The sequence below is a fragment of the Magnolia sinica genome, chromosome 5 (genome assembly GCF_029962835.1).
Source record: "Magnolia sinica isolate HGM2019 chromosome 5, MsV1, whole genome shotgun sequence".
NCBI classification, from domain to species: Eukaryota; Viridiplantae; Streptophyta; class Magnoliopsida; order Magnoliales; family Magnoliaceae; genus Magnolia; species Magnolia sinica.
Window position 1 is genome coordinate 114,273,327 of NC_080577.1, and position 144,179 is coordinate 114,417,505.

The 144,179-nt window shown below is 40.2% G+C and overlaps 5 protein-coding genes and 1 long non-coding RNA gene across 11 annotated transcripts in view; 2 read left to right on the forward strand and 4 right to left on the reverse strand.

Moving 5' to 3' along the window:
- Positions 1–7,762, reverse strand: part of LOC131246824 (zinc finger CCCH domain-containing protein ZFN-like) — a 7,919-nt gene extending 157 nt beyond the window's left edge. The window contains exons 1-8 of one of the 3 annotated variants that reach the window (XM_058247248.1): positions 7,405–7,762; positions 6,566–6,698; positions 5,729–5,902; positions 5,135–5,214; positions 4,632–4,751; positions 4,133–4,429; positions 1,568–1,897; positions 1–506 (exon numbers count right to left, since the gene is read on the reverse strand). The exon at positions 1–506 is cut by the window's left edge and continues 157 nt beyond it. In XM_058247248.1, coding sequence (XP_058103231.1) covers positions 225–506; positions 1,568–1,897; positions 4,133–4,429; positions 4,632–4,751; positions 5,135–5,214; positions 5,729–5,897 — 1,278 coding nt within the window. In that variant the 5' untranslated portion in view covers positions 5,898–5,902; positions 6,566–6,698; positions 7,405–7,762 and the 3' untranslated portion in view covers positions 1–224. The remainder of the gene's footprint in view (positions 507–1,567; positions 1,898–4,132; positions 4,430–4,631; positions 4,752–5,134; positions 5,215–5,728; positions 5,903–6,565; positions 6,699–7,404) is intronic. The other 2 variants (XM_058247246.1, XM_058247247.1) reach the window with 2 other exon arrangements.
- Positions 7,763–26,033: 18,271 nt separating this feature from the next.
- Positions 26,034–41,783, forward strand: LOC131246825 (vacuolar protein sorting-associated protein 45 homolog). The gene is made up of 13 exons (XM_058247249.1): positions 26,034–26,256; positions 29,291–29,486; positions 29,626–29,705; positions 31,993–32,220; positions 32,447–32,572; positions 32,723–32,803; positions 32,889–33,030; positions 33,166–33,344; positions 38,124–38,279; positions 39,297–39,407; positions 39,491–39,612; positions 40,084–40,215; positions 41,405–41,783. Exons 1-13 carry the CDS (start codon positions 26,167–26,169, stop codon positions 41,460–41,462), a joined length of 1,701 nt encoding a protein of 566 aa, XP_058103232.1. The 5' UTR covers positions 26,034–26,166; the 3' UTR covers positions 41,463–41,783.
- A 1,223-nt stretch (positions 41,784–43,006) lies between these two features.
- On the forward strand, positions 43,007–49,012 carry LOC131246826 (CRIB domain-containing protein RIC4-like). 2 transcript variants are annotated; one of them, XM_058247251.1, is made up of 4 exons: positions 43,007–43,770; positions 44,178–44,305; positions 44,454–44,576; positions 48,515–49,012. In XM_058247251.1, exons 2-4 carry the CDS (start codon positions 44,179–44,181, stop codon positions 48,757–48,759), a joined length of 495 nt encoding a protein of 164 aa, XP_058103234.1. In that variant the 5' UTR covers positions 43,007–43,770; position 44,178; the 3' UTR covers positions 48,760–49,012. The 2 variants fall into 2 exon arrangements, with proteins under 2 accessions (XP_058103234.1, XP_058103233.1); XM_058247250.1 differs by having other exon boundaries at positions 43,008–44,305.
- A 3,381-nt stretch (positions 49,013–52,393) lies between these two features.
- Positions 52,394–115,382, reverse strand: LOC131246827 (uncharacterized). Of its 3 annotated transcripts, none has more exons than XM_058247253.1 (3): positions 115,240–115,382; positions 113,985–114,180; positions 52,394–54,060 (listed from the first exon to the last, which is right to left on the reverse strand). In XM_058247253.1, exons 2-3 carry the CDS (start codon positions 114,009–114,011, stop codon positions 52,477–52,479), a joined length of 1,611 nt encoding a protein of 536 aa, XP_058103236.1. In that variant the 5' UTR covers positions 114,012–114,180; positions 115,240–115,382; the 3' UTR covers positions 52,394–52,476. The 3 variants fall into 3 exon arrangements, with proteins under 3 accessions (XP_058103236.1, XP_058103235.1, XP_058103237.1); XM_058247252.1 differs by lacking the exons at positions 113,985–114,180; positions 115,240–115,382 and adding exons at positions 57,331–57,399; positions 57,479–57,662; XM_058247254.1 differs by lacking the exon at positions 115,240–115,382 and having other exon boundaries at positions 114,006–114,180.
- Positions 72,477–74,502, reverse strand: LOC131246830 (uncharacterized). The gene is made up of 2 exons (XR_009171518.1): positions 72,656–74,502; positions 72,477–72,510 (listed from the first exon to the last, which is right to left on the reverse strand). It is a non-coding gene; the product is annotated as an uncharacterized LOC131246830 (long non-coding RNA).
- LOC131246829 (uncharacterized) lies at positions 103,047–106,085 on the reverse strand. The gene is made up of 2 exons (XM_058247255.1): positions 104,705–106,085; positions 103,047–103,435 (listed from the first exon to the last, which is right to left on the reverse strand). The coding sequence occupies exon 1, from the start codon at positions 105,989–105,991 to the stop codon at positions 104,708–104,710; it is 1,284 nt and encodes a 427-aa protein (XP_058103238.1). The 5' UTR covers positions 105,992–106,085; the 3' UTR covers positions 103,047–103,435; positions 104,705–104,707.
- Positions 115,383–144,179: the final 28,797 nt, after the last annotated feature.

Here is a 144,179-nt window from a genome sequence, read left to right on the forward strand (position 1 = left end):
TCAGAAAGTGATACTATGTGCAGATTTACACAAGATGTGGTAATGTGTATTTCATAAGCCTCAAGTGTTCTGTCAAGTAAAATGCATCTCCAGACGAACAGATTCAGCTCATCATGAATGCCTGTACATCTTCAGAAATGGACGCTCAATTTACAGATGAATTCTTTATCCTCGAAGGACTATGAAAATGTAGAAACAGGGCCGATGCTTGAAGTTGATTGCGATCACTCTACCTCAATGTTATTGTCACCAGAAGGCATCTGCCGCGTCTCTGAGAGTGAAAGTCTCCTGGACTTTCCTGGACCTGCTTCCACTGACCCTTCTGACGACAAAGGTAATGTAGAAGTTCCTGATGAGGATCCTAACAAACGCCGAACAACGGGGACATCAGCTGAAGGAGACGTGGAAAGTCCATATGTAAAAGATCCCATGGGATGATCAAACTTGCAATTAGGGCCAAATTTGCAGATACCATAACGAGAATAAAAGATACACAAGGGTTCTCCCTGTTGAAAAAGGAAATCCGGCACTGTTGATTAGAGATGGCTTTGCTCAGTCAATAATCGTATACAAAATATATATATATATATTTTTTTGTTGCAAGGTACTGATTTATTAAGAATCTGATGCAGGACAATTAACCACTTGCTCTAAAAGCTCGAACTATTAGAGTATGACGAATTAATCCCTTTATCTCATAGCCCAGGCCCCACATCTCATGGGTTCAGACCTTGGCCAAACCCCCCTCGTGAGCCCTAAATCACATGAGTACCGCCTCACACGGGCCGCCCACTCTGAGTGTGTCCCCACATCCCACAAGCTATCCCACTCGAGCTCGGCGTGAAATGCGCATTAATCACCCCTGGTGAGGAGTCTCGAACAAGAGACCTCCCCCGTAGGCCCCGCTCACCCTGAGTGTGCCCCTGCATCCCACAGGCGACCCCACTAGAGCCCGGTGTGAAAATGCCCCTGCATTAATCACCCCTAGTGAGGAATGTCGAACACGAGACCTCCCGCTCTGATACCAATTTGATACAGGACAACTAACCAATTGCTCTAAAAGCTCGAACTGTTAAAGTATGGTGAATTAATCCCTTTATCTCATATCCCAGGACCCACATTTCATGGGTCAGGACCTCGGCTGAACCCCCCTCGTGGGCCCCAAATCACATGGGTACCGCCTCACACGGGTTGCCCACCCCGAGTGTGTCCCCGCATCCCACATGCTATCCCACTCGAGCCCGATGTGAAATGCGCATTAATCACCCCCGGTGAGGAGTCTCGAACACGAGACCTCCCCCGTGGGCCCCGCCCACCCCTAGTGTGCCCCTGCATCCTACAGGTGATCCCACTCGAGCCCAGTGTGAAAAATGCCCCTACATTAGAATGATATACAAAATCATTAAAAAAGGAATCCTTTAGAATACAAAGTAAGAATCATGCAATACTTTGAATTTTTGGAAATAAAACAGCAGAAGATACTGAGAATGGAATTTTTTTAAAATGACAGAGAATTGGATGTTGGATAAATCAACTCTAAATTTGTTAAACGGTTCCGGAATATTACTGGACGTAGTGGAAGGCCCATGGGACTCAACATGCAACTGGGAGCTGGCATCAACCTCTCCCTAGGATGGTGGAATCTGCATGCAGCACCAAACTTACAATCTCCAGTCTTCATGTAAAACTGGCATTCAGGTTGGTCGGGTCTCTCTGGAAATACGTTCTCCCTCTGCAAGGTATAAAAGCCTACAGGTACAGAGCCAGAGCGATAAGAAGAATACGTTCCTTGCCCTCCTGCATTCGTTGTTTCATTTTGGCGTGTGGTCCCATAGTATTGCCCTGTTCCCAATGTTTGCTGCTGGCTTTCTGAAGATGAAACAGACCCCACTTGCCCCTGACAGGTATATCCCCAAGTCACAAACATGTTGGTGGTACTACAAATTTCAGAAAGCACAAAATAACATCTGATATCACACTCCAACAAGAGATGGACATGAAATACTGACACTAACAACAATAATAACTTCAACAACTTAAGTAAAAGTTATTCACCATGGCAAACCTTACGCAGACAGGAAAAAAGAAAATGAGGGCTGTCAGTGGGTACCCCGACCCGTGGATAATTGATGGACCCAAGCCGATTTTGAAGGGTCCAGGTCTAGGTCCAATTTCTTGGACCTGTTTAGAACTCAAGTCACAATCGGGTCCACCATTTTGGGCCCAGTTAAAAACCAGGTCTTGTTGGGTCCTGGTCGGATCCTCCATCTTGGAGCCAGTTAAAAACCAGCTGGGTCAGGTCCGGATCAGACCCACTTAATTTTAATAGTGTTATATATATATATTATTGCACACACTGCCTAGTATACATCATCAATATGGGCAACACACAAAGAGGAGACATGGAGTGGGCTACTTGCATGAACTAATGGAAAGGACAAAAATGCCCTTGGTTCAGTTGAAAGGCTACAATGTGGGCAACTTTTAAAAGTCCTTGGTACATAAAAAGGCATGTTAATCAGCACCTTGGGCAATGCTAGCAGCATAGCATGTCAATCTGATTAGAGATTAAAAGAAGGTACAAATTCTCACCTTCTAATTGGTGCAAATGTTTCATTCTGCCATACCCAATAAACAGAATGAAATGAAAATGAAATGGCAGTAGAATTTATAGTAATTGGAGAACCTCATTTGTTATATTCCCAACTTCTCCGTCATGTAATTTCCAAGCCTGAACGTCTGTGTTTTAGCTGGAGACTCAAAAGATCCACTTCAAAGCCACATCAAAACTAGTGTAGTCAAGGGCAACCAAGGCCCATGTCTAGGGCGTTTCGGGCAAGTTGCACCTCTCCTGGACATTGGGCGAGGTGCTTGCCTCAGGCGTGCGCCTAGCGCCTGGATGCACCTAGGCATGGTGCAAGACATTTGACTTTTTTATCAGGTACTCATAGCCGCAATACATGTGACTTCCGTATGGGTACCTCATATGTGTGATTTCTTTTGGTGTTTTTAAACCCAATAAGGGCAAATAGATAAGAAAGGGCTCTTAAGCCCTATTTCAACAACTTTTCTCAGTTCTTTTCAGATTAACACTTGATATTCTTCGTCTAAATTTCAACAACTTCTCTCACTTCTTTTTCTTCTTGATTTCTTTCTTCTAATAGTGTGCTAGCTGCTAGGTCATTACATTGGACTTCTTGAAAGCAATTTGAACTTTTGTTGTTGTGTTGTTGTGCAAGACATTTAAAGAGAGTTGGGGATTATGGAGGAATTGAAAATTTAGTTTAGACAATGTGAGGATTTTGAGACAATGTGAGGATTTTGAAATTTTGGATTAGAAGGTTTGGTTTTGGGGATTTTAACAAAATTGTGGTTTTGGATTGGTGAAGTTGGGGAAATGGGAAATTTAGGGTCAGGATTTTGAGAAATTAGGAAATTAGGATTTAGAATAGGGGAATTTGGGATATGGTTTGGACTAAAGAGGAAATTAGGGCCTTGATTATTTAAAAAAAATCAATCTTATTTATAAATAATTATTAGGACCTTGATTATTTAAAAAATCAATTCTATTTATAAATAATTAAATTATAATAGTTATTTTATAAAATAAAAATTGCAAGTGGAATCTCCAAGTATGAGCTAGCCATTTTGGGCATGACAGGAGTAGGTGCACCAAGTGCCTTTTATTACATTGATTAAGATGTAAAAACTCCCTCCGTCCCTCCCTCTCTCGATATCGGTTGCCATCCACATATCTGATACATATTCCCAATCCATGCTTGATACACTTTTTTTTTCTTTCTTTCAATGGTATGTTTGATACACCTTCCTTTGCCAGATATCTCAAAGACCAATAACTTTCTATACCTTAACTTAAAATCCATTGCTTCCAGTTTGATAAGTTAATTTAGAATTCCAATACGCACGCACTAGACTTTTTGCAAGCATTGACCCAGATACCAAGATAATGACAGAAAGAAATGGTAAAGAAAATTAAATGGACAAAAAACCTAAAATGAAGTATTGCAGAAATTCAATACCAGGCATGCTGAACAAAAAATGAAATTTCACAACACAATTTACATTCAAGATATAAAAAGAGGGCAAGTTCGGTGGGGGGTGCGTAACTTACAGGGTATGCATTCCAGCCAGGTACTGATACCATGCCCTGAGGAAGAATCAATGAAGCATAGCTTGAAGGACCTTGCCAGCGAGGGCTTGTAATGAAAGAAGCTCTCGACAAGGACCAGTTTGTCAACTCTCCTGGATAAGATTGCTGAGTAGGAGTTGTAGGGGAATGTACAGGGGGGTAAACAGGAGAGCCACGCAATGACACCATCGAACTGGATGGTTGGGGATGGTGAAATTTGCAGGTGTTCCCAAACTTACACTGAAAGGTTCTTAAATAATAAGGACACTCCTTCTCATTCTACAGCAAAGAAAATAAGATCACGAAAAACATTGTCATCCAAACTTTCCATGCATTCAAAATAGGAGGGAAAAAATTACCGAGATATAAATCTTGCAAGAAGCGCAAACCCTATATCTACTAGAAGCAGATGAAAAGTTCTATGCAACCAGAGAAAATTTTGGAGCAAAATAATTTTTTTTAGCAAATATGAAGTACAAACCGGGCGGAGTGGATATCCTAAAGCATTTAATTGAACTCTTCCAGTAATTCCAGCCTTGTCCCTGGGATGATGGAACTTGCAAGCGGCTCCAAATTTGCACATTCCTGTCTTCAAATAGTACTGGAAAAAAGTTCAAAGAAAAAGTTTGTCTTCATACTTAGGAAAACTTACGAGAATAAGTTTTCTAAAATGAACTTGATACAATATATCACCCTTCCATTGACTGGTTAGTTACACAATGATGTGCATGCAGATTTTTTTTTTTTTAAGATAATGAATGTGCATGTAATAGCAACCAAGAAACATCAAAACTTAGCAAAGTATTGCCGACCACCATTGCTTTCAAAACAAATGATGAGAAAAAAATATTGAGGGATGTTGTAAAACACATATGGAACACCCAACGCCACAGAGGACGCTAGTACTTTCAAATGCATGTGTAGAAGGAGAGAAGAGAAAGATAACGCTCCTGCTTGAGCACGAAAGGAAGAGAAAATTCGTACCTGGCATTCGGGTTGCCCAATTCTTTCAGGATACTCTCCCTTAATCCTGGCAGTAGCAGCAGCCTGGCATTTAACAGGACCTAATGTAATTCATCAATTGGAATATAACTCTCCAACATGTGACAGCATCCCAAAGAGAACATGAGATGCATAGCTTTACTGGAAGAAAATCAGTCCCACATACATCGCAACAACAAAAATAAACATTAAAAACTAATTTTATTCGTTGAGCTATCCTTGCAAAGGAACCATGCCAATCCTCTGTGTCAAGTTCCAATTTAGCCAAGTGACTTGAGGAATGAAAAATACTGGGCTGGTATAATTATAAAGAACCAAAAAGTTAACTAGGAAACTAGAAGCTTGGAGATAATTCAGATTAGTTTTTGGAAAAAAAGCATTTCAGCTGATGAAATGATCCAATCAAAAGTTCTCAAGAACCTTCACAAGCATGAATTTAGGGCTTGAGTGATTGAAATAGCACTAAATAAATCCACAATAGAAGTTCTTGCTCAGGAGATACAAATGATGGAATAAGACCTTGCTAATACAGATATTCTACTTAGTTGAAAACAAGTGAAGTAAGATAGTGCAGACCAGTGTCAGTCTTTACCAGCTTCCTATTAGGAGGGTGGTTAAATCGGCATGTCATTCCAAATCTACATAGGCCAGTCCTGATGTAATAAGCACAGTCTTGCTCCCCCGGGCGCTCAGGATAAGGTCCAGATTCCATAGCTTCATTTGATCTCATGTTCATTTGCCACATTGTATCTGTGATACAATAAGTATAATTGAGATATTTTCATATGTATTAAAAATAAATAAAAATAAAAAATAAAAAAAAGGTTGCATGCATTTGTATGTCCAAAATGATCAAAGCTTTCCACTTGTACACGGCCAGAGCACCATTGGTATAGGAAACACATCAAGAAAATTCGAGCAGAGTATCAAATAAGGACCCAATTCAGATGCAACCAAGGTTTTAAACTGGTGTATCAGGTAATGCATCGTTCATTACCACCTTGTATCGGGTAATGGATTGTTCACCACCCCGTGTCATCCCATATCATCCCTGAATCAGGCAGTTTTGGGCCGATACAGCCATATCATTCATGGGCAATGCCAGTGCCTATCGGGCGATAAGTACCGGTTTAGGACAATACTTTAAACCTTGGATCCAACGGCAAGAGAAAAGAGTAGCAGGCACTTGGTGTATATAATTGGGAATGATCTTTTCTTCTTTTTTAATTTGATAATGGGACTGTAATGCTAACCATGTTAGAATCACACATGGGCTTCTTATATCTTAATAGTCATAATTCATGAAAAACAATAGCTAGAGATCAAAAGAAAGAAAGAAAGAAAAAGGAGCCAAAAACTGTGTTAGCGTATAATGTCAGTTTGCTACACAACGCAAGGGAGTGTCAGCAACACCTTCACAATAGAAATCTCAAGCATGTCTCTGCCAGACTAACTGACTCGTGGATTTCTTTGTGGACGGAGCAGAGCCCAAATACCGCATTGATAATATGAGTAATCCTCACCATGTGATTGGTCAAATGGGAAGCTGTCAACAGGGAAAATTGGATGGTTAAGATCAATGTATATGAGCAGTTTTGTTCTATGTTCCATTCAAAATGGGGCTCATGATTTGGACACATTGGACTCTGGACTATTACACCTGCACACAATATGCCATCAATGGGTGTTGTTGATGCTTCTTCCAGTGTGGTGAACTCACTCATACAGGGACTAGCTATGGCAACCCAGTCCTACTGAAAGTAAGCCGTGCATGCATACTAATCCAGGCCGTCCAAATCATGGCCCCATCATGGACAGAGTAATGCCCGAAGATCACACTGACGAGATGATCTTAGATATCTGATTTCAGACAACTAAGATTTTCTTTGAGACCATCCATTTGACGGCCTCCAATTGGAAACTAGGATCAATCATATCAGTGCAATTTTCAGGTTCTGTTCCATCCACAACAACACCAACAATTTCGACGGTTTCGATTGAAGTAAACGAAAGCAAACGCACCCCGTACCATGAAATCCATCCCAATTCAAGCACAAACCCAACCCAAACAGCATTCGGAGCTCCCGGAATCACCTCTAACTCAAACGATAAAATCCTAAACTCAAACCCAAAAACACCAAATTCACATTCCCAAAACCATAATTCTAGTCCCAATGCCGGGAAAAGAAAAAAAAGAAGAAGCCAAAATTCAAAATTTTGGCAAAAAGAACTCAAAATTCGGAAACCCTAACCTTCGTCCGACTGAGGCGTGAGCGGCGATCTCTCAGTCACACCGCCCGCCCGAGACATGTGGATTCCGGCACCGTACTCCATCGGGAAACTGCCACCATCACGGAATCTCCGCCTGAATTAGAGTCCTCAGGCGCGCCTCCAGCGGATTCCGGCGCCGACAACGATCGGAGGTGGAGAAGAGAGCGGGGGAAAGAAGTAGAAAAGGGGAAGGTTTTTCTCTTCTCTCCACAAAAGAGAGAGAGAGTAAGTAGCCATCCACCTGGACAGGCAGTCGTTTGTTGCTTTTCTTTCACCCGCGGAGGAGAAAACCGAAAACCGGAAACCGAAAACCGGAAACTGCTGCTTTTTTCTTTTCACTGAAAATCAGCCGTTTCGATCCTTTCAAGAGCGACGCGGATTGCCCGCTGATGCTGTCAGTAGCTCGTGGCCCACTATAATGTATGTATTTTATGCATGCTGTCCATCTATTTTCCCTTTCAGATCAATGTAGGAGATTATCCTAAAAATGATGCAGATCTAAGTCTCATGTGGACCACACTACATTAAACAGTTTTGATTCAACGATCACTGATAAAATAAGAATAAAAATCTCTAGGGCTACGAAAGTTTTGAATGAAGATGATATTTGTGTTCTCCTTCATCCCGGTGAGGATGGATGGAAAATAAACATTACATGCGGCCTTAGGAAGTTTTTAATGGTAAGTGTTCAATCACCACTTTTGAGTCTTAGATATGTCTAATTTTTGAGATCATGATCTAAAATGATATGTAAAAATAGATTTACGGTGTGGATTAAACGCATATATCATGGTTGGGTCAACAGAACACTTCTCAGTCGCCACCTCGCTACTGGCAGCGTCTGTAGGCAATCCGGCAGTTCGAGCAATTATAGATGCCACTTGTGACTTTGTGATTGGCTCTCAGCCGCGGATTGCCTGGAGCGCCTCCAGAAATATCTCTCGCGCACGACGTGGGCCAAGCTCTGTAGTGCGACCGACATTTATATGTTTTATCCACGCCGTCCATCCGTTTGGACAGATCATTTTGGGTTATGTAGCCCAACATCAGGATGATCTAAATCTTAAGTGGACCACACCGAAAGAAAGAGTCGAGCACCGTTGAAACCTTCATAGGGGCCACCTGGAAGTTTATTTTCCATCCAAACTGTTAATAAGGTGACTCAAACCTGGATGAAGGGAAAATACAAATATCAGCTTGATCCAAAACTTATCTGGCCCAGGAAAGTTTTTAATGGTGAGCGTTCATTCCCACAGTTTCCTATGTTACGAACCTTTTGAGCGTTGGATCTACTTAATGTTTTGTGTTTATGTAGTACAATGATCTGGAGAAACGGATGAACGGAGTGGATATAACCTATATATCACAGTGGGTCCCACAGCTCAGCCCTACTGCTGGATTCGTGCGACCATAAGCTATCTAGTGCCAACGTGATGTATTTGTTATATCCACTCCATTAATTCGTTTATCCAGCTCATATTAGTGCATGATACCAAAACGAGATTTATATTCAAAGCTCAAGTGGACCACGCCACAAGAAACAGCGGGAATGGAACGTCCACCGTTAAACTTTTTTTTGGGAAAAGGACGGTTGAGGGAGAAACACGTGGAAAGCACCGCACAACGTTTTATCAAAGAGGGTTCGTGCCTTTTGGAACCGGCTCCTACGAGGCTACGACTACCCACGAGGAATTACCCGATCCCTGGAAATGCACGACAATCCATGTTCACGCACACACCTACCTTATAGATGGAATATAAGTACTCCAATCTAAACCGTCCAAATATTGGGACCCACTGTATCTGGAAATCTAATCAGAAATCACAGCGAAATAATGCTATTAAGCAGATACTTGGCATAAAAAATAGATAATGGTCCAAATTCACCAAACAGATGCCATCAATCGAAAAATACGATTAACCCCATGTGAGGCCCACCATTCGATTGATAAAAAGATGACACGTGTATTCAATGGTGTTTCGTAAAACGGATCTTCTTGATAATCCGCCAGTGGATAAGATAACTCCCTCGGCTTTCTACTTTCACCTCAGCACTCAGCTGGAAGAAACGTACCTTCGCTTCGCTGCGATTCCAAGGACTCTTTATTTTATACTACGGAAAATGATGATAGTTGATACGCCGGCAGTCAGGAATTGCCCTCAAATTTGAAGGACCTAACATGGTTAGAACCTTGTTTCGTAAAATCGTCAAATCTGATCAACGCATATCTGCTTGTTGAACTCTCTGCCGTGGACTAATTTTCTGTACAACCGTACAACTGTCCATTAAATGCCCACCAATCGTGCGGCTAGAAAACAGAATCAATGTAGCTGTTGGTTCATGATCCATCTAAATCAGGAGCCAGAATTTGTAGGGATCGATTTGAGTTATTGGTATCCCACCTGTATTATTCCTTAGTGTAAGTGCATCAACCATCCCACTCCTCCAGAGTATCAGAGATTTCTCTTTGGAGAAAAGCGTTATGCGGTGACTTCCATTTTGTCACGTGTACCCCACAATCCAGACCGTCCAAATTGTGGGCTCCATGATGGATGGAAAATATCCAAAAAAGCACATCTGATTTCCTCGACATATTCTATCTAACCATCCATTTAATGGACGGTTAATCTAAGAACTCTGCGGAACAAGGTTAGTCTAAGAACCGCGTGATGTGCCTAACGTTAACCTTATCTAGTTACATGCAGCAAGCAAAGTGTCACGTGGGTGGATCCACTCCGTACATCAGATACACTGCCCTGTGTTCGCTTTAGGACCCAAAAATCACGGTGATTCAAGACTCGGTTAGGCCACACTAAAGGAAATAGTTGTGATGGGAATCCACCGTTAGCTTTAGGCCACCGTGATGGTTATATGCCATCCAATCCATTCATCTGGTGTGCCTCATCAAAATGAAGGAACGTCCCAAAACTTCTCATATTTGAAAACTCATGCAAACCATGCCACGATGATATAGTAGGTTTTTTATGATTTTAAGTTAGGGTGAGTATTGAATCATCCTAAGTTTGGGATTAAAACACCTCACCATGTTAGAGAAAGTTAGTCTTGTTAGGAACTAAGAGTGTGTTTTGCACAGAGTATTAGATGGGATCGGGTTGGATGGAATTGCATCCAGCATTCAAAGAGGATGGGAAAGGTTAAAACTAGGTGGGATGGAATTTCATTTAGTCCCATGAAATTGCATTTGGTCTCACACAAGATTTTCATGGATTTTGCAATCCACTATGCGTGTGGTACCCACATTGATGCACTCGTTTATCTATATCATACATCCATATGCACTGTTTACACGTGACATTTTGGTTATATATTGTACAAGTGAACGACTTCTATTTTGAATTTAGTCCATTAATTATAATTCCATGGTCTACCAAAGATGATTTTCTTAATCCAGTATTTTCTTGTAGTAAAAATTTATCCTAAACATGGGATTAAATATGGGATTATGTAACCACAATACCATGATATTTCCAGACATACAATTATTATGCAATAATAATGTTAAAATCATTTAATGCCATTCAATCCCCTAACCAAATATGCCCTGAGGAAGTTACCCCAAGAGTTTTCTTTATCCCAAAAGTCTATGCCTATATCACATTATTACAAAGTACGCCAAGGCAACATTTAATTGGACGGTGGGCTATTATTAGAGGTGAGCTCATGCAAAGCATATTTAAAAGTTATTCAGTTTGCAATAAAACTTTCATATCCGGCCACCAGCAAATGCTATTCACTCTTCGGATGTACCAATGTAGGTACATGTGTTAATTGTACTTAATGTGAATTCACTGCCAATCAAGAGGCTTTTTGAGTGGTTTATTGATTTCCATGGTATGACAGCTTAATGTTTAGGTTGGATGGTACACAAGGGGAATCATATATAGGCAGTTGAATATATGAATAACATATTATTAAAATTTTAGTCACATATCAAATTTCCAGTCACATCAAACTTTTACATATCAAAATTTTATTTATATATTATTAAAAATTATTGGGCCATAAATGGTATTAACCACGTGGGTAGTGCCATAAATGGTTTGAATCATGTTAACGTGACTTTAAGTGGGGCCCACGGGAATATAGTTCAAACAACGCATGCTACACATCTATAGTGGTATAAAACTTCCCAGTAGGCAGTAAGTTGTAATGGGGTTTTATTCTCTTAATAGAGAAACGAATGGCAGCAGGAGATTCGGTGGCAAGTCCTCAATGAATAGGACTCACCGACTGATAAGGTTATAAAATTGAAAGTTGTACATGTAAGAATTCTATAAGGTGGTTTTTATTAATCAACGGTATAGATTATCCTAAAGGTTGGATAGTGTGATGGGGTGTACCAATGGGCCCCACTAAGTAGTGGGAGGCGTGCTACTACTGTGATATACACAATGTTGTAAAGAAATTTTGATGGGTTTCAAATTCCTCCGTCCTCTTCTAGTATAAAATAGAGCTATGTTCCTAATCCTTTACCACCGACAGAAGCAAAAGCCCACCGTGGCTTCTTTAAAGGGTGAAAGGAGAGGAAGATCTCGGCATTCTGATTTCACAGCAATGGTAAATCAAATAGGTAAGCCATTTTCTTCATATCTCCACATCCAATGCACAACTAAGTGCTATCAGCAATTATACACATGAGAGATTACAATATATTCCTCTCTTGCTCTCATAAGAGGATTAAAAGGCCCATCGAGACCAGAGAAATTAGAGCAGAAGCATCATTGTTGACACGCATCACTCTCTCTCATCCAGCAAATTTCCAACAACGAGACTAATGGCAGGCACAAGTCCAGCAAATTTCCAACAACGAGACTAATGGCAGGCACAAGTACTTGTGTCTTCCTTGTGTGTAGTTGATGGTATCCATGGCAGTAAATTTCGATTCAAAATTAAACAGATTTGTCCAAACTATCATTGAAAAATGGGCCTACTTTTAACACACATGAGTAACTTTAAAAAAAATTAAGCCCATTCCACCACTTGTAACCATCCTCAAAAAACTTAATACTTGAGGTTATTAATGTAGGATATATGTGTGGATGTCATCTTTCACAAGAGATTATTTAAAGGACAACTCAAAGCATACATGTTATGGGCCAAGCCCACTAAACAATAGTTTTAGCAAAACAATTTACCAAACAAAACATAAATAGACATTAAAAACTGAAAAAGGAGTTGATCACATGATGGGCCACCATGTAATCGGATGCGATCCAATGGTCGAATCTCAACCAAAACTCTCAAAAACTATCCCGACACTCCAAATAATGCAGCCCATGTGCATCATCCCAATTTGGAGCCTTCATAATGCACATCCTATGTACATGGGGTCTTCAAAGTGGCCCACGAGCCAGGCGCAAGTAGTGATCACACCAAATAAAGTGTGGGGTGGGTTGGGCCAGGGCTTGGGGCTCTCCTATGGCGACACTGGTACACTCTGATGTCCACATCAATTACTTTTCAAAATGCTTGTGCCACCACAAGTAATTGAAAGTGTGACTATTCCCCAACATGGATGGAGCATACTACCTCTTATATTAGGTGTGCCACCCCAAGTTAGGCTTGAACACAAAGTTGACATTGATCCCAAAGCTAAATGTGCCATACCTAGGGTTGTACACGAATTGAGTTAGCTCGGTCAGCTTGCTTGACTCAACTCGAAAAAGCTCAATTCAACTCAGCTTGAAATTGAGTTCCAGTCGAGTCGAGCTAATTTTTCTAGTTTAAAAAAATTTCAAACCAATTTTTGTGCTTGCCCAAGCTCAAATTCAACTTGGATTGAACCAGTTCAGTGACTCGGTTACTTTGATATTGATGTTGCTCACCAAGTGTTTGATGAAATGACTGAACGAAGTGTCAACTGGTGGCAAAGAAGGTATGTATATGAAATAAATATCCATTTTTGTTGATTTTGATCTTGCCTACAAGGTGTTTGATAAAATACCTGTAAACAGTTGTTGTTGTTCTACATATGTAAAAAATTGAATGTGCACTCCATGTATTTGTGAAAATGTCGCACATGCTTGATCTTAACTCAGACTCAGCTCAAACTAGCCTAAGCTATTGACCGAACCAAGCCAAGCTGAGATAGCCAATCAAGCTCAAGGATCGAGCTGAGCTGAGTTGAACTGTGAGAACTCATGTACACCATACCGTAGAAAACAATGAATGATATTGTTAAAACCTTTAAATTTAAGTGGTGTGAAATTTTTTAATAAAACCTTTTGGTTGGCGAAAAGAGTCATGTAAATGGATTGGATGGCATATATAAACCATTGCATTACCTCATATATACCTAACAGTGTCTGATCTCTTTCTTTTAATATGGCTTTGCCTCTCATTCAGACTCTTTCTTGCAATATATAGCTTGCGTAATTTTTAGACTCATTTAAAATTTTGTTTCAAGGCTAAATAAATTGGACGGTTTAATTTGAATTAAGTGCACGCCAGATATGCAATTTCTAAGTAATATATAAGTGACTGCTTATCATCCATCACAATCAGAGCATCAAATAGGGGTGGCCCCTTGTAACATCCAGAATTTTTATTGTTTTGGATTTCCAAAAAAATCCTTGAATTTTTATTTTATTTTTATTTTTTATTATTAATTAACTTATTATATCACTTAAATGATCAATAGCACTTAATGTTAGTCTATACAAGGGTGAAGCCAGTAAAAAACCGCACAAGTCCGGTTAATCATGTAACGTCCCGTCCAACCAGAACAGTGTACTGAGGCGTCCTCGTAGGATTTGTCGTAGGACCGTTCGTTTAAACTACTCATGGTTTGGTGCCATAACTAAATTAAGTTAGGATTAGCCCATTAGAGTAGACCAGTCGAGTTGTGATTGGGCCAGGTGCGGACCGTCAAGCCAGATGGCCATTTACACTTGGCAGCAGCCCGTGCGTGCTATACCGCGACATGGGAAGGTCAGAAAATTATAAAAATTGAGGGGAGTATATATCTCATTGGGCTTGGGGACCATCGCGAACCACAAACCCAGTGGACACCCAGAAGTGTAATCTGGCACTTGCCAGATGCGCCCCACCAATGCCAAAATTAGAATCTAGCACGTGTAAATAAAAAACTGAAATGTAAGACATTTCAGCCATCAGATTTCTTCATAATTTACGATGAGTGTCTGATGTATTTTTCTACACCCGCCCACAAAATCTGGGTCCCGATCGTGGCACGGTGACCGTTGATCACAAATCAGACCCGTGCGACCAAACCCCATATCCGATCATCTCCAAATTTTGCATGGCCCTTGATCGGGCCATGGAGCACCTATCCTATAAGTTTCATGGCCAGAGGACCACCAGAACTGCCTTAGTTATCTAAACAAACTCTAAACCGCTCGTTGGTGGACCACTAGTTTCAAAACTATAGAATAATGTCCGTCTCATTGGGCTTGACGTCCATCGCGGGAATCGGACCTTGGTACTGCCCAGAACCGGTCAACTTGAGCTAAAGGACGAGTGCATGAGAAGTGCAAATACCCTAAAGGAAGGAGTTGGAACTTAAGTGAATTGAGTCGTCCATTCTTATGCAAAGTTGAGGATTTCGGACCGTCGGTTTGTGATCAAACTTTACCCATGGAGTAAGGATATTTTTCTTTTCATATCTGTATAGCTGCGGCCCTGATCGACTATCGGTGACCGTTGAACAGACTTCTTATCATATCCGTCGATCGGCGCATCCAAATGGCGGGCCGATCATATCCATACGTAGATCATCATTGGGGCTAACTATCCTACGGTGTATATTGACTTGTACACCTCATAGTGGGCTCTAGAGCTTAGAAAGACCCTCTCATAGGTCTAGTATAGTAAAAAACCAACACTTGGGGCCATTGTCACCAAATCTGGCATTATAAAAGGCCTTGTTTGGGGCACCCACTCCCTCATACGAATTTGTCCTAAGGAGTAAAAGGAGAGAGGAGAGAAAAAGGAGAAGGAAGAGAGGAAGAAGAGAAAGGAGGAGAAAGAGAGAGGAAGAAGAAAGGAAAAGAGTATGTGGTAGGAGGTGGGGCCCAAGGAAGCTCAAACTTGCAAACTCTCTACCCATTCTCCAAGGAAACCTCCACCAAACCCACCCATGCCAAGAAGAGGAGGTAAGAATGATATATTTCCCTTCAATAGAGCAACTTAGTATAGATTTATAGGCATTAATGTTGTCTTCTTGATTTTGATTTAGGAAATGGTGGTTTTACCCAAATCCCCAAACCCTAAGATCTCAAAGAATGGAAATCTCCTCTTAAGGTGCGGACTATTATCCTTAGGTGGCCTAACACCAATTATAGTTGGAGTTTAATGATTTTGTTTGCTTGGTGTGTTGTATGGAAGAATCTAGAAAAACCTAGGAATGACATATTGTTGGAATTGTATGAATTGTATGTTTATTTCTCTTTGATGTTAATCTTGCCTCTCTAATAATCTAGTGTATGGATGATTACATGCTCATGTATGGTTGATTTCTTCTTCTTATATGTGTTGCTTCATCTTGTGTATGGTTTATTGCTCTTGTATATGATTTCTCAACATGGAGGAAGTGTTAACTTCCTCAATAACCCACACCACACACATACACTTTATTTATAATATTAATGATTTGCTTGTAGAAAAATTTGAATTGTATATTGAGTAACATGAGATCACGGTGTTGAATATGCTTGATGCGGTGTTGGTAGTTGGCATGCTATAAGTCACTATTCCTACCCTTGGGTTGGTCAGGAACATGAGGAGAACGAAGGTGGTTCCGTTGGTAGAACCACCTTGAGGCTAAACCCATGGGTTTGGACGAGTATGTGTGGGCGGCAGTAGTTAGACTACATGGGTCGCTTATACCCGATGTCGTTTCGCCACATACTTGCCTCAGCTCGTGCGGTTTAGTCCACTGGCTGACCTACCTAGTTTGTTAACCTTGTTTGCTCACATATGTATGGAAACTGGAACACCCCACCACCGTTGTAGCCCATTGATACCGGATGGAATATTGATCCATAGTCTCGTGAGTCGGGCATGGTGGAATGGGACACTATGTCCGAGCTGTCGGCCACGCTGGGGTGACGCGCCTCCCCGTAGTGACCGCGAGCGACCCCACATTCAGCACCCCTCATGTGCTTGAAGTCGGGGATGAGGGAAACCTGACGGGGTCAAGGATCGCGGAGTCTCGGCCTCACACATTGGGGGATCTTGGCCTCGCAACTAGTTTATGGCATTTGATACATGGGGTGTATCAGATTCCCAAATCTGCTGGATGAATGGACTTAACTAAGAACCTGGTTAACATCATCATTACATGGCATTAGCTAGGTTGGCGACTCGGCAGTCGATGTCGCATTGAGGGAGTGTTGCATTGGCGATCGTTAGATGTTGTCGCACGAGGGAACGTTGTGGTGAGGGCATACATCATATCATCCTGCATCCATGCACATTAACAAGACTAGATAGATGTTTATGATTTATTGCTTTTCATTAAATTCTTATTATAATTGATGCTTGTTGCAACTTAAGGCTAATAACACCCACTGAGTTGATCACTCACTCCCACTCTGGGACGGTGTTTTAAAACACTAACCAGACCCGTTCATAGATGCAGGTGATTCAGACTTCGTGGAGCCTGACGATGCAAGCCTTGAGGAGGAGGACCGGTTCTCTTCTTCCAGCTGATGAACGGGTCCTCATCGGACCTGTAGATGACTCGTTGGACCGCTGCGCAGAGGGCTCAGCTATATTCCTTTTTGACATATTATTCTTTGTGATTTTGTTGGGTGACACCATGTGTGACCCTTTATGTTTTTTCTTGGTCATGTATATGTGAGTATATATATATGTGTGCTCGTTCTCTTTCATTTCAGTCGGCAGGTGCATTTGTGCTTCATGTTCCAGGAACTCCAGGCTGCGCATTCAAACATAGATTAATCGCATATTAATGAAAATCGATTACAAGTGACCCTGGGAACTCGGGAGTCGGGCGTATGCACGACCCCTGATTTTCAGGGTGTTACACCCCTTGCCTGGCCGTTGACAACCTTATGCATCAAAGCTTTTATCGGGTAGAAAGTGGTGGATGATACGCAAGCACTTGGAACGAACTTAGAAATTGCACACGTGGTAGAATAAGACCGTTCAAAAATACAGTACTTAGTGTAGATATATCATGAATAAAAATTAAACTTATTTAATCATCTGATGTCGGATTGATGGATGTTTATTGGACCGTTAAAATGAAAAAGTCCAACGGTCCACTTTTCACTAATCAAAGGTTAGGATTGTTCAACAAATCTCATCTTCGGATTGATAAGTGGAAACAGTGCTGCACAATCTAGTCTGTTTAATTTGAGATAATACATGCCACGTGTACAATTTCTCAGTACCTGCAATCAAGCCTTACAAGCAATCTCAGCATAGGCGCTACGGGGCCCACCGTGATGTACATGTTTTATGTCCACGCTGTCCACCCATTTTTCCATCTCATTTTAGGTATGAACCCAAGCAAAAAAGAAAATCCGAAGCTCAAGTGGACCACACCACGTGGGATAATGAGAGCCACCGTTGAAACCTTTTAAAGGCCCGTTGCAATGCTTATTTGCCATCCACCCAATTCATTAGGATACAAAGACCTGGATCAATGGAAAATACAAATATCAGCTTGATTCAAAACTTTCGTGGCCCCTAAAGAATTTTTAAACGGTGGCCGTTCAATCACCACTGTTCCCTGTTCTGTGGTCCACTGAAGCTTCAGGTTGCTCTTTTTTTGTGTTAATGCTCTTAAATGAGATGGACACAGCGGCTATAAAATATATACATCAAGGTGGGCCCCACCCTGCCAAACATATCACATCACCACACCACACCATGTCTTGATCTGGAAGCGGATTGCGTATTGAGTAACTCATTACGCATAAACTCTTCGAGATTCACCGTGATTTATATATTTTATCCAATTTGGCCATCCATTTTACAAGATAATTATAGGGCTATAGTTCAAAACGGAAGGATATAAAAGGTTACCACAGGTAATAGTGGAAATAGTGTGAATTGAAGTTATACCTTTGAAAAATTCTTTAGTGGAAATAGTATGAATTGAAGTTATACCTTTGAAATATTCTTAGGGGCCACGGAAGTTTTGGATCAAGATTATATTTGCTTTTTCCTTTCATTCGTGTATGTTTGATCCTATGAACAGGTTGGATGACAAATAAACATCACGGTGGGTTATAGAAAGGTTTCAATGGTGGAAATCATTATTCCGACTGTTTCCTGTGGTATGGTTCACTTGAGATTTGTATAAGCTTCAAATTTGGAATCAACGTCTAAAATTAGATGGAAAAACGGATAGAAGGTAAGGATAAACCACATAAATTTACAGTGGGCCCAACTGAGTTTACTCAGTACGATAAGAGCGTACTGAGTAACTCAGTACGTAATCCGATTTCACTTGATACACGTCCTCGGCATCGCATGACGCTTCAACTTTAGTAAGCCTGAGATGCCGCATGTCAACAAATCAGGCATTGCCACGTAGCTCTGGATATCTTTCGACGACGGCAGTCCACTGACGAATCGGTGCCGACACTAGCGTCTCAGTAAGGAAATGAACCGGTGGATGCAACTCCACTTAGCTTCAATGCACCTTACGTGCAACCGTACATTTGACTATTGGAAAACATATCAGGACCGTCCATGCAGTGTGTTTCGAATAGATGGATAAGATATATAAACTAAAATCAATCAGAAGATCCTGTCCATTCGAATAATTTCCATACAATTAAAGGTAGAGATAGTAATGTCAAGTGTGAAGGAAAAATGGGTGAAGTGGTTAAAAGGGTGGTCAAATAGTCTATTTTTCAAATTTTCGGCCATCCAAGATATATGAATAATAGATGGACGGTCTAGATTTATTAAGCGCGTCTTGGATATGTACTGTAGAAGATGGATATCATGGAAGCTCGGCGTGGATGGATCTACCAACGACCAACTCCAAATGGGGCCATTGTTCGTACGGGTAGGAAGGAGTCACGGTCGTGTCGTGACACGCGACCTGCCGAAGATGGTGAGCCGTACACTTGTGGGGCCCATGAAGATATCTCCACGCAGATGAATCATGTGAACCTCGATCGAAGGTTTTGCGGTCTTTTCGGGCCTCCAGCTATGATAAGCGGGCGATGGTAGTTACCGTAAATTCGAGCTGTGTTGGGTCCACCGGCAATGCTCGCGTAGAATCCAAACCGTCCATCACGGTGACCGTACATGAATTGTCCATGTCAGAAACTCACGTAGAAAACACCAACGTGGGTAGTGTACAACCATTCCTACATCCGACATTAACTAGCCGTGGCAAGCTAAATATTGGAATGTGTTGATTTTGCATACGGCAACTTTAATTCAAAAGTAGCTATGCATGGTGTATATACGTGTTTGAATTTAATTACTAAATTAACTTTAATATCTCTAATTAATGATGTATATAATATTTAACATAATAATAATAAGTATGTTGAAATATATGTTTTGTCAAAAAATGATGTAATTCCAAGTATTAGACGGGCCACAAGCATAAGATAATGTCCTAGTTACTAATCAACAATTTTTAACCATTGATTTATGTGGATAATGTTTGGATGGTGCTGATCACATATTAAAATAATTATAGTGATGCAATTGATAATCTAACCATTTTGGAATATCATTAGTGGGCCATGTGCCTAATAAAATAATGGTACGGTGATGCATGTGTTACACATGCAACTCATGAAAGGATTTTGATGTAATCTAAGCTCTCGTGTAGATTTCAAACCCCTCTTTGAGAAACCCCTTGAAACTCCCAATTAATTTATGCTGCGAAGTGCCAAACAATTAGGTAATTTGAAATCCCCCTAATCTATGATGCCCAGCAACCCCTATTTTAATGCATGAGCTAAAAATTAAATAGATCTAAATCTCAAGTTAACCACGAAGGAAATACTAGTGATTGAATGCCATCATTTAAAAAAGAAGAAGAAGAAGTTATTGGGTTGGATGACATATGTAGAGCTGACATGTTAGCACAAGGCGTGTTTGGATTTGATGTGGCACCATTTTCATTGGTCAATGAGATGCCATTGAAAGGGACTCCAACTTTCAAAAGATTGTTATGTTGGTTACCTATCTCACGTGTCTAGCAGGCTAATGAAACGATACCACGTCATGTCTTAATAGAACTAGGGATAATTGTCAGCATGGGAGTCTCTCCGGAATGTTGCACATGGTTTCCGATAATGTGGTTCACATGAATTATGAATATGGTTGTATTTTGAGATTTATACCTAACATTAAAGCTCCATTTAGTGTTTTTATACTCCTAACATAGTGGATTTTGATTGGATGACAAGTTACTATTGGATATAAGACTTAATGAGGAAACATGTTTAAAAGTTGTTTATCTATATTTGATAGGGCTCGTCTTTAACAGCGGCATGTTATCCAAGCAATGATAATATTCAAAGATACTTGAATAAGTCACCTTTCTAATAACTACGGCCCAGTGCTTATCAAATCTTACCACGTCTTGCCTATACCAATTTCAGTACAGGCATAATACCCCATCCACATCCCTGGTTAGTGGCTTGGATCTGTCCATATAGGAAATAGTTGAGGTAGAGGCCATCCATACAACAGACCTAGATCAGTGGACCATATGCCCCTTTTTCCTTAATAAATAAAAAGCAAGTCAATTTGGGAAATCCTCAGGCTGGGGATCTCATGATTTGAAATCTCAACCATTGGTCTGTTGGGCCCCACTGTACATATATCAGCCCACTTGCTGCCTTCCGCTTCTTCTCCTTTGCCCCTTTGAATGCGGGCTACTGTTGTACTCTTATCTTCGCCATCTACACATAAGCCTCCGATGGAAGAGTTAGGTACTGATGGGCCATCCAGATTGGGTCCTAACATGCCAATGGTTCAGATCAATATATATACTGTTGTTCTCAACTGTCTATCTAAGCATCTATAAGCCTCCATTTTGAAAATCATTTGGACCATGGTCCATCCACAAAGATCCATGTCATGTCAACCGTTTGGATTGCCTAGCCATGGGCTTAACTTGCCAGAAAAGAAAAAATCTGGCCTAGCTTCGGGTGTGGGTTTGATGAAAATACACATGATGGAGGTCGTTCTTACCATCCTCATTGTTTCATGTCGGTGTGAGCCAGAGCTACTTGAGTAGTGGACTGGCTTAGTATCAAACCATAAGATAAAATTGATGATCAAACCTGATGGATGGAGTGGATTTTACATATGCAACATGGTCGGCCAAAGAGCTTAGGTGTTTTTTTTTTTGAAGACATAAGGTATGCCCACCTCTTTTTTTAAGTAAGACTAATCCATGCGGATACACGCTGGGGTGTTTTACACTTTTACTGACAGCTTGGAATGAATGTTGTAGAGAATTGGTCTGCAAAGGAATTACCTTGAATTAATGGGCACTTGCCCATTCAATTAAAAATCAAACCCCAGTGCATCAAATCCCAGCTTGTCATGTTTACTACATTTTGAGGCCTAATTCAATACAATGCTTTGTTAAGGTAGTAGTTGGGATTTGATTGAGCCATGTAGTGTTGTAAAAAATGATCTTGGTTTTTCAAACATGCTCTACATAGACTTCTAATATCAAGCCAGGCGCGACCATGATGTAGCAAAATTTGATTGGAGCGTAGACTTTTTGTCCCCAGGAGCATAGTATGGATAGGGGCAATCATAATGGAGTCCATTTGGCATGGACTTAGATTTGGTAGCAACCCCTCTAATAAGCATGTCAGTACTGGTTGGTGCTCTATAGCCCTCACATGATGCATGTGTTTTATCCCCTCACATGATGCATGCATTTTATCTACACCATCCATCCATTTTGCTAGCTCATTTCAGTGCATGGGCTGAAAAATGAGGGCATGGGCTGAAAAATGAGTTAGATCCAAATCTCAAGTGGACCACACCACATAAACAATGGTGATTGAACACTCACTATTAAAAACTTCATAGGGCCCTCCATAATATTTATTTGCCATCTAACCTATTTATTAAGTCACGGAGACCTAGATGAAGGGAAAACACAAATATTATATGCAAAACTTTTGTAACCCCAGAAAATTTTAGTAGTACTCATCTAATTACTAATACTTTTCATGGTATGGTCCATTTGAGATTTGGATTTGCCTCATTTTTAGGCTAATATACTTTAAATGAACTGAAAAAATAGATGAGTAGCAAGGATAAAACACATGCATTATGGTGGGCTGTAAAGTACCAACCAGTACCAACATTGAGGAGTCACTATTGAGTCTAACTCCATTTTGCATGGTTCATTTCTGACATCAGCACATAATCCAATTAAATCTTTCCAAATAAGGTAAGAAGGTCAGTATGAAACCTGTCCCAATGATAGACCCGAATATATGAGGCTATGTGGTGCATGTATTTATGCACAGCACCCATACCTTTGGCTGAGCCCAAAAATGAGGTAGACTCAGAGGCAGGGGTGTACATGAGCTGAGTTAGCTCCGTTAGCTCGCTCGACTTGACTAGAAAAAGCTTGATTCGACTTGATTCGAAGCTGAGTTCAAGCTGAGTCGAGCTGATTTTTTGAGTTCGAAAAAATTTTGAACTGAGTTCGAGTTTGTCCGAACTCGACTTGACTCGGATCAAACCCCAACTCGAATTGATTGAACTCAGATCAAACTAGTTCGGTGACTCGGTTACTTAGATACTGATGTTACTCGCTAAGTGTTTGACGAAATGACTCAATGAAGTGTCGACTAGTGGCAATGAAGGAATGTATATGAAACAAATACCATTTTAACTTGATTTTGATGTTGCCTATAAAATGTTTGATGAAATACTTGTAAACAGATACTGCTGTTTTACATACGATGGGAAATTGAAAGTGCATTGCATGTGTTTGTGAAAATAACGTAGAGACTTGGTTTTGGCTTGAACTCGGCTCAAACTGGCCCAAGCTGCTGATCGAACTGAGCCAAGCTAGCCAGTCGAGCTTGAGGTCGGAGCTAAGACAAGTTTGAGCTGGGATCAGCTAGTGGCTGAGCCAAGTCGAGTTGAGGCCAGCTCGACTTGGTTCGACTTGGTGTACACTCCTAAAAGCTTAAGTGGTCCACATCGCAGGGGATTAGGGGCTCATGCCCTAAAATGAGCTTATAAAAAGGATGAATGGTGCGGATAAAACACATACATCATGGTGGACCCCATGTGTTCAGGCTGAGTCGCCAGGCAATCTGCATCCAATGAAAGGGATAGAGCTATCTTGGATATTTGTGTGATGTGTGGACCATGAGATCAATAATCTGGACCATCTAGCCGTGGGCTCCCCCACGAGCCGTTCTATTCGCAACTTCAATTCATTTTCGAAATGTTAGATCCCATGTCAGTTTCTCACCATTTGAAAAATGGTGGTGGCTCATCCTACTCACATCTACACTGATGTATAGCTATCCAGGCCATCCAAATCGTGGCCCACTTTGGATGGAGCAAATCTCTGATACCGTATTGATCAAGCAATCTTAATTGTCCAGTTACAGGTTTTCAAATGGATTGTTACAAGCAAAGCAGTGAGTCATCCAAACTCGAACTGAAAAATTAGATCGTAAATATTACCTTCTCAGTACAATTTTTGGTTACCGTCAATCCACAGTGGGGTCAGGATCATGAACGATCTGGAATATATAATTAGGGGTGTATATCAAGTTGAACCAAGTCGAGCTGGCCTCAGCTCAACTTAGCTCGGCCACTAGCTGACCCTAGCTCGAATTCGGCTCGGTCCTCGAGCCTGATTGGCCAGCTCGGCTCAATTTGGTCAGCAGCTCGGGCTAATTCGAGCCAACTTCGCCTGTACAGCATTTTCATAAACACATGGATTACACCTTCAAAATCTCTGTGTATGTAAAACAACACTAGTGATTTCACGTGTATTTTATCAAACACCTTTTAAGCAGCATTAAAAAAAAAGGTATTTGTTTCATATACATACCTTCTTTGCCACCAGCCACACTTCTTTGAGTCATTTCATCAAACACTTGGTGAGCAATATCAATATCAAAGTAACCGAGTCACCGAATTGGTTCGATCTAAGTTCGATTCAAGTTGGGTTTGATTTGAGTCGAGTCTAGCTGGGCTAGCTCGAACTCATTTTCAAGCTAAAAAAAAAAAGCTCAACCCAGGCTGGAACTCAGCTTCGAACCGAGTCAAATCTAACGTTTTCAAGTCGAGTCGGGCGAGCTAACGGAGCTAGCTCGGTTGGTCTACACCCTATTGGCATGATTAATAATCATGCCATCCGCAGGTTTGAAGTCTCGCCACCATTGCTTAAAATTATGCAAAGCTAACGTACCAATCTAGCCGTCCAAGTAGTCATTATAGGACTCAATCATGATAAGTGGGGCCTAACGTTTACCAATCTAGACCACTGATCTGCCGTCCCCCTGTGAATTCAAAACATTCACTCTTTTGGACAATACAATGCTTCAATATACGGTCCACAAATAGATGATTGACTAGAGAAATACAGCAACGGTCCAAATAAAAAAGAAACAGAGATTTTGCAGCTGGACGCGGATTGCCCGACAAAGCTTTCGCAGAACTTCCTCCGACGGGAAGCTAGGTGAGGCCCACCGTGATGTTTGTCCGTCCATCCTTTTGCCAGATCTGATGCAGATTCAAAACTCCAGTGGGTCGGACCAGAGGAAAAGGTGGGTATGTATTGAAATCCTGGGTCCACCGTGATGTGTATCTTCCATCTATACCGTTCATAAGATTATTTCTACTAGATGAACTGAAAACACTGGGTATTTCTACTAGATGAACTGAAAACACTGGGTATTAGATTGATAGAGGACTTCCATAGCCCACGAATGTTAATGTTCAATCCTCACATTTTCTTACCGTGCAGCTCACTTGAGTTTTTGATCCACTTCATTTTTGGTTCCATGGTGTAGCATGATGTGGAAAAATGTATGAACGGGCTGGATATCTCACTAACATCATGGTGGGCCCCACGTACCTTTCTTTGGGAGGAAGTTGAAAGGCTTGATTGTGTGGTATGTGACGTGGCAAAGTCTCATAAGTCTCTCTAAGATGTATGTATTATATCTGCACCGTCCATTCATTTTGCAAAGTCATTTTACTTCATGAACCCAAAAACATACACTTCAAAACCTCAAGTGCACCGTGGCACAGAAAGCAGTAGGGATTGAACGTCTACCATTGGAAAATTCTTAGGGGCCACAGAAGTTTTGTATAAAGATAATATTTTTTTCCCCTTAATCCAGATCATCCAGATTTTCTTGATCTTATGAACAGGTTAGATGGTAAATAAACATCATGGTGGCCCCCAAGAAGTTTTCAATGGTGGGCATTCATCATCACCAATGCTTTCTGTGGTGTGGTCCGTTTGAGATTTAGATATGTCTTATTTTTTGGAAAATCCTATAAAATGCTCTCTAAAAATATATGGACGGTGTGGATATTACACATACATCGCAGTGGGGCCCACAGAACCTAGTGATGTCAACAAGCCACCTACGTCCAAAGCCTGATCCACCCAACGGCACCAGCAACTGAAAAAAACAGATCCGAAGTTTCAAAGCTCTGAAATTCGGAAAAGAAAAAAAATAAAATCAGAAACCCTAACCCTACTTCTCTCCAGAGATCTGCTCGAATCCGCGACAAGATGGTGCTGTTTTCGGCCGCACGCGACTACGTCGGGCGGATGCTGCAGGATATCTCCGGCATGAAGGTCCTCATCCTCGATTCCCAGACGGTACGGTTAGACCCCCCTTTTAGCCCACTCATGACTCTCGATCTTGCGTTTTCGACCGTTGGATCTGTTGCGGATTTTTCGGATATCTGTTCTGTGATGTCAATAATAATCCGTTGAATTGTATGATTTGATGAATTAGAGGCTATGGAATGATTTGAAGGGAGTAACTATTTTCAACCAAAATTTTTGATAATTTCCACTCATGAGTCTCGATCTTGCGACCGTTGGATATTTCAAAAATCGTTTGGATCCCTGTTTCTGGGATTCCATTAAAATCAGTTGAATTTCGTGTCATATATGTGATTTGATGATTCAGATGCTATGGAATGATTTGAAGGGAGAAGCTGTTTACAACTACCATTTTGATAATTTCCACTTTTTGGTAATTTGTTAGTACAAAATTGTACTACGATGTTAGTAAAATAGATAAAATGGGTGTATCTATCAACCAAGGCCGGCACAAATATCAATTTCAATTATTTATCTGTATAAATGTGTCTAGAATTGAAGATTTTTGCAAGCGACTGGCGAAGATATTTATCTATTTGTTTTATTTATTTTTTGATTGAGGTTATCTATTAAGTGCACTGTGCACCTGTGAATGTTATCATCAATTTCTGAGATCCAATGATTGGATGTGTGGTTAAATGGTCCATCATCAAATTCTGGACCATTTGTTTGGGTTTGTCCCACATTGGACCGGCCATGGTAGAAAATTCTCACTGATAGGACAATCTTGGCCTTCCAGCTGGTGATCTATGAATAGAAGTTAGGAAAGCATAATTGCTATATGGGGAAATTTCAGAAATTCAATGGTTAGGGAGAGTTCTGATCCTTGCAATTTGTGAACAGGGGTCACAGTTGGTGACTGATTGACCAGGGAACATTGAGCCACATCTCCAATTTCACTGCCTTGCTTTAGATAGGAAAATTGGTTTGCTGCACTTTGGTTTGGTTTTTCCCGCATGCTCATGGAATTGAACATGGCAAACATGTGAGTTCCAGTCTTCTCATGATGCCGGTCCCACTGTGGATGTGACCTTGGCCAAAAATAGGTCAGCCGGACAATGCTAACCACTGAATTTGAGGGGAAAAATTGGGCAGGGGTTCTGAAAAACTTTACCAACTATCCACATTTAATTCTTAATCCTGTAGTTTAGGGTTTTCTGACCACACTGATTTTTGGACTATAAAATACAAGTGGGGCCTACCCAATGAGTGGCTTGGATGTTGTACACGTTTGTTGGCTTGTTGGATTAGCCAACCTCATGTTAGTTTACCTATGGTTGGCAATAAATTGAGACACTTTTGGCATCGCACATAATGGATCAAATCACCTAAAAAAAAACGATAGTGGTAAGATGGACCTTCTATAGAATAAGGTTGAATTTATGAACCTTGAGGCGTTTTCTAGTCCATCACACATTCTTGTTGCCTAGACACATGAAGTGGGATGTCTCCAACACTCCAATTTTAAGTGTAAATCCTGTATACTTGAGGCAATTTAGGCTAATGCCCCATATATATATATATATATATATATATATATATATATATATATATATATATATATATTCTTTTTGATCTCACTGTGCATCATATTTGCCTTCTGTCTTTTATGGTAATCTAAATCATAAGCATTACTCGCCATGATTCGAACACTTTTTTGCATGCTTTTGAATGATCTTGCACTTTGGATCTCTGGGATTATATAATTTGTCTACATTCAGCAGTTTTGTGGAGAAAACAACTCTTTGGATTAAAAAGAAGGAAAATTTTGTGGAGAAAATGATTGTTAGTATGGGAAACTCACCCATGATTTTTGTTACTTTTGGTCATTTCTTTGCACTCAAACATAATTCGGATTCATTTGAAGATTAGTGAATCTACATACAGAAGATTTTTTTTTTTTTTTGCTGCAATAAAATATCTCAGCTTGAAGAACTGAATCAGACAATTTCTGCATCTTGCTGTTATTTTCCAGCAAGTAGAAACAAATCTGATTTCACATGCATTCCAATTTTTGTGAAGACTGCATTAGTTGCATATATTTACAGAAACCAGTCACAAGCAGACCACTTCTATATGTTACACAGCTTGGTCGAATTTCAGTTGCACTACTGGGTTGCTCTAAGGCGAGCTGGAGAAGTCATAGGTTGAAACTCATAAATCAATACATGTGCAAGTCCCAGGCCATATTATCTTGATATGAAATCCCTTTGGTACCAACAACATGATCAAAATGGTCACAAATAGCATGTTGATTGTAATGCAGAAGTGGTGCTATCTCTTGACTTGATGCTTTTTTTGAGGGGGAATTATAGGGGCATGATTCATCAGGACATCTACATTATACTGTTGACTCCATTCTGTATGAGTGTGACCCATGGTTTGGTGATCCAGACCATTGATTTCATGTGCACCCATATCTACCAGTTCAGAAAATCCTAACCCTTCAATTAATCACCTACACAAATACAACATTTTTTCTGGAGAAAGGACAAAGATTGATGGCTCTTCTAATTTCTGACCCCTAGGTATTGGATTTGTTTTTGGGAAGTTTGGGAAGCTCAACTCCATCGTGTGGTGCTTACTTGTTCTCGCTATTTGGTGGGCCATTTGGACTGAAAGGAACGACAGATGCTTTAATGATAAATCGTCTACTGTGTCGGCTGTGGGTGTTAGGGCTAAGAGAATGGTCATAGAATGGGCAACTGATGTGAGGGTTTTGGGCACTTTTGTTTTCAGTTTCCTTGTTTGTTAGGGCGTTTCTGCTATCTCAGCAGCTTCGCTTTTCTCTCCTTTGTTTTCTTTTTACTTTTCTTTTCTGTCCTCTGTTTTCTCTTTTCCTTTAATGCATTTTCGTTTCGTTGCCCCCTTTTTTAAAAAAAAAAAGAAAAAAAAAGTTAATAATTTTCATAGTTCTGTTGTTTCTAGCTTAATTGCATGTACGTTAACATATTGAACCAAGCTACTAACTGATGCTAAGTCTAGAACATTTTTATGGATTTTTATTTTTTCTGATAATACGCAGGTTAGCATTGTTAGTGTTGTATATTCTCAGTCACAACTACTTCAGAAGGAGGTGTTTTTGGTTGAACTGGTGGATTCCCTGTCAAATGAATCCATGGCACACCTCAAAGCAGTTTACTTTCTCCGCCCAACATTGGAGAATATCCAACATTTGCGACGCCAAATAGCTAGTCCAAGATTTGGAGAGTATCACCTGTGTAAGATTCTCTAATGCCTTGGGCATTGTACATGTCATGAGTCTCCTGAGACAGATTTACACCATAACATGCCATTCTAGTCTCCTAAAGATTTTGCATGTCCATTTATTGATTATTCTTTAAATGTTTTCTTGTCCAGTTTTCTCTAACATCTTGAAGACCACTCAAATTCAAATTCTGGCTGATTCAGATGAACAGGAAGTTGTCCAGCAGGTTCAGGTGCGTTGAGAAATCATCTATAGCAGTGGGGATCCCCACTGTCATTTATTTTGAAGCTTTCCTGTTCATGAGTGTAAAGTCAGCACACTTGTTTTCCAAATTGACATCTTTATACTGATTTCATGTAGACAAGGGACACCTGATAACTTCTATGAAAAATGGAGCTTACTTGATCATGAGATAGTAATCCTCTTACCAGATTGTTGGGTGTTTTCTAGCAATGCACGTTGGACTCTGTGGGAGGCATTTACTCATATTGAATGACTTCAAAATTTGATATATACCATTACCATCATTTCTCACTTCATTAGACTGCCATTTCATGCCTTGAAACTAATGGCAATGAATTTGATTTTCAAGAATCACAAAAAATGAGCGGATAGTTTGATGGCATGGAAAGATGTACTTCTGCCAACTCTTGGAATTTGGAACATGGACTTGGAAGTTTCTCCAGTGTTAATGTGTTATATTATCTTTCACAAAGACATTCTACACATAATGAAGTATTGGCCATTTATGATTAGGGCTGCCAATGGGTTGGGCTTGCAGCTTGCTCACGTTTGGCTGGGCCTGGATGACTCTATCAAGATTGAGGGCCAGGTATGGGTACTCTATCAAGATCAAGGGCCAGCCCTGGGCCTGAAATTAAGCTCATTTCCTAATCGGTCTATGCTTAGGCCATATCTAAAAGCTTGTAAGCTTGGATTGAGGTGGTGAGAAGGGATATGAAGGGTTGTTCACTTACCAAGGATATGGCTTTAGGTTTGATTGGTGAAACGGGATTCATAAAGCTGACCTGAAATAGCTGCGACAAGGCTTTGATAATGGTGATGAGATTGCTATTGAAGATTCTTATACTTTGTCCTCACGAATCATTTTGCTATTGAAAATTCTTATACTTTTGCCGTCATGAATCATTTTGCTATTGAAAATTCTTATACTTTTTGATGTAGGACATGAAAATCGGATATGATATGCGACATTTCAGGCTTAAGATCATGTTAGTTCAGAAACAATTACACAAATTCCACATCCCACATAAAAGTCCAAACATTCAATTAAGGGGAATCTATGTGGGTCCAGGCCTACACATGATAGGGTTGGATCAATAAAAATTATGAACCAAACGATACTCAAAGATAAGAAATAATCATCTACACATGCATAGTAATCAGTCCCTAATCCAAGGGATTCAAAAATTCCAATTCGGAGAACCCTAGGGCAAGAAAAATGGCATAAAATTGGAGATTTGAGTAATTTAGGGTTAGGTTTAGGGATTTTGGGTGAAAGCGTAGTGAAAGAGAGGAGAAAGACGAACCAATGAAGTACCGCACGCGTGGACAATAACAATGATCCAGACAACTGCGCGTGTGATCCTGGCTACACGTGTGTGGGGCCCACTATTCAGAAAAGGGCCACCTTGGCCCTGATTGGCCAGGGATGGACTCCAAAACCCCCAAATCTCAGCTCGATCCGATGTACGGTTTGTGCATGGTGCTCCGCCGAAGTTTCAGCCCTCCTTTAGGGCCATATTCTGAAATTCTGCCGTGGGGAGGAAAATTGCTGCAATAGATGATTGATTCGAAGTGTAGATGATGGGGTGAAATAAGAAGAAGGGATAGTAGAAGTTGGGTAGTAGAGATGGCGATGGATGGGGGCGAATCGGGATAGATGTGGCTTTGCACCATGGTAGTTAACCCTTCGATGAAGGGAGGGCTTCGCACCCAATTAGGCCCCACAACTTAGAGAGTAGGAAAACGCAGAATTTTTATTAATCTTCAATTAATGAAGAAAAAAGCTACAAGGGGTGCCTATTTATAAGAAAATCTTATATGCCAAAACTCGCGCCATGTGCGTAACCTATTACTTGGCGATGAAGTAAACCAAAATAAAAACTAATCAAAGAAATCTAAAGTGTCCATGATGTTCTAAATAACATTAATAAGCAAAACCTAAAATATGAAATCGATCTGACTAGTGGGCCACGATCATGAGATCCCATGATAGGCTTTTCTCGACTAACAGGCCCACTCTTTTGAATCAAAACTTTGTCTTCTAGCTAGGAGGCCCTCCTTGGACGTCGTCATCGATCCAGATCGATAGTGGGGCCCTTCTTCTGGCGTACGTGCATAGGGAGGGCGGCGTGAGTGCACGTGATGTCCCCATCACTTTTGCCATCATGAATCATTTTGGTTAAAATCCACTGGCAACATAATGTTTTGGCAATTCAACTTTATTTATTTCCAAAATCCAATCTTAAGGTATGCTTTCTTCCTTGGTCTTGCAGGAGTTCTATGCAGATTTTGTTGCCGTTGATCCTTACCACTTCACTTTCAATATTAATTCAAATCACCTGTACATGCTCCCAGCTATGGTGGATCCTTCAAGTTCACAGAATTTTTGTGACCGAGTAGTTGATGGTATTGCAGCGGTTTTCTTAGCAATGAAACGTCGACCCGTTATTCGATATCAACGGACCTCTGATATTGCAAAAAGGATAGCGCAGGAAGCTGCGGTGAGCAAGTTATTGTGGGAATCACATGATTTTGTTTCTTATCTCTAAAGGTCTTATGTAATTTGCAGCATCTTAATATAACTTGAAATGACAGATGCGCTGAGCATTCTTCTTCTTCTTTTTTTGGTGTGGTCAAGGGTTTTATTTGTGTTAACCTGTAGAGTATTATGGGTTGGTTGTGACAAACCTTGACTTCTTCATGTTTCGTTTTGAATAAATACTGCAGAAGCTTATGTATGAGCAAGAAAGCGGTCTTTTTGATTTCAGAAGAACAGAAATTTCCCCATTGTTGTTAGTAGTTGATAGGAGGGATGACCCTGTTACTCCATTGCTGAATCAGTGGACATATCAGGTAACCAAAATTATAGTCTTGCTAGTTGCCACTCAATTTGTTGCAATAAATGGGAACAGGGCCAGTACGATTGCTTTTCAGCATCATTGCCTTGATGCCTAGATTTGATCTTTCTAAGTAATCATGGGTCTCTTAAATTCCTTTCCACAGGCAATGGTCCATGAGCTGATAGGTATTGAAGACAATAAAGTGAATTTGAGAAATATTGGCAAAGTTCAAAAGGATCAGCAGGTTTACCTGAACTTCTTTGCTTTACGTACTTTAACTCTCTTTTTTTTTCATAAGGGATGTTCTGAATGGTATTTGCTTCTTATAGGAGGTGGTCCTATCATCGGAACAAGATGCATTTTTTAAAGATAACATGTACATGAATTTTGGAGATCTTGGGACGAATATTAAGCATATGGTGGATGATTTCCAGCAGCTTTCGAAGAATAACCAGAACATTCAGACGATAGGTGCATATTGAGCGATATTGCAGAGCTCACCAAAACAAATTTGTATGGCAGGCTAGCAATTTGAGCCTAGCAGTTTGCAGCTTTACCCTTTAGAGATGACTGACATCAATGTTATTTATTTTGACATTTCTACAGAAGACATGGCCAAATTTGTCGACAACTACCCTGAGTACCGAAAGATGCAAGGGAACGTCTCAAAGCATGTGACAATGCTTACGGAAATGATCAAGATCGTTGAGGAGCGGAAGCTCATGACAGTTTCACAAACAGAACAAGATCTAGCTTGTAATGGGGGTCAAGCAACGGCCTTTGAGGTACTAATACCATTCCTTTTAGCGTACTAGTTTCAATGGCTCCACCTACATGCCACTTTTGGACCTTTTTTTTTGAAGGTGAAGCAATTTACTTGGCAGAGCCAAAAGCAGAGAAAAGAAAATGAAAAGAAAGCAACAAAAAATAAAACCAAATTATTTGGGGGCATCTTGTTGTGATTCTAAAAATGCATCGTATCTCCATGCTGGGGTGGGGTGACCCACGAGGTGGGGTTTGTGAGATGTAGAATGGCCATGAGGTGGGGCCCACTACGGGACAGTGCGATTCAGGGACCCGTGCAAAGCGGGGGTTCCCACTAGACCTTGTTTCAACTCGATGTCAAGAATGCATTTCTTTATGTGGATCTTGTAGAGGAAGTCTATATGTATCAATCTTTTGGCTTTGTTGTTTTCCACAATCCTATGCTTGTATTGATTGTCGGTTGAAGAAGGCTCTTTATGGACTCAAACAGTCCCCGTGTGCATGGTTCGAAAAATTTAGTCAGGCTCTCATGGAGTTCGACTTTGTTCGTAGTCATGCTAACCATTCCCTCTTTATATGTCATTTGTTCGTAGTCATGTTGACCATTCCCTCTTTATATGTCATTTGGTCGTAGTCATGCTAACCATTCCCTCTTTATATGTCGTCGATCGATGGGCATCATAGTTGTCATTGTGTATGTGGATGATATTGTACCGTTCGACAGTGATTATGTTAGAATGTGGGATGTTAAAGAATTTCTAAAAACTAAGTTTGAAATCAAGGATCTCGGTCTTCTTTGCTACTTCTTAGGAGTTGAGGTTGGTCAATCCCTATATAGGGTGGTTTTGTCATAACGAAAATATGCCCTTGATCTTCTCATGACGACCAAGATGTTAGGATGCAAACTTGCTATTATCCCCATGGATACTTCACAAAAGCTTCAGGCAGATGATGATACTCTTATTTCTAATCCTGGGATGTATCGATGTCTTGTAGGCTAGCTCATTTACTTGACTATTACTCGCTTATTTCTCTCCTTTGCGGTGGGCATCGTTAGCCAATTCATGCAAGCTCTCCGTTCTTTACATTTTACGATTGCATACCGCATGCTTCGGTATCTTAAATTAGCCCTGTGCCTTGGCTTCTGCTTTCAATCTCATGGTCATCTTCATCTTTCTGGCTAATTCGATGCCAATAGTATCTATGATTGTTGCTCTACGTCTAGCTTCTATACTTTCCTAGGTGCAATCTTGTCACATGGAAAAACAAGAAACAACCGGTTGTTGCTTGGTCCTTGGATGAAGCAAAATTTCGTGTTATGGCTCATGTGACGTGTGGGCTCGTGTGGCTTCGAACCCTTCTTGAAGAACTTGGCTATTCTCATTCAACTCATATTCCTCTTCATTGTGATAACAAGCAGTTATACATATTGCTCGTAACCCGGTTTTCCATGAGCACACCAAGCATATTGAGGTTGTCTGTTGCTGTATTCGGAACCTCTTTTGTTTGATTCGGGGATCAGCTTGCTGATGCTCTTCATCATGTTCAACATCTATGCTCCAACTTGAGGGGGTGTCTAGAGAATGTTAATATAAAATGTATGTGTTAAGTGACTCGCTTAATGTAAGTGCATATGCACACTTCTTCTCCTACAGTGTACTATATGTTCTATTCTAATAAAACATTGCGTGTGCGGACATGTTATACAAACAACATTTTTCCCAAACTCTCTTCCTCTCCCTCTCACTCTTCTCCATACCTTAGTCATCAAATCATCTTCTACTCTCCCTTGTAACCAAACCCTTTCTCTCCCATTTACAATAAAATAACAGGAGCACACAAGAAATCTTTCAGTCAATTGACCATCACAAAAAAGATTTTTTAAAAAAAAAAACTAAAGAATTCGCCACAATCAAATATAGTCCAACCTATACATAGAGCACGGAAAATTTCAGCTGTTTAGGGAACGTCATCATCATATAATCCAATCACAATCCTCCCAACACAGGATTCCCAATGCTTATATCAAAATACACCTTCCGGGTGACTTTAGATTGCAATTCTAGCTCCTGAAATTTCATTAAACATACAAATAAAGTCATTCGTTAAGCCTGATATTTTGCTCAAAAGATTGCCTTCCACAAGTTTTTGAGCCTTTTATATCATTACCCAAACAACAACATTATTAGTAACTTCTCATCGACATTGCTGCCAAAACTAAAAGGTACGAAGAGGTAGAATAAAACCTTATGAAGAGGTGAAATAAAAACTAAGTAATGACTAGGGCTGTTCACGAGTCAAGCTAGCTCGAAAAACTCGCTCGACTTGGCTCGAGTCAGTTCGGATTGACTTGGCTTGAATGGCCGATTCGGGCCGAGTCAAGCTAATTATTTGAAGCTCGAGTTGAGTTCGAGTCGAGTTCGACCAGGGGGCATTTCAACTCGACTCGACTCGAAGCTCGAACTCGTGCTCGACTCGGCTCGATTAATAAATATATTAAAGTTGTGGGGAATGCGGAGAAAGTTGAAGTGAGATCTCTTTGCTTTCACCCCAACAACGAAGAGTTTGATGTTGGTGTTGACGATCTCTTGAATCCAAAATGGTATATTGTATGGAGCACTCACATGAATAGACATATCCTTCCTGAATATTTTGTGAGCTGCAAGTCCTCAAATCATCTGCAAGGTAACGGAAATTGCGCTTTTGTCTGAGCAGTAACAATACAGGTGGGTCCCACTCTTCTGTTGTCCCAGGTCTATTCAAAATCCTATCCATTGGAAAGTATGGCCTTGATGATGGATAATTTAGAACATACAATTGAGGATGCTTTTGGCCCATGGTTCTTCTATCATAGGGCCCACACAGATGGATTTTCTGGACTGCTGAAAGATGGACTACACCCTGTTCCGGTTGCCGGGCCAAACCAAAAATGAATTTCACTTGGTGGAGCGTCATGTAAAATGTATCTTTAAATTTTTTTTATTTAGCTTCTCTTCTGAATCAATGGAGGAGGATTAGGAACAGAATCCATTACTCTCTCACCCAACAAGCTCGAGCTCGACTCGAGGTAAACTCGACTTGACTCGAACCACTAGCTCGACTCGACAACTTTGGCAAACAGGCCAAGCTTCAATGTTGAGCTTGAGGCCGAGCTCGAGCTCGAGCTCGAACTCGAGTACAGCATGGACAAGCTGAGCTGAGCTTGGCCCACCTCGACTCGACTCGACTCGGCTCGATGCCCACCCCTAGTAATGCCCCATTTAAAGTGCAAGATGCAAGTTTTTACACATAGGCAGTTGCCTCAGAAGAAAAGGAATTTGAGGCTTGGATGGTTTTTGGGATAATCTTTATGGATCATAATAGTAGGTTTTGATAAGATTAGTTGTTCGGATCACGGCTGGAAGAATCGTCCAATACGACTCAGTATCATCCGAGTAGTATTGGTATGAGTTGAAAATGAAGTCACCACACTGATGTAGGACCAAGTCAGGGCAAGTAGTTCCAGTTTCAGTCCCCAGGTGAGTCGCACTCCATAACCCACAACATAAATACATGGTTCAGATATGAAGTTGGGTATTTCTTTTGTCTTTGCCTATTAAAATAGTAAGTAGAAGGAAGATTTATGTTTTTTTTTCTTTTCCAGTGAATTGTTAATAAATTGTTATTTTATTAAAAAAAGGCAAAAGATTCGCGATTTTATGAGTGAAGTAATTGTAAGTTTTGCACCACAATGTGTGAGCATTTTGGGCTCAGTTGCCCATGCAAGTATCCAGCTTTCCCTTGGAGAAACCTCCGCTCAAACAATAGGTGTTTTCATTACTATTCACAAACCAGTATTTTTGCTACTAAGACCAAACATACCTTCTCCATCATCAGCAGTCCCACATGAAATAAGGTCACAGCCATGGTTAAAAGAGACTGTGACTTGGACTGACTCATCCGGTCGCTAGTCGAGCCATTTTGCATGAGTCGGGCCAAATTGCCCACTTATTTCTTATTTTGGGGCCCACCATGACAGCTGTGTCACGTCCACTTTGTCCCTCTCCCACCAGTCATGTTTGGACATGAGGCCAAAAATGAGGCAGATACAAAAATCAAGTGGGCCACACCACAAGAAACAATGGTCATCACATTCCGACTAACCGGTGTCATCTACAAGAATCATGTTCCGCCTTTGCACTTTACATGAATCGTGTTTATCACTGATCGATCTTTCTTAGATATATAAGTTACTTTTCACAAGAGAACCTGTTAGAAAGATTCCGCACCAGAAGATAGACAATGATCAATAGCTGGAGAAGCATGGTGAATGATTTTTTGCTTCTCTTTGCTAGCAACAAAAGCACATGCACACACAACAGCATATACCTGAAATCTCTATCTATTTTCTATCGACCACTATGGCTACTCCTGTTAGCATATGGCTCAGTAATCTACTCTTCCCATAAATACTGATGTGGCATGCTATTGTGAGATTCGAGCATGGTCCATGCCCAGAAAATCAGGCCGCTCCAGCCATCAGGTGGACCACATATGTATGCTGAATGTGGGCTGGGTAGCATAGTCTGAGGTTGAATCACAACCCCGAATAGAATCTGTTTCTTAAAATGGTTTTACAGGCTATTTTCTAAACCAAAAATGTTCTAACTGCTAAGTAAGGTTCATATACACTCACTCCGTGAGCTCAGGTGACCAGCACAACTGTTTGTAGCACTGACTGCTTTGAAAATGAATTAGGTCGACATACATGCATATTAGGTCTGTATAACATTGTTCTTTCCTGTGTCCCCATTTTGCAGGCTGTCAAGAAGCTTCTAGACGATGAAAGCATTTCCGATATTGACCGTCTACGTCTAGTAATGTTGTATGCTTTGCGCTATGAGAAGGAAAGCCCAGTTCAGCTGATGCAGTTTTTCAACAAACTAGCTTCACGATCTGCAAAGTACAAGCCTGGTGTAATGTAACTCAACTGATGTCCCCTTTCTTGATGAGGTGCGCTCCAGTGGCACTGGGATCGCCGTAAGCTTATGGTGGTGCTGGGCAAATGTGGTGCACGTGTGATGTCTGACCACCATCCAACCAGTCCATCAAACTGCCACCTCAGGTTTCTTGGAAGGCCCCGGTCCAAACTCAGGTGAGCCACAGCAAATGGAACAAGGTGGGGATGTCATGTCCTCCGTTGATTATCACTGGGGCTCACTTGAGTTGCAAACATCCTGATTTTTTTCCTAACCCTTCCTCCAAGCCAGATGAAGGGTCTGAATGGCCTGGATTTAGTTTACACAACACAGTGAGCTCCCATATGAATCAAGGGTGGGCATTCCCTCCCATCTTGTTCCCTGTTCTGTGGCCCACCTGATTCACAGATCAGCATGTTTTTTGGTCGCAGGGAGTAACATGAGCTGATGCATCTGATGGATGGTATGGATTACATGCATACATTGCGTGGGATCCACATCTTCCTGGTACCACCGTAAGCACTGGTACTACTGGAGTGTGCCCCTTCTACATTTTGGCTCTAGCATACTTGTATCTTGCCGTTTGGTCTGTCAGCTTGCATTTTGGTGACTCCCATTGTGGAGACGGGCTACCTAACTGTGAAAAGGAATTATGGGGTCCTGATGCATCAGGACACGTACCTGTTGCTTGTTTCACAGCATATGGTAATCCAGGGCTCAATGATGGGCAGCATGGATCCTATTTCATAAGATTTGGGTGCATCTTCTCATGCTGTCCCAAAATATCAGATATAATTGTGTTCTTCGAAAGCAACTTTCTGGTTTTTCCAACCCGAAAATTTCCAGATATGCTATATATTCGGTGTTCTCAATCTTTTACTCACAGCAGTTACAAGGCCACCAGCCTGCTTTGGGAGGCTCGGCAAGCCAAGCAAGTATAATTGAGCTTTATCCACACTGGTTTTGTTCTCTTTGGATTCTGACCTGTTGACCTCCTGTCATCGTTGAAAACAGCTCGTCCAATTCCTCTTGAAGCAAGCAGGCATCGATAAACGGACTGGTGATCTGTATGGCAATCGTGATATCCTGAATTTTGCTCGTAACATGGCCCTCCGTGGGCTTAAGGTTTGTTTGCACTGATTATGCTTTCTGCTTCCAGAGCACCAGTTTTTAAGCCCTTATATCGGAATATATTGGGATTGCTATAGGGAGTGGAAAATGTCTACACCCAGCACCAGCCGCTTCTGTTCCAAACCATGGAAAGCATCACAAAGGGGCGGCTCAAAGATGTGGACTATCCGTTTGTTGGGAATCACTTCCAGCAGGGAAGGTTTGTCAGCATTATCCGTCTGATTCCTGAATATTTGGCCTATGCTTTTGTTGCTGCTTTTCAATTGGTTGCATGGTTCTCTTCAACTGATCTAGTTCACCACCATCATCACTACCACCACCACCATCATCATAACCTCAACCCAAATGTTTGGGGTTGGCTCTTTTTAATAGTCAATACATACTATATATAACCTGGGCAGATTTTGGACATTTTTGCCCCCGCCATTAGTTTCATGGGGAGGAAAACTTTGAATATTCAAAGGATATGGGAAGACATTTTAAGATACTCTAGATGATTTAGAGGTATTAATGGATTTGTGGTCCTGATAGCAGCAGCAATTCAAAAGCATCTTATTGGTAATGCATCAATGAGGATTGGGCATGCTTTTACCATTACCATCATATGGTATGTTTCTATTTTCTCCTGACATGTTAAAATGATATATACATATATCGCATGTTTATGCAGGCCTCAGGAGGTGGTGATCTTCATCGTGGGGGGTACAACATATGAGGAGGCACGCACCGTGGCCATACAGAACGACACCAATTCTGGCACACGTTTCATTCTCGGTGGTTCTGTGATTCTCAATTCTAAAAGGCATGTGGTTAAGAAATAAGAGGGCTTGCATGATTATCTAGCCTTGAGTCGTATGAGTGTGGCCTATGACCCAGTCATTCACACTGTTGATCTGATTGGCCTGACCCGTCAATCAGAGCCTTCCAAATAATGCTTGAGAAGAAAATAAGCAGTGTCCTGCCTTTCAGTGGGGGAAAAAAAACAAAGACTGGATGGCTAAGATTTTCTAATCTGGAGGTTTTTTCTTTGGGCCATCGTCTATCCACATGTTGGCCAAATCAGGTTGACAGTCTGGATCACTAGCTATTATCCCAATTTGTATTGCTATGGTGGCTATTGTATGAGAGGGTTGCTAGAATGCCATCCCGATATATTGCAATAGAACACGTTGGGACTTCCTTTGGATTAGGTTCCTTTTCAATCATCCAAACTGTTTATAATGGGCCTCACTGTGTATGGAGGATACCCCAACAACATTCGCAGGTTGAAATATTTGAACTCTTCGATTATTCAAAGGTCATGTAGACTTCCATATTCAAAGGAAAATAGTCAAATTATGAAAGGGTTGAAGTACTATCCAGAACAATTGTTTTTGGTTATCAAACATCCAAGGTGGCTCCCATAATACGAATGGTTTGGATCATTGAAAGATGACCCCAGATCCATACGTTAACGTCCTGATGTATTCTATGGTAATACCTCACAATGCATTCTAGCAAACCTCTTGTATTATTCCTTTTTTAAGGGCCTGTTTGGACGTACTTCTTGAAAGGGGGGTTTCTGGAAAAAAAAAAAAAAAAGTGGTTTCAAGCTTGCTTTTTCAGTTGACATGTCATTTTTTATCACCTATTTTGTTGAGCAAGGGATGAGACTCAACATCAACTGTGATTTGTGTCAAAACGGCATTTAGGCCTGAAATCGCCCTTCGGACAGTGTCAAATGGGCCCTAATTGTTTTATCATTACCGTTATTCATACACGTTTGCGACATGTATGTGGAAACAATTGGACCTGAAAAACAATTGTCAGCAGTCCACATTCCACACTCATGTGGCTTGTTTCGTGGGCTGACCGGCCTGATTATTGGGCCAAGTTATGTACACGATGGGCTCCACCAGTGGATGGCTTGGATGTCTATCACAAGATCTGGGCCGCAATGCTAACATTTTTCCTCTTCTTTCATTTTGTTGTGTTATATATGTAAAATGCAGGTTCTTACATGACTTGGAAGAGGCGCAGAGGATATGTCGGTCCAGCAATGCAGTTTGAATCTAGGACATTGATCTCTTCTGAAAGCAGCATGGGCTTAAAAATTCAATGAAGGAGATCTAACCCAGCAGTCTGGACTTCTCAAACCGCAACACGACTTCCCTGATAGTGTTCAAGTTGTAATTGTTCTTCCCTTTTGGTTGGGCATCTGTTTCATGGCCCACCCAAATGTTTGTTGTGCAGGTGAGACAGCGGTGGAGAGAATGTATATTTTTAAGGAGAATAATAGTATGAGTTCCCATGAATGTGACTTGTGAGGTGCACAGTTATCTGGTCGGCCCCACTTTGTAAGATGTCATATACCCCAAGAGTTTTATGGTCCTCCTGATCGGTGGATCTGTAGCCTGCAAATGGATGGTAAAAGGAAAAAAAAAAGAGGTATTTTTCTCACAACATTCGCTGGATCTGATCTCCACCTTTAGCTGTAGGTGGGTCCCATTAGACGATCTTTGCTGGATGGGGCATGTGCAACGAGGTGCACGGTCCAATGTGAAATGAACTCTTTTTTTAGTTCCCATACCTGCACTGCTCTGCCTTGTCATGGGCACACGGATGAGAAGAATTACAGGACCTGCGCAAAGCAGGATTTTGTACAATGTGGGCTCAGACAGTCTGTTCAGGCAGGTGTGCGAGATTGTGAGATCCAAACCGTCTAATCCTTTAAAAAAAAAAAAAATAATAAATTCCCTGGATGATTGAATTTATCATTTCCATTTTTCTTTTAAATCTCAACCGTCTGCATGTTAGCCACTAATTGAACTGCTAGGGTTTTCCAATCTGTCTAATATTTAAGTGCTCCCCAATTCTGGATAACCGAACAGTGGGCTCCACATGTACGGACTGCCCTAGTTAATGGGCCACGCAAGATTCAAGTCAATTCACCTTTAACTGTTACCAAACATTGATGGAAAATCACCCAACCTACAAATGAAGGAAAAAATGCAAGTTATTTGATACTCCAGCTGTGCATGGCGTTTGATACGCAGGCACTCAGAAACTGTGCATAAAGCAGAGAACCTAATTAATTGAGGAGCTCACGATTGCTAAGTCACAGCCCTACAATTAAATTGATTGACCAATCCTATCCTCTGATTTGTGGCCACTTGTTTCTTAAAATTGGACCGTCGGATATTTTCATTCTTAATCGCCCAAGAAATGTCCACCAATCTGATAGTCAGAAAAATAACGGTAGTCTATTTCTAATTAGTTTAATTCGAATTACTTGTATTCCCCGTGTGCTATTTCTAAATAGTAAGTGCCCGTGTATCATCCATCACACTCTGCCAGAGTATCTAAGTTTTTGCTGAAAAAAGAGAAAATGCCCTTATCTTACACGTGTCTCAATTTCCCAAGTAGCACCCAAGTTTACACACATAATATCTTACACGGATGGGGACACACGTGGGGAAATAGGGCCACATTATAAGGTAGGATAGAGATAGAGATAGGCCTAATCATCCTCACCAAACTCAATCCACAGACGTTCCTCTCAATTCCAACTCATATGTCGTGCCTACCAGGGAAAAAGATTGTGGACGCACTCTCTCTCGGTGCGCACTTATCTCCCACAGTCCAACAATGGTAGGTACTAGGTAGGGACCCCCAGCACAGTATTTCAAAAATGGGAATTTTGAGATTCCAAATTCTGAAATGGGCGTTGGGATTCCCTCCACCTCAGTTTAGACTGTGGGATGTGTGTTGATGTGAGCTGTATGCATCAGGTGGACTATAAAATAATCAGTTAGAGAACATCTCTGTAAGCATAGAAAACTATCATCTCCTCCTCTCTTTCTCCCTACTTAGACCTGTACTTAGTCTGCAGATTAGATCATCTTACACAACCAGCTTACTGGGTTCCATTTCAACGGCTACGATTCGTCGGTCTGAATTTCAAACTTGCTTATACAACCCACATCTTGGAGTGGAAGAAATACATGATCTATTGTCAAAGAAGCCTAACTTACACAACCCACATCTTGAAATCAAAGAGATACTCCATCGCATTCTATCGGTGGGGATTGGTGCATCGGCGTACTAGCTAACTTACGCGACCCACATCTTGAAATTGAAGAAACAGTTGATCTTGATTCGGCGGATTTGGGTGTCCATCAGACAAGATTATATACACAACCTAGGTCTTCGAAAGGAAGAAATAATTGGAAAAAATCCCATTTGAGGCAGTAATGGGATTGGAGGCGAATTGGATTGCTTGAAAAGTCCCTTGCATTTCACTCATGGAATGAACTTGAATTCCTGGGGTTGGGGAGGAGTCCAATGCAAGAAAAAGAGGAAAGGAGAGAATAGAAAGGTGGGGAAACGGTTGGCTTGGGTTTAAAGGGAAAGGGCCACAAAACAAAGTTCAAGTGCACCATATTAGAATACAAAGCTTCTTTTTTTTTTTTTTAATTTTTTTTTAGGTGGGCTCAAACAGACCTAAGAAAATTGGAGGTGCAATCAGTTTAGTAGTTTGAATTGCACCATCTAACCGCTCCAAACCACTCCTCAATACTCTCTCTCTCTCTCTCTCTCTCTCTCTCTCTCTCTCACCAAACTTGGAAAGCTCTTACCTTTCTACACGTAAAATCATTCAAGCTTGCTAACAAAGCCAACAACACCTAATATAACAAACCACTTCACTTCATGGTTTCTGGCCCATAACACCTCTCTCTCTCTCTCTCTCTCTCTCTCTCTCTCTCTCTCTCTCATTCATGAAAGGATGAAAGATCGAATGGAAAGGCTGGCGGTTCTTCCCTTTTCCATGGGATGTGTCTCACATTCGAGCGTCGCCGTAGGCGAAAGCAATCCCAAGAAAAACAAGGCGGATCCAATTCCATCTTCAGCAAGTAATCTCTCTCTCTCTCTCTCTCTCTCTCTCAACTTCAGTATGAATTTTTCTTTCTTAACCTTTTAAATAAAACCCATAAAAGATCTCTCTTAGTTTTTCTTTTTTCTTTCTATTATAATGGTTTTGTTTTGATGGTGTATATGCAGGAGAAAGAGAGTGTGTGAATGGTGTGAAAATGAAGAATTCAGTTGGGTTGTTTCCTCTTCCAAGACCTACTCTCATCTCTGCTGGCTTCGTGAGATTGTTCAAGTCATTCTCTCACTTCTTTGGTAAGTTGCATGATACTTCTATAATTTCTCATCCAAGCCGTCTATCTAGTAGATCTCATCGATACACGTCTTAAAATAATAATATGCCTTCTCCACTGATTAACTAGTCTGTAAAGTTAGAAACTATGATGGATAGCCTAGAAAAACCTGACCAAGTTTGTTTCCACCGTTCATTTATTTCATAAACTCTGGCCAGCCTGATTAGTGGGCCATCTCTGTTTTTGGATAAGGCCATCTTTGCAATAGAATCCACCTCATGGACGAACTAGATCTCATGGATGCATTAGACCATCTTCTACAAAAGATTCATCCAGTTCTCCCATGACTCATAACTTAAATAAATCTTCTATTAATGGAAATCTTGATAATGTGTTTCTACGTCTGATGTATTTCAGATTTATAAAATTATAAGATGAATTTTATAATTAATGGAAAAGATTTTGCCAGATTTTTTATAATTTTCTTACCATACATTATAAAGATTTTCATGAATAGAAACATTTGTTTGAACTTATAAGTTATAAGAGAGTTGGATGGATTTATTTTTAATCTGTAGAAGATTGTTTAATAGGATGAATGGGTGTGATAACTCCACCCTCCCTTATGTTGATTTAGATACAAAATGAGCAATAATTACATACCTTCCAATCTGAGTGGGGTCCACTACAATGTGTGAGTGCCATCCAAACCATCCATTAGATGAGCCCCCAGTGTTAGGCCAAGATCCTAACTCAGGTGGGTCACAACAAAGGGAATGATAGGGGACACTAGGGAAGGGGACACCCACCATAGAAACTTCCAGATCAGATATGGGGTAAACCTTTTCATCTATGTGTCATCTGACCCGTTTATCAGGTTCTCACCATATCTTAGTTTGGCCCAACAAGTGAATATATAGTCCTTAGGCGTGATTGTACATTGCTCCCAATGGTGTGCCACATATAAGATTTTGAAACGGATGACGCTCTGAGTAATTTCCATCACTTGTGGGTCAAAATGAGGAGGCGCATCAGATGCACGGTTTGGATTCCCAATACACATCACATGTGGGCCACACACAGTTCGAACGTGTGGTAATTTCCATACGCCCGAATGCATGTGATGTCAATTCTCGTGCAATGATGTTGGTGATGATTAAGGGGATTTCATTAGCGGCGACTACTTCGAAAGCAGAAAGGATGGGGATATTTGTCGGGTAGTTATATGATACTCGGGCAGCGTATGACGTTTGATACTCAGGCACTCAGGAATACATCACCACCATAAATTGACTAAATTTAAACCGACTAAATTGTGGAACCAACTGTCACTGAGTCCCATTCGAACAATCAGATTGGCAGATTAATCCTAACCTCTGATTCATGGACATTTGTTTGTTGAAACAGGACCATTGAATATTTTTCATTTTAACTGTCCAATTATTCACGAATCCAGTAGTCAAATCATCGATTAAGTGTAATTCTTGGTTCATGATACATCTAAAAAGTAACCCTAATTCAAACAGTTTAATTTGACTTACGCACGCCACGTATGCAATTTTTAAGTAATTTCAAAGTGCCTGTGTATCATATATTCTACTCTGCCAGAGTATTGAATTTTCTCTCTTATTTACCTACCACGCGTGCGTGTGGAAGCGTCTACTTTTTGGTCTTTTGTAATCCCATCAAATCAGGTTTTGTTTGGATCCCTACTCCAAATTGAGTATGGCTTCGGTGGATCAATGATTGTGGGACCCACTATGATGTATGTGACTTACATCCATGCGGTCCATCCAGTTTTGACAGATATTTTAAGATATGATCCCAAAAATGAAGCATATCTAAATCTTAGGTGGACTACACCATAAGAAACATTGATGATTGACAAATTAAAAAATTATTGTGAGCCCCAAAAGTTTTGGATTGAACTGATCTTTGTGTCCCTTCATCCGGGTTACAAACATAAATGACACATAAGACGTGGGTAAAAATTGTACATTATACAAGCACAGAGCAAGTCAGGTCAAGGTCACACCCAGATGCATAGCTCAAGTGGTAGACTGACTGAAAGATACCTTGTTTCAACACTGGGGTCTTGGTGTCGATTCCTTGTGGGGGTGGCTAACACTGAAGCGTAAACTAACAGTGGGTGTACTAACAAGTTTTTTTTAAAAAAAGAAGAAGAAGAAGAAGAAGAAGAAGAAGAAGAAAAGGAGGGTCAGGTTAAGGTATGAGTTGAGTTAAATTGGGTTAAATTGGACTATCCTCTGCCCTACATCGGCTAGTTTTTTAAGAAGCTTTTTACAAACACGTCTCAGCTTGTTCTGAATCCCTCTTCAGGATTGGGGGGCTGAGGTGATTCAATCTAAACTGAGTCGAGCTTAGGTAGCTTTTAGAGATAGCTTGCCTTTTGTACAACTCTATTAAGAAATAGTGTTATTGAATGCCTACCATTAAAAAGTTATCGGGGCCAAAAAAGGTTTGTATCAAGTTGATATTTGTTTTTTTATTTTCCACCATTTAAGTATGTGGGACCTTATCAATAGTTTAGATGGCAAATAAACATTAAATTGAGCAGATTTTATTGTGGGTATTAAATAACAATTGCTTTCTGTTATGTGGTCCACCCAAGATTTGGATCTACTTCATTTTTGGGACGATGCCCTAAAATGTTATGGGAAAATGGATAGATACCATGGATATAAAATATAAAACACGTGAATCACAGTGCCCCTATAGTCATGGATCTACCGACTTGGGTGGTTCACCATATCCACCGTGTATGCCCAATATCAACATCAGATGGACCACAGGTGCACTGAACCGGACCAATTGTCAATAGAATCTATATCAGTAAGTCCTTTGGTATATGTGAACGTTTGGCCACCCATACCACATGCTTTGGAGCACCTTGTCAATGAAGTATTTTGCTATGATCACACACATGAGGAGCAATATTCCTGATTCACTTGATGTCTATAAATAATGAATGGCTAAGAGTAGAATAATGAAAGGTCCAAATTCAAAGGGAAAAATCATATGGTTACTATCGTCTCCATGTTTAACCTTAGGGCTCATAAGGTAGCACTAAAAGCTTACCATTCAACAGCTCATCTCAGTTAAGCTTGTCTTGATCTTGTCTCTCATACCATCTGGTATTCGAAACTTGCACGTGCTATGCATGTGTGGCACTTGAAAAGATACGGCATCTATGTTATACATGTGGGGCATTAATCGAATATATATATACAATGGCATGTGAGGGGCCACTTGTAATTTATGACAATGCAAGCATTGCATGTACGAGTTAATACATGTAATAAAAGTGGTGCATTAAAAGCACTTAAAGGCTGAATGTGAAACATTTGTAGAGCTTGAAAGTAGTACTAAGTAGTACTAAAGACATATTGGCACATATGTTTCATGCATATCACCAAAAAAAACCTACTTTATACTTTTATAGGGATGATATATCCCAAGTATCAAGTTTTTAAAAAACGACAGAAGCTCTTTAAAGGTACATTTTTCCAAAAAAGGAATAAATGAACATGAACTAAACTTAGAATCCCTAATTTTCTTTTTTTCTTTTCTTTTTTTAATACATGCACACTCACACTAACACCCACACACACACCACGTACTGGAACCCGTGACATCAGTGTTGAAACTCCTGTGAATCTATTAGAGCGGTGAGTAGGGACCCAACTAATTAAACTTAGTCCCTACTCATGGCTAACATAGAGGTCATGGGTTCGACTACCCACTAATAAAAATAAATAAATAAATAATATGAACTAAACTTTTGCTGCTATTAATAATAATCCTTTATAGTACTCTACATTACATTGATCGATTAGACTGTCAAATTGAACCAATGCAACTAGGAGCACTATAACTTTTGGTGTGATATTATTATTATTATTATTATTATTTGTAACCTTTGGATCTTGTGGTTGGCAGTATACAAGGAAGAAGAGACTGGAGAGATGGAGATGGAGATTGGATTTCCAACAGATGTGAAGCATGTGTCACACATAGGATGGGATGGGTCCACCACCACCATGAACATGAAGAGTTGGGATGCCCTCAAAGCTCCTGAGATGCTCTCTCTACCGTCCATCTCTCTTAAGCAGTTTGAGCTTGCCATGTCTGCTCAAGCAGAAGCACCTCTTTCCAATGCCCATTTATCTGTTAGGCCTACTTAATGATGATGATGATCACATTGGTGGGCCTCTGTCAAAAATTGTATAGTTTATGATTTGATATGACTTACTACATTTTAGATGATTCAATGTAATACAAATATGTTGACACCAACTGATTCCCACCTTTGATCACAGTGGGCCATGGGTGGGTCCTACAGTGGATGGTACATGGTTCCCACACCACCCTCATGGGATATCACACCCATTCAGATAAAGGCCTGAAAAATGGATGGTAAGACCAATTTTACTCTCACCACCCACTTCTTGTGATCTTGATTGTGTGGACGTGATTGCCTGATCGTGGATTCTTTGGGCCGTGCATTACCAATGGATGATTGGGAAGAAGAGTCCAACCCAACTGTCCGCAGCAAAAGCCTCCAATCAGTGGCTAGGATCATCTGGCCTGTGACATTTGCAGGGTATGGCCCATCCACTGCATGACCACAAAGATGAACATTCCCCATTTCATACATGTATTTCATGCCTACACAGAATCTTGATAAGGAGCTAAGTTGTTTAGAACACCTAATGCTTTCTGTTTGATGGTTGAAGTGATTTTATCTTTTGGGCGAGTTTGAATTCTTAGAAAGGATAAGAAAGGAAATGATATTTCCCAGAAAAAACTTTATTTCTAGGAAAATGTGGAAGTTTTTCATCAAGAAATTTTTTTTTTTTGAAAATTGTTGTTTGGCAAAACTAAAAAAGTTTTTTTTTTTTTTTTAAAATAGATCTTAATACCCATTGGCATATGTTCTCGGAATTCAAATTGAGTACCTTCCCAAAGGGAGGCATATTTGCTCTTCTTAGTATTTGAAGAGAGACTTTCTCCTTCAATAGCATTCCAAATCACAATTTTCTCTAATAACTCTGATACCATGTCAAAATATTCTTGTCTCTAAAAGCTCAGGCTGTTACAAGATGATATATCAGTATGTATCAATAACTTTAACATGAGGGACACAAGGAAAGATGGATAATGACTCATTTGGTACATTGGTATATGTGTGAAGAGAATGAAAATGGATAGTGGCGCATTTGAGTGTCACCCTTGAAAAAATCATTTCACTATAGAAAAATGCATTTTTTAAGTGTGGAGTTGGAAAAATAAATTCATTTATTTCTAAGTTAGATAAAAGTGGAATTATTTTTTTTTTAACACAAATTTCATAAAGAAAAGCTTGACAAACAATTAAAAGTTTTCATGGAAAACAATCTTTCCTTTCTATGAATCCAAACAGGCTCATGAAAGACTCAGATAGAAATGCTATTATTAAGCTTGTGTGGTACTCTCTACACAAAGCAATGTGTATGGCTATCAGTGGTGGGCCATGACCCAAGAATCATAGAGATTCGAGTATCCTGACCATCCAACCAATAACCAGTTTTGTTCTGTTGAATGTGGATTGTAAATTTTACTTTTCAACTTGTGATTTGCAGCTGGTGGGCAAAGGGCTACGACTTCCTTAGCTTTGGTGTAATAAATGATCTGGCCATCCACATGATGGCCCAGCAAATCAATTGCTGATAGTAGAATATAACATATAGACTTCAAAAACCAAACTCGATCTGATGTCCAGCTGGGTCGGGTTAACTCAGACTGAGTCTTTACACGCTATTTTTAATGATTAAATCAGCAATATTTGTATCCTTTCTTTCTAGGCCAAGTTCCAGAGTTTGAAAATAGTTAGACTGGGCCAATGGCCCAGCTCGAGTCATGCTGAGTCAACTGAATCTGCTCGACGAGTCTTTTAGTTGACCAGGCCAGTGGGTCCACTCTACGCCATGCTGAGTCAACTGAGTCCACTCGACGAGTCTTGTCAATTCAAGATTGACTCGACACCCATGAGCAATTTCCTTAATGATTCAGCTCCAAATCTCATCCAGATGAGTTCGGACACCACAAGTCGTAGCTGGTTCTAGATCGAGTGACACCCATGAGCCAGTCGCCTACAACTCAGCTCGAAGTCTCATCAGCCATTAGGACCATTCATCGGGTGCAGCCCACGGGTGATCATAACCATCCGATCTAAGCTCAAATGGACTTTAAAAATGAATATTTGTACATATCCATATTCAAGAGGAAACGAGTCCCAATGATGCGATTCATGTCGATTTTAAATCATGATCGGTCAATGCGGGTCCCAACAGATGAACGGTCGGAGCATGATAAGTAGCAATGTGCACAGGGGCCCAAAAATGATGACATCTAGATGAATAAGCAGAGAGCTAGGAAGAAGAATTACCCAGTCATTAGTCAATATGCTTCATATAGTTCAAAAACTTCACTAGATGCTGGGCCGGGTCGGGTTGACTCGAAGACTAGGACAAGTCATTACTTGATTCAACTCGATCTTTAATAATTAAATTAATAATATTTACAACATTTTAGATAATTGTATATAAAAATAATTGAAGAAGCAAACACATGAGTCATGCCGAGTTGAGACCGACTCACCATCACAATCACAATCAGATTTCACAATGACTCAGCTTGAAATCTCATCGAATCACCAATCGAGTCACTGAATTTTAGAACTAAGGTGATATAGGACAAAGTCAAGGACAACCTCATGGATGGCCAAGACTGTAATAAATCTTGCTAGAAAGTTCAATGTAGGGCCTAAACCTGCACTGTAATTTTGTGTTTGGTTGTTCATTTTTCACGTATCATATGTTGTTGAAAAGCTATCGACGAGCTCTACATCTTACACAATGCTAATTAAAGGCTATTGACTCCTTAGCAATTTTATTAAATTCAATCATTTTAGGAGTTCAAATCTGAGTTTTAATTCAAAATTTCCTATTTTTAGTAAAACAAAATGACCTATTTCTTTCAGAGCACCATAAGTTACACCGCTCCTAGTTGCATCAGTTCACTTGAATGGTGCAATCGATCAATCTGAACTGCCTATTAAGTTCAAAATACTGTTCAACGGCTAGTAAGCAAAGATAGCACTAGACGGATGATCCAGTTCATCCTTGATTCTGCCTTACTCTCTATTGCCATCCGTTTTCCAAGGCATGGATGGGATGGTTATTTTTGCCCAACAAAATTTATTCTTCCCAATCACAATCAATTCAATCCATGGTCCCTAACAAATAGATGGATTGAATTGATGACTAGGGTTTTTTTGTGTAAATGATCTTGACTGTCCATATTAAAGGCTATTGATCAAATGGTTAATATTGCTCGAATCTTGTGATTTTTGCATGGTAACCTATAAAAGGTGTGCCAGACCTAATGAAGAGTCTACATCAATGATTCCGACTGTGTAATTGTCCCAATCCAACTTGATGCCTTATAACTTATGGTGCTTTTAGAACATTGGTGCATCTCTCTTTGGTAAATTACTATTTTTGTTATTTTTAGTTGTTTTATGGTTTTAAGAGTTTTGTAATAGTTCTTTGTTTTGAGTTTTCTACAAGAGGTTAGGTGAGATTAGATGTACTTATTACTATTTTTAGCAAGTTTATTTCATGAAAGTTATGAAGTTAGAGATATATAAATCATATCAATTGCTTTGCAAAGAGACTTTTATCCATTATTCTAAATAATATTATCTCTTTTAGAGGTTTTTACATTATGGATTTCCAAATTTTCTTAGACAAAGAAAACAGTGATATTTTTCTCCCCTTTCCATCATGCACCTGCTATCCCAGATGCTATACTTTCAAGCAACCAAAGCAAAGACACAGCGTTTTGGTAAAATGATAATCTCATTTGCATACAACAACGGTTGAGATCTGAGGATCAGCTGCCCCACTGATCTCAGCACCCTTGTTTCTAGCATCCAACAAATAAGATAAAGCTCTCTCAGTAATAATCTCACCTGGTATTAGCACTGGAATTCCTGGTGGATATGTACAGATGAACTCTCCACACACCTCTCCAATGCATTCTTCTATCTTCACACTCCTCTTTCTTGCAAAGAAGGCCTCTCTAGGACTCATCTCCATGCTAATATCAGCGAAGGGTGCACACCCACTATCCTTCACCCCCTCCCTCCTGCCGCCCGACCCGTTCTTCTGCAAGAAAGTCGCCGATAAATGGTCTAGTCCTGATACAAGCCTCTGAATATGCTGTCTGCAAGTACCCAAGCTGACGGCGAACGTCAGCGACCGCCCGCCCGCCAGCTCAGCGATGACGGCGGGCCCCTTGCATAGGATCCCGTCTGCTTCATAGCCAGATAGGCCGAGCTCCCAAACCCCGACTGTAATGCGGAGAGGATCAATGGCGGGGAAATTGGGAAAGTCCTGAAGAGTCATGAGCGAGATGCCTGGGACTGTCTTGATATGGCGGACTGCTTCGGCTGCTAATTCCATCGGCTCATCGAAAATGGTATCTGGGTCTTTGCTTAGATGAGCTCTCGTAGCATCTAGCGATGCTAGAAGCAGATAGCTTGGGCTGGTGCTCTGAAGCGTCTGAAGGCATTGGCGTATCCTTTCTCTGTCTACTATATCTCCTGAAATATGCAGCATTGACGACTGTGTTAAAGAACAGAGGACCTTGTGTGTGGACTGGATGACGATGTCCGCCCCTTGATCAAGGGCCGTGTTTGGCATCTGATGGTGAAATCTGAAATGGGCTCCGTGCGCTTCATCGACTATGATGGGAATGCTGTGGGAATGGCAGAGCTGTGCAATCTCACTCACATTGCTACAGATTCCATTGTATGTTGGTGAAGTGACCAGAACTGCCGTGGGAACTCTGCCTTCTGACTTCAATTCGTCGATCGCTCTCTCTACCTGCGATGATGTGATTCCGCTGGCAATGTCCCACCTTGGATTGTACTGTGGTATTATATATTTGGGCACTGCACCTGACAAGACCATAGCGGAAATTGCCGAGATATGGGAATTGCGTGGAAGAATGAGTGTTTCTCCAGGTGAACATGTGGCCATGATCGCTGCCTGGACCCCACAAGTGGTCCCACCAACAAGAAACCATGTTTCAGATGATCTGAACAGCTCAGCAGCTAGCTTCTGCGCGTCCAAAATGACTCCATTTGGAGAGAACAGATTGTCGAGCTCCGGAAGCTCAGGGAGATCATGGGCGAAGGCTCCTATGCCAATGAGCTCAGCTAGCAAAGGCGGTGCGGCCTGGCCTCTGTTGTGTCCAGGAAAATGGAAGCCGGCGGCATTTTGTTGCGCGGAAGCTTTCAGTGCACTAACTAGAGGAGCAGTTCTGTCTTGAAGAGCTGCATTTGAAGTGGAAATGAGAGTACCTGCAGCAGCATTTCGGTCTTCTGGTGTGGTTGATATGGCCTTGTTTTGCTTCTTCTCTGGCTCTTTGATGCTTGCCTGCGAGAATGTTGAAAAAACCCACAGCTTTACACTTCTACTAGCTTTTGTATCTCAGACATTGCCAATTTTTGGTCTGAAACAGAACGGAATGCTGAAAAAACCCAAAGATAGAGCGTGCGTTTTTGCTTCGAAGAGGTGTTTGGATGCACTATTGAATCAAATTGCAATTATTAATCCAAGAAAGCCAGGAAACCAAAAAGAAGTTTTCTTCCTTAGCATTCACAACAGGAGTGTTTGGATACATGGATTCCATTTGGATTCTGTGGACAACATAATAATTACCCGATGATGATTTCTATGGTTACTGTAGAAAATAGAATTCAAAAACCGGTTGTCTGCTTGGGAAGCAAGTGAAATCCTCAAATTCATTATACAAAGTCACCTTATATCTTGGGTACGAGAATTCTGATCATGGATAAGAATAATGATTATTGTGTGGAATCCAAGTATCCGAACTCCCCAACTATCTTGTCAGTGGAAAAAAAATAAAATAAATTTCCATATGGATTTAATGTATCCAAACATGCCCCCAAGAGTTTGGGTCCAAATAATGGATTGATGACTTGTTTGAATCAGATGCAAATAAGTTGGGTGCAACTCAAACTTGGTTGAGTTGTGAGCTTGTTGCATATGTCGATGTTGACTGGGTATGTTGTGCCCTCACACAACGGTCTACTACGAGATATTATATGTTTCTTGACAATTTATTTATAGCTTGAAAGTGCAAGAAGCAAATAATAGTCTACAAGTTCAGCACAAAGGTGAAGTATGGAGCTATTTCTTTAGCCTGCAGTGAGATCATTTGGTTTCGAGGACTCCTTTCAGATTTTGAATTCCTCATTCTTTAGAAAAAGGTAATTTTATTCCAAAAAGGCCATGGCAAATAATAATAATAAAAAACAAAAATTCTAATAACAAACAACCCAACAATTGGAAGCTCAGATAGAGCTAGGGCCAAATGGCTTATGACCTTGAGGAAAGAAGAAGAAGAAGAAGTCCCAAATCATTCTGAAAACGGTAATGAATAAATCCCCTCGACTTCATGTCGAATTAGTGTTGTTAAATGCTTCCCAATTATACGCGCGCGTGCGCACACACGTGTGTACGCGCACGTACCTACCCGTGCCTAAGCGCGTACGCCCGCGCGCGTAGATAGTACGCTCGCCTGTCCAGAAAAAAATGAAAATTTTTTATAGTCGACAAAAGATCATAACCCACGCAAAAAGCAACTGTTACACGAGTAAATTTGTATCCCGTATGGAGCCACGTCGCAGTATAACCGCTATCTTGAGTCCCGCCTACCCCGTTTTGCAGGCAAGGCAGTAAACTCAAGACGACTAGGTATTCTCCTTAGCTTGAGGAATTGCTCTAGCCCATCATAGCCGTATTGTACAAAAAGTCATGTAAATCTATGAAATTAGTGTATAATTTCCCGCCCACAATTCCGAATTCGATGAGGAATTGAGTAAGGGCGGACTCAAGAATCATATCATATCCGAGGTAAAGGAGCTAATATCCGATAAAGGAGCTTAAAGCATCTATTTTTTAGGAAAGGAAGGCCTGAAAGGCCACTTTTCTTTAATAATATCGTTAATTAAGAGATTGAGATGATAGATAGTACTTCAGAGAATCTTATCTTAAGATTCTCTGTACTAACATCTACATGGGAACAATAGGGCAACCAGCCCCCCATAGGGGAGGGCGGGTTGCCAGCTCTATTCTTCCACCGGGATACTGTATGGAGGTGCTTTCTGTTTCTACAGGTTTGTGTTAAGTGTCAAAAATGGCTTGAAAAGCTTTATTTTGAGAAGCGAGCGTAGGGCTTCCCGGAGAGAGAAGCCCGAGCAGAGCGCTTCCACCACCTGCCCTTCTAGTAAGCGCCTTCCGTCAACAAAGAATCTAATAGATGCCGGCTTCCATCCCTCGAAGGGGCTTATCCTCTTTGGGGAAGGGCCAATCCATTGATCAGTTCAGTACGGAGCTCTTATCTCAGCGAGTTTGGCATTTGGTCCAGGCATCACTTTTGAAGGCAATTGAATGCTGAGTTTGATGGAAAAAAAAGAAGAAAAAAAGAAGTCCCAAATCATTCTAGAAAAAGAACAGTGGATGAATAGAATATCCCAACTTCACTTCATGTCGATATATACTAGTGTTGTTCAAATTGCTTCTAATTCGGTTTTTCATAAGAAGACAAAACACATTCAGGTGGATTGTCACTTTATTCGAGGAAAATTTCAGTCTGGGATTATTTCTTTTCCACACATGGTGTCTCAAAATCAAATTGCAAATATTCTCACTAACCCACAACACTTTGAGAGAGAGAGAGAGAGAGAGAGAGAGTGGGGTAGCTATTTATGGATTCTTTCCATGTATAGGATAATCATACATAGATGTAATTTTTAGTACCTTCTATGTATATCCATTATTATTTTTTGTATACACATCATATTCCTTTATTTAAACCTTATTTTGGAGTAAAGAAATATACTTGAAAATACAAGAAAAATCTCCAAACCATCTTCCATTACCATGAGTCCCCACTATTTCTAAAATGGCAGAAAACTATCAAACACTTGTATAAATCCTCTTAAAAAGGGGCAAGTTTCTTTATTAGTTCCAATGTTTTAAATAGCGAATAAGGTATAGCAAAGCATTCACCCTTCTCAAGCTTGAAGCCTAAGTCACATAGCTTATAGCATAAGCTACCCCACTTCTAGATTTATAAAATAATAAGAAACATAGAGCAAAGAGTAAATAAATATAGCAATAAAAATATCAACAAAACTAATTTAATACCACTACTAAAATTATTAAAAATATAAAATAAATTTTAGTAAAAATAGCAAAATGCAATATATCAATGATACAATTAATTCACAAGGTATTTAAAAAAAAAAAAAAAAAACGTAATGATAACAATGGGAACATTAATTAAGTGTGCAGGAGGCGTACATTAATTCAGACCATTGGTTGTCCATTGATTTCAACTAAGTAGCCTGCCTAATTAGTGGACCACCCTATTTTCGTACCATGTGATTTTTATGTCGTGACCCACATTTTGTACGGCTAGAATGTTCGATAGAAAATAGGCATGAACTATTTTTGGGCCAATGGTCCTGGCTATCCTGGGCCATTTATCATTGGGCCTGGGTCCGGCCCGTCGGAGCCTAGTGGGCCACGGAAGCCGCCAGGCCCATTGCTTCCGTTCGTGGGCCAGACTTCCACGATCCCAAACCCGGCCCATTTAGAAGAAAGGAAAGCACTGACCTTGCAGAAACGAAGCCTCCTATTAAAGAGTCCGAAACGCCATGTATCGGTGCGCCCGACACGAAAACCCTGTAGCAATAGAATAAATGGGATTTTACTGAGATGGGGGAAAAAGAAAAAGAGACACGTGGCAATTTGTGGAGCTTACATCTTGCAGGAAGGGCGACGATGAAGATATCATTGCTACAATTCAGGGGAAGAGTGCGTAAGGAACTACTATGTGCACTGTAGCCGGAGGGGGGCTTGGTCGTTCTAGAGTGCGCCGTCGAGGATAGGATACGCTTGCGGAATGGGAGGAAGCGTTGGCGGGTGGATTAGAAGAGACGGTATTTTGTTGCTGAGAAATTTACGACTGTGGACCCCACCTTTTATCCGGCGGTTTTTTTGAAGCAATACAAACTTAGAATTCGCACTTGGACCTCCTCGTACGGTGTCGGAATTTCAGGACGAAAATACCCCTGCCTTCCTCCGGCTGGCGTGCAGAGACGAGCGCTGACGGACGGTCCGGCGATGGGAACTCAGGTGGGGCCCACTGTGATGTTTGTGAGAAATCCTCTCCGTTAAGTTCTTTCATAGGGTCACAAAGACACGGAGGAAGAAGAAAAGCAAATTTCATAATGATCCAAAACTTCTGTAACCCCTAAAAGGGTTTCAATGGTAGACGTTCAATTCCCCGCTGTCTTTTACAGTGTGGTCCACTTGATAGTTAGATCTATCTTATTTTTCGTCTCAAGCCTTAATATGAGCTCGCCAAATAGATGGACGGTTTGGATATAACACAGACCTCATAATGGGACCCACAAAAGCAACGAACATTCTACGGAAAAAAAAGAAGCCCAAACTGCCACGGTCGCGCCAGTCTGGCGGATTTTTTTATTTTTTTTTACGGGGAGAACTTTTACCTCTTACATTTTTCTCTAACACATAATTACGTAAATATATACATATAAGTATATAAAAATATTTTTCTATCTTTTAATTCATTTTTTTTATCTATTTACTTCACAAACATATCTCCTAAACTAGAATAATTTGCTTAACTCACTACATGATTTTGGGGTAGGAGAAGCTAATTTAGCCAACCAACCTAGTTATTTTCCAAGATTCCATCGGGTCGATGGTCGAAAATCCATTTCATTCAGTTCATGGTCAATTTTAATTACTTCATGGTCAAATTGAAAATTCAGTAGAGCAAACATGAAATTGAGCAAGGTAAACATGAAGTTGAGCGAGGCAAATATAGATTTACGTTTAAAAGGACATGTATCAGCAATTTCATGGATCTTAAAATAATCCACTAACATCACCATTATTACCTTAAAATTGATCCCATCCCTTGGTTGGACGGATTGGAAGGTAAAATCCCAAGATATGCTGGGCGTGCCAAACAGACCCAGTGAACTTATCCCAGGATATAGCAATCCCATGGATCTTTTTCCAATCCACTAACACCACCATCATTACCTTAAAATCCATCCCATCCCTCTTAAGCCCATGGGATTCGCTCGGCCAAACAGGCCCTTACTGGAACGGAGTGAAGAAAGGGAGTGAAAACAGCAACAGTGAAAGCAACCTAGTGGAAATGGGTGAAAGAAACGAGACTGAAATCAGTGGGGGAAACTAGAAAATCAGCGGGGGAAACAAGAAAATCAGCGTGGCAGGCAAATTAGAAAATTAGCGGGGCAAACATGAAATTGAGCGGGGGAAACTAGAAAATCAGCGGGGCAAACTAGGAAATCAGCGGGACAAACATAAAATTGAGCGGGGAAAATTGGAAAATCAGCGGGGCAACCTAGAAAATCAGCGGGGCAAACTAGGAAATCAGTGGGGCAAACATGAAATTGAGAGGGGGAAACTAAAAAATCAGCGGGGCAAACTAGGAAATCAGCAGGGTAAACATGAAATTGAGCGGGGGAAACTAGAAAATTAGCGGGGCAAACTAGGAAATCAACAGGACAAACATGAAATTGAGCGGGGGAAACTAGAAAATCAGTGAGGCAAGCTAGGAAATCAGCGGGGCAAACTAGGAAATTAATAGGGCAAACTAGGAAATCAGCGAGACAAACATGAAATTGAGCGGGGGAAACTAGAAAATCAGCGGGGTAAACTAGAAAATCAGCGGGGCAAACATGAAATTGAGCGGGGAAACTAGAAAATCAGTGGGGCAAACTAGAAAATTAGTGGGGCAAACATGAAATTGAGTGGGACAAACATGAAATTCAGCAGCGCAAACTAGACAATTAGCGGGGTAAACTTAACAGATAATTTCATGGCTTGAGCCGATAAATCTAAACGTATCTAATGTTCAAATGGACCATACCAAATGAAATTTTGAATTGAACTTCTAATGTTGATCATTTCTTAGGGGCCACAGAAGTTTTGGATCAAGCTTATAATTATGTTTTCTATTAATCCATGTTTGTATGATCTTATGAATAGGTTTGATAACAAACAAACATCACTGTTGGGCCCACTATGGTTTCAACGGTGGAAATCATTAAGCCCACTGTTTTCCCGTGGTATGATCCACTTGATCTTTTGATATGCTTCAATTTGGCGCTAAACCGCTAAAATTAGATGGAAAAACGGATGGACTGCGTGGATATACTACATACATTCAATGTGGGCCCAAATACCCCTCCGTTTTCATCGGAGGGGTATTGAACATGTTTGCCCCACTGATTTTCTAGTTTCCCTCGCTCAATTTCATATTTGCCCCACTAATTTTCTAGTTTGCCTCGCTGATTTTCTAGTTTCCCCCGCTCAATTTCATGTGTTGCCCCGCTAATTTCCTAGTTTGCCCCGCTTATTTTCTAGTTTCCCCCGCTCAATTTTATGTTTGTCTCGCTGATTTTCTAGTTTGCCCCGCTGATTTTTTAGTTTCCCCCGCTCAATTTCATATTTGCCCCACTGATTTTAGTCCCATTTCTTTCACCCCTTTCCACTGTGTTACTTTCACTGTTGTCGTTTTCACCCCATTTCTTCACTCCGTTCCAGTAAGGGCCTGTTTGGCCGGGCGAATCTCATGGGATTAGGAGGGATGGGATGGATTTTAAGGTAATGATGGTGGTGTTAGTGGATTGGAAAAAGATCCATGGGATTGCTATATCCCGGGACACGTTCACTAGGTTTGTTTGGCACGCTCGGCATATCCTGGGATTTTACCTTCCAATCTGTCCAACCAAGGGATGTGATCAATTTTAAGGTAATAATGGTGATATTAGTGGATTGTGTTTAAGATCCATGGGATTGCAGATACATGTCCTTTTAAACGTAGACCTATGTTTGCCTCGCTCAACTTCATGTTTGTCTCGCTCAATTTCATGTTTGCCCCGCTGAATTTCCAGTTTAACCGCGAAGTGATTGAAATTGACCACGAACTGAATGAAATGGATTTTCGACCACCAACCCGATGGAATCTTGGAAAATAACTAGGTTGGTTGGCTAAATTAGCTTCTCCTACCCCAAAATCATATGTGGTAAGTTAAGTAAATCATTCTAGTTTAGGAGATATGCTTGTTAAATAAATAGACAAAGAAATGAATTAAAAGATAGAAAAATATTTTTATATAATTATATATACATATTTACATAATTATGTATTATAGAAAAATGTAAGGGGGAAAATGTTCTTCATGTAAAAAATAAAAAAAGAAAAAGAAAAAGAAAAAAGTGCATAGCTCATGTTCGAGTCTCATTTCGTGCTTGGCTCGGATCAGCAGCTCGTGCTCGGCTCAGTCGAGTTCAAATCGAGTTCGAGTCCGGCCAGTGGTCACTGGTCGGATGGGTTCCGCTACTCAGACGGCCGGAAAAAATGGAGAGAGTAGATGATAGGACTCACTTTCGAAGAGTAGCTCGTCGGGACTGACGCTGGAAGAGGGAATGTCGCCGGGCACAGAGTATTGGGCGGAACTCGTAGGGATGGAGATTTGGGCGATTTGGGTGAAAGGGATGGAGAACAGGTAGGGTTGCTAGTTTAGGCATACTGGGTAGGGTTTTCAAAAATTTTTTTATATACTAACTTAAAGTCGAGTCGAGCTTAATACCGAGTCGAGCTATGTCTAGCTCGGACTTGACTCGAAATTTTCCGAGCACCCAAAATTTGGCTCGACTCGGTTCGAACGGCGTTTCGATCCGAGTCAAGTCGAGCTTTTTCGAGCTGAGGCGAGCGAGTTACTGAGCTTAGGCTGCTTGTGTACAACTCTAACTGTGATATATATCTGTATCTGTTTATCCATGCCATCCATTTATTTTGCCAACTCATTTTATCCACGCCATCCAAAGATTAAGTGGGCTACACTATAGAAAACTGCCGTTGAAACTTTGTTAGGGTCCACATATTTGTCATCCAAATATGTTCATAAGATCACAAACCTGGATGAAGGGAAAAAAACAAATATCATCTTGATCCAAAACTTTTGTGGTCCTCTAGAAATTTTCAATGGTAAGCATTCAAGTTCCACACAATCCGCGTCCCTTATCATACACTTTGAATTACGGCTAATGGCTTATTAGCCACAAGTTACACAGATCTGAGAATTCCAACAATTCAATTGGAGGACTTTTCAGAAATAAAATAGATGGTTTTAAAAGAGTCAACTATAGTTACTTGACCATCTATCCAAGGTTGAGACAATTATAATATGCAAATGTTTTGCATGTGTCAAATATGATACGGTGCATTTTCAAATGTCTTATATGTGTGATACGCTCATATTTCAGTTTGCCCCGCTATTTTTTTAGTTTGTCCAGCTCATATTTCAGTTTATCCCGCTGTTTTTTTAGTTTGCCCCGCTCATATTTCAGTTTGCCCTGCTGTTTTTCTAATTTGCCCCGTTCATATTTTAGTTTGCCCCACTGTTTTTCTTATTTGCCCCGCTCATATTTTAATTTGCCCCGCTATTTTTTTAATTTGCCCTGCTCATATTTCAGTTTGCCCTGCTGATTTTCTAGTTTGCCCCACTCATTTTCATATTTGCCCCGCTCGAGTGGTAGACTATTAGGAGTTTCAACACCCGGTCAAGCGTTCGAGTATCCATAGGCGGTGAAATTCCACTAGTGTGAGTGTGTGGGGGCGTATGTGCGTGTGTGAAAAAAAAATCATTCTAGCTTAGGAGATATGCTTGTTAAATACATAGACAAAAAAAAATGAATAAAAGGATAGGAAAATATTTTTATATACTTATATTTACATATTTACATAATTATATATTAGAGAAAAATGTAAGGGAGAAAAAGCTCCCCATATAAAAATAAAAATAAAAAAAAAAAAAAAATTATATTGCTGCAGTCTGTAATTTTTTTTTTTTTTTTTTTTGTGTATTTTTTTGCTATATTGCTTTTGTGAATCCCATCATGAGGTCTGTGTTATATCCCAACCATCCATTTATTTGGCGAGCTCATATTAAGGCTTGAGACGAAATATAAGGTAAATTTAACTATTAAGTGGACCACACTGTAAAAGGCAGTGGGGAATTGAACGTCTACCATTGAAACCCTTTTACGGGTTACAGAAGTTTTGGACCATTATGAAATTTGTTTTTCCTCTTCATCCAGGTCTTTGTGACCCTATGAATGAACTTAGACTGGGAGGATTTCTCACAAACATCACAGTGGCCCCCCTAAATGTTTCTAATGGTTGACACTCATTTAACACTGTTTCCTATAATGTGGTATACTTGAGATTTGGATATACCTCATTTTTCGTCTCATATCATAAAATGATGTGGAAAAATATATGGATGGCATGGATGAAAAGCATACATCATGTTGGGGCCCACAGACCACCGACCGTCCGCCATTAGCTGGTGGCAGGGGGAGTACCGAATCCGTTTCCGTCAAAAGGAGGGGTATTTTCGTCCTGAAAATCTGACTAAGTTTGTATTGCTTCAAAAATACCGCTGGATAAAAGGTGGGGTCCACAGTCGTAAATTTCTCATTGTTGCTACTGCGGTAGCGTGACTCGCGTAGGTATATGGGGGCGTGACTTGCGCTAAACAAAACGCCACGTGGGAGGAGCGTGAATGAGATCTACTCCGTCCATCAAGTGGGGTACCTCATCTTCACTCTGATTTCCAAACATCAGGAGGGTCCAAATGTCAAGTGGTACACACCATAGAGAACGGTGCAGATCATGTTTAAAACGGAAACGGATCGGCTACTCACCCTGCCAGTCTGCCACTAGCCAATGGCTAGTGGTCGGTGCTCTGTGAGTCCCACCATGATGTATTCTTTTCATCCATGCCGTCCACCCATTCTTCCATATCATTTTATGGTATGAATCCAAAAATGAGGTTGATCCAAATCTCAAATGGACCGCAAGGTATTGATTGAATTCCCACCATTAAAAACTTCTTGGGGGCCACAAAAGTTTTGGATCAATCTGATATATATTTTTCTCTTCATCCAAGTCTGTATGACGTAATCAACAAGTTTGATTTCAAATAACCATTACACTGGGCTTAGGAGGTTTTTAACGGTGGAAATTCAATAACAACTGTTTTCCCATGGTGTGGTCGACCTGAGATTTATATCTACGTCATTTTTGTGATCAAGCCTGAAATTATATTTCAAAAGGGATGGACGGCGTGGATAAAATACATTGGAGTCCACATAGCACCGACCACTAGCCAAACCGTGTCAGTCTAAAACCTATAAATTCAAGTGGGAGTCCTTTCATCCTGGTGGACGAGTCGGATGAATTGCTTAGATGGCATATACATATAAGTTTAGGGGCCATGGAACATTTGCCTGCGGTTTGGAACGGAAACGTCCACCGTTGAAACCTTGTTAGTGCTGACCATGATAGTTATAGGCCATCCAAACCTTTCACAGGGTTATTACTACTCAGATAAACTAGAGGCACGAATATCATCCTGTTACAAAACTTATGTTCAATCCCCATTGTATTGTTTCGTGTGGTATGGTCCACCTGATTTTTAGGATCCATTACTATTGTGGTCTTGAAAAAACAGATGGATTTGTCACCCACATCTCTGTGGGCCCCACACAGCCCGGATTGGGAGCTCTGTCAAATCCTGCATGTACCGGTGATCTGTACATCTCGGAATGTGGGCCCCAATAAGGGCACGTGCTAGATGTTCTGAGCTGAGTTGCGAGAGAGACAAAACACTTCTCTCTCCTTTAACCGGACGAATCTCGTCCTTTTACCGCCATTCACGGATGGGAGCTGACATTGACCCCCACTACTTTTTAATAAACACACCCATTTCCAGAACGTCCATCATGTGGTCGAGACACCACACGTGTGCTCCCTCGATCTAGACCTTCAGTACACGATCAGATGATTGTAACCACCCAATCAATCCCCTAGTTTTAATATTCTACAAAAATATTTTCTGTAGATTTGGTAATTCGGATCATCACGGCAGTGCCATTTTAGGAACGCGGATCATCTGGACCATCCATTTGATGGATCAGCTCTCCATGGATCATCATCACCGCAGTACTGTTCCAGCACCTTCTGAATGACGATGATCTACAAATCCAAGAGGTTCGATTCTCCCAACCATTCGTTCCATCATCTGTCTCGTAGGCATTCAAATGTGGCCCAACCATTGATGAGTTTCAGACCGTTCATCTATTACAAAGGAGATGGGCTACCTCTAAACAATCTCAACCATCAGGGATCTCAGTCCCTAAATCAAAGATCCGGGAAGATGGTCACTAACTAGCGTAGATGGTATAGATCTGTGATCAATGAGAATTTCCCATGTGGCCCATGAACAGTGGGACCTTTCAGATGGATGGCCTGACAATCACAGTCTCACAGGAGCTATCAGCCTAGAACTTCCTGCGGTCGGAAGCTAGGTGGAGCCCACATATGTATATGAGAAATCCACCGTCCATCCGTTTTGCCAGCTCATGTCAGAACATAGACCAAAATTGAGGTGGAAACAAACTCAAGTGGGCCGTAGACAGGAAACCGTGGGGATTGAACCATTCATGGGACTACAGAAGTTTTGTATCATGCTAATGTATTTGTACTTTCAGTTCATCCCAATGGAAATGACCTCACGAACGGTCAGTATGGCATAAAAATATCAAGATGACCCTCAGAAGGTTTCAATGGTAGGCATTTCCCTCCCCACTTTCATGTTGTGTGGTCCACTTCAATTTTGGCCCACCTCGTTTTTTTTTGACTCATGTCTTAGCATGAGTTGGCAAAGAATTTTTCACAAACATCATGGTGGGCCCCACCTAGCTTGCGACATTGCCATAGTGGGGCCGCAGGCAATCCTCAGTCACTGTGAGTTACCATGGCCCAACTCCACCTATGTAAGATAGGTGGCTCGTGTGATGTGGAACCCATGTGATGTGGGGCACAAAGGATTTCGGCAAGGACCTAACCATGGGATGTGAGGCTAGGGCCATGAGATAAAGAAATTGATTCGCCATGCTTTACTAGTTCAAGCTTTTAGAGCAAGTAGTTAGTTGTCTGCATCATAGTATTATATGATGCGTAACCCATCTGAAGTAAGCTTTCAGCGCAAGTGGTTAGAGGGCTGTACACAAACCGAGTTGGCTCGGTTAGCTTAACTCGGTTCGAACCGAGTCGAGCTGATTTTTTAAGCCTGGAAAATTTTCAAACCGAGTTGATTGGACCCCAACTCGAATCGAACTCGGATCAAACCAGTTCAGTGACTTGGTTACTTTGATATTGATGTTGCTCACCAATTGTTTGATGAAATAACTGGTGCAAGGAAGGTATGTATATGAAAGATATACCCTTTTTTTTTCTTGATTTTGATGTTGCCTGCAAGGTGTTTGATGAAATACCTGTAAAACTATTGCTGCTGTTTTACATACAATGAGAATTTGAATGTGCAGTCTATGTGTTTGTGAAAATGCTGCACAAGTGAACTCGGCTCCATCTTGGCTCGAACTGGCCCGAGCTGCTGAATGAACCGAGCCGAGCTGACCAGTCAGGCTCCAGAACTGAGCCAAGCCAAGTTTGAGTTGGGGTCAGCTAGTGGCCGAGCTGAGTTGAGCTTGGCACAAGCTCGGCTCGACTCGACTCATGTACACCTGTAAGTGGTTAGTTGTCCTGTGTCAAGGTGGCAAACGAATTCATTTAATAAAATTGAGATGATGTGGCTCATCTGTAAATCTGAGTCATTCATCTAGTGGCCCGCCATCTATGCCCACAGCTTAAAATTCTGGTGAGACCCATCAACAACTCATACGAATGTACCCTTCAAATACGCTTCCATTACTCAAAGAGCTCAAAAGATTACAAGTTCCTTAAAATGGTTAAAACTATAAAGGAGTCCTCTTTATGCGTACCTATTAATCTTCAAGTTATTTTACATGGACAGCTAAAATGGCATTATGTGAATAATAAAAAATGGCAAGAAGTAGATATTCAAATCAAAAGTGGGACCAGGTGATGAACAGTTGGGATCTTACTTTTGCCACATTTGCACTCTCTGGAACATGTGACCAATGGAGTGCCCACCCATGCATAAAGCCATCCTACAAAATTGCAAGGTTTAGTATGCATGGACCGACCAAGGGTAGAGCATATCTTTGAAATCATACTGATCAGACAATCATAACCAGAACCATCCAATTAATGGGCTATCTAATGGATGGTTAAAAGAAAATTAGTGAGTGGTTCAAATTGGAAGGGAAATATCAGAGAATCAATGTGTTGATGTGTCTTTACCCCGATCAAGACGAATACGATCAGTAGCTATCCAGACAACGGCCTGCAAATGGACGATAGGAACAGAGGTCAGCGAAAATAGAGCAACTACCCAAATTCAATAGGTTAGAGACAACCATTAAACAGTTTGGATCCTTCAGTACCTCTCTCTCTCCCTCTCTTTGTGGCACTGATCCATGGGGTGTCCCACCATACTCTCTAAGGTCACCAAAAACATTTGCCATTTGCATGATAAGAGCTGACTTCAAAAAACACTTAAAAAACTTCAGGTGTTGGTGAGTCAGAATGTTCATTCAGGCATGCAAAGCTCCTTTAACATGCCTGAGGATAAAATCTAGCCATTCACTGGCTTTTTGCATGAAAAAAATAAAATAAAATCTCAGCTGTGTACTAGAAAGCACGTGACTGGAGTCACTAAAAATGATCCAAATACCCCTGTATCAGTTTTAAAATCCATCCCATATCCTTCAATAAGACAAAAGTTTTCTATGCTTCAAAAATTAATTGTATAAAAGATGTCGACCTGCTATCACATACAGTAGCAGCAGAGCTTCACCTTCCCCTGCCAAAATCTCACACAGGGCCATGATTTATGACCAGCTCAGAATTTGCTGCTCTGCTGCTATCCGCGGATAAAAGGTTGGCGCCTCTTGGTCTTTTTCCTGATTGCCTGCAATGTTTACCATATCCATATGGACGGGTGTATCACATCATTTGGATATGGAAACATATCGGTCATCATATGTGAAATATCTGATATATCGAATAGTGATTTGCTGTTTTTGGGAAACATTGAAAAATTGGTCTAATTTTTCAATAAAACTTCAGAAGATAGTGAAAAGGACATTAAATGCCCATTTGGATGCCACAAAATAAGTTGCTTTTTCTACTTACAGCAGCAGATAAGTAACTTATTTCAGATGAGTTTGGTTTATGATTAGTTATAAGTAACATTTTTACTTAAAGTACTTAATCACTTTAGTTAATTTTTTTTAGCTTTTCTAGTTTTCATGAGTTGCTAAAGAGAGGGATAGGAGAGACCAAAGAGAGGAGAAGCTGTTAAGTAGGTTGTTTACCAAGCATACTTATTTTCTTAGTAAGTAGAAACTAAGAAAAGTTACTTGTGGCATAAGTAACTTATCTTAAGCAACTTATGATCCAAACGGGCCCTAATAATAATTAAAAATCATAAAATCATAAACAACAAGAGTACATAATTGGTCCTTTTTTTTGGTATAGGGTCCTAAACTATTTCCATACTCATAACTTATAGAAGTGATGCAACTATATTCAAAACAATTCATATCATTTATACAGCTAAAAAGAAAGACATGTGAAAACATAAGCAATACATTTAAAAGCAAAAGAAGAAGTAAAAATATACTCGTGATGTTTGCAGCTACGCTTTCGAAATACACCTGGAATTTTTCTTTAAAAAAATTATTTTTAAATTATATTTAATTTTATTTTTTTTCAAAATATCCAAAAACTTCCATCAATCCATATATCACACCTCCAACATATCTATGGTAATTTTTCATACTCTAATTGCAATTTAAATGAGTGAAGTTGAGAAATTTTCAAAATTTACCCAATTTCCGCTAAAATTTCCAAATTCGTAAATTACAGTATAATTGATATTAATAACAGCAAACACTTGTAAACACCTGCAAATAAGGCTAAATAGCTGCTAATTAAAATGAATTTTTTGAAAAGAATATTTTTAATTATTTATTTTTTAAATAAAAAAATTTTTAAAAATCCACAAACCTCCTCCAATTTGCAGATCAGTCTCTAACATGTCCAATGTGATTTTTCCATAGTTTAATTGTAATTTCAATGGGCTGAAATGGGAGAAATTTCTGATTTTCTCCAAAAGTTTCCAATTTCCATTGTTTTCCCCAAATCCACAAATTGGAGGCTGAAATCCATGATTGAGCATGCAAAACATGCCAAATCATGGATTTCCATCTTACTTCTACTGATTGCGAGTGACTCATACCAAAAAAGATGAATCAAAATAATTATATAAAAAAAAGTGTCACCATTGGAAATTGGCCCACCCGCTATCCGATCTTGATTTCCACACAAGAAAAAAAAAAGTTTGTTCTCTAAGTAACTGAAGAGGGTTGGTTGGATTCACCTTAAGAATGGACTAGAAGGCAGAAGATCTGACAAAAATGGAATTCTGTAAGTTTTTTCTTTTAATTTTTTGAATCTTTTGGAGTCACTTCACGTGATGCTGTCAGTATTGACATATCGATGACGCTATGTCGCATTGTATCGATGATGCTACATCGCATTGTATCGATGACGCTACATGATGTCGTGTCAATACAATGCGATATATCGTGATAATATTGTTGATACCAAAAATTCCAGCTACTTTGTAGGGGTTCCATGTCAGGGAGGTGCAATACCGATGATACGGCTGATATCAATATCACAAACACTGGTTGCCTTGACGTAAGCTCCAGGGAGTTGAGACGGCCTTTAGCTTCCTGCTCACTGTGGGCAGCCTGGTTGCTGATCATAGCAAGAAGCAGCTTGGATCCTGTGTCTTAAATCATGGTTCTGCTATTTCTGAACTCTGGAATGCAGCCCTCTCAGATGCCGCTGTTTCAGAAGAGTGAGTGTGTAGGCTGTAGTGCTCCTTGTTGCAAGCTGTGCCTCTTGAGGATATGTCTTGCAGGTTTTGCTTTGAACTGGCGCTGCTGTGCTGTAGCATAATAGTGTTTTTTTTTTTTTTTGGTCGTTTCAGTTTTATTGGCACTCCTACCAGGATGGAAAAATCAAAGCTGAAGTTAAATCTTCAGGAGTTCTCAAGCTTTAGCAGCATTGCAACTTCAGGAATCGCCGTTTCTTTGTTGCAAGTATGGACATGGCTGTTGATTGTAGGCCTGGCAAATCATTCAATCAGGTGGTTTGAGGTGAATGTTAGAGTTGTCATTGATGCAGTTCTCGGGGGTATTTGTATTTTCTTGTTCTGGGGATTAGTGGTTGTAGATGCAGCTGTGTGTTGATATCGCCAGTCCTCAAGAGTGCAGATGCTGCGTTCTCTGCTGTCTTCTGTGGAGTTGTGCATGGAGAAGTGGCCGTGGTTCAATCTATGATTTTTCCGACCCAAAATGTGTTGCCACAAGTTCAGATCAGCTTCAGTTTTAGAAATTTCTGGTATAATCAAAGCAGCAAGTACAGGTATTCTCTCATCATCTTCATAATAAGCAGCAGAATTTTTTGTCATGGTTGAAATGGCTGGTTAAATGGTGTGGTTTTGGTGATTTCTCCGGATTGTTGATGGTAGTTTGTTTTGCTCTGCTGTCAATGTTTGACTCAGGCAATGGTTCCGTTGCCATTTTTTGATGGTAGGTTTGGTGAGGCTTATAGAAGGTGGGCCGTTTCCTGCACTTTCCGATGCGGGTCATGTGGGTGGGGTCTGTAGTTTCAGGGCTGGATGTATGGGTTGGAGCAACCTTCTTTTTATGGTGGTTTGGCTTGTAGTTTTGTGGTTGTTTGGCTTATACGTAATTTGTCCACATACATAAAATTAAAGGTGATTTCCTCCCCAGCTATTGCCACCTTTCAAAAAAAAAGGGTAGTCAGAACCTAAAGAAAAACATGGATCATGCAGCATAGAATTGTTGGATCAAAGATGGATTACATACTGAACTTCAAGCTTCACGTGACCCTCCCACACCCCCACACCCACAACCAATCCACCCACCCACCTGCGTGCGCACACGCACACATAGAGTTGCCCACCTGCCCGCCTGCCCGGATGCACATGTGCACGCGCACACAATTTAGGTCAAGAAACTGACTCTAGGATTGGCCTCAACCAGTGTTCGAAATATTGATATCGCGTTACGTATTGCATCCTTGGGATACAGATACATATCGGTTATCTCACGGGAAATTTCGTTTGTATCTAGTAATTTATCACACTTTTTGGGAAATGTGGGGAAACATTGAGAAAATGATTGAATTTTTCAGTGAAACTTCATGGATTGTTAAAAAAGACCATAATACACACTTTTAAATCATGACATCCCAAAAAAAAGTGCACATAATAGGTGCCTTTTGTATAGGGTCCTAAGCTATACGTTGTCTGACTGAACTAATGCAATTATATTCAAATTGAATGCATTTAGAGTGTATGTGATGACCATTTTATCAAACACTCCTAAATACTTCGAAATTAGTCTCAATTGACAACTGGTTGAAGGGAAATTTCGAAAAAATAATAATATTTTAATAGTTTTTTAAATTAAAAATGATTTTTATTTTTGAAAATTGACAATGACTTGACAAATCAATAGATCAGCCCTCATTCATGCTTGATTTCATGTTTGGAGTGAACCATTGCAAGCAATTTGGGAGAAATTGAGAAATTTTCAATTTTTTCCCAAATTTTACTAAATTGGACCACCTACACTCAAATTTCAAAATTAGAGTGTATGTGATGATCATTTCATCAAATACTCCTAAATACTTAGAAATTAATCTCAATCGACAGCTGAATGAAGGAATATTTCGAAAAAAATTATATGGAGATTTCATGTTTGAAGCAAAACATGAAGAGCTAATAGATTTGTAACCATTTGACACTGATTTAACATAATTTCAACAAAAAATGATTAAAAAAAAAATGAAAATGCTCACCGGATCGAACATGTGGGATATATCGGCACTATCTGTGGGTTTCGTATCGCACATGCAAGATACAAGATATATCGTGGGATATATTGGCACTATCTAAGTGTTTTGTATTGCACAAGCGGGATACAAGATATATTGTGGGATATGTCGGCACTATCTGTGCGTTTCGTATTGCACAGGCGGGGTACAAGATATATAGTGGGATATATCAGCAATATCTGTGCATTTCGTATCGCAGGGGCGAGATACAAGATATATTGTGGGATATATTGGCCGATATCATCAATATTTAAAACATTGGCCTCAACTAGATGAGGGTTCATCTCAAGTTTACATGGTTTACTCCTACTAGCAATAGAGTTGGAAGCCTTTATCTACTGAAAATTTTGAAAACACAATCACTCCACCATTGAAAGATGAAGCCGATGCATGCGCTATCCATGTCAAATGGTGGACACACACCAAGCTCATAATGTCAGAGTCTCAATTGTAAGAAAGAATTATTGATAAAATAATCATTTTTTCCATGATGACTCATTTATTTTAAGGCACATTTGTTTTTTTTAACATAGGAAGAGAATTGTATACAATTTAGAAATATGTTAGTACAAACTAAAATGGCGCATATTAGTTAATATAATTCGATATATTGCAAATATAATAATATTATCAGCACTAAAGCTCCAGATTCTGTATTTTAGTGACCCCCAGCCACATGACATGTAGGAGCTGCCATATGGTGCTACATCACAGGGTAATGCCATTTAGAATGCCAAGTGGCTCTTCATCTTCTTCTTCCTTTATTTTTTTGACCAAAAGGTGGAGCACACCACCTGAAATTTTATTGATTGATGAATGATGATAATAATAATAAAATTAAAAAAAAAAAATCAATCACATTTGAACACAATATCGCATATGCTATGCACAGACTATTAGCAAACCCGCAGACTATTGACCAATTTAGCCAGGACAGACCTTATCGGACTCCATTGTTTCCTATCTGTTATCTCCCTGCTTTGTCAATCACCAAGTGACCACAAATCCCCCTTGGGAGTTCCTCTGTCCTTCAGAATATCATATTTCTGCATAAGCCGCTTCCCAAGCGACCAAGGCCATCCACCATCTGCCTGTCTTCCCTTTCTCTACAACTGATTGTGCGATTCAGATATCAGTGCTCACGCTTGACCATATTTTCCACAGTGAGGGAGTGTCTTGTTTTAATGCTTTCCACCACCACCTTTGAGTCTGACTTGATGTTCACATTATAGGGGCCAAATTTCTACATATCTTAACTACATCTAGCACAGACTGTGCCTCTGCTTCTGCATTACCTAATTTTTAATGCCAAGTGGCTCAACATGCCCAAGATCTAAATCAATCATCAGGTAGGCCCTAAATTGGACGGGCCATGTCCCAGTATTTACATTGACTGGACAATCGTAACCCTCAGATTGGGGACTTTTTAGGAAACAAATAGACAGTACAAGGCACTTTGGCTGACTTGCCTATAATATATCCACCCTATATTATAACCACTTTACCTGAAAATTCTCCCAAAAACAGTTGGGATTGTCAGATCAGTGTGTTTTTTGGGATCTGCAAGAACCATGCTATAGCCTACACGATGATTGGTTCCAATCCCATGCATGTCCTCGATGAATAAAAAATCACTGAAGTGAAAGAAAATCCCAACACCATTATTAGCCTAAAAAAAATATAGTTTTTGATAATTCCTGTTGTGTGGGTATCCAGTATTGAATAGAACTGCAGACACAAGTCTAATAAGAATGAAATAACAAAAATATGATCTCCTAAGCAGTCATATCAAGCGCCTGGACTACAAACTGCAAGTACACTAATTTCGAGTTGGTATCAACTCTCAAGTGAAACATAACTGCAATCTGAAGGAAATTTTCATCAATATGAACACTAGGAAACACCATTAACTCCTGTCATTTCCTCTTCAAAAAAATATGTCCACAATAAAATCACCAATGTTCCAAATGCAGCATTAATGATAAAAGGTAGCACATCCCATTTATTCATGACAGGTGATCGGGGGCAAGATATGACTTGATATGGTGTGTTGAATACATTATTCTATTGTAGGAAAAACACATGTAGCCCTCTGACTAGCCCACAGATAACATCAACAAATCAAGGGAGCTAGCCGGAAAATGATGGGAACTGAACACAATTTCTGTGGATTGCAATCTAGCCAATGTGAATGGTGGACAGGTAGTTCAAGAACTACCAAAACAGATTTCTAAGAAGAAAAAAATGCAGGTGCCATGTGAAACACTTTCCACAAGCAAGGCTTCTTGGAATAGCTTCAAAGCACCAAGAATACACGCTTTACAACTACATTAGCAGCTTACACTATTGATTAACCTTTGAAATATTCCATTCTTTTATAACAGACATTACTAAAAGAAAGGGAAAAAAAAAAAAAGGACTTGAAAGTGCAACTTGCACCTAATATGGGTTCTTTATTGATGGAAATGGAAGCACAATGGGAAAAGCAAACCACAGCATATGGGAGGCTAATTGCATGTTTTCTCTCGATGCAAAATATAGAGTTTAGTCACCACATCAACATTATCTAAATAGGTGATGCGGACACTAGGCCATTCAAAGTATATCAACACAAGAGGCGTGTGTTACCCTTGTCAATGTGGTTAGTTGACGGGTACGGGTCGGGTCTTTAGAGGTTGAACACCTTACATATGTGTTCATGACATGTGTAAGTTGCTTGAAGGAGACATTTGGACTGTTGGATCGAGAGGATGGTGTGATCGGGACCGTTGGAGCGTCACAGCCCACCTTCACGGCATTATCATCGGGGCCCATCAGGCATCTTGAATTTGAATTTAGTTATGAACATTTGATTTATTTGAGTTTTGAGCAGTATGATGCAGGACAATTGACCACTTGCTCTAAAAGCTCGAACTGTTAGAGTATGGCGAATTAATCCCTTTATCTCATAGCTCAGGCCCCACATCGCATGAGTTAGGACCTCGGCCGAACCCCTTTCGTGGGCCCCAAATCAAATAAGCCACTCACCCCGAGTGTGTCCCCGCATCCCACGGGCTACCCCACTCGAGCCCGGTGTGAAATGCGCATTAATCAATCCCGGTGAGGAGTTTCAAACACAAGACCTCCGTGGGCCACACCCACCCCAAGTGTGCCCCTGCATCCCACAAGCGACCCCACTTGAGCCCGGTGTGAAAATGCCCCTGCATTAATTACCCCTAGTAAGGAGTCTCGAACACAAGACCTCTTGCTCTGATACCAATTTGATGCAGATTAACCACTTGCTCTAAAAGCTCGAACTGTTAGAGCATGGTGAATTAATCCCTTTATCTCATAGCCCAGGCCCCGCATCGCATGGGTTAGGACCTTGGCCGAACCCCCTTCGTGGGCCCCAAATCACTTAGGCCACCCATCCTGAGTGTGTCCTTGCATCCCACGGGCTACCCTACTTAAGTTCGGTGTGAAATGCGCATTAATCACCCCCGGTGAGGAGTCTCGAACACGAGACCTCCTACGTGGGCCGCACCCACCCCAAGTGTGCCCCTGCATCCCATAAGCGACCCCACTCGAGCTCGGTGTGAAAATGCCCCTGCATTAAAGTATGCGCACAATTTTGTGCGATTTTTTTAAATTTTTTTTTGAAACTTTTTTTAGTAGGGGTATTTTGGTAATTTCATGTAACTATGAATTTATAAGGGTATTTTACCCTAAACCTAAAGCATGTTATATTATGTTTTAAGGAAAAAAAAGAGAGCTTTTGCTTCTGACAATTTCGTCTTCGACTTCCAGTAATTGGAAGAGGGGGTGAGGCCCACGGAAGTAATTTCTCATCTTTTACTTCTCTCCTTGCTTCTTTTTTCAAGGTACTCTTTTCTTTAACCCTATTTTCTTCATTTTCTCCTAAAATCCTTAGATCTAGAAGTCGATCCTGTTTCTTTTTATCTAAATCATTAGATCTTAAAAGATTTTCATCCCAACATTTACATATTTTAACATTCTTCAAATGCCATCATCCAAAGCCTAAATTTGAAGAACCACCAAATTTTCCAGATTTCCCAATCTAGAAAATTCCTATTTTCTGGATTAGAAAATCCACTTGGATCGTTAGACGGACCTATTGCAAGACGAAAGTTCTATCTTTCGCCGGATTTGACTAAATTCAGATTTTAAGATTCAACGCTTCGTGTTTGTGATGGATGGGCATACTCATTGCTGCATTAACCTTATTTCCTTCTTGTGCTTATGATGTATAAGGCTGATTTTTTTAATTTGTTTCTAAAGATTGCTTAAATCTGCCCCTTTCAAATACCATATTCATTAAAGGTTGGATTAGGCCGTCCTACATCAGTAGGGCTACTCGTTTCTTCATATTATACAAACTATTCTACAATAAGATTCTTCACATGTTGAGTCCTTTGTCATCAAGAGTTGTTGAACCCTTTCAATTGGGAGATTATAATCTTTTTGTGATGCCAAACTATTCAATATATACTTTGTAGTTTAACACCTATACTATATTAAGCATTTTAAATCAGATGAACAAAAAGAGAGGAGAACATGAGAGGAGGGAGAGCTCTTTCGTATCTCCTCCCTTCCTCCCAGTAATCTATTTCTAGTAATTTAGGTTTACAAAAGATAAGATGAAGACGAATCCTAACCTAATCACAATAAAGACTCCTAACTTGATCACATTTAACAAAAGATGAGAACAAAATAAACAAAAAAGGATATAGTGTAGGGATTTTTAATGAAACACAAAGGAATAAAATTTCTCAAAAATCATATTTTAGGTTGATTAATTTAAGGATCCCCATTGTGATTAAGCCATGTTTCTTAAACAAATCCAACCATACATCACATGTCCATACCTGACTGACGAATCGATATGATTGTCGCTGCTAATCTCCCAACCAAGGGAGTCTCTTCCAGAACTATTCAAGGTCTAGGAGAAGCAAAACCACATCAAAATCCTTGGTAGGGGCCAGGATATGATCTTGAGTTGTCCAAAGAGTGGACGCCATGCCCAAGGGAGGGTGTACACATGTTGGTACACATGTTGATGGGAAAGGTGGAAACGTCCACCCTCTCTCTCTCTCTCTCTGATTCTCTTCTCTACACTCCCTCCTGGATAGGATTTTAAATAGGAGTTTAGGGTTTCAGGGGAGAAAAAGATCTGATGCTCCACCACTCTATAGATTCCTGTGTACCCTACTATGAAAGGAATCTGTTGACCTTCCTAATCCATGTACCCCAACCGTTCACCAACCCAAGGCCATCCCATGTCGCCCTAAGGTATGGCTTGTCATATCTTAGAATCCATTATGCGTGGTTTAAATAAAATCAACAGTTCAAACTCAAAATTAACGATTGAAAACTCATGATTAACCAATCAGAAACCATAAAAGCATTAGCCAGCCTTTAAAAGACTTTATGAACAGTCCAAACCCCAAGATCAAGCCACATCCTAATGTCCCAGGTGAACCCACACCCGCTTTTAGTGGCTTCTACCAATCAGGATCTCTCCATCCACACATTCAAGTCCAAGGATTTGATGAAGCTAGTACAATTGCAAGTATCTTCTAGTTTGGGCATGATGGGCCTCCTTGACTAGTACTTGCAAGTGATCCTGCTAATGTAATAATCAAAGGTCATAGAAGCTAGGGTACCATCCACACTTATGTGGGGTCAAGCGAGGGCGCTAACACCAAGTCTGGCCCAATGGTGGAGAATATCCATCCTAACACCAAGTCAATCCCCTTACATAAGATGACCAAGCTAATAGCATGAGTGTGTCCAAGCACTTACATGGCCATGGCTAAAGCATTGAGATCCATGAATCACATCTCTCTCTGGTCATAGATCAATGCTTCCAATCTCAGAGTGCCTAAGGATAACATACCCATAATCTTAAACATGTTCGTCGGATAATTAATTAGGCCGATCAATGAATAATCATATAAAAAAGGTAATAGAGCAACATAAACATTGGTTTTCAAGGGCACTACCCCAACATATAGTGCACTGCCAGAGTATATAGGATATGTTGCATTATGGGAGCACATGAAATTGTGCACATTAACAATCCCCCTCAAGATAGTGCATGGATATCATTCATGCCAAGCTTGACACTGATAGTCTTGATATGCACAACTAATATGGCTTTGGTGAAGCCATGTTTCTTAAACAAATCCAACCATACATCACATGTCCATACCTGACTGACGAATTGATATGATTGTCACTGCTAATCTCCCAACCAAGGGAGTCTCTTCCAGATCTATTCGAGGTCTAGGAGAAGCAAAACCACATCAAAATCCTTGGTAGGGGCCAGGATATGATCTTGAGCTGTCCAAAGAGTGGACGCCATGCCCAAGGGAGGGTGTACACATGTTGATGGGAAAGGTGGAAACGTCCACCCTCTCTCTCTCTCTCTCTCTCTCTCTAATTCTCTTCTCTACACTCCCTCCTGGATAGGATTTTAAATAGGAGTTTAGGGTTTTAGGGAAGAAAAAGATCTGATGTTCCACCACTCTATAGATTCCTGTGTACCCTACTATGAAAGGAATCCTTTGACCTACCTAATCCATGTACCCCAACCGTCCACCAACCCAAGGCCATCCCATGTCGCCCTAAGGTCTGGCTTGTCATATCTTAGAATCCATTATGCCGGGTGGTAGACTCTCAGGAGTTTCAACATCGGGTCAACGGTTTGAGTACCCATAGGTGGTGAAATTCCACTACGGTGTGCGTGTGGGGGTGTGTGTGTGTGTGTGTGTGTGTGTGTATAAAAAAAACAAAAAAAAAAAAAAAAAAAAAAAACTTCTCTCGAATGAAGCAATTGTTGACTTTGATGTGCTAATTTCTCTTGGATGCAATGTGATGGGGACATCAAAGGACCTACTCGGGTGAACTAGAGACGGAGACGACCACCCACATCAGCACAACTCTGTGGATGAGAGACGAGTTCCAGATGGGGACCGTCGGGCCATTTTGAAGACCCCACATGCATTGGACGTGCATCAGAAAGACCCCACTTTGGGATGATGCATGTGGGCTGCTTAGGAGACTATATTAGTCATAGGATTTCTAGTTCATGTCGATCCGACCGTTGGATCTTATCGATCAGGCCATCGGGCCACCAGAATTTCTGGATTTGGGACCCTTGGAGTCTGATCTTGCTTTCTTTATATTTTTTGTTATTTTTAGGATTTATTTGATGGTTGGGATTGATAATAAATGTTTTAGTTTTCTTATTTTGGATGATGGGTCACTTTACTTAAGTGAGTGACATAGTTGTAATTATGCTAAATTTTAATTCCAAAATTTTTAATTATAAAACCACAAGAGAAGTGGAGTTCCAACCCTAGTGGAGATTTGAGGAGGAAAAAAAAAAAAGATGAGCTCTCTTGTGTGAAGGAATTTTTCTCATTATTTTCTAGGGTTTTTTTTTTTCGAAAAAACCCTCCATTTCAATTGAATTGCGGAAGGGTAGAAACTTGTTTGGTGGTGGATTCCCCAAAGTACATATTTTCTTTTCCTCATTTTCGAAAGGTATTCTTCTTCTTCTTCCCTTGTCTTCCTCTTTTCCTTCCCATTACAACCTTCTAGACCCTAGATCTTCAATTTCCTATTTTCCCCAATTTCTAAAAACCCTAATTCCAAAATCTACAATCCCCATGAACCCTAATTTTTCTAATTTCAAAATTTTCCCTTTTCCTAACCCTAATCATAAAACCTACAAATCTGTCCATTGGGTGTGGAATGTGCCTATGCTAAATTGGAAGTTTTATCCTTTTATTGGTCCTAGTTTTAAATGATTTATGTGATTCCTTAGCATGCAAGCATGTGATTTAGATTAAATCAGATTTTATTTTCTAATGTTTACTCTTAATTAATTGGTAGGTTTAGCATCTTTTGTTAATTGAATTATTTTATGGACTCTTTCATAATCTCCACATTGCATGCTAGCATTAAATCGTGTGTCTTGCATCACAATGTTTATGATTGCTTGATTATCGCAACGTAGTGGAATGGAGGTACATGTCATGAATCTCATGTCTTGAAGGATGGTTTTCAACAATAGTAATTCACTAGCTGCCTGATCCATCACACGATATTCTGCTTTGACGAAGGAGTAAGCAACAATGGATTGATCTTGCTTTTCTAAGTAACCAGATTTCCTCCTACAAACGTAGTAGATTGCCGATTAAAGGAAGAATCGGTCCAATCAGCAGTCAAATTCATGATGCAACTCTAGAACATTCTTGAGTTGCCTTGTAATCTATGGATTTCATTGAAAATTCCAATTGCATCCCAGCTTTTTCTTGTCATTTCATCTTCAAACCATGAGCCTACCAAATCATTTAAGAGCTTCTACACTTTCCACAAGTTTCTCTTGTAAAATTGATTAGCAATCCAACAAATTAGAGAGCTTTGAAAGGAAAATTCGATAATGAGATGGCATAGAGATCCAAAGAATAATCAGACCAAAAGCAAAAGCAAATAATGGCAGATAAGCATACCAAAAAGGCTCCAAATTTCTAGTATATAAAAGGCATAACATAGAAGTCCCTCAACATCCAACAAAGGGGACATAAAACGCATCCCCACAACATGAAATCCTTACGAATTCTCAGTCCTTTGATTCAGATAAATACTAACCCGCTAAATATAGAGATTGTGTTGCTTCTTTCACATTATAGTTTGTCATTTTTGGGACCCAAAGGTTGGAAGCAAGATTCGTTCAGTAGAGAGATGGATTTTATTGCTAGAACAAGGTCCATGTCAGCCTTCCTCATCCCCACTTTTGTCCAACAGCAAAGGGAAAGTTGAAGAGGCTAAAATGTCAGAGCTACACGAAGCACTTTGGGTTTCCAAGCACATGGCTGTAGCGATTGTTCTCCAATGATTACAAAAATCTAAAATTCTATTATTACGAAGCCAATAGAATGGCAAAAATGCTGTCTCATTGAAAAAAAAAAAAAGTACCATCAATTTTTCCATTCAAGTTTCTTTTGTAATTTGCTTCATCACACGAGTTGTATCATATGAATACTAAGGGAGACAATCACACAATAAGAGATTGAGAAAACTCGTAAAGATGCTACAATCGCCTAAATCTTTTCGTAACCTTTTCGTTTTGTCCTCATCACTGATTGCTTAGATATGGCAAAGAGTGCAGTCCAATCAAATTCTCAAAAAGTGAGGTAGCACCAATGTCAAAAGGGGTATCTATTCACAATTCATCCGTCAAAATCAGCTCTTCAAGGATCAAAGAAAGTTTACATAACGACTCATCCAACAAGAATATAAATCTTTTTTCCATATTACAAGACAAATTCATTCTTTAGTTTCACAAACTAACCAAAAGACCCTGGACAGGCCCAATTTACCTAGAGTCCTAACCCAATTGTTTATGGTGTAGTATCAATTACCATTATGAGGATTAATGGACGTCTAGAGTCGCATCATTCTTCTTTCAATGCTCCAAATCATGAATGTTTGGATTACCATGTGCATGTAACTCAGAAAGTTGTTGGAAATGGAACTTTGGAAGTTGATTATATGCACAACATCATAAGTTGTTTTGGTTTGGAATGTAAATGCAAAAAGTCATGCCAGAAAATTTGAGGCACTTGCTCTGGAAACTCTGAGGTTTTGTAAGTACTGTCGATAGTTTTGCTTATGAGGACCGCATACTACTGCTTCCAAGCATGAACTGTGATCAGAAAACTACTAGCTAGTGGCTGTGAGAGTTGAACAATGTTCAAAGAAGTTGGCACCCACCTTGTTGAAGGTAGTAGCTATGCCCTGTCCTAAGTTTCCTATAAATAGAAGTTGCCTATTTTTTATGCAAGTTGTTATAGTGAGAATGAGAAAGCTAGTTATAGGTGGTTGATTTGTAGGAAAAAAAAGAAAGGTGACAAGGAAGATATTAGGAGCAAACTTTTATTTGTCAACCAATTCAACGAACAGAGGTTGTTCCAGATGGCCTGCTACAGTCCAGGCCAAAATCATTGAAGCAGGGGCTGGGTGGATTCCAGGATTGTCATGCGAAACTGCAGGGTTGCCAGTGTTGTTGAATGAAGACCAAAATGTAGCCCCGGTCTGCAATCATGATCCTTGCGAGCAGTGGATCTTCATTGGGAGGGTAGGGGTTTTTAGTGATTGCCGGAAGTGCTTGATTTTGTATCCCATCTGTTTTGTATTTTGTAAAGCTGAATTGCTTTGTGGAGGCATAGGTGTTTTGTTGTTACGCCCCCTCCCACGGTTGTAAAAATTTCCCCCCTTACCAATAAAATTACAGGTGGTGTGCTCCCACCTTTCAGGAAAAAAACAAAAAATCACTTTACTAAAGTCAATATAGTAGGAAGTGACAATAATGCCCTTATTTCTAAATGTATAACAAAAATGAATGAGAATATGACAAATTACAAATTATCCTCGCACATCACAACACTCAAGCTGAAGCACAGATAACTGCTGATCATGCCACAGCTTGGAAGGGATTTAATGGCAATGTTTGTGCAATGATCCAAACATTTAACATGATTTGTGCAAATGAGTTTAGCCGCCGCTGCCTCCCCGAGGAAGTGACAATCAACCTCAATGCACTATTTCTTTCATAGAACAGAATTTTCTAAAATGTGAATGCCTCCTTTATTATCATAGTAAAGTATCCTAGAAAGCCTGATGTTAGAGAGAGAGAGAGAGAGAGAGAGATAAGAAAAACAAGAAGAAAGCCGGACATCAACACCTAATCTTGCTACACCAGTTGCTTTTTTACTCTTTCATGATAGTAAGGATAGAGAAGATGACCAGATCAAGATCTTTTAATGGTCTGACAGCCTTGCAGTTCACATCAGTATATACATCAACACTCCCAGGTCCTCATTTGAATACAATAATGCCTTTAACAAGAGAGGACATGAGACATCTCAAGATCCCGTAGCCACAACAAGATGTTATGCACGTTGTAGACACCCCACCCAGGCTAGCAACCTGATGAAGCGTAGATGATCCTTAGAAACTAAACCTAAAATCTCAACCATTTCCAAGCCTAAGCCAAACTTTAGTTGAACCCAAGCCATTATCTAAGTTGAGCCATACCCAAGCCACTACCTAAGCCAAGCCATACCCAAGTTGTTTCCAAGCCAAAGCCTTAAACCCAAGCCTTAAGCTGCTCTCTAGGCATGGATGAGCTAGCTGGCTAAATTGCATAGATGAACAGTAAACGAAGGTAATTCGATTACCACCTCCTCTCAGAATATGTGCCCCAAGCTATAGCTCCCCTAAAAGTCAACTATGCTAGGACCTGCTATACCCTAAACTTTCACCCATTTACCGTTTTACCAAGCCCTTTAGCCCATAAGAAAGTGTCATGTGATATCTCCCTTCTCTCCACCAATCTTAAGCCGCCACATCATCATTTACCCTTCATAATCCCTAAAATTACCCAAAAATCATCCTAATGAGCTATAAATACCCCCCTCTCATTTCACACTAACTGTAACGCCCCTAAAATCGGCACCCAAGTACATAGACTCCGGTCCCGAGTGTTAACCAAATGAAAACGCATGTGTGTCCTCATTCAGATTCAAATTCATTCTGCACACGAATAATCAAAGTAACACAATTCACTTAGCGGATCTAAAGCGCGGTAGAGATAACGAAACATTCAGAATAATAGGGCTAACAGTAAAAAATACAATTTCAATGGCGGTGATCGCCTAAGATGGGGATTATATAAGCCACAATATACATACCCAAGACGGTTAAAGTGTAAAGCTTTCAGTTTACGCCCAATTCTTTACAACATAACGGCGGTGACACAACCTGATATAAGCCTACCTGTCTAAGGTCTCACTAGTACCTGCATCAATGGTATGCTTGGTTGGTGTTTTAAAACATCGTCCCGGGTGGGAGTGAGTAGCTAACTCAGTGGTTCCATTAGTTCTAAGTTACACATGTTATCAACCCAATCAACGCGGTTAATAATAAAATAAGAAATCAAGCACTTCCTAAATACTCTTGTTAAATGCATGAAAGAGATTATGAAATGATGCATGCACCTCATAATCCAACACTCCCTCACAAGCGACTTCAACGCCTATTTCGCAAATGCCAACACTCCCTCATCACGCGACATCAACACCAAATCGCCACATTCTATCTAATGCAATGGAATTGATGTGTATGTTAGCCAAGTAATTATTAAGTTTCATTCATCCAACATATTGGGGAAGCTAGAGTACCCTCATTTTATCATGGTCTCAACTGAATCACTAGGATCGGGGCGGCCGAAGCGGCTCCTTACCTGTGTCCCTTGATCCGTATTTGGGTTTATCACCTAGATGACAACTCCCCAATTAATGCGAGGCTAACACTAGCCCGACCGATCACTAAGGACCCGGATGACACAGTCCGGATGCACAGGGTTAGGCGGCCCATCAACGGGTGGAGGGCGCCCATAAATGATATAAAAGTCGTCACCCAAACACGAATGTGAAGCGGTTGCAACATCATTACAGTTGGATGCACTAGGCTCACAGCCTTCTTGATTGTTCATTGGTTACTACGGGGAGGCTCGTCACCCCAGTGTAGGCCGACAGTTCGGACACGGTGTCCATACCACCATGCCTGGCCCATGAGTCTTATGGATCGTACCACTAACGGTTAAAAGTAGACTCATTCAATGGAAACGGGTATCCTAGATTCTATTCGGTGTTGTCATACATTGTGAACACATATGGTCAGTTGACTATTAGGCTAATTCGATTGAGTTGGAGAGCTCCGGTGCAACCGGCATTGGGTGCGAGTATCCCGTGTAGTCCAGCTACTGTCGGTTGTCCGTGTTCGACCTAGGTCAATCGAACAAGCCTAAGGTGGTCGACCTAACTCGAGTCACCCCTTAGTTCGGGCAGTTAGCCGACTGTCCCAACATTGTAAGCAATCCTAAACATCGCTACAGACTTAGCAATTCGTCACATAGTCATAGCGAGATTTCATATGAAGCATGGATTCAACGACACATCCACTTAGGCATTTTATCAAACATATAGCATAAGTGGAACAATACATTCACTTGGGCATTTCATCAAACTTATGAGCATCAATAGAGCAATACGTTCAGTTGACTATTAGGCTAATTCGATTGAGTTGGAGAGCTCCGGCGCAACCGGCATTGGGTGCGAGCATCTTGTGTAGTCTAGCTACTGTCGGTTGTTTGTGTTCGACCTAGGTCGATCAAACAAGCCTAGGGTGGCCGACCTAACTCGAGTCACCCCTTAGTTCGGGCGGTTAGCCGACTGTCCCAACATTGTAAGCAATCCTAAACATCGCTACAGACTTAGCAACTCGTCACGTAGTCATAGCGAGATTTCATATGAAGCATGGATTCAACGACACATCCACTTAGGCATTTCATCAAACATATAGCATAAGTGGAACAATACATTCACTTGGGCATTTCATCAAACTTATGAGTATCAATAGAGCAGTATGTTCACTTAGGCATTTCATCAAACATGTGAGCATCAATAGAACAACACATTCAATCACTTAGGCATTTCATCAAACAAGTGAGCATGCATAGACAAGCAATCACACATATTATAATCAAACACAAAATATGAACATGCTAGCTATTTACAAATCATTCACCACAAGAAATCATTAACTATAATCCTCAAGGGTCGATAAATGGAAACCTAGGCCTAGTGGTCTGCACCTTTGCAATGATTAGCCGGACTCAAAGCGCTCCTATGCTTAGGGTGATAGGAAAAATCCACCAAGGCCTAAATAATCATACAAACAATTACAAGGAATAGAAAACCTAACCCAAAGACTAGATTAGATAGTAGGATCTATTTCTTACCTCCAATTGCCGCCAAGAGAACCCCACAAATGATCCATGAGCGGTAAGGTGGCTAAAAGGGGATGGGAGGGTAGAAGTGCACCAACACCCACTCCCCAAGCTCTCTCTCTCTCTCTCTCTCTCTCTCTCTCTCTCCCCTCCTTTCTCCTCTTTTTCATCTCCCTTTCTCCCCTTTTCTCTTGTTGAAATTCGTATGGGAGGAGGGGGTGCCCAAATGAAGGCTTTATATAGTGCCAGATTTGGTGTAAATGGCCCTTAGGGCTGAGCTTTTACTATACTGGCATACGGGAGTGTTTTTCTAACTTCTACAGCCTATTATGAGGTGTACATGTCGATATACACCATAAGATAATTAACCATAATGATGATCTATGTATGGATATGATCTGCCTGCCATTTGGATGCGTCGATTGACGAATATGATCAGAAGTCTATTCGACAGTCACCAATGGTCGATCAGGGCCGCGGATATATAGATATGTGTGGGGAAATATCTTTAATTGGTACCCCGAATTTATCTTTAATCGGTACCCCGAAGTTCGCCATGAATTGACGGTATGAAAGTTACAACATCGCGAAAGAGAAAATGGACTTATTTCACTTAAGTTTCATATTTTCATATAAGGTATTCACACAACCCAAACACTCGACTTGCGAGTCCAAGTTGAACGATTCGAGACGCGATCTCAGCTCGATGTCCCGCGATGGACGTTGAGCCTACTAAGACGAATATATTTCTATAGCCTCGGGTTTAGTGGCCCACTAACGAGTGGTCTAAAGCTTATTTGGATAATTAGGGCATTTCTGGAATGAATTGGGTAGCGAGATTTCTCGTCCACAATAATTAGGGTTTGGATTAGCTAAGTTCATAATGTGGCCTATTTGCAACTAGCGAAAATGACGATTCATTCATAATCACTCTAAACCATTGGTTCTTAGGTTAATGAGTAGCTGAGTTGATTTGCTTTGCTAATTAAGATCCAACCCCTAGCTTTTTCGACTTTAGGTTGGGTCTTTATTTAGTTACAGTTGTCTTGATTAGTCAGTGATAGGTTAGCTAGATTTGGGCCCTAGATGAACAAATCACGAGGCTAGATTTGAGGTTTACGTGATCGGGCAGATTTGTTGGCTTCCTACGGTTGATTAATTGGGTTTGTGTGGTTCTTTACTGGTACCACCCGCATATAAAATAACATTGAGTGTTAATGATCAGTAACTGAAAACATAAGTTAATTATATATATATATATATATATAAATATATAAATAAATTTAAGGGTTTTTGAAAATCTAAAACAGTGAAAATCCAGGACGTTACAATCTACCCTCCTTAAAAACAATTTCATCCCCGAAATTGTCTAATGTTAATAAGTAAAGATATTCTAATTTCGTACGCGTAAGTTTTGTTGATTTCATGTTCGTATGTGTGTTAAGGTGCATACTAACTACACTAGCCTGGCTTATTGTAGTCTACCCCCCTTAAAAACAATTTCACCCTAACAGTTTACTACAACTTTTCAAAATATTTGGACTTGTGACAATAGTTCTCCTATATCTAGAGTAAAAATTACTATTTTCAATGTTCGACTAACACGAAGAGACGGTTATGGTGGGCTTGGACCTGATACGTAGATCATTTACCTGACCATGGTAGAAAGCTCGTTGTATCCATTCCTAGTCCTGATGGATCCTAGTCTTCTGCTGGGTCAAAGCAGTGAGTCCATTGGTAGTCGCCCATGATTCAGAATTGGGTCAAGCTGCGAATGCCGCGCAGGTATATGGTTTCGTAATTCCGTAGTCCAATTATTCTAGACATTTGAGAAATATCAGAATTTATTAGGAATTTCAAGTTTAACATTTATAATATTGTCTACTGGGTCTTTTCAAGGTTGGTTCTTATTTAATTTATGTTCAACTTAGTGGGTGATGAGTCTCTCACGACGCCTATGATCAAACGACTATCCTAGAAAGGTTTTCAGGAGCCTACGGTCTCTCAAAATTACCATTTTGATCCTATGGTTAGTGAGTTATGAGCAAATCACACTTTGGTTTCATTACTTTTAACAGGGAAGGAAGAATCGAAGGTTTTATGGTATTCTAGAGGTTTGGAGTGCTGGTAATGCGAGGAATGCCACAGAAAAGGAAAGAGGAAGAACATTATTTCCTCAAAGTGAACTTTGAATCCATAAGAGAATAAGAACCCAAAATATTTTAGTAAAGTCCGCTATGAATACAATCTCACAAAGTCTTAAACAATGAAACCAAACCCTACTTAAGAAGTCCAATTCGTCTAAGCTATGAAATAGTAAAATATACTAAAAATATAATTTATTTAATCACCCAGGATGATTCCTGGGATGTTTGGAAGCAATTCCTAATTAGACTCCAAATCCTAAAACTCTATGATGAAAAAGATACGTCCGGTCCATCAACAACTTTTAGTTGTAGAAACTTTCAGTTTCAATACATCATTTGTTCATAATGTACTTATCACTTTTAATTACTGTATAATTTTTATAATTTTTATGGTAATTCATCATTAATTTGAACTTTGTCATACAAAATTTCATTCTATTTCAAGTTCTATAAAAATTATAAAAAATTCAGAAGTTATTCGGAACCAATGATTTTATGTATGATTATAAACGTCTCTAATTCTTGTAACGTTTGTTATACTTTTGGAACTGAATTATTTTAAAATTTTTTATGATGTTTATCATTAAGTTTAAAGCCATCTGAGTTGTAGAAAAAATATTAAAATTCTAGAAGTAACAGCCATCTTAAACCAATAGTTTTTTGCCAGTTGTCAAAGTATCTTAAAATTAGCTATATTTTAAATTTTATTTTATTATTTATTTATTTTTATATAAAACTAGACTTATTAAGCTTTAATTTGGCTTTTAAATCACCTAAATCGGAGTTATATTAGAGGATACATGAATTTTTTAAGTCGGCCCAAAAATCTGAAAATTTGTCCAAATTCTGGCGGTGGGGTCACCCATTTGGCGGTGGAGCCGCAACTCCCTGCCACTCCGGCGGGGCGCTGCCGATCCCGCGGTGGCACCGCCACCCCTGGCTGATTCCGGCGGGGCGCCGGTCCCTTCCAAACCATGGTACACCCAAACCTCCAAGTCATTTCAAGTGCAAACCAAATATCGTGTCATCATCACTTGCATGCATGCTCCATTTGCATCGTTATTTCCCTTCTCAACCCTCCCCCCTAGGTTGCAATTGAATGTATGCTATGCAACTTGCCTTTCCCTTTCTTCCCCCCAAGGTTGCAATTGAATGTATGCTATGTGACTTGCCGAAACCCCGGACCCTATCACATAAAAAACTCGGGGTAGTCTAGTCCCCTTACACGTCATTCTAGCATCATCACATCTCCTCTTAACCTCATTTATCCTTTAAACACTCTCTGGACATATGCTCTGGATCTTGTCACATCAGAAATTAACTTTACATCATATCATTTTATCTCCTAAGATCAGCTTACCACACAAAGTAGAGACCGCACACCCATACGAGTAAAGAGGGTGCCTAACACATTCCCTTCCTGTAACTGAAGTCCCCTTACTTGGAATCTCAGGTTGCGGATTAGCAGTCAACATAAAGCAATAGTCTCTGGATTCTCTGACTTTTACAGATTCTAGCCGACTCTGGGATTTTGAGCTAATTGGCTTCTTCTTTTTTAAACACAAGAAAATCGTTGCAAATCTGATTTGCGAGATCACAGGTCCAATCACCCTTCCGTCTGCTCCCTAAGCCTTTTGATTGTGCCCTGAACAATAACAACACTGGCAGTATTCTTCTTCTTTTCTTTTCTTTTCTTTTTTTTTTTTTTTCCAAAATCACTTTTATTCAAAAGGATGTGGAGCACATCAAAACTATACAAGGGAAGATTTCGGGCAGGGCCATAGAAAAACATGCGGGCCCACCTATCATATGGAAAAGAAAGATAAGGGAACAGAGATTAGGACAGACAAAGACTGCCCAACCCAACCTTGTCTAAGAACAAGTACCATAAATGATGGGAGGAAGGTCTCCCAACAAATGGTAGATGTGGTCCATTTGGCCATCACTCCCCCAAACGGGCCAGGCTATCCGTAGTTGAGTTTACCTCCCTCGAGGTGTGGGCAAGGTGGACCTCCCTACTGAGTTTGAAGTATTTGAGTCGGGCCCTCCAATACCACATGGACCATGAGCGAAGAGGGCTGTTGGAAAGGACCTGAACCACATATTTGGAATCGCTAGCCAACTCCACCTTGGTGTACCCAAGCTTAGCATAGTGAGAAAGCCCATCTAGAATAGCCTTCATTTCAGCCCGCGTATTGGAGCCGTAGCCATAACAAAATGACAACCCGAAAATGAATTCACCCAAACTGTTTCTACCCACTCCTCCCCCTGCCAGGCCCAGGTTACCTAAAGCTAAACCATCCATGTTAATTTTGATCCACCCCTGTTGAGGTCTGATCCATTTGACCACTTCGGGTTTGTGCGTTTTAGGGGTTGGGACTTTAATCCCCAAGAAATTGAGAGTTAGCACCATGGACAGCTTTCGGGCTTGGGCAGCGCCAATAGGGGGCCAACGAGACTGATCCAATGGTAGATATTGGTGATAACTCCTGTCACGCGTAACACTGAATCGTCAAAGCGAGCGTAGTTCCTGGCTTTCCACAATTCCCATAATATAAAGATGGGGAATAGACCCTTCAGGAGAAGCAACCTGCCCGAAATTGAAGATCTGACCCATAACAAGCAAGGCTTCTTGGAATAGCTTCAAAGCACCAAGAATACACGCTTTACAACTACATTAGCAGTTTACACTATTGATTAAACTTTAAAATATTCCATTCATTTATAACAGACATTACTAAAAGAAAGGGAAAAAAAGGACTTGAAAGTGCAACTTGCACCTAATATGGGTTCTTTATTGATGGAAATGGAAGCACAAGGGGAAAAGCAAACCACGGCATATGGGAGGCTAATTGCATGTTTTCTCTCGATGCAAAATATAGAGTTTAGTCACCACATCAACATTATCTAAGTAGGTGATGCGGACACCAGGCCGTTCAAAGTATATCAACACAGGAGGCGTGCGTTACCCATGTCAATGTGGTTAGATGATGGGTACGGGTCGGGTCTTTAGAGGTTGAACACCTTACACATGTGTTCGTGATATGTGTAAGTTGCTTGAAGGAGACATTTGGACCGTTAGATCGCGAGGATGGTGTGATTGGGACCGTTGGATCGTCACGGTCCACCTTCACGGCGTTATCATTGGGGCCCATCAGGCATCTTGAATTTGAATTTAGTTATGAACATTTGATTTATTTGAGTTTTGAGACAGTATGATGCAGGACAATTAACCACTTGCTCTAAAAGCTTGAACTGTTAGAGTATGGTGAATTAATCCCTTTATCTCATAGCCTAGGCCCCACATCGCATGGGTTAAGACCTCGGCCAAACCCCCTTCGTGGGCCCCGATGATAATGCCCTTCGTGGCCAATAGGGGGCCAACGAGACTGATCCAATGGTGGATATTGGTGATGACTCCTGTCACGCGTAACACTGAATCATCAAAGCGAGCATAGTTCCTGGCTTTCCACAATTCCCATAATATAAAGATGAGGAATAGACCCTTCAGGAGAAGCAACCTGCCCGAAATTAAAGATCTGACCCACCATTGATTGGCCCCATCCAATGCTGAATAAGTTGGATGGCTGTGCACGTTGAAAATCCCCCGAAAGTATTCCCAAACCTGTATAGCCGCGGTACTCAAGGAGAACACATGATCGATGGTTTTAATTTGAGGAGTTGTAGGAGATGAACAACATATGCATTTGGAAGCGATGTGGACGCCTTTGCTTTGAATTCTTGCATTAACCGGGACTACCGTGTGAATGATCTTCCAGGCAAAGAGAGAGTTTGGGCGGGAGTTTCGCGTGCCAGACCCACTTGGACCAGGACTTCTTGTTAGCACGAGGCCTAATACTCTGCCAAGCTAGGCCAACGGCAAGGTCACCAGAGACAATCTAACCAGATGCATCTATTGTCACAAGGGGAGGTGCAGATTCCTTCATCCGAAACGTGGTCTATGACTGTCTGATGAAGGAGGTTGTGCTCAAAGGACAGCAAGATCCAACCATTAGGCCCAATCATGTCACTCACTGTGGTGGATCGCAAATTTGGAGGGGGCAAGTGAAGCCTCCAATCGCGCAGAGGACCCAGCCTCGTCCAGTCGTCCTTCCAGAAATCGACGTCCCAATGTCCAATGATCTAGCGCGTTCGAGTAGCAACAATAGGACTCGGTTTGCATATGTGTTTCCAGAAAGGGGATGCGAAGGAAGCTCTGCTTCATTTTCTCCAGCGATTGGAGATCCGACGCATATTTAGCCTTCACGAAGTTGCTCCAGCAGCTGAACTTTCCTCTAAAGCGAACAATCCAAGCCAATTTCATACGAAAAGCTTCCATCACCGATTTGAGATTCCACAGGCCCAAGCCCCCTTCCGATTTCAAGAGGGATATCCTTTTCCAGCTAAGCCAATGACAATGGCTCTTGTCCCCATCCCAACCCCAAAAGAAGTTGGAGAAGGCTCTTTCAAGATCAGCCAAGATGCTAGCAGGGACGTCTGTGGCTGCAAGAGTGTGAATAGGCACACTAGAGAGCACATGGTTGATTAGCGTCATCCTACCTGATTGGGAAAGAATTCTGCACTTCCAACCCATTATCCTCTGGTGGATTTTTTCTATCAAACCTTGAAAATACGCCCTCCTCGATCACGCTTGGAAAATAGGGATCCCTAGATAGGAAAATGGAGGGACGGCCCTGTTGAAACCCAAAATGTTTTTCACCGCTCTTGCACGAGCTACAGATTGCCTTGCCGATAGGATAAAGCAGTTCTTACGAGTATTAACTTTCTGACCTGAAACTTGTTCATAGTTCTTGAGGAATATAACAATCTTCTTTAGGGACTCCTCACTTCCCTTCGCAAAGAGGAACATGTCATCAGCGAAGAGAAGGTGCGAAACCATTGGACAGTTTGTATGGGTCTTGAAGGGCTAACAAAAACCTCTCCCTGTCAATTAGGAGAAGCCCCGACTGAGCACGTCCGTTGCTAGGATGAAGAGCCCCGGCGAAATCGGGTCACCTTGATGAAGGCCTCTCGACGATTAGAAAAAAATTGACGCTTCTCCATTAATGAGGACTAAGAACCAGGAATTCGACCAACATTTTTCCACCAGCCCAATCCATTTTCCATCGAAGCCATACCTAACAAGAACTATCAAGAAGTCACATCTAAGTCTGTCATAAACTTTCTCCATGCCCAGCTTTAAGAGGATGTTGCCACCTCTGACTTTTCTGTTGATGTCACGAAAGATCTCCTGCGTAAGAGCACCACTCTCTGCAATGGATCTACCCTGCACAAAAGCACCCTGTTGGATATAAACAATTTTGGGCAGAATACTTCCCAAACATTCAACAATAATCATGGAAAAAAATTTATACAGGCAGTTACATAGACTAATGGGCCTAAAGTTAGAAAAATAAATTGGGGAGGTCTTCTTGGGGATAAGACATATGAGCAAGGTTCTTTGCGTTGGCTGGTGCAATATGAATTTGCTAATGTAAGCAACTGTACAAACCGTACAACCCCTTTTTTATTGGGAAAAACATTTTTTTAATACATCTCAAATTTAGAAGATTTATGGTGATTTCTGTGAGATTATTGGAGCTCATCTGAGTATGTTGGGACCATTTTTCTCTTCTGACATAAAAACCCTAAATCTCTAATTTTCCCCAGTTTCCCCCAAATCGACATATGTTTCTTGGGATTCTCCTCACATGATGGATTTGATTAACTATATTTGACTCCTCATGGAGTTGTTTATGAGAGAAGTGATTTGGGGTGTTGTGAAGCCATACGACTGATGGTTTCGTTTTTGAGCCCTAGGGGGTCTAACTGTACACTGTAGCCCACGGTATGTCTTGGTGCTTGATCTTCATATTTAAGGCATTGTTCATGCCTTATTTAGGCTTTCAATGATTTTTGTTATTGAATTTCTTATCTTCAACCGTTTCTAGACACCCAGGCCATTATCTGGAAGTAAGTTTCTGTAAATTTGTGGCTATTTTTGTTCTCTTGTCCTCTCTTTAAGTTGTTTGCTCTTGGGTTTCGTGTGGGGACCCTTATAGAGGACAAGATCTCTTTAAGATCTGGTGTGAGATCTTCCGTAACAACTCGTCCAACCAGTACCGTGTTTTGGGGCGTCCACGTAGGATTTTTCGCAGGACCGATCATTTAGACCATGCGTGGTGAGGTACCACAAGCAAATCAACCTAGGATTAGCCCATTAGTCTAAGCTAGTTGGGTTATGACAGGACCCGGTGCGGGCCGTCGAGCCAGATGGCTCATTTGCCTTTAGCGACAGCCCGTATGGGCTACACCGTGACACAGGAAGGTCAGAAAATTCTAAAAATAAAGGGAACCATAAATCTCACTGGGTTTGTGGACCATCGCGAACCACAGATCCAGCGGACACCCAGAAGTGGGATCTGGCACTGACTGAATGCACCCCACCAATGCCAGGACCGAAATCTGGCGCTTGCAAATGAAACCGAGATACCAGGCTATCCAACCGTCGGATCTCTTCCACATTTACGGTGGAGGTCTAATGAATTTTCCTACACCCGTCCACCAACTCTGGGACCCGATCGTGGAACGGTGACCGTCGATCACAAATCAGACCCGTAGACCAAATCCCAGACCCGATCGTCCCCAAATTTTGTATGGCCTTTCATCGGGCCATGAAGCATCTATCCTAGAAATTTCATAGCCAGAGGGCCACCAGAACCACTCCAATCACCAGAATGGACCCCTCAGGGCTGTTTAAAGATCAGAACCGTTGACTAAAACCCCACAACCGTCTATCCATTTGTTCCTAAATTTTACACGAGCCCTAATCGGGCCGTAGGGCACCTACCCACCAAATTTGGTGGCCAAAGGTATATTAGGGCCACACCAAACCCAAAAGTGAGTCCTAGTTGGCTATTTTGGGAATTTGAGGAAACTTAAGGCCAAAGGGCCCAAGTCTAGAGAATAAACCCTAGCCCTCATAACTCTCCCTCATTTGCCACAACCACCAAGAGAGAAAGAGAGTGAAGGAGTCAAGAGGAGAAGATGGTGTGTGAGGGGTGATTCAAGGTGGACCTTAGATCGAAGTGGACCCCAAGCGAGTCAACCCTTCCAACTCCCTACCTCTCTTACAATGAGAAACTCCTCTCCGTAACTTCAACAACCGTCCGTGGGTTGCCTAAGTAAGGTTTTCACCCATTCCTCTTGAAATCCATGTAGTAAGATGGGATTGACTTGGAATTCTAACATGCAAGAGCTTGTTTTAGGGATTCCGGCCGATCGACCCGAAAGCCCTCTTTCCTAGGGCGTTTTCCGAATCTCCAATGAACCATAGGTGCGGACTATTACTCTTAGGTGGCCTAGCACCAATTTTAGTACGAGCTTAATGATTTTGTTTGCTTGGATGTTGCATTTGAAACTCTAGAGAAAACCCTAGGAGTTATATGTTCGTTGGAATTGTATGGATGTGCATGTTAGCTCTCAAATTGGTGTTGATCTTGTCTCTCACATGATTCGATGTATGGATGATAGTATGGCCCATGTTTGGTTGATTCTTTTCCTTACATGTGGTGTTTCATGGTGTGTATTGATTTATTACCCTTGTGCACATGATTTCTTGAGATGGAGAAAGTGTTCAACTTCCTTACAAACCCACACTTTCACACGCACCGTAGTTATCGATAATTGTTGATTTGCTTGTATGAATATCTGTTATTGTATGGTTGAAATGCATGAGAACATGATATTATTATGCTTGATGATACTTAGGTAGTTGTCATGCCATGGATCCCCTTACCCTCCTTGGGTTGGTCAGGAACTCGGGAAGAGACGGTAGTCCCATCGGTTGGACTGTGCTATGGCTAGACCCGTGGATTTGGGCGGGTGTGTTCGGGTGGCTGTAGTTCGACTACATGAGTCCTTTGTGCCCGAGGTCACTCGTCTTACGCTCGCCTTACTCATGTGGTCTAACCTACTGTCTGGCCAACCTTGTTTGTTAACCCTGGTTGCTCACATATGTATGGAACCTGGAACACCTTACAACCGTGGTAGCTCATCAATAACCCACTTGAAATTGGTCCACAGCCTCGTAAGCCGGACATGGTGGAATGAGACATCATGTCCGAGTTGTCGGCCTACGCTGGGTTACCGCGCCTCCCCGTAGTGACCGCGAGCGATCCCTTTCTCACGGCACTCCTCATGTGCTTGAAGTCGAGGATGAGGAACCCGACGGGATCACGGACCGTGGGGCCTCGGCCTCACGCATTGGGGGGTCGTGGCCTCGCACTCAGTTTAGGGCGTTGATACGCGAAGTGTACCAGAATCTCCAACCTGCTGGATGAATGGACCTAACTAATAACCCGGCTAACACGACCGCATTGCATCGCACTAGTTAGGGTGACGACTCGGCAGTCGAGGTCGCACTGAGGGAGTGTTGTCATACGCGATCGTTAGATGGAGTCGCTCGAGGGAGCGTTGTGGTGAGGGCATGCATCATATCATCCTGCATGCATTCGCATTAATAAGATTAGTTAGACATTTATGCTTGACTGCTTTTCATTAAAGTCATATTATAATTGATGCCTATGATAACTTAAGATTAATAGTAAACACTGAGTTGATCACTCACTCCCACTCTAGGACGGTGTTTTAAAACACTAACTAGACCCATTCATAGATGCAGGTGACTCAGGACTGGAGGAGCCTGGTGAGGCGAGCGTCGACGAGGAGGGAGAGCTATCTTATTTCCAGTTGATGGACGGAGCCGTATTATTTTTGGTCATATTATTCTTTTGTTGTTTTGGTTGGGCAACGCTTGGTGCGACCCATTTGCATTTTGGACCTGTATATATGAAAGATCTCTTTCATCTCAGTAGATTTGTCTGGTTATGTTCGTGTTCCAGGAAATTCCAGGCTGCGCAAGTAAACCGAATTAAATGTTCATTAATAAATGACGGTTATAAGTGACTCTCGGGAATTCGGGAGTTGAGCACATGCGCGAACCCCGAATTCCAGGGCGTTACATCTTCGGAATCTCATCCCTTGTTACTCACAACTATAAAGTTGAATGGTAACAATTATTTGTAATGGGCTCAATCTGTGAAGTTGTTTTTAGGGAGTAAATACAAACTTCATAATCTGTGAATCTCATCCCTTGTTACTCACAACTGTAAAGTTGAATGGTAACAATTATTTGTAATGGGCTCAATCTATGAAGCTGTTTTTAAGGGGTAAATACAGACTTCATATATATTGGATGAAGCTACAGATTCTACAAATGGGAATTTCAAGACTAGAATCAAGGAGAACTACCAAGTCATGGCTTGGCCGCTTAACAATATGGAACTGACTATGAGTAATTCCGTCATATTTCTAACCTTAGTGAAAAGGATATGGGACACCCTTCATGCTATGTATTCAGAAGCTCAAAATATATCCAAAATGTTCACGTTGATCTCAGACATTGGTAGATTTCAACAAGATTCAAGATTCCTAAGGAGTACTTTTTGGCTCTTCGGGGAATGTGGGATAAGATGGACCTTTATCATCCCCTTCCCTCCAACTGTACAACAGACTATGAGCATGAATGGAAGAAGCATGAAGAAACAAAAAATATGCAATTCGTTTCTGGTCTCAACCTTGAGTGTCATATCTTTTGAGTATACTTGTCCATGTACTCCATGATTTTCTTTCGGATCTCTAGATTAATATTAGGACATGCTCTGGTATTTGATCCCGAGGTGTGTGTAAGGTGTTGCTTTTGCTAGTTAATGCCACCCACATTTACGAACCCATAAATGTCACACATTATGTAGGATTTTTGGGAAGCAGTAACGCCCATACCTCCATCCTATGTCATTAGACTTTTGTTTCAAAGAAGAAGATTAGGAAGAAGAGATGATAACTTGATGAAACTTGAGAGACAGAGATTACCAATCGAGTCATAACTCTACTACTCTAATCTACTTCTAACTTCTAGGTACTAGGGAGGGAAGGAGGGGGGGTTTCTACTTCAACGCTTGATATTTTTCCACTTATCAATAACCATCCACCTATGTCGCTCAATCATTAGTGCCTTGTGGCATTTTTTTTTCTCCTTTTGTGATCCAAGAGGACCTTGAGTTAATTCAAGGATCTTGAATTGCATTGCACCAAGTTCACTTTCAGAAAAATCCAAGACCGAGAGATCTCTAACCATGCTTACAAACTAACTTTCAAAATGCGCTTAGTTTGGATCACCAGAACAGTTCGGGCCTAGAACCTATCAAAACCAACTTGCCACTAAACCTAATAGTTGAGTTTGGTTCACTAGGAATGGACTTGACACATTAAATACCCATTTAGCAACACCATTTGGTATACATGTTGTGCACAAGTATGGGCTAACAGTTGTTATGGTTCTCATAAATTAAACCTAAATGTTTTAGTTTATAATGTAATTAATGTAATAACTCATATTTAATATTTTTCTCATCCTAATTTCTTGATATCCTCAGTGCATGTTCAGGCCATGAGTATTTCATCATGATTCTTGGACCGAACACAAACATGATCTAAACCTGACCAATTACATAAATGGATAAGCTTAGTACACGACCCATTTAATAAATGTATCACTTATTTTGACTTGGACTTTACCCAGTAATTGATGTAACGAGTTAGAGCATGAAGCCCAATAATTTATTTGGTTTGGGGCTAGAACTTGATGCAGACATCAGTGGTGCACCCTTTAGAGTATACCAGAGGAGGAGGCGTCGCCGACAGAGTACCGGAGCTGTGGAGTTGATATGAATGGACGTTGGGTCTATTGGACCCATTTTCTGACGTATTACAAGTACAGGAGCGACATGATCACACCCTGACCATAGATCCATGGGTCGGATTTCACACCCTACTACACGGGTGTTTTACTTTTAGGCGTTTTTGTTCTTTTTTCTTATTTCATGGGCTTTATTGTACTTTCTTTATTTTTTTGCTTTTTTGTTATTTTTCTTATTTTCAAGGGCTATAATACACTTTTACTTTTTCCATAACTTATATATACGTTGTGAGAAACCCTCTTTTCATTATTATTGAATGAATAAAAATTTGTATTGTTTCTTCCTCTTTATTCAAGAGATTAGGGTTTCGAGATTGACCTTTGGGTATTGAGGATCCCACTCCGATTTCAGGTTCCCTTCTTTCTATATCTTCAAGGTGTAGGAAAAGGTAAGAATCATCATCTTTTTCTTTTGACGACAAAAGGACTTGTACTTTCTTTATCTTGAACCCTTCATTCTTCACCCATTTCGTTCCTCTCTGGATATCCCCTTTCTAATTTGAATGGAGAAAAGGGATGGTTAGTCAGTATAATTATATCCAAACTTGACCATGGACTGACTTATGATAGATTTGAGATATCCTCGTATCCCCAGGTCTTCCTTTTTTACCGTTTACGTGATTTTATGCTATGGGGCATGATCTTAACGGAATGACTTCATCTTTGTGTTGAGATTTACCTAATCCTTTTGATTGGAAATAGTTAGTTAATTGGTATATTTATTTAAACAATTTTTAACCTGATTATACATGCATCTAGGGTTAGGTCATCACAAGTACCTGCATTAAATTTGGTATCAGAGAAGGGGACATATTTTGTTGAGTTTAGTTAGCCATTTTTCTTAAGTTTTGTTGAGTCCCCATATATATCTAGGCCATATAGGTAGTTGCATTGCATTGGTTTCATCGTTTTTACTATTTCTTGCACATAGATCTAAGACCACTCACTTATCATTCCTGTTGTATGCCCATGCCAACTGGTCGTGGATTTGGTCTCCATTACACCATGGACTCCGATCAATTTGCCAAGGCTATGGAGGGCCTAACTAAGAGAATAGATTAACGGTTTTGAACCTTGAGGGATGATATCGCGCAACACTTTGCGCATCAGGATGGTAGGTTCACGCGTTTAGATGAGAGTTGTGCGTCTAGAGGCTGTTATTCCAACCGCCATTGTAGGTGGAGCCAAAGTGACCCTCGACACTGGGTCGTCGATCAGTCCCAAGTTGTGGGGCCCGATCTGCCTAGGGATGGTTTGGGCACAGGCCAGGCCCATGGGCTTGGCAACAGACACGATGGGGTACATCAAATACCACTCATACACAATCGTGATCATGTTCTTCCCACCCAATGGGAGGGCCATGCTGTGGTGTGTCTTCAACACTCCCAGAGATATCATGAGCACGAGGATCCTGTTTATAGGGTCATGAAGGGTATCAAGGTTGACGCCCTCAGTTTTGATGGGAGATTGGACATCAAAGTTTTTTCCGACTGATTAGCAGACATGAACCACTTCTTTGAGTGTCACGGTTTGCCAGACCCACGACGAGTTAGGTTTCCGAAGATGAAATTGGTGGGCCAAGCAAAACTATATTGGGAAAATATGAAGCGTCGTCGTGAGCAATCTGGAGAGGGGTGAGTTCTCTTTTGGATTAAGATGAAAGAATTGTTACGAGAGAAGTATGTTTCCCTTTTTTTACAAGCAGAGGCCGTTGGATCAATGACACATTTTGTGCCAAGGATCCATAACGGCGACAGAATACATTGCCAAGTTTGATGAATATATGATGAGGTGTGATGTGGATGAGGACACTGCTATGGTTCTCTCCCGTTTTCGTATGGGCCTCGGGCCGGAGCTTCAGCGGGAGCTTACGCTTCACATGGTCACCAGTCTAAAACATGCTTACCAGGTGGTGCAAGAACTGGAGCACTGTGTGCGCCAATCCAATGTGAGGGGGATTGATTTTCAACCTACTATGTCAAGAGTAGCTCCGCAGGGAGCGAGACCCCAGATCGGAATTCAACCCATAGCTCAACCTGGTACCCAGCTAGTCAATAGAAATCGAAGTAATAATATGGCTGGATCAAGTACTAGGCCCGAATTGCCAGGGCAGTACTACCGCTGTGGTGGCATGGGTCACATCGTTGCCAAGTGTTCAAATAAGGGTGGGCGCATTGCCTTTGTTTCCGAACACCTCACAAAAGAAGTGACAGATAAAGTTGATGGTGACTAGAGTGATGAGGAGATCATTATCCCCTCCCTAGATCCAGCTAGTAATGTCGAGGGTGATATTGTGGAGACTATCCCACTTAAAGTGGTGAGATGCGCCTTAACCCAGATGAAAGAAAGCGAAGATTGGCGCAGAACCACTATTTTTCACACTTACGCCAAATGTGGAGAAAAGAGCTACAAAGTAATCATAGACAGCAGGAGCTGTGAAAATATAGTTTTCCCAGTTACTTTGAGTCGCCTCGGGTTGAAGCCAGTCCTTCACCCCAACCAATTCAGAGTTTCTTGGGTGGATGCGACATCCCTCCCTATGACCCAGCGTTGCCTTGTTTCAATTGAGTTTGGACCATACAAGGACAGGTTGTGGTGCGATGTGGTCACGATGGATGTTGGTCATATCATCTTGGGAAGGTCATGGCTCTATGACAAAGATGTCACAATATTCAGGTGTACGAATAATTGTATATTTAAGCATGAAGGAAAGAAGATTGTCTTAAGCCCACTCCCTCCTAAATCGTGAACAGGAGCGAAAAATGTTGCGTCCCTAAGCGGTCTTAAGAGTCAAAGGGCGCCTCAGTTGAAGTCTCTCCACATCATAGATGCTAAGGAGTTTGAGAGAGAAACCAAGGTGGAGACTATGGTGTACGGCCTACTGGCTAGGGAAAGTATACCTGACGCAGGACAGCTCTAATTATGATGCATGCTCATGGAGATAATTAAATAGCGGAAATAAAAGGAATAAATGATCTAAAATTCTAACAGTAATCATCATAACTGAGAAAATCAAAAAGGAAACATGCAATGGAGCGGGCCATCACTACAACCATGGAGTATGGAATTCAATTACTACTTAGGTTAGATCCGGCGAGGGATGAGACCTCCCGATCTTGCATGGTCACACCCAATCGATCAATGAAGATCACTAGTCCGAAGAACTAAGAAGTTTCTCGGATTAGGGATTTGAGAATCTGGGGATTTAGGATTTAGATCGGTTCTCAAGATTTTGATCGAAGAAGAATTAGCCAAAACTGAAAAATAAAAGAAAGAAATTTATTACCTTGAGGAAGTTAGAGGGGCACAAGAAGAAATTAGAAGAAGAAGATCAAAGGGAGAGAAGAAGCACCATTAGAGAGAAGAGAGGAAGGAGGCAACCAAAGGGTTTGCTTTTCATTAATCAATAGTTTTAAATTCGTGTTTAGGGCTTTACCCCACTTAAATAAGCAAATAAAGACATAAAATTACTAAAATACCCCTAGGATAAGCAAATAAAGATATAAGATTACTAAAAGACCCCTAACTAAGTAAAAAAACGTGCAAATAACATAAGTATGGGAAAGTTTGGGCGCTCGATCTTCTTTCTCCAATCTTCCTTCACATGTGTCTTCCCTAAGTGGGGTCTTCTATATGTTCAATCACATGTGAAAGGTCTTCAGCTCCTCAATATTCGCCTATCCACAAGGACGGCACTTGTGGTTGGCGCTTTCTTCGTTGGTACACCTTGAATGCACCTGTGTCCGCATCAATTCCCCTCGGGTGAGAAAAACTCGACCCCGACGAGCTGAAACTTTTGTAGTGCTCAAGTATATCTGGATCAATACCCTGCAATGCGTCGCCCGACAGCCATGTAGATTCAGACGATGGTTTGTTTTTCCACCTGACAAGATACCTTTGGAAACCCCCATCTCTCGTGGATACTATCTCGTCATCCAAGATTTCCTCAATTGCTTCTTTATGGGTAATGGGTGGAGGAGGGGGTGGAAGGGGTTGGGTAGCAAACTCAGAAAAAGGCCATGAAAAGGACGATGTATCAACAATGGGACTATGGGCACGGACTAAATCTTCCACATTAAAAGTTGGATTAATGCTCATTTCAGATGGAAGGTCAACCCGATACGCGTTGGACCCAACCTTTTGTAATATCTTAAATGGTCTAGCACTACGCGCTTGTAATTTCTTTGCTGATCCTTGAGAGAATCGCTCTAGCCTTATTCGCACCATTACATAGTCTCCTTCTTGAAATTCTTGGACTCTACGATGAGAATCAGCTGAAACTTTATAATCATCATTGCTCTTATTTAACCGCTATCTAATATGTGTATGCAAATCATGAATATGGCGTGCGAATACATCGGCTGACTCAGAAGACCTTTGGGTAACAAACATAGGTAAGAGATCTATGGGCATTCTAGGTTTATAACCACTTACAATTTCAAAAGGACTCAACCCTGTAGATCTATTAACTGACCCATTATAAGCAAGTTCAGAGTTGGTAAAATTAGGTCCCAAGTCTTAACATGTTCACCCACTAGACAACGTAGAAGATTTCCAAGGCTACGGTTTACCACTTCAGTTTGACCATCTGTTTGTGGGTGGTAAGCAGTAGAAAATTGCAAACGAGTTCCCATAATGTGCCACAGTGTCTTCCAAAAATAGCTAGTAAATTGAACATCACGATCAGACACTATAGTTTTAGGTAACCCATGGAGACGCACCACACCATCAAAAAAGATACGAGCAACATGAGACGCATCTGACGTCTTCGAACATGGGAGGAAATGCGCCATTTTAGAAAAACAGTCCACAACGACAAAAACGGAATTGTGCTTTTTTATAGTCTTGGGAAGCCCGAGCACGAAGTCTATACTAATGTCCTGCCACGGAGCCTGTGGCACTGGCAATGGCGTGTACAGCCCGGTATTTTGCTTTCTTTGCTTTGCCAGCTGACATGTTCGACACTGCCCTAAAACTTTGGCTACGTCTCGCTTGAGGCTTGGCCAATAGAATCGATCTTCCACAAGGGCAATGGTCTTATCACGACCAAAATGACCAGCTATCCCTCCTGAATGAAGCTCCCAGATGAGGAATTCACGATGGGACATACGGGGAATACAAAGTCTGTCTCCCTTGAAAAGAAAGCCATCTTTAAGAACATATTCACCCATAATATGCTGGTCACTAGAGAGCGACGCGTAAGTACCCCCAAAATCAGGACATATGGGGTATTCATCTTTTAGTTGCTCAAATCCGACTACCACTACACTCAAGGAGTTGAGCAACGCAACTCTCCTACTAAGGGCATCCACTGGTTTGTTTTCAACCCCGGCCTTGTGTTTCAAAACAAACGAATATTCCTGAAGAAACGCTACCCACTTGGCATGCCTTGGGTTGAGTTTCTTCTGAGAATGCAAATATCTCAAAGCCTCATGGTCAGAAAACAAAACAAATTCTTGCGGTAGGAGGTAGTGTCGCCAATGTCTCAGGGATTGCACTACCGCATAAAATTCTTTGTCGTAAGTGGAGTATTTTTGTTTTGCCTCATTCAGTTTTTCACTGAAATAGGTCACTGGGTGTCCTTCTTGACTCAACACTCCACCTATACCGACACCAGACGCATCGCACGCTACTACAAAGACTTTAGAAAAGTCAGGTAGACGCATGACAGGAGCTTCCACCATCTTGCCCTTAATTTCTTTAAAAGCCTTGACGGCGGCTTTAAACCACACGAACTCTCCCATTTTCATGCACTCAGTAATGGGAGCCATGATCGTGCTAAAACCCCTAATGAACCGACGATAAAAAGTTGCTAGGCCGTGAAAACTTCGCACCTCATGAATGTTCCTTGGTTCTGGCCACTTAACTATGGCTCTGACTTTTTCAGGGTCTGCCCGCATCCCTTCAGATGACACTATAAATCCTAAGAACACAACTTGGTTAGACATGAATGCACATTTCTTAAGATTAGCGTACAACTTTTCCTTCCTAAGGACACTACAGACCTTCTTTAAATGTTCAAGGTATGATTCCTTAGTGGTACTATAAATAAGAATATCGTCAAAGTACACCACTAGGAATTTTTTCATGAATGGCCTCAAAGTTTGTGTCATCACCCGCATGAAAGTACTGGGTGCGTTAGTCAAGCCGAATGGCATGACCAACTACTCATATAGCCCATCTTTCGTCTTAAACGCCGTCTTCCACTCATCTCCTGGGCGTATACGAATTTGGTGATATCCACTCTTGAGGTCTATCTTAGAGAATATAGTAGACCTGGCCATCATGTCAAGCATATCATCAAGTCTAGGTATAGGGAACCTATACTTGACAGTAATTTTATTTATGGCACGGCTGTCCACACACATGCGCCACGTGCCGTCTTTCTTTGGCGTCAACAATGCAGGCACGGCACACGGGCTCATACTCTCTTGGATGAAACCCTTTTGCAGAAGCTCATCAATTTGCTTCTTCAACTCTGCATGCGCTGCAGGGTTCATCCTGTAGTGAGGAAGGTTCAGTAAAGTAGACCCTGGGACAAGATCAATGGCATGTTGTATGTCCCTCATAGGTGGCAACTCATTCGGTAAGTCTTCAGGAAATACATCACTGTATTCCTTCAGGACCGAGGTCACCTCACAGGGCAACTCTGATGGAACCTCAGGTGTAATTTCTCTAGCCACAAGGGCATACACCATAGAATCCTCCTTAGCCTCTTTTTCAAACTCTCTTGCGCTGATTATATGTAAAGACTTAGGTTTGGATTTCCCCATTTCTCTAGGCTCACTTGCCTTCTCATCCTTCTTCTTCCCTAGTGTATTCTCAGGTGGCATGGGATTAAGTTTGATCTTTTTACCATTATACATAAAAGTACACGCATTCGAACGGCCAAAGATCGTGACATCATTATCGAATAGCCACGGTCTACCTAGGATAACATGTCCCACATCCATAGGTAAAACATCACACCACAGGGACTCTTTGTATGACCCAAACTCAATGGGGACTAGACATTGCTGGGTGACAGGTAGGGATGTCTTGTCAACCCAAGAAACTTTATACGGGTCTGGATGAGGTGTGGATTTCAGTTTTAAGCGATCTAAGGTGCTAGTGGAAATCACATTCTGACAACTTCCACTGTCCACTATCACCTTACAATTCTTTTCACCACACTTGGCAATAGTGTAGAAGATAGTGCTTCGACGCCAGTCAGCACTACTTCTAGACTGAGCTAACACACGCCTGACTACTGCAAGCGTTGCTTCTCCATCCACTTCTTCATCAGTAAGTCCTCCTTCAGGGTGATACTCTTCAACTTCATAATCACCCTGGTCATCTCCACCCTCGTGGGACTCCCCTATAACTAAGGCTCTCCCACGGCTCTTCGTAGGACACTGATTAGACATGTGGCCAAGGTTGCCACACTCATAGCACCTCACTTGGCTCATGTTACTAGGACCGGCACCAAGAAACCCTTTGCCCTTGTCCTCCCTAGGCCTAGGCGGAATGGTCGCCTGTGCCCTAGGTTGATTACCAATATTAGGTTTAGTTCCTTGGGAACTAGATCTAGCAGTGGAGTCTCGGAACTCAAAACGACGAAAGACAGGAGCCTTCAGATACTGCTCTAACTCCTGCACGACTTGATATGCTTCATCTAAGTCCGTTAAGGGCCGAGTAATAAGCTCGCGCTGAAGATCCGCACAAAGGCCCGTCTTAAAACGCGAGAGCGTTACTAGAGGGTCTTCTCGGATATCACATCGCATCACATACTCTTCAAATTTAGCGATGTAGTCAGCGGTAGGCATTGACCCTTGGCGTAAGGATTGCCATTGGTCAAGGAGCTTCTGACGGTATGAGAGAGGAAGGTACTTCTCCTTCAACTTCTCTTTCATCTCATACCAATGTGTGATAAGGGCTCTACCAACTCTCTCTATCCTACGCTCGGTGTTGGTCCAGAAGAGCTTGGCTTGACCCACAAGCTTCATCTTAGCAAACCGCATTTGACGGTTTTCTGACATGCCATACCACTCAAAGTAGTGGTCCATGTCAGCAACCCAGTCAAGGAATGCCTTGGGATCGAAGCGTCCATCAAAACTCGGGGCCTCAACTCTCACACTCTTCATCGCACGCTCATCTGGATCATAACGGTCTTGATGACCACATGTGGCTCGTGCCTCTTGCACCACACCACGACTGTTACCACGATCTCTATCCTCATTACCACCATGTGTGGCAGCACGTTCTTCAATGATTCCTTTCACTTGGGAGTGCGCATCTTCCCCTACAGCGGGGTTTTCCTTTTGGGACGCCTCTAGTTGCTCCACCTTAGTCATGGTAGTGGTAATTTGGTTCTCAAGGCGAGCAAACTCACGCCTTTGACCCGCTTCTAGGGCCGTTATCTTTTGTATCAATTGAGCAAGTTGCTCAGATAACTGCTTGTTATTCATGGTAGGTTAAAGTCCGAAACCTCTACCTTTTCTCGTGGGCATACAATGAAGACTTGAACCAAACTCTACCTAACTAGACTACTAGGAGTTATGACTTTCAAGATGAATGCGATGAATGCAAAACTACTATGAACTGACACAATTAAGTTGAAATAGGAAACAACTCAAATCTGAAAATTTTCCAGATTAGGAACTTTCTAAAATTGGAAAGTTTCTAAAATTGAAAACTTTCTAAACCTGGAACTTTCCTATGTTAAACCTAAAAATCAAAATCCTAATTTGATAACTCGATCTAGACAAAAACCATGCAAGCCTAGGCTTTGATACCAAATTTGACGCAGGACAGCCCTAATTACGATGCATGCTCATGGAGATAATTAAACAGCGGAAATAAAAGGAATAAATGATCTAAAATTCTAACAGTAATCATCATAACTGAGAAAATCAAAAAGGAAACATGCAATGGAGCGGGCCATCACTACAACCATGGAGTATGGAATTCAATTACTACTTAGGTTGGATCCTACGAGGGATGAGACCTCCCGATCTTGCATGGTCACACCCAATCGATCAATGAAGATCACTAGTCCGAAGAACCAAGAAGTTTCTCGGATTAGGGATTTGAGAATTTGGGGATTTAGGGTTTAGATCGGTTCTCAAGATTTTGATCGAAGAAGAATTAGCCAAAACTGAAAAATAGAAGAAAGAAATTTATTACCTTGAGGAAGTTAGAGGGGCACAAGAAGAAATTAGAAGAAGAAGATCAAGGGGAGAGAAGAAGCACCATTAGAGAGAAGAGAGGAAGGAGGCAACCAAAGGGTTTGCTTTTCATTAATCAATAGTTTTAAATTTGTGTTTAGGGATTTAACCCACTTAAATAAGCAAATAAAGACATAAAATTACTAAAATACCCCTAGGATAAGCAAATAAAGATATAAGATTACTAAAAGACCCCTAACTAAGTAAAAAAACGTGCAAATAACATAAGTATGGGAAAGTTTAGGCGCTCGATCTTCTTTCTCCAATCTTCTTTCACATGTGTCTTCCCTAAGTGGGGTCTTCTATATGTCCAATCATATGTGAAAGGTCTTCAGCTCCTCAATATTCGCCTATCCACAAGGACGGCACTTGTGGTTGGCGCTTTCTTCGTTGGTACACCTTGAATGCACCTGTGTCCGCATCAATACCTGAGGTTGATATGGGGATATCCTAGTGGCGAATTCTTCCTATCCGAGGAGAATTGATGCGGACATCAGTGGTGTACCCTTTAGGGTGTACCAGAGGAGGATGCGTCACCGATAGAGTACCAGAGTGGAGGAGTTGATTTGGATGGACGTTGGGTCCATCGGACCCATTTTCTGACGCGCTACAAGTGTAGGAGTGGCATGACCGCACCCTAAGCATAGATCCATGGGTTGGATTTCACACCCTACCACACGAGTGTTTCAGTTTTAAGCATTTTTATTTTTTTTTCTTGTTTCAGGGGCTTTATTGCACTTTATTGATTTTTCGTATTTTTGCTATTTTTCTTGTTTTCAAGGGCTTTAGTGGACTTCTACTTTTTCCATTGCTTATATATATATATGTTGTGTGAAACCCTATTTTCATTATTATTGAATGAATAAAAATTCATATCTTTTATTCCTCTTTATTCAAGATATTAGGGTTTCAAGATTGACCCTTGGGTGTTGAGGATTTCACCCCGATTTCAAGTTCCCTTCTTTCTACATCTTTGAGGTGCAGGAAAATGTAAGAATCATCCTCATTTTCTTTTGACGACAAAAGGACCTATACTTTGTTAATCTCGAACCCTTCATTCTTCACCCCTTTTGTTCCTCTCTAGATATCCCGTTTCTAGTTTGAACGGGAGAAGAGGAATGGTTAGACAGTAGAATCAGATTCAAACTTGACCGTGGACTGATTTATGCTAAATCTGGGATATCCCCATATCCTTAGGTCCTCTATTTTTACTGTTTACGTGATTTTATGCTAAGGGGCATGATCCTGACGAAATGACCTCATCTTTATGTTGAGATTTACCTAATCCATTTGATTGGAATGGGTTAGTTAATTGGTGTATTTATTTGAACATTCTTTAACCTGATTATACATGCATCTAGGGTTATACATGTGAGTTGTAACCCTACCCAACCTAACCTGACCCAACCCATTTGCACCCTTACATTGGAGCAACTGCCAACAATGGCAAGGATCATAACATAGTGCAGGCCTATGATGTATAAGATAAATTTAAAAAAGTTGAGTTTTCACAACCAAGAGAGCTTGACTCACACAAATCTTGGTGCCAAGAAAGACTTAGGGTTTATTCCTAGAACGTCTACTTAGGAACTGATCTTTTTGTGTTAATGTGATATTTTGCAAGACAGCCACATGACTCCTTCCCTCCTATTTTCTGCTTGGATCACAAGATGCAGAAGTCTTTATAACATTCCTATTTTATAACTCCTTCCCTCCTATTTTCTGCTTTTTATACGGTTATCTGTTAGATTATTTTCATTCTTTCTTTTCATTATTATTAGACTTCAACCAATCTTTATCAGCTTCTTTTCCTCGAGTGATTAGTATTTGTACGAGTCATTAACTGTAATACACATTCCGTTGAATATCTTACTGCATAATACTGCATTTAAAACTGAAACTCCTATAATACCACAAAACCCCTATTACTGTTCATGTTCTCAACTAACCTCGTATCTGTATTCTTTTCTAAATGAACTTCTAGGTCTGATTTTCCTTACAAACATTGACAGGGGCTGCAACACCCCTTTCAATGCACCAAAACCAAATCAACTCATTGAATTGCATGTCGTCCGCCTTACCTTGTTTGTTTCATCCACGCAATCTAACTATCAACTGGTTTTCTATGAAATGAACCTTGGTGAATTTTGGACTGGATTATCCTTTCTTAGACACACATTCACAGGCCTCATATCACCACAACCTTTCTTCAGCTTTTGTTGACACCATAATGACTTTTCAAAGAACATTCTATGCATCATAATGTAATATTAGATATCAAGTCTCAAGCCATTAATGTACCAAGGTCACATGCATACATCTATTTAAACAATGTGCAGTATGGTAATAAACATGAAATCCAAGGTAGTATTGACATTGATTTCATCGCTGTTCACCTCTTTCAGGTAGTTATCATGGATAATTGACAGTTGAAAAGATTTATCAATCAATGAAGAAAGAGTTTCTCAACAGAAATCGATTACAGCTTTCAACACAAAGTAATTAGAGAGAGGAGATTTGCTAGCTGCGCTCGCACCCCTCCACATGAACATTTGCGCATGTGCCAAAATGTTAAGTATGCTAGAGATCTGAACGAGGCATATGGTGCTCCCCAACAAAAAGATGAGAATATACAATAAAATAAAATCATAAGAATGACCATGAAGGCAACACATGCAAATTGAACATGGACAACTAGCAATTCTTAAACCACCCATCCTTTCCATTTGGGATGGCCCACCAGTGAGTGGGCTGGACTGGTTTTTGCACATATTGAACTTCACGGTGGGAGACCTGACGCACACCATTCAGATATTCCACACACTAGCCAGGTTGGCACATGTGATGCGTGTAGAGGTCTACATGGTGGGGATGCGTGCGGGCTAACAAACCTCCAGAGAGCAATATTGTCAAGTGACGAGAAGAGTGAGTAAACTGAATTATAATAAACAGTAGGTTGCTCATCTAGAAGAAAACACGTGGCTTGTCAATTTCAATAAGATTCAACTTAAGATTCCCTTACACAATCTTGTAATGAAATGAAACCAGGTGTCAAAAGGAAACCTATTTTTCGGCCGCAGGGGGGGGGGGGGGGGGGGGGGGTGGGGTGGTTGGTTAAGAAACTACGGTTGTGTTTGTATGCAATATGGAATCAAATTGCAATAAATTGCAATAATTATTTCAATGAATTGGGCGTGACCCATTCGTAATAATAAAGGCTACTACCCATGTTTACATTCATGCCAATATCAAACATTGGATTTTTAAGGCAGATTCTTAGATATGACAGCATTTATTGTTCAAAGCTTGATATTTTTCCATTTATCAATATCCATCTACCTATGTCGCCCAATCTTTATTGAGCTGCAGCATTTTATCTCGTTCTTTTGGGATCCAAGAGGACCTTGAGTTAATTCAGGGATCTTGAACTGCATTGCATCATGTTCAATTTCAGAAAAATCCAAGATGGAGATATTTATAACCATGCCATGTGTAAGCTTACACTATGAATTTCAAAATGCGTTAAGTTCTAATCACCAGAACAGTTCGGGCCTAGAACCTATCAAAACCAACTTGCCACTGACCCCAGTGGGTTGAGTTTGTTCACTGGGAATGGACCTGACACATTAAATACCCATTTAGCAACACCATTTCGTATATATGTTACGCACAAGTATGGGCTTACAGTCCTTATGGCTCTCATAATTTAAAACAAAATGTATTATTTTATAATGTAATAACTCATATTTAATATTTTTCCAGTCCTAATTTCTAGATATATCCTCAGTGCATGTTCAGGCCAACACAAACATGATGCAAACCCAACCAATTCCATAAATGGATAAGCTTAGTATCCTATCGCTTATTTTGACTCAGACTTTACCCAGTAATTGATGTAACAAGTTAAGAGCATGAAATCCAAACCCAATAATTTATTTGGTTTGCGCCTAGAACAATCGTTACCCAACCCAACCCAACGAATTTGCACCCTTAAAGAGGGGCAGCGCCACCAACGATTGTTCGGAGTATCCTCGATATTATGGAAATATACCCAATATTATTCATATCTCCAGCTCGGTGATACAGATAACTCTAGTAGTATAAAAAATTTCAGGTATCGGCGATACATTGCTAAGTATCGCAAATGTATCACCAATATCTTTAACTGTGCAAATTGCAAGTGTCTCTTGTATCGCCAATATTTTCGACTGTGTTTCAATAATATTGCCAATGAATCGGTATTGCTAAAAATCAGTTTACAAAAGAAAAAACAAACAATTTCAATTTTTTATGGGTGCATGGTTGTATGATGAAATACATGTTTGTATGCATGTATACGTATGCATGGATGGATGGATAAATGATTCATGGATGGATGGATGTATGTATGGATGGATGGATGGATCATGGATGGATGTATTTATGTATGCATGGATGGATGGATGGAAGTGTGTGTTTGTGTATGTGTATCTATGTGTTTGTGTATGCATGCATGGATGGATCATGCATGTGTTTGTATGTATGCAGGTGCATGCATGAATGGATGGATCTACCATGTTTCCTTAATGTTTCCTTGAGTGACTGATACATGCTTTTAGGCTTCATTAAAGGGAAAATTATTATTTGATTCCTAAATATGCAAATGTCTTTTCACTATTGTTTGATTCTTAAATATGCAAATAAGTATATTTTAGCATCTTTTGAAGTATCATTGAAATTTGAAATATTTCACCATTTTCCCCATGTTTCTCTAATGTTTTCCCGGGTCAGCATTACATGCTTTTATACCCACATTAAAGAGCAACTTACTATTGTTGAGTCTTTTTTTGCAATTATTTGATCCCTAAATATGCAAATGTGTGTATTTTAGCATCTGCTAAAGTTTCATTGAGAAATTCCACCATTTCCTAGTGTTCCTCCAAGGTTTTCCTCAGTCAGCAATACATTTCCAGGTATCAATGATAATATAGGCGAAATCGATACATGTTTTTGTGTTCCCAGCCAGTGTGTATATATATATATATATATATATATATATATATATATATATATATATATATATATATATATATATATATGTAACGCTACCAATACTACAAACATTGCCACAAACAAAGGAGAGGATCATAACATAGTGAAGGCCTATGATGCATAAGATTACAACAGTTGAGTTTTCTCAACCAAGAGAGCTTGACGGACTCAAATCTTGATGAGACTTCAGGTTTATTCCTAGAACATCTACTTAGGAACTGTTCTTTTTGTGTTAATGTGATAGTTTGCAAGACAGCCACATGACTCCTTCCCTCCTGTTTTCTATTTGGATCACAAGATGCAGAAGTCTTTATAATCTTCCTATTTGCTTCTCTTTTGCTTTTTATAGGATTATCTGTTAGATTATTTTCATTCTTTCTGTTCAATATTATTAGCCTTCAACCATTCTTTATCAGCTTCTTTCCTTGAGTGATTAGCATTTATACAAGTCATTAACTGTAATACCCATTCCACTGGCAATCTTACTGCACAATACATTTAAAACTGAAACCCCTACAATACCACAAAATCCCTATTCTTGTTCATGTTCTCAACTAAACTCGTATCTGTATCCTTGGCTAAATGAACTTATAGGTCTGATTTACTTTACAAACGTTGACAGAGGGTCTACACTCCTTTCAATGCACCAGAACCAAATTCACTCATTGAATTGCACGTCGTCCACCTTACCACCTTGTTTGTTTCATCCACAGAATCTAACTATCAACTGGTTTTCTATGAAATGAACCTTCATGAATTTTGGACTGGATTATCCTTTCTTAGACACACATTCACAGGCCTCATATCACCACAACCTTTCTTCAGCTTTTGTTGACACCATAATGACTTTTCAAAGAACATTCTATGCATTATAATCGTATCTTAGATATCAACTCTCAAGCCATTAATGTATTAAGGTCACATGCATACATCTATGTAAACAATGCAATATGGGGAGTAAACATGATATCCAATTCAATTGTGTAGCCAAACGCACCACCATACAATCAAGAACTCACAGCAAACTGATAAACCTTGTACCAGAATTAATCCAACCGGAATAAGAAACAATTGCCACAGATCAATTTCTTCTCAGTGCAAGAAAAAAAAAAATCCAAATTCAAAAAGAGCATAAAGAAGATGAAAAGATTGCAACTAATAATAAGCATGAAATCCCCAATGAAAAAAGGGAGAATTCCCAAACCTTCCAATGTCCTCCGCCTACCGACATTTCATGCAGATAGAAGAGGCTGAGGAGGAGCGCCTTGCCGAGCAAGTTGAGTGGCAACGAGAGAGAGCACGCCTGTACACAGTCACGTCCACGCGCATGAACACGGACAAGCGTGCTCTCTCTCGTTGTCAAGCAACGCTACAAGACAAAGCAAAAGACGAAAGAAAATCTGCAGAAAAGAAGAAGAAAACGTTAAAAGAAAAAAAAAAGGCGTATCTTTGTTTGGAGAAGTTAGCTGAGAATCCACATTCCGGGCTCCAGATTAGGCGAGGGAATGTCCCAGAACTTCAAAAAAGAAAAAGAAAAAAGGGGGAGTGAGCTGCAAAAACCCGCACAATCGAATACCAGAATCAGATCAAAGACGATTCCTCATTTATAGCTGAAGTCAAACTAAAGAAAGGGGGAGGGAAGAAAATGGAAGGAAGAAAGGAAATTCCCCAATCAAAAGCCAACAAAAACCTCGTTTTCCAGTCCTAAAACAATTTAATAAAAGCACAAAGACAAAATAGTAAGCGAAAGAAACAATTCTTCATAATTTCTACCAGATCTTTCAATAAAACTAGCAAAATCGTGTGTGTGTGTGTGTGTGTGTGTGAGAGAGAGAGAGAGAGAGAGAGAGAGAGAACGAGCTTCTAGCAGATCTTTCAATAGACTGGAAAAAATGAGAGAGAACTTCTAACAGATCAGTAGCAACAAAGAAGAGAGTACAGAAACTTCGAAGAAAAATCATTCTTAAATTTCTACGAGATTTTTCATATTACTTAAGAAAGAGCGAGCGTAGAAAGGAAGAAGAGAGAGAGAGAGAGAGAGAGAGAGAGAGAGGAAACTTTGAAGAAAAGTCATTTTTAAAATTTTTAAGAGATCTTCCATGGAACTTTAGAAAGAACAGGCATGCGAGAGAGAGAGGGAGAGAGAGTAAAGAAACTCTACAAGAAAAAATCATTTTTTATTTCTAGTAGATCTTTGATAGAACTTGAGAGAGAGAGTTAAAGAAAACTCTGAAAAGAAACTCTGCAAGAAAAAATCATTTTTAACTTGTAGCAGATCTTTCATAGAACTTGAGACAGAAGTAAAAAAAAAAAAAAAAAACTCTGTAAGATATATATATCATTTTTCTATGATTTCAAGCAGAGAGCGAGAGAGACTAAACTCTGCAAGAAAGAGATTGCTTTTTAATTTCTAGCAGATCTTTCATAGAACTAGAAAAAACGGGGAGAGAGGGATGCACCTGAAAAAAGCAAAAAGAGAGATGAAAAGCTTCATCGACGAGATGGAAAGGAGAAGAGTTGCAGTATAAAAGCCACTGCCCTCTCTCCTCAATCAAACCCTAAAATGTGTAGGAAATGGTAAAAATACTGTAGTCGACTTTTTACTATTTACGGAAAGATCTGAAAATATAAATGAAACGGAACGGAGAGAGCTAGAGAGAGAAAGAGAGAGAGAATTCCCAAAGAGATAAGAACGAGACAGAAAGGGTGGATTAAAAAGAGCAGAAATCACGAGGAGGAATCCGGTCCTCCGCCCGTGGATGATGTATCTAGGCTCAAGTGGCATTTCTCGAACCGTCCATTTTCAAAGAACGTGCCTGAATGAAGACGGATTGGCTACTCCCCAACAGCCCCGTGTCAGGTGGTCGGTGCTCTGTGGGCCCCACCATGATGTATGTGTTTTATCCATTCCGTTCATCCATTTTTATAGATCATTTCAGTTACCAATTTAGAAAATGATAGGGATATAAATCTTAGGTGGACCACACCACAGGAAAACAATAATGATTAGATATCCACCATTAAAATATTCTTAAGGCCCACTATACTGTTTATTTGACATCCAATCTGTTGATTAGGTCATAAAGACCCAGATGAAGGGAAAAAATAAATATCAGCTTGATCCAGAAACTTTTATGGCCCTCAAAACGTTTTTAATGGTCAACGTCCATTCAACACTGTTTCCTATAATGTGGTCCACTTGAGATTCAGATATACCTAATTTGTTACTTTATACTATAAAATGATTTATAAAAATAGATGGACGGCATGGATGAAACACATACATCATGGTGGTGCCCAGAGAGCACCGACCACCAGCCAATGGCGGGTGGCAGGGGAGTTGCCAATCCGTTTCCTGCCTGAATATCTTCGCTCTAAAACATCAATGTCAAGACGATAGCACGCCTAGAATAAAAATGGATAAGCTCTTTTACTTTGAAACTCTGCAGCATTGTAAATCTGGTATTTGGACGTGACATCAACGGATACGATTGCTTTGAAGTGGGCCCCACTCATAAAAAGAAGGCCGGACAAAATCCCTTAGACCGAGGATCGTATTATTTTTATGGGTCCGAGAAGTTGCGAGTAGGCGGGACCATTGATTGCCGGTACTGTTTTCAAATCATTCTCTTTTTTCTCCAAAATGACGTGTAATTGAAAAGTAGAAATGACATGGTACATCTGTAAGAACCGGAATATGGTAGATCGACCTCTCTGCATGACACGTGGACAGTTTATCAATCAATCTGAACTGTCCATCTAGTGTAACATTATGAATGGAGTATTCTTCGTAAAATCAAACTACAGATATCATTCACATTTACTTTTCATATGTTTACTATCAACTGTTTTTCTCACCGTCCATTTGAATCTTACTAATTATACTGATAGGATCGTCCGATCTGTGAATTTTATTAAATTAACGTATATCCATTATCGTTCCCAATAGATGGATGGTACTGATTGAAAGATAATCAAGCTACGTGTAACGTAGAAACGCTCTAACATACTACCGGTAATCTGGCTCTACGGTATTATCTTAAATGAAAAGGCTTCTAACCTCGGGGACACGTGGCAAAATGATGGGATTGGACCTGTCCGTGCACCAACCGGCCGCTGAAACGCGTCCGTTACAGCTCGCCTTTAGGACAGGGACCCTGCCCGTCTCCAGCTGGGAACGGTCAAGGAGCTTTGAATGGATACCGTTATGTATGGGTCTTATCCACACCCTCCATCCATTTTTTTCGTATGACTTTAGTGTATAAGCCCAAAAATGATACAGATATAAGGCTTGGTGGACTACAAAACTCAGATTATACTCTTACCGTGAATACTTCTTGAGGGCAACAGAAGTTTTGGATGGACTGATATTTGTTTTTTTTATTTATCCAGGTGTACGTAACTTTATAAATAGGCTAGATGGCAAATAAATATTAAGCCGGGCCTTAAAAAAGTTACGGTAAAAATCATTATCACGGCTGCTTCCTGTGGTGTGGTTCACTTGAGCTTCGACCTGCAATATGAAATGATACGGAACAAAAAGAAAAAAAACAGTGGGCAATGTCGATGAGAAGCTTACATTACGGTGGCACTCAAAGCTCCTGTCCATTCCAGTTGGAGACGGGCTGGGTAGGACCCAATCCGGGTCCGAAAGGAAGCGAATTGGCTGGTGTACCTCATGCCAGCTGTATAGCTGCTGTATTAATGCTAGTAAGTTTTGTGGGTCTGACGATAAGGTATGTGTTATATCCAAATCGCCCATCTATTTGGCTAGCTAGTCTTAAGGCTTGAGTTTAAAAATAAGTTAGATATAACTATCAAATGGACCACATCACAAAAAGCAGTTAGAGATTGAACATCTGCCATGGAAACCTTTTTGGGGTCATAGAAGTTTTAGATCAATATGAAATTTATTTTTTCCTTTTTATTCAAGTCTTTGTGGCTTATAAGCAGATTGGATGGAAAGTAAACGTTACTGTGGGCATTATGAATTGTTTAACGGTGAAAATCATTATCTCCTCTGCTGTTTGTGGTGTGGTACAAGTGATCTTTGGGTATGATTTATTTTTTGCATAATACTCTAAAATGATCTCTAAAAGTAGATGAACGGTCTAGATATAATAAATACATTACTGTGTGGTCCACGTAACTTTAATCTCCTTTGAACCGTTCGTACAATACGGAACTCGAGGAGCGTCGGTGCTCGTCTTCGACACGTACCTACGGCAGCTATATGGCTGTGTGTGGTACACCAGCCAATCCGCTTCCATGAAAATATCATGGTACGGGAATGCCCCGGATAATGGTTGGTAATTACCGTAACTGTCCGGATTTTTCTTTATGACGAGAATTCCCTCATCGTTCCATGCAACGGGACGTCTTCTCTTCTCCCGGTTAAATCGTTGCGCGCTCCGGTTGAGTACTTTGATACTCTGGTAGTATGGGAGGGGTGATACGCATGCACTTAAAGAAAATGCACACGTGGCATACAATTAGTCACATCAAACCGTCCATATCATAGTACTAAATGTAGAGTTATCACGAACCAAAAAATTAAGCTTATTTAACATTATCTAAGGAGCGGATTAGTGGACATTTGTTGGACGGTTGAAAATCTCCAGTGGTCCTGGATTCCAGTAGGCGATGGGACAGGTAGATTATGACATTAGAGCTACACGAGTTGGACCAAGTCAAGCTTGGCGCAGCTCGACTTGGGTAGGCGAGTATATAACTCACTCTTGAACTTGGCTTGGCTGAGTCCCCAAGTTTGATTAGCCGGCTGGCTCGATTCACATGACAACATGAGATATATAATAAAAAGTTGGCACATACAACACAATTAAGGCACTTTATACATGTAGGGGTTGGGCGAAGATGGATAAGGACATATGCGGTACATTAGCATATATGGTAGGGTGGGCACATGTGTGGTACAATAGAAGATGAACAGTAGAACATTCACATATGCAACATGTCTAGTGATTGGAGATGTGTAGTAGCACATTTCTAACTCTTGAAAAATTCATTTTTCCAACAGGGTTAGTTTGAATCAGGTCTTACTGTGCTCATTCATCCGGCTACTTTTTGATCTAGTTTATAGTTTAGTTGGGAACAAGTTAAGGCATTTACGCTGTTGGGCTCACCTGATGGATGGATTAGATCACAAACTTGCACTTTGGCATGTGAATGCATGTCAACGAGCAAAATGGCTTAAAAATATTTCATTTTTAAAATAATAAATATATTTAAAATATAATAGTATTATGAAAACTAAGTGGTCCCCACCCAACTTAATTTGACCCGACTCAACCGATTTTAATTATTAATTAGGTCTAAGTTTATGAACCCAACCAAGCTCAATTCTTTTAATGAGGACAAAAATCTAAGACCCAAATCAAACAAGATATTAAAACAGGTACCAAAAAAGGAATCCAAACCGGGACTACTAGATACATGCATGTTCAAGTGTAGCTTTTTCTTCACACATTAACTTTCTATTGTTAATGCCAAGGCCGCTAATTAGATTTATAAGATCAAACATTTTATTCAAAAATAAAAAAATAAAAAAACAAAAACATGTGTCATCAAACATAAGGTCATTGGGTGACTTAGGTTGACGTATCACTCTATGATGAGAGCCTATGCTAGATTCCAAACCTCCTAACTTTACCACCGCCCGCTCTATACAAAATGATGGGCTAGAAGACCTTCGAGCTCTTGCAGAGACATTATGCATGATCAACGGATGGGTCGTGGCTATCTTGTAAATGGGCCAAATGCTAAGCTCCTTTCATTTGGATAGCTTCTATTTGTCAGCAAGCGGAGGACTAAGCTACTAAAATAGTCAATATATTGGAAGCTCTATATGAGTGAAAATTAGAATTTGTGTAGAAACTTTTAGAAGTTGCTAAAATCTCTAGTTGAATCTAGCAGCTAAAGTTGCTTGTAATAGCATTTTTAGGAAATTTTGTTATAATGGCAGGTTCTTGTAACTTAATCCCAAACATTGGTGGGTAAAAAGTTCTCGTGACTATATAAAAGAGAGGCTTCTTCTCGTGACTATATATATATATATATATGGGAAAAAGTACCATGCGCCCGAGCTGATGGGACCGTCCCATGAGGTCGAGCTGTGTGGGCCCCATCGTGATGCGTTTCAAACATCTACCCTATCAGTCAGATGCACCATTCCATCGTGGGCCTAGGTCTCAAAAATCAAGTCAATCCGTGACTTTTGTGGGCCACACCACATACAGAAGTGGGGAGGGGTCGTGCACCATTAAAACATTTATAATCATTTTTTGGGCCCACCGAGAAGTGGTTTGCAAATCCAGCCCATCCATTATGTGTGTCCTACTTGGATGAGGGTTCAGACCAACTTTCAGTAGCATTCAAAACTCAAGTGGGCCCCACCAAGTGCTTTTATATGTTTTTGGCATGTCTTCACATGATTTTAGATGGTATGGCCCACCTGAGTTCCATATACGGCTGATTTTTGGGATATCTCATAATTTAGAGGGGACCCATCAAATGCACGGTGTTGATGGTCGACACGCATCACGGTGGGGCCCACACAGGTCGACCTCACGGGAGCTTATCGTGAGGTCAATCGAACGCATAGTACCTTTTCCATATATATATATATATATATATATCTCTATATATATATATATATATATATATATATATATATATATATATATATATATATATATATTCACTTATACTCTTTTGTATGCTCTTGACCCTATTTGGAAGGTGGGATTAAGTGGTGTGGAATTGCATAGTCCCATATAAATTTCATCCAACATTTGGACATGACATGAAGGATTGGATTAATCCAAGTATCATATCATCCCATCTCAACAACACAGATACTACAGAAATTCTTGTGGATTTTGAAATCCAGTACATATGTGGGCCCCACATTGATGCATGTGTTTTATCCATGTCAACCATTCATATGCGCCATTTAGACGAGACATTCATGTTGCATATGCTTACAAGTGATTGGCATCAATTGGGAAATCTAGTTTATTGATTATAATTGATGGTTTCCAAACGCAAGTTTCACTTAATACAATGTTTTCCCGAATGAAGAATTTAATCCCAAACGTGGGATTGAACAGTCAAATTACCATGGTATTTCTAAACATGTAATCATTGTGTAATAATGGTGTTAATTTTATATAATGCAATTCCATACCATTTATTCCCTCATTCCAAAGAGGTTATATTTTCTAAATAGCTTAGTTATACTTGCATTGTTGGTTGGCTCTTTTGCGGAAGGGTTATGAGTTGGGCATGGTATAGTCTATGCTTGGGAAAGTACTTTAGTTGTGACAAAAAGTTAACTTTAAGCTATTAATGTTGAAAAGTCAAGAACCCACTTGAAAGATAATATTGTGCTTGCAATTGCCCATCTAATCATCATTAAATGCATCCATTGATCAGTTGCACTCCAAAGTGGATGAACTATTCCTGCATGAGACAATCCTTACTGCTTGATTTGTGACTTGACAGTAAAAAAGGGGAAATATAGCTATGAACCATATTCAACTAAAAAGGAGACCAGTGAGGTTTGGTGCATGGTATTAGATGGGAATAGGTATAGTATGGAATTGCATTTGGTCTTATGCAAATTACATCCAATATTTGAAAATAACAAGAAGAATTGGATTAATCTCAATATCATGTATTCCAAAGCCATGGTTGATACCGCATGATTTTTTGTTAAAATTGAAATCTACTATATTTGTGGGCCCCATATGGATGGGTTTGTTTTATCAACATCGTCTATCCATACGTGCCTTTTACACATGACATTTGAGTTGCTATGTGTAAAAATAACATGCATCAGTTGTGAAATGTGGTTCATTGATTATAATTATATGGTTCACCAAACGTAGGCTTCACTTAATACAATATAATTTTCAAGGAAAGAATTTTATCCCAAATATGGGATTGGAGAGTGAAAATACATTGGCATTTCCAGACATGCAATCATTGTGTAGTAATGGTTAATTCCATCTAATGCAATCACTAAAGGATTGCTCTATTTGAGACGGTCTCAATAAACCATAGGCCCATAAGCAATTAATTCTATGCCCTCTTATATAAACTTAAAACCTAATATAGGTGGTGCGATAAGTGCGCGACAGTGTCACACATGCTTATATGAGTGCTTAAAATTGTATAGTGGCACATATGACACAAGCAACACTTCAGCTCATTTAACACATGTGAGCACTCCAAGGCAGATGATGTAAGCACATTGGCACATGTGGCATGTTGATATATGTGACACATATAAGTGACTGAAAAAATGGATGAAGGCATATGTGGGGCACAAGCAAAAGATGGTTGGTGGCACATGTAGTATAGTAGCACATGTTCTACACTACAGAAGATGGATTATAGAAATCGGCACATATAGCACACCAAAGGCACTTTGTACATATGGGGCCCAAGTGACGATGGATGGTGACATAGTGGCACCGTGTGATGCAACGGAGGATAGCAATGGGAAGTTCACACATGCAGCACAATTAAGGCACTTTGTATATGCAGGGCCCAAGTGAAGATGGATGGGGGCACATATGATGCATTGGCATATGTAGCATAATGGCATGTATATGATACAATAGAAGATAGACAATGAAACATTCACACATGTGACATGTCAAATGATTAGAGATGGTTGTTGGTGCATGCATCTAACTCTCGAAAAATTCATTTTCCTTTGATTGTAGGAGAATGACATCTCATGGGAAATGTGGGAAAATAAAATTATTGCTTTTTCAACAACAACAACAAAAAAAAAAAAAGAGTAATGGTGCTTCCTGTAGATTCAAAGGAAAAAAGAAAAAAATTCCGGCCCCAACAATAAAAAATAATTTCTTGATATCTTTGTTCCCTTTCCATAACCAAAAAAACCATTAGTGAATATATAACACGTATACTACTTGTGACTTCATGTAATGGGTCGTATGTTATATATGTGTGTGTGTGTGTGTGTGTGTGAGAGAGAGAGAGAGAGAGAGAGAGAGAGAGAGAGAGAAGAAGAAGGGGGGTAGCTATATATGGATTCTTTTCATGTACAGGATAATCCTACATACATGTTGCTTGGGTTGTCTTTAATGAAACTTATAGTCCTATATTGGATACAATGTGGTGTTATAAATGAGTTTATAAACCTTTGTTCTTCATAAAGTCTTGTGAAAATGTACCAAGTTATGCTTAAACATGTATGTATGCTCAAGCACAACTTGGTAATGAAATTTGGCTCAGAAACCTTTAACCAGGCATGTGCCTCCTTGGGTTGAGTTTTGATGAAAATGGTTTTGCCTAGTTTTACAGCTTTCTTTGTTATCCCTTTGATTTTATCATGACCGTAGTGTGGCCCACTTAGGTTGTTTCCATCATGTGAAACATGCATCACAACTCGTGAACCTACCTCAATAGGATGTCTTACTCAATGGGTCTTCTCTTAAAATTTCTAATCGAGTATTATAAGAAGGGAAATAAGGTTTGGGGTTCGGTATGGGAGCGGCAGCAAAATCCTCTTTGTTATCGTGCTATCACCCTCTTAATTGATCTTATCTTTTTGACTTCTCGTTTTTCATTTTAGGTCATGTTTCTGTTGTGGTGGTGTGGTGTTAAAATTCTCGCTGCCAATGCATGCTATGAACATCCATTTGCTGAGGCATATATCGTCAGAGAGAGCACTTCAACAATCTTCTGAACCAGTTCAGCACACAAAGGAGTGTAAACTATCTCAAATCATATACGCCTCAACCCAGCGACAAATCAAAATTATCATCGATTGTTATATTACATTTCTCTCAGATCTTCTTAACAAGTGAGAAATTCCATTAATCCTCTTGTATTCTGTTCATATTTTCTTATTTCCATAGTTTCAGTACCAACATCCTATCCTGCTAGGTGGTATCCTTTTGCTCTTATTTACTAAAGAAAATGTGTTATACTCTATCAAAGGTGATGTTTGAAATGCAAACGCTGAAAATTTACACTAGCGACATACATTTAACTCGATTTAAACCGTCCAAATCATTGATCCAAAAGTAGATGGATAGTTAAGGAAATAATACACCTATTTGATTACCATTTGATTTATGGATATCCCATGTCAATCACTGGGGGAAAAAAAATAAAAAAATACAGTTTGGATATTAAGATGAATATCAATTCATCAAAGTCATAAATTTTCAATCTAAATGACTTTGTGTGATGAGTTATTTACAATGGTCTCCCAATTTGGGAGGTTGAAATTAGTTTGTGTATGTTAAAGGTAAAAATTTTGAGCACCTACACATGAACCATATCAGCCTAAATTGTGAAGGGTTATCATCAGGTCAGGCTCCCGAGCTAAAGAATACGTACATCAAGGTAGGCCACACAGTAAGGGAAATGGATTGGCTACTCCCCGCCACTAGCCTGGTGGCTGATGGTTGGTGCTCTGTGGGCTCACCATGATTTATTTGTTTCATCCATGCCATTCATCCATTTTTACAGATCATTTTAGCGCTTCATCTAAAAAATGAGAGGGATATAAATCTCAGGTGGACCACACCACAGGAAAAAAATAGTGATTGGATATCTACCATTAAAATCCTCCTAAGGCCCACTGTACTGCTTATCTGACATCCAATATGTTGATTAGGTCATACAGACCTAGATGGGGGTAAAAAAAACAAATATGAGCTTGATCCAAAACTTTTATGGGCCCCAAAATTTTTTTAATGGTCGACACTCATTCAACACTGTTTCCTGTAATGTGGTCCACTTGAGACTGGGATATACCTGATTTTTGGTCCCATACCATAAAATAACCTATAAAAATAGATGGACGTCATGGATGAAATATAAACATCATGGTGAGGCCCACAGAGCATTGACCACCAGCCAAGTAGCCAATCCGGTTCCGTCCAACCATAGCAGCTCAAAGAGTCAGGCGTACCTTTTGTTTTCTTGTTTTTTCCTCTCCCTTTAACGACAAGGGGAGGAGAACTGATCGCGGACAGGCAAGCCGTAACTTATGGCACGGATACATCTTTTCAGTAAAACATCCCACTTGTGTAGAGCACAAGTACCAAGAAAACGGTGGGTCCCACTAATACTATTTACTGGCGGAAAAATCAGACCTCTCTCTCAGACCGTGGGGATTAATGTAAAACCAGAGTCTCACTCAACATACAGATGTGGGCCACTTCTTCTTTTCTTTTCTTTTTTTTATTTCATATACCCTCACACCCACCAACACTACATTAGTACTTTGAACCCGTGACCTCAGTGTTCAAACCTACAATGTCTACTTATAGAAGCATGAGTAAGGATCCTACAGATGTGAGGCACTTATTGAATGGAACAACCTGTTTTTCAAGATTGGTGATCTTTGCAGTGGGACATATCATTTTCATGGTACTGATTAACTTTAGAAGTAGTATATAAAGGCATAGGAGAAAAGATCACCCAAAGCCAACGTATGGTACTGAAACATCTATTCATATGTAAACGTACAACTCCACTGATGCAGTAGCCAAGGAGCCTCACGGTTTATCATTTTTTTAGGTCATTTCAGGACATGAGTCCAAATTTGAGGCAATTCTAAATATGAGGTGAAACACACTATAAAAAACAACAATAGTGATTAAACAGCCACCATTAACTTGATTTTCAAGAGAAGTGATCTTCGAAGTGGGGCTTATGAGATTATTTATGGAACCCACCGTGATGCGTGTTTTATTCATGCTTCTATCCATTTTTTCGATCATTTAGAGTGTTGTGTTAAAAAATGAGGTAGATCCAGATATCATGTGGACCACATCATAAGAAATAGTGGTGGTTGAATGCACACTATTAAGAACTTCTTAGTAGCTACAAAAGTTAGAGCTGGGCAGAATTTAACCCGATCTAATGGATCCGACTTGATCTGATCCAATCTGAAGGACAGGATCGGGTAGGCCCACTTAGATCCGACCATACATCGAGTCGAGTTCGGATCAGTGGCCAATTCAGATTGATCCGATCCGCACAACGTTCATTCAACAATGTTTCCTGAAATTTTGTCCACTTGAGATTGGGATATACCTCATTTTTTTTAAATACCATAAAATGAACTAGAAAAATAGATAGGCAGCATGGATGAAATAAATACATCATGGTGGGATCCACAAAGCAGCCGAGGGAGTAGCCAATTCGTCACCTCTCAGGTGTATTGACGTGATAGAACCATCAAGTGCATCAAGACTCTTGAGTCCGGACGCATGTATTGATGTGCCGTAGGAAGCGGATTGGCAGGTGTAACACACACTAGCTATTATTGAGGTCAACAAGTTCTGTGGGTCCCATCATGAGGTATGTGTTATATCCAAACTGTCCATCCATTTGGCGGGCTTGTCCTAAGGCTTGAGCCGAAAAATAAGACAAATCTAAAAATCAAGTGGACCACACTGCAATAAGCAGTGGGGGGTTGAACGTCTACCATTGAAACTTTTTTACGGTCACAGAAGTTTTGGATCAATATGAAATTTGTTTTTCCTCTTCATCCATGTAGTTGTTACCTTATTAACAGATTGGATGAAAAATAAACATTATGGTGGGCCCTATGAATTTTTTAACGATGAAAATTATATTTTTAAAAAAATTAAAATAATAATAATAATAATAATAATAATAATGCAGAAGAATCAATTCGAACCGTATTCAAGCCAATCCCACTCGGTTTTCCTAACCAAGTAAGATTCTATTTGGATCAAGCCACCAATGCAATGAAACAGATTGAGTCAGATGACCTGAACTCGATCTCGAATCGAATCAAGATCAGGTCAGTTCATTGAAAATTTCGTATCGAGTCGAGTTGGACCTAATGCGGTCCTACTCAACTCGATGCCCACATCTAACAAAAGTTTTAAATAGAGCTAATATTTGTGTTTTCCCTTCAACCAAGCATGTGTGACCTAATCAACAAGTTGTATGGCTAATAAAAATTACATTGGGCCCACTGTGAAGTTTTTAATGGTGGGAGTTTAACTACGGATGTCTTCTTGTGGTGTGGTCCATTTGAGGTATGTATCAGTCTCATTTTTTGGGATTATGCTCTAAAATTATTTGAGAAAATAGGTAGATGGCATGGATAAAAACATCGTGCATCATGGTTGGGTCTATAAAACACTGTACCCTACTGGCCGCTGGAGTAGACAATCAGCATCCTTTGTGTAGGGCATAAGTACCACGAAAACTGTAGATCCACCAAGACCATTTCCTGACACAAAAACCAGACGGCTTCCAAACCGTTGAGATCAATGGACCACCTACAGTCTGAGTCAGCATACAGATGTGGCCCACTTATTGAACAGATCAACCTAAATTTCTAGATGGGTGATCTCCACGGTGAGATGTATCGTTTTCATGACACTGATTAATTGTGCAAGTGGCATGATAGCAGGAAAAGTCCACATAAGTGTAGGAAAGCTGATCACCGACAGGCAGCGTCCCACAACTTCTGCTAGTGAAACATCATTTCAATAAACATCAACTTGTGTGGGCACATGAATGGCTACTATGCTATAAATAAATAGCCAGTATCTATGGACGGTGCTATGTAGACCCCACCATGATGTATGCATTTTATTCATGCTATGCTTGGACGGAAACGGATTGGCTACTCCCCCTGCCGCCAGCCAATGGCTGGTGGTCAATGCTCTGTAGGCCCTACCATGATGTGTTTCATCCATGCTGTTCATGTATTTTTTTTTAGATCATTTTATGGTATGAGACAAAAAATGAGGTGTATCCCAATCTCAAGTGGACCACATTATAGGAAAGAGTGTCCACCGTTAAAAACTTTTTGGGTGCCACAAAAGTTTTGGATCAAGCTAATCTTTGTTTTTTTTTTTTTTCCCCTTCATCTACGTCTGTATGACCTAATCAACAGATTGGATGTCAACTAAACAGTACAGTGGGCCTTAGGAGGATTTTAATGGTGGTTATCCAATGACTACTGTTTTCCTACGGTGTGGTCCAGTTGAGATTTATATCCCTATCATTTTTTGGATCAAGCCATAAAATGAACGGCATGGATGAAACACGTATATCATGGTGGGGCCCACAAAACACCGACTACCAGCCACTGTGCTAGTGGCAGGGGGAGTAGCCAATCCATTTCCCCTGGAATGATATGAAAAAATGAATGGACGTTGTGGATAAGACCCATGCATCACGGTGGCACTCAAAGCTCCTGCCCGTTACCAGCTGGAGACGGGCGACGGAGGATGCAATCCGCGTCCCGCGTAGCGACCTCGCTACTGGCACGTCAGTACACGATCCGGGTCTCGAGAGTAATGTATTTATTATATCTACACCATTCATCTATTTTTAGAGATCATTTTAGAGCATTATACAAAAAAATTAATCATATCAAAAGATCATATGGACCACACCACAAATAACAGTGGAGATAATGATTTTCACTATTAAAAAATTCATAAGGCCCACCATAATGTTTATTTTTCATCCAATCTGTTCATAAGGTCATAAAGACCTGAATGAAGAAGAAAAACAAATTTCATATTGATCCAAAACTTATGTGACCTCAAAAAGGGTTTTGATGGTAGACATTCAATCCCCCACTGCTTTTTGTAGTGTGGTCCACTTAATATTTAGATCTGTCTTATTTTTCGTCTCAAGCCTTAAGACGATCTCGCCAAATGAATGGACTGTTTGGATATAACACATATCTCATGGTCAGATCCACAGAACTTGCTAACGTAAATACAACAACTATATAACTGATGTGAGAACACCAGCCAATCCGCTTCCGTCCCTTATGCAGGTTACAAGTACCGCAAAAACAGTAAGTCCCGTGAAGATCATTTCCTGACACAAAAATCAGACCGCTCTCTTCATCAGGTGGTTCAGACCGTTGGGATCAATGGACCACACACGGTGTCACTCAGCATAGAGACGTTGCCTACTTATTGAACAAAACAACCTGATTTCCAAGTGGGGTGATCTTCATGGTGGGGTGTATCGTTTTGATGGTACTGATTAACTGTACAAGTGGTAGATTGGCCGTGTAACATACGTCAAAACATCCAAGCCACTCATCTTGAACATTTACCTGGGCCAAGAATCATACCATCCGTTAAACCCTTTCTTTACCACATACAACATCATTGTATGTTGGGTCCTTACTCTTACTCCAGTGGTAGACTCTCAGGAGTTTCAACACATGGTTGAGGGTTCGAGTACCATAGGTGGTGAAAATCCACTACGGCGTGAGTGTGTGGTGGTGAAAGTCGGGCAATCCTAACGCAATCCGGTGGATCCGACCAGATCCGACCCGATCCGACGGCCTAGATCAGTGCAGATCAAGTAGGGTAGTCCAGATCCGAAAAATTTTCGGATCGAGTTCAGATCCATACCTACTCAGACCGATTCGATCCGATTGGATCCAATCCGATCCAACACCATCATGATGTATGTGTTTCATCCATTCCGTTCATCCATTTTATATATCATTCTAGGGCTTCATACAAAACAATGATAGTGATATAAATCTCAGGTGGACCACACCACAGGAAAACAATAATGATTGGATATCCACCATTATAATCCTCCTAAGGCCCACTGTACTATTTATTTGACATCTAATCTGTTGATTAGGTCATAAGGACCCAGATGAAGGGAAACAATAAATATCAGCATGATCAAAAACTTTTATGGCCTCCAAAACGTTTTTAATGGTCAACGTTCATTCAACATTGTTTCCTATAATGTGGTCCACTTGAGATTTCTATATACCTCATTTTTTTTCTCATAACATAAAATGATCTATAAAAATAGATGGAGGGCATGGATGAAACACATACATCATGGTGGGGCCCACAGACAACCGACCACCGCCCATTGGCTGGTGGCAGGGGGAGTAGCCCATCCGTTTCCAGTACGGCGTTTGATACTCCTCGAGCTCCAAGTTGTATGAACGGTTCAAAGGAGATCAAAGTTATATGGGCCCCACAGTGATGTATTTATTATATCTACACTGTTCATATATTTGTAGAGATAATTATAGAATATTATCTAAAAAATGAATAATATCTAAAGATCATCTCGACCATGCCACAAATAGCAGCAAAGAATGATTTTCACCGTTAAACAATTCGTGTGGTCCACTTGATAGTTAGATCTCTCTTATTTTTCGTCTCAGGCCTTAATATGAGCTCGCCAAATGGATGGACGATTTGGATATAACACATACCCCATGATCAGTCTCACAGAACTCGCTAACATCAATACAAAGCCACGCTGTGCAAGCTGTGCTTGCGTGAAAAGCAAGTCATGCGATTTCGTGTAGTGCACGTCAACGGTCCAGTAAAAACGTGAATACGGTAGATGGAAAGCTCTTTTAGAGCCATTGGGGGCCACCTTGATGTATATATTTTATCTAAGCCGTTCATCTATTTTGACATATCATTTTAGGCCTTGAGCACAAAAAGGCAGTATATTAAAGGCTGAAGTGGACCATACCACATGAAACAGTTAGATTAAATTCATACGATTCGAATCGTACCCAACTCGATCCGATTCAGTTTCTCTGATCGAGTCAGACTCGGTTTGGGTCAGGTCAACCATGTATCGGATCGGTTCAAGTCAGGTGACCCGGACTCCGTCCCGGATCGGATCGAGTTCAGGTCAAGCCATTGACATTTCGAATCAAATCGAGTTGAACCCAATCCAATCTGATCCGGACCGATGCCCAACTCTAGGTGTGTGTGTGTGCATGTGTAAAAAATAATAATAATAATAAAATTTTTAAAAAATACCATAGTGGTGAAATTCCACTACGGCATGAGTGTGTGGTGGTGTGTGTGCATGTGTAAAACAAAAAAAAAAAAAGAAGACACGTTGTATGTTAACTTTCCCATGCTTGGGTGTGCCCTGGCCTCATCCAACATAGTGCAGCTCTGATCTTGGGGCCGCTTTTATGTATGTATTGTATGTCCACACAGTCCATTCATTTTTCCAGCTCAGTTTAGGCATGACCTTAAAAATGAAGCGTATCCAAATCTCAAGTGAACCATACCAAAGGAAATGGTGATGATTAACTACTTAAAAAACTTCTTGTAGGCCATAAGAGTTTTGGATCAATCCTAATTTGTTTTTTTCTTCATCTACGTCTATATGACCTTATCAACATGTTGAATGGTAGATGAATTTTAGGATCCATAGTAATAATAATGAGGGCACATCTAATGAATTCCACATGCAAGAATAGTACAATCCAAAAGATATAGACATAGATGTAGACAAAGGTAAACCGACTAGTATTGCCTTAGTCACCATCCACCCTTTATCACAGATTATATCTATTGGTAATGCCTTTGTCACCATCAACCTCCATCTAGAAGGAACTTTGGATAAATTTATCGAGCAAAAACCTTTGTCGGAGATGAAATCCATCAGCACTAACTTTGCCCACCTTCCTCTCTCTTAAATTGACTTGGCGGAGTTTATTAACCGGTAACATTTGTGAAGATGTAGCCTATGAATATTTTATCGAACAACTTTCAAACATGCTTTACATGCCCTTATCTCTAACATTAATAATCAGATATGAAATCCATCAGCACTGCCTTTGCCTGTCCCTCCTCTCTTAAGATGACTTGGTAGAATTTATTAAGTGGCAACATTTGTAGAAGATGGAGCCTAAGAATATTTCATCAAACAACTTTCAAATATGCTTTACATGCCCTCATCTGTGATAATAATTATCAAGATGAAATCCATCAGCACTACCTTTGCCTCTACCTCCCTCCCTCTCTTAAAGTGACTTGGCAGAATTTATTAATTGATAACATTTGTTGAAGATAGAGTTTGATTATTTTTTACTGAACAACTTTCAAACATATTTTACATGCCCTCATCTCTATTGGTAAGTCACGGACCAATCAAATCAAACAATGTCAAGTCAAGATAAAGTTTAGTGCTAGCAAAGGCAGTTTCGAATCTGTCCATATACAAATGGCTCCTACACATTATGGTCCATAAGATCCATGATCACCGCATGCGTGGTGTGTCTATTAGACTACCTGTTGCATGCCCAATCATATCAACTAAAATAAATAGGCATCCCTTATGCATGAAACTAATTAAAAGGCTGCTTCTTTTTCTTTTTCTTTTTTCTCATTTTTCTTTTTTCTTTTTTCTAGCGGTGGATGGGCAGATGATGTATACGTTTATCTACACCGTTCATCTCTTTTCTCGTATCATTTTAAGGTATGAGCCTAAAAATGAGACAGATCTAACACTAATGTGGACCACAACAAATTACTCTTGCATTTAATGCAACCCAAGCTTACTCTTAAAATGATACGAGAAAATGGATGAAAAGTGTAGATAAACAGATACATCACTGTGGGCCCCACACAGATCTACCTAGAAGGGTGGGGCAGGACCCAATTTTCTGTGTTTTGTGTTCCAGCGGTCCAATCAAATCCCACTATAATATTATCTCGGGAGAGAAAAAGTGCCGGCAGATGAATGCAAAAATAAAGGAAGCGGAATGGCTGATGTACCTCACACCAGCTATATAGCTGCTGTATGGACGTTAGCAAGTTCCATGGGTCTGATGATGAGGTATGTGTTATATCCAGATCGTTTATCCATTTGATGAGCTCGTCTTCAGGCTTGAGACAAAAAATAAGACAGATCTAACTATCGACTAGACCACACTGAAAAAACCCAGTGGGAGATTGAATGTCTACCATTGAAACCCTTTTTGGGGTCACGGAAGTTTTGGATCAATATGAAATTTATTTTTCCTCTTCATTCAGGTATTTTAGACCTTATGAAAAGATTGGATGTAAAATAATCATTATGGTGGGCCCTACAAATTTTTAAACGGTGAAAATCATTATCTCTGTAGCTATTTAAGATGTGGTCCAGATGATATTTGGATATGATTCATTTTTTTTATAATGCCCTAAAATAATCTCTAAAAATAGATGAATTGTGTAGATATAATAAATACATCGTTGTGGGGCCATGTAACTTTGATCTCCTTTGAACTGTTCATACGACTCAGTGGTCTTGAGGTAAGTAAGTTCTGTGGGTTGATCATGAGGTATGTGTTATATCCAAACCATTAATCCATTTGGCGAGCTCATCTTAAGGCTTGAGAAGAAAAATAAGGCAGATCTAACTTTCAAGTGGACTACAGAGCAAAAAGCAGTGGGAAATTGAACGTCTACCATTGAAACACTTTTTGGGGTCACTGAAGTTTTAGATCAATATGAAATTTGTTTTTCCTCTTCATTCAGGTCTTCGTTACCTTATGAACAAATTGGATGGAAAATAAACATTATAGTGGGCCCTACAAATTGTTTAACAGTGAAAATTATTATCTCTGCTGCTATTTGTGGCTTGGTCTTGATATTTGGATATAATTCATTTTTTTATAATCTCTAAAATGATCTCTAAAAATAGATTAACAATGTAGATATAATAAATACATCACTGTGGGGCTGTAACTTTGATATCCTTTGAACCGTTCGTACCAATGGGAGCTCGAGGAGCGTCAGTGCTAGTATTGATGTTAGTGAGTTTTGTGGGTTAATCATGGGGTATGTATTATATCCAAACCGTCAATCCATTTGGCGAGCTCGTCATAAGCCTTAAAAAGAAAAATAAGAGAGATCTAACTTTCAAGTGGACCACACTGCAAAAAGCAGTAAGAAATTGAACATCTACCATTGAAACACTTCACAGAAGTTTTGGATAAATATGAAATTTGTTTTTCCTCTTCATTCAGGTCTTCGTGACCTTATAAACAGATTGGATGGAAAATAAACGTTATAGTGGGCCCTACGAATTGTTTAGCGGTGAAAATCATTATCTCTGCTACTATTTGTGGTGTGGTCCAGATGATATTTGGATATTATTCATTTTTTTAATAATGCTCTAAAATGATCTCTAAAAACAGATCAACGGTGTAGATATAATAAATACATCAATGTGGGGCCATGTAACTTTGATCTCCTTTGAACCGTTGGTACAACTCGCAACTCGAGGAGCGTCAGTGCTCGTCTTGGCACGACACGTACCTACAGCAGCTATATAGCTGGTGTGGGGGTACACAAGCCAATCCGCTTCCAGAAATAAATTGCTTTCTTGCATTAGGGTCATGTGATCCCTGATCACCGTACGTGCGGTGAGTTTATTAGACCAGTGGGAGCGTTGGCACTGCACGTCTAACCATGGAAGCATAAAAACGCAGGGTCCTTCTGTACGGAACCAATAAAAAGGCCGTTAATTGGTCTTTTCTTTTCTTTTCGTTTTGTTTTTCTTTCTTCACTGTGGGGAGCTAATTAGGTGTTAGGTGGGTGTTACCCTCATCACAGGGCCCACCTTGATAATGTAATGTATATCCATGCCGTTCATCTTCCTTTACAACTCATTTTATGTTGTTTCCTCAAAAGTTAAGAAAATCCAAACCTTACATGGATCACACCACAAGAAAAAACGGGTGATTGAATTTCCTATCATTAAAAACTGTCTAAGGCCGACCGTAATATTTTTGTAATGTTTATTTACCATCCAACCTTTTGTTAAGGTAAATAAGACCTATATGAAGGGAAAATACAAATATAAGCTTGATCCAAAACTTTTTGGTCCACAAAAAGTTCTTAATGGTCATTAACCACTATTTCCAGTGGTGTGTCCCAAATTAGATTTGGATTTTCTTAAATTTTTTGGATCTAGTCATAAAATGATCTGTAAAAAATGATGAACAGCATGGATATATAAAATATTTATTTAAGTTGGCCCCATACATTCAGGATAACACTCACCAAGGTATTACCCGAGTAACACCTAATCCGTTCCCTTCTTTCTCAAGTTAGAAGGGCCTACATGGTCTACGTAGAGGTGTAGGAGAGCTTATCATGGACAGTCAATGTTGCCCCGCATCTTGTGGTACGAGACATCTTTTCCGTAAATGTCCACTTGTGTAGGACGGAAAGAGCGCCACTTGGCTGCTTTGCGACCGTGACTCAAGGGCCCACATTGATATATTAAATGTATATCCAAGCTGTCCACCTGTTTTTTTCATATTATATTACAGCACGATCTCGAAAACGAAGCAGATCAGAATTTCAGGTGGACCTATCACAGGAAACCGTGGTTATTAACCATTGAAAACATTTGATGGGATATAAAAATTTTGGATCGACGTAGTATTTGTTTTCTTCATTGAAAACAGGTCTTTGTGACTTTATCAACAGGTTAGATGGTTAAAATACATTAGGGTGGACCGTTAGAAGATTTTAATGGTGGGTGTTCAACAATCATTATTTCCCATGGAGTGGTCCACTTCAAATTCATATCTACTTCATTTATGGAATCATGGTTTAAAATAATCTAAGAAAATAGAGAGCAGGAATATACCGTGCATACATAGAGGTGGTCAGTCTGCATCCATCTATATGTGTTGTGAGATCATTTTATGTCTTGGGTTCAAGCATGAGGCAGATATAAAACTCAAGTGGAACACATTACATATATATAGTTGAGACACTGATGCCCAAGTTGATTCAAGGGGTGCACCATTTAAACATATTAGATGGCAAATAAATATTGCAGTAGGTGCACCTTAGACTTACATCTTCTTCATTTTTAGACTCAGATGGGCGGCATAGATATACAATAAATATATTAAGGTGGGCCCCACGGTCACGGACACACCTAATCCAGCCATTGCACACCAAACTCAGATTCCAATGCACCAGTGGGTGCTCCATGGGCTTGCCATGATGGATTAAAACATGTAATTCATTTATTTTATTTTATTTTTTTTCAGTTCATTTTAGAACATGAGCCCAAAAAACAAAGTAAACCCAAATCTCAAGTAGACGGCAATACAGAAAACAATCATGATTGAACACCCACCATGTAAAACTTTTTGAGGCCCATTGCTGTTTTGGATTAAGCTTATGCTTGTGTTATCCTTTCATTCAAGTCATCGTGACCTAGTCAACAGGCTAGACGGCAAAAAATCACCGTTGTTTCCTTTGGTATGGTTGATGCCTTAAATTAAGCTGAAAAAATGGATAAAATGATACATACATCAAAGTGCGGGCTATGATAATGGCTAGGGCTAGTGTTAGATGAGGCGGCGCGGTACCCAATCCGCTCCCGTAATGGTGAACGCGGGTTGCCCGCCTGTCTCTAGCCACTAACAGGCAATTCTGTGGGTGGGCCCAACATGGTGTATCTATTTATCCACGCCGTCCATTCCTTCTCAAGATCATTTTCAGATATGTACGTAAAAATGAGTTATATGTAATGTTAAAGTGGAACACACGGAATAATAAGCTTGGTTGCATTAAATGCAAGATTAATCTGTGGTGTGGCCTACTTGAGAGTTGGATCTGCCTCATTTTTATCTAAAAATAATTTGGTAAAAGAGATGGACGGCATAGATAAACAGATACATTACGGTGGGCCCACCCACAAAACTGCCATTTCGTGACAAGAAAGGGCCGGGCATCGTGATGTATTTGTTTATCTACGCCGTCCATCTCTTTTCTCATATCATTTTAAGATGTAAGCATAAAAATGAGGCAGATCTAAGACTCAAGTATACCACACCAAATATAAATATCAAATATCAAATAAATCCAAAGCTTTTGTGCTCCGCACGAAGTTTTCAACGGTGAGCATTCAATACTCACTGTCTTCTGTAGTTTGGTCCATTTTAGCTTTAAATTTACATAATTTTGGGATCGTAACCTCAAAATGATCTGAAAAAACTGATGAACAACTTGGATAAAAGACATCTGATGGTGAACCTTATAGATCTTGTGACACGTGGAGCCATATCCTGTGGCGGGTAGTTCAGGTAATCTGACCCTGTATCCCAATGGCCATATCTAAACATTTACTCTTACCCAAATCCAGCACTTGTGGTTGACCACATCCAGCACGAAACAGTTGGACAAGATAAACCCATGCAGGCCCATCACATCCGACAAGCAGCTGCGATCTCATAATACATGTAAAATCCAAGCCATTCGTAAGGTGAGCCTAAGTCAATAGGCCCTGGATCAAAGATAAGAATGGTCCATGTTTAGAAGAGGGCACGTCTCGTTTTAGCCTTACAGCCACCTTAATTCTCCGGCTCATACCTGACTATTCACATGACTTGTAAACATCAGTGTCAAACACAATTTATTTACCACTGAACTAATTTATATGAATAAAATACAACATTATTTCTCTCCTATAATGTCACTTATATCCTCTTTTATTACGAAAATGCCATTTTTCTGTGTGAAAAAATTCAAATTATGATACTGTAAATCTCTATTTATATATAATTTTTACCTCACCACATTCCTAAATGCCAAAGATATCCATTATTTTATCATCTCCTTTATCATTTCCAGAATAAAGCTGCCCATCTTTGCTCCACCACGTTAAGTAACTATACCCTCACTATCACTCTCAGTCACCATCACCATCTCTACACCAACATCCTAGTCACCCATGCCCCACACACCATTCTCACCGGCCTAGTCATTTATATTCCATTCTATCTATTCATATATATTATTTTAGCCATTTATTTCGTTTTTATCCATGGTAAGGATGATAATAATTAATGAATGTAAGATGCTTTTAAGGTATGGGGATAGCCACCTCGGTGAATGAAGTGGTGGTCTCGACTACGTTCCTCCTTTTTTTTACACACCCCCACGCACGCCGTAGTGGGATTTCACCACCTATGAGTTTCGAATCTAAGACCTCATGTTGAAACTCCTCAGAGTCTACCACTGAAGCAAGGACTGGAACCCCAACTAGGTTCTTCCTCCTTCCTCCTTTTTGACACTTAAAAAGATGTGTTGTTCTTCTTCTTTCCCTTTGATTTTCAACCAAGGTTCATCATAAGAATTCAATTCAAGAGCAAAATAATCAAAAATAGAGCACTAGGAATTAAGAGCTTCATAGATCTTTCTTAAATTGCGGAGAGGGAAAAGTAGGGTGTGTGGCTAGGTGCCAACTGTAGCCAAGCATTAGGTCTTTGATTAGGACACATCATAAGATATTTCCACTTTCTAACGCATAATAAAAGTGCATTATTCTTTTTTCTTCCTTTAGATCTCAAAAGCAACCCCGCTCCACCCAAAAGTATCTTATTCAAGTGGGGTTACATTTTCTCTTCACACCCCCCATTACATATTCATTTATTTGCATCTATGCACTTCATCTATATTTTTTTTTCTCCACACATAGCGTAGTTTTGTTTAGAGCTTTAATATTAAGATGTTCAAATCTTCTGCTTTGATATCATGTCAAATAACCACTCGTTCTAAAAGCTCAAGCCATTAGAAAATGGTGTATCAATGTATATCCAAGTACTTTAACAACTCACACCTCTAAAAAGCTAGACTATCACGTGAAATCATATTCTTCGAATATCATTGTATGATCCAATTATCCCACCTTGGTCACAAAGCTCTACAGAATTTAATGTGAAGTCATATACTTCAAATTGCATTGTATTATTTAATTATTGACCCTTTGGTCACATGGCTCTACGGACTTTAAATAAGGAGAAATCACATCATATCCTTCAAAGCGCGTCGTGTTTCAATTATTGGCCTTTGGATCACATGGTTCTATGGACTCTAGCCTTACAAGGATCCAAGATTTATTCCGAGTACCACGACTTGTCTCATTCACCTCATTCATAAGATTTATTATGAGTAAGACATGTCTCATTTATCCTATCCACCCCATCCATGGCTTATTTCCATATGCCCCAAATGGTGGTGAACGATAACATTTCACTTGCACTTAACTATATTGAGCGTGTTGGTGATTGCTTTTTGGCATTTAAAGAAGGGGTGGATTAGTTACTACTACTACCTTTGCTAGTTCTAACCTTTCTCCTTAACATGACATGGTGGGATTGATTAAGTAACAGGTGGCTTTTAGAGATAGAACCCATGGAAAGTGGAAGCAGGTTGGCTAGTAACCCCAACTAATGTTAGGTTCTATAGGGCTCAACACGATATATGTGTTTTATCCATGTTGTTCATTTGTTTTTCTGGCTCGTTTTAAGGCATGAACCATAAAATGAAGTAAATCGAAAGCTCAAGTAGACCATACCACAAGAAATAGTGGTAATTGAAAGCCCACTATTAAAATTTTCTTGGGGCCCACAAAAGTTTTGGATCAAGTATATATTTGTGTTTTCCCTTCATTTAGGTTAACTAGTTAGATGGCACATAAACATTATGGTGGGCCCTAGCAAGGTTTCAATGGCGGATGTCATTATCCCCATCGTTCCTATTATGTGGTTCACTTGAGTTTTGAATTTGTCTAATTTTTTAGCTCAATGTCTTAAAATTAGTCAGCAAAACCAATGAATAGTGTAGACGTAAAGCATATTAATTAGAATAGTGTAGACGTAAAGCATATTAATTAGTTATGACAGGCTCAAAACCCCCAACACCACCTAGTTGACTAGTGTCAGGGTCACCATGTTATACGCAGCTGCCACACATTAGGTGCGGAAGCAATCTTAGAACAAATCAAACACGCAGCTTAGAAAATGAAAATTCGAGCAAACACGGAGAGCACAAAGATTTTATATGGAAAATACCTTGCGAGAAAAATCATGGTAACAAGTGACAAACAATCCATTATAGGACAACATGATAAGATGCTAAAAAATGAGCTCAATCTTATAAGTTATCAAATTATAAGAATCCACACACTCCTTTGTTTAGGATTGAGTGTAGAATTTAAAATCTAAACTCCGTTGGAAATGGTGTAGGAAAATCGAACCACTATACATGCTTGTATTTGTGATTATGAATTGCATATATTTTTATTCATGCTTATGTGTTTGATTGGGCAAATTATATGAATCTTTGAATTGAATTGTATGTTAGGCACTTAACTTGTAATGCACACACAAGCTCATTATCAATTATAAACTAGTTGCATAATTGGCATATCTTTAGTAGTCTATGTGATTAGACTAATGACTAGCTTAGAAGTTTTACTGTTAAATTGTCTTGTTTAGTTTAATTTGAATATTAGTTTAAATAAGTAATTAAATTTTAATTGATAAAATTTTATTGATCATAATCACCCCCTCTAGGACATAGTTATTTATATTATAATTCCACCAAGTTTTCTAACGTAGTTGTGGTAGACCATTCCACACAATTTCACAATCAACTATGAAAACAGAATTACAAGATATGGATAACTTACATAATCAAAACGTTCGTCTCCACAAACGAATTTCCCTTTTTAAATTCCTAGGAACATGTTTGGCTCTCACTCATGTTCATTTATATGCCCTAATCTCATATTACAACCACATATATAAGCCTTGTCCAGAACTTTAAAAAAAAAAAACATGTACTTAACGCAAAGTTGTACAAACTATTGATTAAACCGTCGATCAAATTGACTCCAATCGAGGGCCAACGATCGAATCAACCAAACTGTCAATCAGATTGAAAGTGGCTGAAAGCATCCCGATAGCAAACTTGTATTTTTAGATTTTCTCAATTGGATTAACACTTTTGTCAAAACCATCAAAACTTGGCCAGTAAGTAATATGAGAAATTCAGGGTTTTTTTCTTTTTCAATCGAATCAACGCAACATTAAATCAAATCGAAATCCGCTGTATTGAACCATATTGAAAGCACCAATTTCAACACTACCCAATTTACTTCTATGCAAAAACACATGTTTTAAAGTTGTTTGTTATTACTCTTGTACCATCTTTAACCGCAGCCTGCTTCTTAATAAAATCCCAAAACATTATGTCAGGAGGATGGTCAGTGGTCCACATTGATTGGAGTGGTCCACATACCCTGACAGAGTGGACATTCAATAGCTCCAAAATCGCACGTGACCGGGCAGCTCATGTGCACACAAGAGAAATGCGAACACACCTAGCTCTAAAAGCAGGGTGGTCAACAGAGTCCACACTTACGTTGGCCGTACGAGAAACTTGTCCCATAAAAATCACAATCAACACTCTATATTCAATATTCACGTGATGTATGTGTTTCATCCATTCCGTTCAGGAAACATTCCATTTGGGGCCCAACTGATGAACGGCATGGATATAACATACACTGAAACGGATTGGCTACTCCCCCTGCCACCAGCCCGGTGGCTGGTGGTCGGTGCTATGTGGGCCTCACCATGATATATGTGTTAATTTCATCCATTTTCAAAGATTATTTTAGGGCTTGATCGCAAAAAATGGAGGGATATAAATCTCAGGTGGAGCACACAACAGGAAATCAATATTGATTGGATATCCACCATTAAAATCATCCTAAGGCTCACTGTACTCTTTATTTGACATCTAATCTGTTGATTAGGTCATACAGACCCAGATGAAGGGAAAAAAACAAGAAGATCTGCTTGATCCAAAACTATTATGGCCCTCAAAAAGATTTTAATGGTCGACATTCATTCAACACTATTTCCTGTAATGTGGTCCACTTGAGATTGGGATATAACTCATTTTTGGTCCCATACCATAAAATAATCTAAAAAAATAGATGGACGACGTGGATGAAACACATACATCATGGTGGGCCAGCCATCGGCCGGTGGCAGTGGGAGTAGCCAATCCGTTTCCAACATACATGTCACACGTGGCATGCGTTGGACACTTTATTTTTTGGCGGGTGCAGACGAGCGTTAGAGGGCAGTCATCCATCCGCAACTAATACAAGCATAATTGCACACTGCTACAGTCAGTCGAGTAAAAGCAATGCAGCTTTTCACCTCACTGCTTCTCAAGGCCATATTTGTGATATTTTGGTCAGTCGAGTAAAAGCAATACAGCTTTTCATCTGATTACTTCTCTAGGCCATTTCTATATTTGAGTTGTTTTGGTCAGTCGAGTAAAAGCACTGCAGCTTTTTTTCTCATTAGTTATCTCGGCCCTTTCTATATTTGAACAGTTTAGGAAATATACGGATATCTACTCCTATACACAGAAGTAGTAATTTGAAGAGAGAGCATTAAATCCATGGAAATTGATATTTACACCCACATTTTATTGATTTTCATGCCGCTGTTTTCCATCGTCTTAATAGAATTAATACATGTTAGATCATCGTCCGGATCCGATTCGAATTCGGTCCTACTAAATCAGATTCGGATCGAATTTGGGTCAAGAAAACGGTATCCATTTATTAATTATAGGATCGGATTCGGGTCTGCCCTGATTGGATTTGATAAACATCTCATCCAACATGTCTCTAATATGTATGATTTCAGGACTATTTTACCCTTGCAAATTGCAAAGGGATTTTTAAAATAGAGGAGTTATTTTTATATGGGAAAAAATGAAAAAAATTAAATTAGTAGCTTGTTCGAACTGGATTTGAAATTTTGAATCAAATCAGTCCTTTTAAATCAGATTCAATTGATATGGGCCATGACAATAATATCCACTTATAATCGGATTGGATTTGGATTTATGTCAGTGAGGTTAACCCTCTAGAACATTTTCTTTTTAATTTTAAGATATTTCATATACTTATATAAATAACATAGATGAAAATAGTAAGAAAAGACTTAGTAAACTATGATTCTACAAAAGTTGAATGATGGATAGAAATTCTAATAGCTGACCAAAGTTAGATAAGGTATGAATGATGTTAACAATATGAGATTACAACATTTTTTGTTATAACAAGTCTAGCCTTTATCTGAATTTCCAACCTATGGCTTATTAATAGATAGAGTGCGTTAAACTCTAAGTTCATAGGTTCAAGTGCCAATGTAAATTGCGTGTATTTAATAAAATATGAAGCTTTTATTTGGATTTCAACCCATGGCTCAGTGATATATAGATTGCATTTCGACCCAGATCATAAGTCTGAGTGCCCATGTATATATATATAAAGTGGAGCCCTCATCAAGTAATCAAGACCATTAGTCAGTTGCATCATGGAGTGGACCCCAACTTAGAAGCCTAATGAAATGTGCATGACTTTCTTCTATCCACACCCACATGGACCCAAATCATCAAAATGCTAAATGCATTGTAATTCAGATTAGTGGTTGTTTGTTGAATTTGAACCATTGTCTATTTTATAGTACATCCTAGCTGTAGGGGTGGCAATGGGCTGAGCAGTCTGCCCAGTCCAACCATTGAGTCAGGCTGTTGAACCGGATGGAATCAACTCGGGCGAGTTGCATGGGACTCCTTCCAGTCTTAAAACCATGTTTACATGCCATTGATTGGTTGGCCCACCAAATCAACGCTCTTGATGGACAGAGAGCTGCATGGCAGATGCACCATTGCGGGAAATGTCTATTAGATCATCAAATTCATAAGGTTTGGCCCACCATGAACTTGCCATGACTAGGGCTCTCACTGACCCATGATGAGGCCCGTCTAAGCCCAGCCCACAAAGCAAAACCCAGATCTGGGCCGGGCCAAGACAGACAGCCCAGTACCAGCCTGTTATGGTTATGCACGGTCAGGGACCCCGTTCGGCCCGAGCCTGACAAAGGTTGTTTGTTTGGCATTTGCTGCATGATATTGACAAAATTGCCCTTGAAAGCTTAAACGGGCTGGGCTCGGATACGGGCTCTTACATGAAGGCCCATCCAACCTCACTAATAAACGGGCTAAAATTTTAGGCCCATGAATTTGGGCTGAGTATTCCAGTCAAACCCCGGATTAAAGTAGGCCAACCCTAAAAGATGGCATTCCAGCCCGGCCCATTAACAGCCATAGCCACCATGGCACCCCAAAATCAACCAATCCATTTGTTAGGGCCTGTTCGATTTTTCAGCTCAATGATTATTACCATATAAATGGGTAATAATTATTTACCTAGGTAATTACCCAAACGTGACAACTTACTTTTTTTAACACTTAAATTGGAAAATTTACAAAATCAATGTGGGTCCCATCGTGCTGTATGTGACTTATCCACACTGCTCACTCATTATGCTAGCTGAATTTAGGGTATGAACGGGTTAGATGATGAAAAAACCTCAATGTGGGCCCAATGAAGGAAACAACTTTCAATGGTGGACGAATTAAGGCCACTGTTTCCTTTAATGTGGGCCATTTGAGTGTTTTGATCTGCCTCATTTTTCGGCTCATGCTCTAAAATGTTCTAATAAAATAAATGGACGGTGCTGATATATCATATACATTACAGTGGGGTCCATAGATTTAAGTCAACATTTTTGTAATGATTTTGGAGATGGAATTACTCTTACATTTTCAAACAAAGTGAAAAAGTAATAATTACTTATTTACCATGATTCGCAGGTATCATAAAATCAAATAATTACTTATTTACC

What these genes read in the sequence shown, in the direction of transcription:
- LOC131246827 (XM_058247252.1), bottom strand. Translation starts at nt 57,511, where the DNA reads ATGATATCTTCATCGTCGCCCTTCCTGCAAGAT. An exon ending in CGTCGCCCTTCCTGCAAGAT is followed by an intron (nt 57,400 to 57,478) that starts GTAAGCTCCACA and finishes CTATTGCTACAG; the next exon opens with GGTTTTCGTGTCGGGCGCAC. An exon ending in GGAGGCTTCGTTTCTGCAAG is followed by an intron (nt 54,061 to 57,330) that starts GTCAGTGCTTTC and finishes ACATTCTCGCAG; the next exon opens with GCAAGCATCAAAGAGCCAGA.
- LOC131246829 (XM_058247255.1), bottom strand. Translation starts at nt 105,991, where the DNA reads ATGAGCCAAGTGAGGTGCTATGAGTGTGGCAACCTTGGCCACATGTCT.
- LOC131246826 (XM_058247251.1), top strand. Translation starts at nt 44,179, where the DNA reads ATGAAAGATCGAATGGAAAGGCTGGCGGTTCTTCCCTTTTCCATGGGA. An exon ending in TCCAATTCCATCTTCAGCAA is followed by an intron (nt 44,306 to 44,453) that starts GTAATCTCTCTC and finishes GTGTATATGCAG; the next exon opens with GAGAAAGAGAGTGTGTGAAT. An exon ending in GTCATTCTCTCACTTCTTTG is followed by an intron (nt 44,577 to 48,514) that starts GTAAGTTGCATG and finishes TGTGGTTGGCAG; the next exon opens with TATACAAGGAAGAAGAGACT.
- LOC131246825 (XM_058247249.1), top strand. Translation starts at nt 26,167, where the DNA reads ATGGTGCTGTTTTCGGCCGCACGCGACTACGTCGGGCGGATGCTGCAG. An exon ending in AAGTTGTCCAGCAGGTTCAG is followed by an intron (nt 29,706 to 31,992) that starts GTGCGTTGAGAA and finishes TTGGTCTTGCAG; the next exon opens with GAGTTCTATGCAGATTTTGT. An exon ending in AAGTTCAAAAGGATCAGCAG is followed by an intron (nt 32,804 to 32,888) that starts GTTTACCTGAAC and finishes TGCTTCTTATAG; the next exon opens with GAGGTGGTCCTATCATCGGA.